General features: G+C 39.9%; 2 protein-coding genes across 2 annotated transcripts; both read left to right on the top strand.

The window, feature by feature from the left end:
* The first annotated feature begins 23,211 nt into the window (after positions 1-23,211).
* LOC132815236 (chymotrypsin-like elastase family member 2A) lies at positions 23,212-39,304 on the top strand. Its single transcript, XM_060824050.1, has 8 exons — positions 23,212-23,230; positions 24,125-24,204; positions 27,479-27,588; positions 29,094-29,219; positions 35,720-35,856; positions 37,741-37,886; positions 38,054-38,203; positions 39,223-39,304. The coding sequence occupies exons 1-8, from the start codon at positions 23,212-23,214 to the stop codon at positions 39,253-39,255; spliced, it is 801 nt and encodes a 266-aa protein (XP_060680033.1). The 3' UTR covers positions 39,256-39,304.
* Positions 39,305-49,005: 9,701 nt separating this feature from the next.
* Positions 49,006-139,363, top strand: ptpn23a (protein tyrosine phosphatase, non-receptor type 23, a). The gene is made up of 25 exons (XM_060823757.1): positions 49,006-49,102; positions 56,842-56,916; positions 62,139-62,266; positions 67,217-67,293; positions 75,420-75,469; positions 75,589-75,720; positions 78,710-78,790; positions 79,895-80,026; positions 85,787-85,834; positions 85,975-86,031; positions 87,206-87,264; positions 92,089-92,168; positions 92,561-92,675; positions 93,773-93,838; positions 102,254-102,399; positions 102,785-103,081; positions 103,673-103,827; positions 104,298-104,449; positions 107,744-107,923; positions 120,689-123,209; positions 125,521-125,705; positions 126,211-126,315; positions 127,364-127,502; positions 132,181-132,294; positions 135,556-139,363. Exons 1-25 carry the CDS (start codon positions 49,019-49,021, stop codon positions 136,174-136,176), a joined length of 5,799 nt encoding a protein of 1,932 aa, XP_060679740.1. The 5' UTR covers positions 49,006-49,018; the 3' UTR covers positions 136,177-139,363.
* The last annotated feature ends 1,607 nt before the right edge of the window (positions 139,364-140,970 follow it).

Genomic DNA, 140,970 nt, shown 5'->3' with positions numbered 1-140,970 from the left:
GGCATGAATCTGTTTCCGTGCTGTACATCTTTATGACTCTATGGCAGAATTCATAGTTACCTCCAGCTGACTGAGGAAAATCATACTGGAGCACTGGATCTTAACTATAAAACTGAGGTTGTGCTTTAATTGTAGTAATAATTCCCGTGTTCCTATGTCCTTCAGGTATCCCAGGTATGGAGAAGTAATAGCAGTCTTTGTAAGACCCTCAAAATCCAGTGGCAAGAGTGTGGAATCACCTTAGTGTCTTCTCCCTAAGTAAGCTGCTCAACAGGAATGCTAATCATTGAAAACCAGAATATGTCATTCACAACACGTGATGTCAGACACATGAAGCAGGTTTTCCACTCAGGAGGAGTCTTGTGAGCAAAGCAGAAACATTTCAGGCATTTCTTCAAAACCTGAAAAGGTCAACATCCTTCCAAGTCATGAGAAGCCTAATTTGTGAGTGACCAAACTGAATAAAGTTCATTTGAGACAGCAAAGTGACTTCATTGGAAATGTGCAGGAATGAAGACAAAGCATTGGAGGAGCACACAAACTTTCAAATGACCCATCTATCCAACTCAAAAAAGCATTACCTGCTCTACATGTAGCAGAATTTGATATCATGTTGGAATTATCAGCAATCTTAGAACTATTGAGTCTGAATGGATTCAAGTCAACCTCAATCCCAAGGGGCTGCTTAAAAGAGACAAATTAAGTAACATAATTTCAAAAGGTAAGTCTGGATTTAATATAACTAACTGAATACAGGCAATGCCATGGTTGTGGTACTGGTTGAGTATCTGGTTTAATGGGACAGGAAGCCTGTCATTAATTTCTGTTCTGATTTGCAAGCAACCTATACAGGGTGTGTCCCATCTCTAACATGAATCGCATTAACTCATCAAAGATCCTTCAACCCTACCTTGCAACCTCTATTCTCAGAAGGGTGAGGGTAGCTGATGCAGGGGAATACTATCCTCTGTCAGTGCTCCTCCAACCCACACAACATCCTGACTTGGAATCTGCTAATAACGCTAAGGTTTTACTTACACCACATGGACTGCAGTGGTTCAAGAAGGCAGCTCACCATCATCTTCTTCAGGTCAATTAAGTATGGGTAATAAATCTACATTCCATGAAAGAGGAATAAGAAAATCTCCAGTGCCAAAATATATGGTTGTCACTTAATGGTTTCTGAAGCCAGGCAGTTATAAATCCCAAGCAAAACATCAAATGGACCATCAAAAACAAATAATGCAATGCATGAGTTGGTTAATCCCAACATCAACTCTGAAAAGTTATCCTCACCACCATCGACTGGTGCCCATATTGAAGCTTCTCACCTGGATTCGGTGAATCTTCTCTGATTTTGTTTGTCTGTATTTCCAAAATCGGCAGCAGACTTTTTGCCTTAACTTTAATTTTTCCAATCTTTGAAATTGGACTTAACAGAATAAATTGAATGAATTTCAGACCTTGGAATCCAAATATGTGTATGTTGCTCCAACCCCACGCTAATGTAGTTGAATCCTAACCTACTGGAATAGTCTACTGCTTAGTTGCAAGAAATCATTTGTTGTCCAGCTGGGTGAGCCTATTCTCATCTAGTTCCATGTTTCTATCTCAGAATACCAGAGAATCACTTGAAAGGTGTTCTCTTCCTGCCCAGACATTGGCCAACTTTTATTTTCAATAGCAGCTTCCAAAGGTACTGTGTAAATTTCCATATGTACACTGACAACACCCAGATCTTGCCTGACCACCACCCCTGTCTTGACTTTTCTATCTTTGCTAAATTGTTGGGCTACTTATCTAGTATCCAATAACGGCATCAGAAATATTCTCCAATTCAACATCGAAAAGACACAGCTATCATTTTTTGCTCTCCTTTCCAAACTCCAACCTCAACAATCAGCTTATCAGTAAGAGTCTGAGGTTAACCCATTATGTTCACGGTTTTGATCACAATGGATCCCAAGATATTGAGGGGTGCAAGAGAACAAATTGCTGGAGCACATTTTTGTAACCTCTTTGGCCACAACTGAGGTCCCAGAATTCTGGAGAATAGTTAATGTTGTCCCATTCTTTAAGAAGGGTAGCAGGGTACTCCTGGAAATTACAGGCCTGTGAGCCTCATGTCAGTGGTATGAAATTATTGGAAAAGATTCTCAGGAAAAAGATCTGTACACGTTTAGAAGCAAGGAGACTGATCAGCAATAAACAGTATGGTTTTGTGCGGGGGAGGTCGTGCCAGATTTATTTGATTGGGCTTTTGAGGAGATGATAAAGATGATTAATGAGGGAAAGGCAGTTGATGTTGTCTACATAGAGTTCGGTAAAGCCTTTGACAAGATGCCTCATGGCAGACTGGTACAAAAGGTGAAGTCACATGTTATCATGGTGATCTGGCAAGATGGATACTGAACTGGCTTATCATAGGAGACAGAGGTAACTGGAAGGATGCTTTTTGGAATGAAGGGCTGTGACTAATAGTGTTCGACAGGCATCAATGCTGGGACCTCTGCCATTTGTGAACTACATAAATGATTTGGAGGAAAACATGGCTAGTCCATTAGTGGATTTGTGGATGATACAAAGATTGGTGGAGTTGCAGATAGTGAAGAGGATTGTCAGGAGGTACAGCAGGATATAGATCAAGTGCAGGCATGGGCAGAAAAATGGCAGATGGAATTTAATCTAGACAAATGTGAGATGCTGCATTTGGAAGGCCAAATACAGGTATAAATTATACAGTGAATGGCAGAACCATTAGAAGTATTGATGTGCAGAGCGATCTGGATGGGCAGGGCCATAGATCACTGAAGGTGGCAGTGTAGGTAGAGAAGGTAGTAAAGAAAGGCCTAATCCTTCAATGAAAGGGGCATTGAGAAAAACAAGCAGAGGTGCAGGATAGTGAAGTGTGAATGTTAATCATAATGAAACAGATAATACAAACAGATACAGCGGAAATTAGAACCAGAATGATTAATAACGGTAAAATGTCAAAGCTGAACGCCCCTTATCTGAATGCATGTGGCATTTGTGACAAGATAATGAGTTGAGTGTATAAATAGAAGTAGATGTATATGGCTTGATAGCTGTTGTGGAGAAATGGTTATAGAGTGACCAGGAATATGTAAGGGCATTGTAGACTGATGCCAATAGCATGGGTTCATTTCTTGCACCGTCCAAGGTTATCAGGAAGGACTCTCAGACTAAACCACTATCAGTGGTCTCTCTGTAAATTGAAAGAGCAGCTTTATAGTCTGGTAAGAGTATTGTGACTTTACCTTATCAGATAAGGAAGATACTAATTAGGGGAAAGGTCCAATACAGTCTTTTTCACAAGAGATGAAGTATTTGATAAATTAGCACTTTTGAAAGCGGGTTCTGAAGTAGAGTCATACATTGACTGTTCATCTCTCCACAGATGCTGTCTGATCTGCTGAATTTCTCCAGCATTCTTTGTTTTTGCTGCAGATAAGCCAGTAGCTGACATCCTGCATCCAAGGGTTTTAAAAGAAGTGTCTACAGCAATGGTGAAAGCATTAAACAAAATATTCCAGAACTGTCTGGGTTCCAGGAAGATACCAGCAGATTGAAAATTGCTAATGTGATCAAAAAGGAGGAGACCTAAAAGCAGGAAACTGTAGGTCAGGTCCCCCCACATCGGTAATTGAGAAAATGTCAGTGCCCATTCTTAAGGGAGAAATCTCAGAACATTCAGGAAACTTAGCACAATCACAATCAACATAGATTTGTGAAAGGAGAGACTATGTTTGACAATTTTTCTGCAGTTCTTTGAAGATGTAATAAACAAAGTTGAAAAAAAAGGAATCATTAATTGTAGTGTATTTGAATTTCCAGAAGGCATTTGTTAAGGTGCCATGTACTGATGACACAGAACAGGTGAGATTGTGAGTGGTGAGGAGGATGCAAGAAGGTTTCAGGGCAATCTAGACAAGTTGAATGTGTTGGCAAACGCATGGCAGATGCAATGTAACATGGATGAATGTGAAGTCATCCACTTCAGCATGAAACATAGAAAGGCAGAGTACTATTTAAATGGTGATACATTGGGAAATGAGGATATGTAAACAGATCTGGATGTCTTTGTACACCAGTCAATGAAAGTAAACAGGCAAGTGCAGCTATAAATTAAGTAGGCAAATGGTAGTTAACAAAGGCAGATGTAAGTAAAATGGTGAAAAGTTATCAGGGTAAACAAGAATGTGAATTTAATCTTAAATTGAAACAGTTATGTTCTTATGAAATGGCAGAGCCAGTCTGAGTGGCTGAATGGCTCACTGGTGCTCTTTGTTCATATGTTCATGGCATCTTCAGATATTTTCTTACCTGCTTTATAAATATACATTGTTATTATTGGAAAAGGTGGCTCATCACCACTTTCACAAAGATCACTTTTTCACACTTCAAGACTAATGTTTTTTTTAAATTGAAAATATTGCTTGTGAAACTGGACTGACTTATTATTCTGCTAACAAAGTGAGAATTTTTAAAAAAAGTTAATTAATGGCCCTATAACACATTATTACTTTAAGTGAATAATGATAGATATTTTATACCAAGAGCCGTATGAAAACATTTTGAAAGAATGATGTAATATTATACACTGATTATGTTGCTTTTGGAATGCAGCTAATATATAGTATATAATTAGTATGTCTTTTTTTCAACAACTGTGCACAGCAAACTGTATTTATTGCCTAATTCCCAACTATCTTGACAGAAAGGTCACATGCGTGTTATGGGATTTGAGGCCTTTGTACTAGGTAAGATCAGGTAGGAATAGTAGACTCCCTTCCCCAAAGGGCACGAGTGACTATTACCAGCAAACTGACAGCTTTTATATCACTTCTGCTGCTAACCTATAAATTACCATGTTGTTGAATTCAATTTCACAACTTTGATAGAACATAAACTCTTAACTTCAGGCTTGGTTAGCCTAGTGTCATGGCAGATGGCTATCATACCCTGTTTAAGTACATAGCTAAATGGATTTTATTTTAAATGTTGGAGATTTTCAAAGAAGCAGACATTGAAACTTATGCAACAATATTAACTTTTAACCTCTGCTTCTATTAAACTCATATGTTACAAGTATATGTTTAAATTCAAATTAGTTATAGTAAGTGGTACAAAGAAAATGATACCATCTGGCTGAGCTTGTTGTAACTTGTCATGCATTGCCTGAGAACAGATATGGATTGTTCTGGGATTTTAAAATATTGTGATTCAGCATAAGAAAGTAATAACCAGAGTCAGTGATCATATAAATTGTTAAGAGAAAATTGCTAAGGAATAATTGACAGAGGATGGGAGTGTTCAAGAACACAAGAGGAAAGCAGGACTCAGGAAGAAGGTTAAATTACTGAGAGTGAGAGTGAATAAAGCCGGAGACAGTAAGAAGATAAATTACTACAAAGGCAAGAGGATATTTCATCTGCTCTTGTATATTCTAGCAAAAGTTTTCATGATTTTTGAACGGCCTCAAAATATTAAATTTATAAATTTGACCATTTGGTTTAAATTACTCACTTTTGTACATTAGAAACAAAAGTGGTGCAAATACCAAACCCTGGAACACATTCAATATACCACTCCCTAACACAGCTCCTCAAATGAGTACATATTGTCTCCTACTTATCAATAAATCTCTCCTCAATGTATCCTGAATATCTACCATTTCAAATTTACCATTGCCTCTTGAGTGCAACATTGTCAAATACCTGGCATTGTCACTATCACAAGGACGTGCTAGCTACAGTCCATTTTGATTTTCAATTCTTTACAGAAGTCTCAGGAATTTTTTTTATTACCTAACCTATTTTTCCAAATCAACCTATTCACACCTTTAGAACAGATGGGACCTGAACTCTGCTTTCCAGTCCAAAGGTAGGGACAATACCATTGCACCACAAGAGGGGACCCCAGGATTTGTTTGAACTAGGATCCAAATCCATGGCATCTGCTGTTTATTGGGCAGTTAGTGTCCAAGTAGCCCTCCTAGGAGTTGTATTAATTAGAAGATCTAGGAACTTTCAGAGTGGTTATGGTCCCAAACTTGATTATTGTTGGTTGAAATTCCACACTGCCAAGTTTAGAAACTGGATGCAGTTTAAAATCAAAATACAACCATGATAAATCTTGTCTGACATCAGAACTCTAATGATACAGTAATATTCAATGGGGGATGAGTCTGCCACACCAACCCAATCTAACTCCAACCCCGGACTATATTCAAAGTTTGGGAGACGATTTGTAGCTTGGGTGCTCGTTGTTGTGGTTCTGTTCACCGAGCTGAGAATTTGTGTTGCAGATGTTTTGTCCTCTGTCTGGGTGAAATCCTCAGTACTTGGGAGCCTCCTGTGAAGCGCTTCTGTGATCTTTCCTCTGGCAATTGTAGTGGTTTGAATCTGCCGCTTCTGGTTGTCAGTTCCAGCTGTCCGCTGCAGTGGTCGGTATGTTGGGTCCAGGTCGATGTGCTTATTGATTGAATCTGTAGGGCCAAACTGTTCGTCAGATTAAAAGTCAAATTCACCTGCATTGAAATCTGATTTCAACTGCTGAGGCCCTCAGCTCTGAAATTCTATCCCTAAACCTCTTTGTCTCTCTCTTCTGCTCTTTCCTCCTTTAAGATGCACTTTCAAACCTTTGGGTGGCACGATGGCTCAGTGGTTAGCACTGCTGTCTCACGACACCAGGGATCTGGGTTTGATTCAAGCCTCGGGTCACTGTCAGTGTGGAGTTTGCACATTCTCCCCATGTCTGCATGGGTTTCCTTGGGGTGCTCTGGTTTCATCCCACATTCCAAAGCTGTACAGTTTAGGAGAATTGGCCATGCTAAATTGACCATAGTGTTCAGGGATATGTAGGTTAGGTGCATTAGTCAGGGGTAAATATAGGATATTAGGGTAGGGGAATGGGTCTGGGGTGGGTTACTCTTTGAAGGGTCGGTGTGGATTGTTGGGCCAAAGAGCCTGTTTCCACACTGCAGGGATTCTATGATTCTTTTTTAGTTACTTGTGTTATGAAGATGTGAGTGTACTGTACCTTTAAGAGAGCTAAAAGCTTGCAGAACTACCTGACGGCACCAAATGTTCTGAACAAGATTTAGTGTAACCTTTTTGTCCAGTATCTAGAGTAGCTAGTTGCCTGGAAATACCAAAACAGATTTGAATTAGGCCAATCACTTTAAATAATATCCCAAAAAATACCAAACACCAATCAAGTTTGAATTTAGTATATTGACAATCTTAAAAGCCAATGACACAATCTGATGCTTTGGACGTATAAAACTGGGGAATATTGAACAGTTGGGAGAACTGTCAAACCACCAGCATCTGCAGACTGCCTGGAGAAATAGCTCTCTTAAAGGTCAGTAACCTGTAAATCAGAAATCCCTCAGAAGAAGAAAAGAAGACCTAGGAAGATAGAAGATTCAACATCTAGCTGGTTTTGAAAATTTGAATTTTTGGTAAACTTTAATCGGAGGTTTTATTGGATTAATATTATAGAAGGGAAGGTGATTGGACTGAAGGGCTGTACATCTCTATGACTATAACTCTATTAGTGGAAGGAGTTGTAAATTAATTATTCTACTTGAAGAAATAAAATTGTTAATTTTTACTTTAAATAGTTCTTGTTTTCTCAAATTTTAACAGATTACTGCACGGGATAAATCTTTTCTGTGTTGCTGGTTTAAATTAAGCAGGAGAGTTTACCCTTTGTTGTAAAAGTTGCCATAAAACTAACAACATGTTTAATCACAAATTAGTTGGCCTTTGTTCTCAAAGTCTGAGGCAGGTGGGCAGAAAAGCCTCCTTCATTTCCAATTAAGCTTCCATTCTGTGCATATCTACAGCGGTCCAAATAACAGATATATCACACGCAGTTTAAAATAAACCATTGGCTCAGATCCTCTGTTTACCCGATGATTAGAATGGAGGAGTACTATCATAAGGTACGAAATTAGGAATGAAATGGAAACTGACAGTGATTGCTATTTCTCTGAGGATTCAGCTCATTTTTAATGAAGTAAATGTTCAAAGACCAGTAGTGCCACCAGCTGGTGAACAGTAACTTTGCAATTCGTGTTGTAGGCTTTTAATTCTCCTTTCACTGGTCCATCAGGTTTATTCTGTATATTAATAAACTAAGGTAATCCCAACAAAGAGAAATACCCTGTGGTTCTTTATTAAAACAAGTTACTCTACCAAATACCGCAATAGCAATATTACATCACAAGCTTACTCACACAGTGTTTCCTATTGCAAGTGACCCAATTTACATGGATTTGTCTGAGGGTCACAGACGATCACCTTGTTCTGTCCCAAACTCCAGTTCTTGATCAGATACCTCCTCCTCCCCCCCCCATTCCTGAGTTACCTCATTATTGCTCTGATGCACATTCTCTTTTCTACACAAGCGTGATCAAATGACGATAGAGTGCCTCATCTTCAGGGACTGATCAATTTGACCACTGGCAAACATCATAGGTATGCCATCTACCATGATCAGTTAATCTTTTATTCACTAAGACACTGCTTGTTTTCTCTAGAAAGAGGATTATCCCTTGGTTTTAGTGAATCTTGACCTCAAATCAACTTATTCAGGTTGCTCCTGCAAACTATTTCCTTGCAGCTTTTGTATCATCTAATGAACAGTATAAAACATACACAACAGAATGTGACCACATTGTGATCAACTATGCTTAGATTTGCTGACAAGTGGTCCCTCACAGAACGAAGATCCTGCGTCTGTTTTAAATCAGATCTTCAACCAAACATACCAGTTAGTACATTGTGAGTGGCACAGTGGCTAGTACTGCTGCCTCACAGTGCTAGGGACCTGGGTTCAATTCAAGCCCTGGGTGACTGCCTCTGTGGAATTTGTATATTCTCCTTGTGTCTGTGTGGGTTTCTTCCCAACTATCCAAAGATATGTGTGCTAGGTAGATTGACCACACTAAATTGCCAATAGTGTCCAGAGATATGTCTTGGTGGATTAGCTATGGCAAATGCAGGGATAGGGTAGGTCTAGGTGAGATGCTGTTTGGAGGATTGGTATGGGCTGATTGGCCTTTTTTCCACACTGTATGGATTCTATGTGGACGGCACGGTGGCACAGTGGTTAGCACCGCTGCCTCACAGCGCCAGAGACCTGGGTTCATTTCCCACCTCAGGTGACTGACTGTGTGGAGTTTGCACGTTCTCCCTGTGTCTGCGTGGGTTTCCTCCGGGCGCTCCGGTTTCCTTCCACAGTCCAAAGATGTGCAGGTTAGGTGAATTGGCTATGTTAAATTGCCTGTATTGTTAGGCAAAGGGGTAATGTAGGGGTATGGGTGGGTTGCGCTTTGGCGGGTTGGTGTGGACTTGTTGGGCCGAAGGGCCTGTTTCCACACTGTAAGTAATCTAATCTAATGATGTTATATGTTATCCGCTGAGTTGCAAACACACGTAACTCTTTGAAAGCACAGAAAACATTTAGAGGCGGTCCAGTGATTTTCTAATGATAAGGTCAGCATCTGACCATTGATCTTTTGATAGAGCTAACTTCATTTTTTTCTCATTTCAGTTTATTTAGATTTAGTTCCCACATTTTGCATTCCTCCAATATCCCTGCTTCTCTCTTAGAGGCAAATAAAAAGCAACCAAATTTCCAAAAGCTAGCCCTGGTCAATACATCTGCAGTATCCATCTATGTTGTAGTACCAGCCCTACTCTCTACACAAGCAAATACACACAGTTATAAACTCCACATATTGTATCCACTCACTTACAAATTCTAGCAAAAGGCATTTGATCTAGAACCTTGATTCCAATTTTCTCACTCCCCAGACGTCTGACTTGCCCACTGTTTCCAACAACTTGTTTTTATCCCAGATAATTTTGCTTACTGATTCATTTCCCAAGGCCACAAAAACCTGGGTATCTGTTAACCGGGAAACAAGAAACGTTGAACGGAATGCTTCAGTTGTTGAACTTTCATACACTATAAATACCACACATACATGGCCACCCATTCACCTCTCATACAATTTTATGCACATCCAAATCAATATTTTGCAAAACTCAACATTTAATCGGCTTAGAGGGCCTTCATCAATAATTAATTACCTCATTATAGCAACATAAATTTCTAGATTAAGCAGCTATTTTAACAGAGAAAAACCTCAATGTTAAGAGGCAAATAGAAGCTGTAACATTTAAAATAGGAGATTTCCCTCCCACCCGTGAATGGTTCTGTGACACTATTATCAACACCCGTCCTTTCAGTCTATGAGAATCCTATGTTGTTTCTGGTACATTTCCATTTGTTTATCAGTGTCACGCTCACAATATCTCCGTCTCCTGTGTAACCGGAAAAAAACTGCACCTGCTCAAAGTTTCACGCTTTCTGGCCAGCAAGAGCCAGATATATCTGTAGCAGAAGTCAATAAATAATTTTTCTCTTTTCCAGTTTTCTTAACTCATGTTCTGTCAATAAGTGCTGGGCATATTTCTCTGAAAAAGCATTGAAATAAAAAGGGGCAAAAACAAAAATTGCTGGAAAAACTCAGTAGCTCTGACAGCATCTGTGGAGGATTCTAAGGAAGGGTCACTGGACCCAAAACTCTGATTTTTTTCTCCACACACATCACCAGATCTGCTGAATCTTTTCAGCAATTTCTGGTTTTGTCTCTGATTTCCAGCATCCACAGTTTTTTCAGTTATTACATGGAATAAAAGATGCTTTGGTGGTGTGGATCCTTTCTTTCAGATAATACCTGGCATATTGCCAGTCTGCGATTCCAACTGGGGGAGGGGTCCGGGTCCTGAAGCCGAGAGCCAAAGAATAGACTAAGTGGACTTTGTCTTAAATTGTCTCTTTTAAAATGCCTTTTTAAAATTATATTATCATGCAAGAACTGTTATTCTGAACTTTTTTTTGATTTTTCTAATATTTTTCCCTCAGAATTTGTCCTCAGGAATCCAGGTAGCTTTGTACTTAAGGTGGCACAGTAAGTGGTGACTTGTAAACCTTTCACTGTACCCATGGGAGTCCATGGGACAGTAAAGCTAATTCAGTAATATTGCATTCAGTTTTGGACTCAACCAGAAATCCTTGTTTCTATGCACAGACTGTGTGTGACACCACAGAATCTTATTGTATGCATTCTTTATACTTTTTCTTGTTTTCTTGAATTGGTCTTCTCTGGAATTTTTCTTTGTCCCACCATGTTGCACTCACATCATTTAATGTAGCAATTCACACTTCATTTGGACACATACGTTTTTTTTTCTCTGAGATACACTCATTTAATTGTTGTACCATGAAATCTTTTGTTATTTAATCTCCCTTGGCCTCCACTCTATTACTGAGCTTCCTGCCCCCTGTCACTTCCACTGGCTTAAAAAGTCTTATATTTCAATTTGTTTTCAGTTGAGATAACTGATCAATGATCCAAAACTGTGGGCTGAATCTTTTTTCTTTGGCTAAGTGCAAGTTCTGTTAAGTTTTCTGGAAGATACTTGGCATGCATCCCGATGTGATTTCTCATAGTACAGTACCAAATGGGCCTCATTAACTTCCTATCCTGTCCCACACATCTCTGATGTCCAATTCTATCCCTATTTTACAGTTGCACCACAACAGCTTGCCTCTCAATGGGTATCTGATGAAAGGCCAGTATCCCTTACGCCCGCATCAACTTTGAGAGGCCATTGTGCACTCAGACAAAAGTTTTCAATCTGGTCTTGTCTCTCATCAGCAACATAATGACAGATCAGCCACAAAACCATGCAGCTCATAATACAGAGCTGATCTGATTGACATTCTCACACGTATAATCCCATTCTTTTACCCTCACTGCTATTTAAACCCAGACTACACGTTTTAACTGTTGTTAGCTACATTCGGCCTGAAGACGCTGTTTGAGTTTCTGATACTCTCTTTTTCTAATTTACTCATTTGTGGGATGTGGCCGTTGCTAGCTGACCAGCATTTATTGCCCATCCCTAGGTGCCCTTGAGAAGGTGCTGGTGAACTGCCTTCTTGAACAGCTGTAGCCCACCTGATGTAGGTTGACCCACAATGCTATTAAGGAAGGAATTCCAGGATTTTGCCTCAACAACAGTGAAGAAAAGGTAACATATGTCCAAGTCAGGACGGTGAGTGTCTTGGAGGGGAACTTGAAGATGGATGGTGTTCCCATACATCTGCTGCCCTTGTCCTTCTAGATGGAAGTGGTCGTTGGTTAGGAAAATGATGTCTGAGAATCTTTGAATTTCTGCATTGCCAAACACCCTAATTCTGCAAAGAGGTCAACTGCCTCTTTTCATTGCTCAGCAGGGGAGCATCACATAAAGGCAAGAATTGAAACAAGCCCAATCATGAGCTTTTATTGTCAGCCAGCAAAAAGGAAAACAAAGGAAACAAACACCAGTTGCAGTTTGCACCCACAATGTGAACAAAATATTGGCATCTTGACAGATTATTCCATGTACTTGTACTTTTGAAACTATATACATTAGTTGATAGGTGCCTGTTCTTTGCAGAAACATATGCATGCATTGAGCCCATTTTAACTCAACATAATAGACGAAAGCCATTTGCTGGTTCATCTCTCAGGGCAATGGCCTGACCAATCAAGGCCAACCTGCCTATTTTAACATTGAAGAAAGCCTAACTCTTAACTGTCAATCAGCATTAATGCATAAAAGGCAATACTTCTACCAATTAGAGACTACTTACCAACCAGTTGGCACTTTGTTCTCATAGGTGGATGTTGTGCAAGCAAAATGTTTCTATTGCAGCCTTTCAATCCTAGTTATAACTGCAGTCTAAATGTTGGTTTTCCCCTTGTGAATTGTTCTGCTGAGTGGAAGATAGAAAGCTCCAACAAAATTTGTCTTCTTTTATCAATACTTGTGGTCTATTTTGTTCAAACTTCTTTTTTTCTAATGAGAATGCATCTAGGTGGCATTAAGGGCTTTTTTCCTTTGTTTCAGACAGTGTAATTACACAATGGATGACCCATGTGGAAGCTTGAAAAGTGAGAAAAGCTATCTGAGAAAGTATTTATCCTGTAGAACTAAAGAACTATGGAAATCATTGATTTCATCTTTCAGCTCTGATATCTCTTTCTGCCTTCCTTTTAGAACTGATAGAGCTCTCATCAAGGTAACTACACAATAATGAGAAAACATTTGATTGTAAATTGTACTTGTCTGAATGAATCTCAAATCCTAATACTTCATTTATATAAAGTGATACCTGTTTCATTGGTAGGATGCAAAACATCATCATTGGGGGTAATTTTAACTATTGGCGATTGTCGATTGTGTGAAATTAGATTGCTACTTGTTATATACCATTTCCAATTTTCTATTCATTGATTTCAGAATGGGAAGGAGAAACAGTATTGATGTGTAACAGCTGATTAATTCAGTAATGACTGTTGAGTACCATTGCAGAGTGTGTTTCATTATTCATAACCTTCCATAATAAGGCCAGAATGTACCTCTTGGTTGTGAGTGTGAGCTGTTTCGACCAGAACACCAAACTTATTGAAAACACATTTGTTACAGTGGGAAGCTTGTAGGATTGCATTCTAGAAAATTAGGATCAATTCAGTTGAAATTCTACTATCCTATGTCCTTCTCTATCTCTAGGTTATCAGACTGCTATTTCAAAGCCCATTACGGATAACCAGAAATTTTCTGTAATTAAATATAGAAAAGATGGAAACAAGTATGGTATCATCAGACATACATATATCTGTCCCTCTCCTTGATATTGGTTTAAGGCTAAACCTGATTGTTTACAATATCATATGATCCCAAGATTCATTTTGACTGCAGATCCAGGCCATCATGAAAACCCCTCATTTCCACTTCCTTAAAATTGGCAGACTCTGTCTTTGCCTCAGCTTAGTGTGCACTGAAATCTCTATTTGTTAGCTCCAGATTTTACTATTTCAACACGCTCTTGGCTAGTGTAAAGCAATTTTCCTTCTGTAAACTCGAGGCCATCTGAAATTCTCACTTGTATCAAATCCCTTTCATCCGTTCTCACTGAGCATACATTGATGCATAGATAAATAATACCATGATATTACAAATCTTATCCTGGCTTTAAAATTTCTTCATGGTCTTTTCCCTCTCTATTTCCATGATTTTCTCCAACCCCACACCCTGCTGAGATATTTGCATTCATCTAATTGTCCATGCCTTCGGTTGCCCTCAGAGGGCTCAAAGTTCTGGAAGTCCTTCCCTACATCTTGCCACTCTCTACATCTTTATTCTCCTTTAATGCACTTTCATGAAAAATGCCCCAAAACTTGGCTAAACACATTTGCACCAAATTCAGCTTCATATCATTCTTGAAAAGCACTATGGGATACTTGACAGCAGTAAAGGTACTCTATAGATACAAGCTGTTATTATCACACTTTTTTTCTCTGACCATGCCATGCCATGTGCAGTATTCAATTGTAAGAATTGTATAAGGGTATCTGGCCTGATAGAATGTACATACAGTCAGATGAAGACAGAACACTAGCTAAATAGCAAGTCACAGAACTGGAAAGGGGAGAAGAAAAGACAAAGTAGACAGGATTTTGCCACCACCAGGGCTGTGAATGGAGACTAAATGTGGTATTCTCAGGTCGTCCTTTCATTCCAATACTGGTCTATTTTCCTGGAGACAGGATTCGGACATGATGGTAGATGATTTGGCTTGTTAAAAGCGACTTAAAAACAACTGAAGGAAGTTGATTGGGATTTTCTGTCCATTGAAAACATTACAACTGAGCATTCAGAGATGCATAAAAGCATCTCTGGATAGAAAAGTAAAAGAAATAAAATACATTATGTCCTTAAAAAAGCCATAGTGACACAATTGTATGGATATGTATCCTTCTCAGGTAAAGAAGAAAGAATGTTTGAAACCTTAAATTATGGATAATAAAATTCGTTAATCTGACTGGCAAATTGTTCATTAGTGAGATTTGTTCTCTTTCCCATGTTCGTGCATCATAATGTTATCAATGTAATATTCTCAGCTCTGCCACGCTAATGGAGGCAGTGCTTAGCAAGAGTAATACAGTAGGATTCTCCATCATTAATAAGGAAAGTATTAGCAAGAAACAATAGAACCTTTGAGAAACTGATGTCCCCATATCATATGTATCTTGGGCAACAAATGCTAATGCTGGAAGCAATGCTCGCATACCATCAAGACATAATAAAGGCCATCTTTCTGAATCACAGTGAAGGCTGGTAACAGTCAGGGCCGAGAACAGTGGAGTGCACTAGGGCTCAATAAATGGGGCTCCAGGGGGCCTGTTGTGCTCAGGTTAAGGACTGGGCCATTCTGGCTGGCTCAGGGGCTCAAAGCAGCACTAGCAGCCCAATTTCAGTCCTTGCGCCTAGTCTCAGCACATAGCATATTGTCAGAATTGAGGTGAAACTCATGCGAAAATGCTTAAATTTAAATATTTAAGCTTTAACTTATCTACTTTTGTTCCTGGGATGTGGCATTTGTTCCCCACCTATCATCGCCTTTGAGCCGAGAGGCAGTCGAGAGTCAACTACATTGCTGTAAGCTTACAGTCACACGGAGATTGGATTAGGTAAGGATGGCAGATTTCCTTCTCCAATGGACAGTAGCAAACTGAATTTTTTTACAACAATTCTGATTTCCTGACATTATTACTGAAACTAACTTTCACATTTTTCCTTTTAATTTATTGAATTCCATTAACTACAGTGATTGATGTGAACTCATTTCCCCAGAGCATTAAGCCAAGCTTCTGAATTAGTAGTCCCATGACATTATCACTACACAACCATAGCTTACAGTTTGTATGTATGAGCTGATAACTGATGCAAAAAATTTAAAAATTATAATTCTGAGAATATTTTATTGCCATTACAGCTGTGCAGGCAAAATTATCAAATGTATGCATTACTAATGTACTCGATAAAGAAAGAAAACAACGGCGTGGGAGTTTTTCAACTATCTTAAGATGTTGCTGTAAGTTTACTCAAATTACCAATATTCTTTTTAAACTAAACATGCTGGTGTCAGCTGAAACTTCACCCGATCAAGACGATTGGCTTTAATCTGAGTCAGGTGATCATGTAGTCACTCCTGACTTTAAGGACTTCAGAAGTACTCCTGCATGGTACTGAGGGAATGTAAACTTCAGAAAAATTCATCTCTGAGGGTAGGGGGCATGTCTAGGTGGGATGCTCTTTGGCGGGTCAGTGCAGACTTGATGGGCCAAATGGGTCCTGACGGGGTAGACTCTTGGACCTGACAGCATTATCTCAGAAAAAGGGATTGCTTCAGAGGCCAGAAAGGAGAAAGGATTATTTCTCTCAGGGGGTAGTAAATCTATGGAAATCTTTACTGCATATAGCTGTCAAAGCTGAATTGTTAAGTAGGTTCTAGAATGAGTTAGACTGATGTTCAATCAAGAAGGGAATCAAAGATTCTGGGGAAAAAGACAGGAAAGTGGGAGTTGAAGATTGTATGATCAATCATGATCATATTGAGTGGATTGATGATGATCTGAATAGTTTATCTTTGCTCCTACATCTCATGGTCTTATGGACTTTGTACAGTATCGGATGGACATTCAAAATAATTGCACTCAGTTTTGGGGTGGAATATTCCAGTCATGGAGGCAGTGGGCCTGGAGGTAGATGGCAACCTAATCAGGCATGGTGTTGGCATCCTCAAACCCTTGGCTCTGTTTATTTACATCAAGCCTTGTAACTCAGCAATAATGGACTGAACTGACACAGTCAAAATGAACAATCTGAAGTTTTAAAACAGACACAATGCATCAAGTGTGATCACGTGAACTATTTGTCAGCTGAATGTGTGATTGTCCTGGAATTCTGCTGTGTAAATATCATACACTTGAATGGATGATATAAAAGTGGTAGCCCAGTGGAAGCTACAGTTTTAAGTCAAAGTTCATTAAAGGCAAGAAATAAGCATTTTTGAAGGAGCAACAAGCCAGTCTTATTGAGTTAATTGATCAAACTGATTTGGAAAACGTGATATGTTTGTGGTGTTTTCCAATGGTCAAACTTATCATTTGCTGGAGACTGTATAGTTTAAACTTTGACTGTACAGCTTCTTTATATGGAATCATAATAAAACAACTTACCTCACAGCAAAAGTGGAGCTAGCCTGAGGAGATCAATTGATCATTGACTAGAAGTTGAAATGACCTGTGCTGATCTTTCGATCTTGTTCAATTTTTGGACAAGTCCATGTGAAACGGTTCGTTTATGATTGTAAGCATTTACAGGGAAGTTTTTTTGTAGCATTTTCTGTAGTGTACTTTGTTTTAATAAGAACTTTGGGGATACTCTGTGGTTAGAATCGCTTTAGATTATTGAGATCCAGAGTGAGCCTGATGGACAAGTAAAGTGGAAATAAAAGCCTATGCTTCCAAGTTTCCAATTTTACTGCAGGTATAGGACGTATGGCAAAATCACACAGAGGATTTTAAAAAGAATCATTGGTTTCAATCAAGATACCTTTGATTGACAGGTTGTCAGATGCAAGTTGGAAAACGAAATACCATTTGTCCTTGCAAATCCAGTGGAGTCAATTGTTGCCATTTTCCAAGAGTTTGTATTATAGTTGACAACACTATGAGTGCTTGGGTGAGTTTTAACAGTTAAACGAAACCTCACAGGGCTGACCTCACATTTTGATTGACAACTTAAGGAGGCTATTAATATATTAAGGAACCAATTAACTCATTTGGCTAGATAGCTATCATGCAGTTCTGAATAATGATCCAATGCATGTCTTGTTCCTTGCCTGGCTGAGGTATATCTGTAATTGGGAAGAATCGACTGTCTTTAATGCAGTTCCTGAATAGAAGTTTATTTGTAAAAGAAATAAAAGTTTATATTTTTTCATAACAGATGTATTTTTGAAAGAATTTAAATTATTAGATTGGGTGGTCAGGTCTCTTCCACAACTGCCAGAAATGTCTAGATTTTATATGCTAAAATCAAACCCTGATTATTCTAAATCAAAAGCATGATAATGCCTTCAATATCTATATTTTCTGACATACACCCCACAGTATCAAAAGTCTTCCACTAACAATCTAAGCCACTACAGTCACCTGTTGTCTGAGTACAGTAGAGCCTCAATTATCCAAACATCAATTATCCGAATTTCGGATTACCCTATCAAGATTTCAAGATCCTGTAAAAATGGCATTAGGGAACTCAGCATTCAGTTCTCAGTTAATCAGCATTATGGCGCGCATTGTCAGATAACTGAGAAATGTTTGATAAACGGTACTCAAATTACCACTTGTTTTCGATAGATCAGTTATCAGTTAAATAGCATTATGTTGTGCATTGCCAGATAACTAAGAAATGTTCGGATAGCCTGCACTTTAAACTACCACGTGCCTCTGCTTATTCAAATGATCGATTATCTGAACAAGATACTCCCTGCCTGGCTTATGCACAAAATCGAGGTTCTACTGTATACTGGATTAGGTCAATTTTATTTTATTTCTTTGATTGGGATGTGTGTCACTGGTTAGATCAGTATTTATTGCCCAGTCCCAATTACCTAGAGGGCAATTAAGAGTCAACTGATTGCTGTGAATTTGGATTGACATGTAAGAGTAGTAGAATTCCTTCTTTAAAGAACATTAGTTAGGTGAGGTGAATCTTTACAATAATCAACAGTGGTAACATACTCACCATTAGACTATCTTGTATTATTCCACTGCCTCCCCTGGAAAGGACTCTTATTTTTCTCTAAAACCTTCACACTAGTAACCAATACCTATATGCCACTATTTTGAAATCCTGACTCGCAGAATTATATATATACACACACGTACAATTTATCACAGTATTAACTCAGTCATCTATTTTTATTTTCACTTCCACTATCTTCAGGAGAATTAAAAATCAGAAGGGGCATTTCATAAGTGAAAGAGCCAAAATTAGGCAATTTACCTCATATCTATCTCGGGCGACCGAATCAACACAGACATCTACTATAAACCGACTGACTCCCACAGCTACCTGGACTACACCTCCTCCCACCCTGCTCCATGTAAAAATGCCATCCCATATTCCCAATTCCTTCGTCTCCACCGCATCTGCTACCAGGAGGACCAGTTCTAATACCGAACAACCCAGATGGCCTCCTTCTTCAAAGACCGCAGATTCCCCCCAGACGTGATCGACGATGCCCTCCACCGCATCTCCTCCACTTCCCTCTCCTCCGCCCTTGAGCCCGGCCTCCCCCCCAACCGCCACCAGGACAGAACCCCACTGGTTCTCACCTACCACCCCACCAACCTCCGTATACAGCGTATCATCCGCCGTCATTTCCGCCACCTCCAAACGGACCCCACCACCAGGGATATATTTCCCTTCCCTCCCCTATCAGCGTTCCGCAAAGACCACTCCCTTCGTGACTCTCTCGTCAGGTCCACACCCCCCACCAACCCAACCTCCACTCCCGGCACCTTCCCCTGCAACCGCAGGAAATGCAAAACTTGCGCACACACCTCCTCCCTTACCTCTCGCCAAGGCCCCAAGGGATCCTTCCATATCCGCCACAAATTCACCTGCACCTCCACACACATCATCTATTGCATCCGCTGCACCCGATGTGGCCTCCTCTATATTGGGGAGACGGGCCGCCTACTTGCGGAACGCTTCAGGGAACACCTCTGGGACACCCGGACCAACCAACCCAGCCACCCCGTGGCTCAACACTTTAACTCTCCCTCCCACTCCACCAAGGACATGCAGGTCCTTGGACTCCTCCATCACCAGAACATAACAACACGACGGTTGGAGGAAGAGCGCCTCATCTTCCGCCTGGGAACCCTCCAACCACAAGGGATGAACTCAGATTTCTCCAGTTTCCTCATTTCCCCTCCCCCCACCTTGTCTCAGTCGATTCCCTCGAACTCAGCACCTCCCTCCTGACCTGCAATTTTCTTCCTGACCTCTCCGCCCCCACTCCACTCTGGCCTATCACCCTCACCTTGACCTCCTTCCACCTATCACATCTCCATCGCCCCTCCCCCAAGTCCCTCCTCCTTACCTTTTATCTTAGCCTGCCTGGCACCCTCTCCTCATTCCTGATGAAGGGCTCTGGCCCGAAACGTCGAGTTTCCTGTTTCTTGGATGCCGCCTGACTTGCTGCGCTTTAACCAGCAACACATTTTCAGCAATTTACCTCATAGTCTAGAGTCAAAATTACTGAAATGCTCTGGGTCATTCATCCAGCTCTATGGATAGTTTGGCCAAAAACTAACAACTACACTGCAGTGTCAGTGTCAGGTAATGAGTTCACGAAAACACAAATTTAAATCATTTATCCTTGAAATATTCTCTTACAGCAAAGAAACACTTTGGTTTATATAAACCAAATAGAACCAAAGTCCTACACCAATGTTTTATCAAGTGTCAAACCATAGCAACACTATAGTTCAAGTTTCATCCACAGTATTAGTATTTCTAAAGTTGATCTGCTTCAAACTCTGAGAAGAAGTGCACCACACTGTATCAGATAAGCCAAACAGGGGTATGTTAAATTATCTCATTGTGGTCTCACCAGTTCTGAGGAAGAATCACTCAATCTGAAATGTTAACTCTGATTTCTCTCCACAGATGCTGCCAGACATGCAGAGCTTTTCCAGAAGTTTGCTTTTGTTTCATCATGATTAAAAGTAGGAGTACCGGAATCAGCCTTGGCTTACAGGAAGCAACAAATAGATCATGGCTCCTATTCCTGATCATTACCTAGTAATCTTCTGCTGGAAAATATATGTCTGATGACACTCTGATTAATTCCTCCAAACAGGTAATTACTGTTCTTTTTCACAGAAATAGCCACAATTTCCCTTTTATGAAGCCATGCTGACTCTCCTTGATTAGATTGTGATTTTCCAAATGCTCTACTATTACTTACTTATTAACTGATTTCCACATTTTTCCAAGATCTGATGTTAGGGTAATCAACCTATACTTATCAATATTTTCCTCCTCCCTTTTTTGAATGGAGGCATCACATTGGCAGTTTTCCAATACTCTAGTGCTTCTCCATAATCAAGGAGTTTTGGAAATTTACAGCTAATGCATCCACTATATTTATAGCTACAAGCTATCAGGACCAGGCAACATATCTGTCTTTGACCCCATTAGTCTGTCTGATATTCCTTGTTTAGTGATGGTACTTAATAACTCTCCCATATTCTTTAGTATTAATGCAATATTTGAAGTATTTTCCACTATAAAGACTGATGCAAATTATTTGTTTAACTCCTCTGCTATTTCCTTGTTCCCACATCTATTTCCTAAGAATCTTTTTAAGGAGCCTATGCTCACTTTGACCTCTCTCTTCTTTCTTATATATTTGAAGAAACTCTTATTTTCAGTTTTTATATTCTTCAATGAGTAGAGTCCCACCTTCTTAGCTTTCGCTCATAAGACCATCCCTCCATACAAGAGATTATCCAAATGATCCTTCTCTGAAACAGTCTCCAATGGAATGGTATATCTTTTTAAGTAAAGGGGACCAAAACTCCTCACAATAGTCTCAATTAGATTATATAGAGGGGAGCCAGGAGATCTATTACACTTGGACTTTGTGTAGGCATTCAATAGGTACCTTGCAAAACATAAAGTCATAAGACAGGAGCCCATGTTACTGGAGGTAGTATATTCACATGGATAGAGAATTGACTCATGGGCAGGAAACAACAAGTGGGAATAAGGAGTTCTTTTTCAGGTTGCCAATCTATGACTAATAGAGTTCCCTAGGGATCAGTGCTGAGACACTCACTTTACTATATCTAATAATGACTTGGTAGAAGGAAGTGAATATATTGTAGCTAAATTTGCAGAAGACATAATCATTGGTGGAAAGGCAAATAGTGAGAGGAATACAAAACGTTTACAGAAAGATATTGATGGGTTAGGTAAATGGGCGAAAGTGGAAAATAGAGATTAAGTGAGAAAATGTGAAATTATTAATTTTGGAACAGAGAACAAAATAGATTAGATTACCTACAGTGTGGAAGCATGCCCTTTGGTCCAACGAGTCCACACCAACCCTCCGAAGAGTAACCCACCCAAACCCATCTCCCTCTGACTAATGCACCTAACACTGTGGGCAATTGACTTGACCTGCACATCTTTGGATTGTAGGAGGAAACTGGAGCACACCCACGCAGACACGGGGAGAATGTGCAAACTCCACACAAACAGTCGCCCAAGGCTGGAATCGAACCTGGGGCCCTAGTGCTGTGAGGCAGCAGTGTCACTCCAAGGTATTATTTAAATGGAGAAAAACTGCAGAAGTCTGCAACATCAAGAGACTGGGGAGTACGTGGCATTAAACACAGAAAGCTAGCACACAGGTGCAGCAGGTAATCAGGAACCCTAATGGATGCTCTGATGAAGAGTCTTCTAGACTCAAAATGCTGGCTTGTTTTCTCTTCATGGATGCTGTCTGACCTGATGTGATCTCAAACATTTTTTGTTTTTAGCGAATGAAATGTTGGCCCTTATTTCAAGGGGGTTGAAGTGTTAAAAGTAGGGACGTCTTAGAGCAACTGTACAAGATGCTGATGAGACAACAATTCAGAGTACTGTGAACACTTTGGTTCCCCCTTACTTAAGAAAATATATCATTCCATTGGAGGCTGTTTCAGAGATGATTCCCTTGGATGATTCCCCATAAGGAGGGATTGTCTTATGAGCAGAGGTTAAACAGGTTGGGATTCTCATTCTTCTAAACATCAGTGAATAGAAGTGATCTCATTAAAACCTATAGGATTCTTACAGGGCTTGACAGGGTGGTTGCTGAGGATGTTTCTCCACGTGAGAGAGTCTAGGACCAGAGGGTATGGTCTCAGAATAAAGGGACACCAACTTAAGACTGAGATGAGAAGAAATTTATTCTCTCAGAAAGTTGTGAGTCTTGGAACTCCATGCCACAGAAAGCTGTGGGGCAAATGCTGAGATAGATAGATTCTTGGTCAGTAAGGGAATCAAAAATGCAGAAATTGGATGTGAGAAATGTCGGATTTGCCATGATCCTATTGAATGGCAGAGCAGATCAGAGGGGCCGAATGGCCCTGTTCCTGTTCCTATTTCTTATGGTCTTATGGACATTGGCTCCCGGAGAGTAAGGATGAAAGTTATTAAAGGATGTAAAATATTAGGAATGCCATATTTCCACTTTGAAATGTAAGGGCCAGATTTGCTAATAGGATCAGCCTCACTACAAAGGAGCATATTAGAGAAAAAGAAAATAGATTTGCACTTGGTGATACAATTCAATGGGAAAAACCTCCGTTGAAATCTATTGCAGGCTATCAGTTTGCCATTGATCATTTTGTCCTATCATCCAAGATATCCAAAATGCTTAAATTATTGCCATGACAGATCACTTGTCCTTTATGCAGGTTAATCCATAATAATGATCGCAAATGCTAGGAATGAACCTTAAGTGGCCATTTAAAGGACAGCTCACGAGGCTGATTCTAATTGATTACATTGATTTCTACTTGCGTTGCTGCCTTTTCTCTGGTGTTGCTGATGCCCTTTGAATTTCCACTGGCTACTTTTGTGAATAGGGTTATGTCTCACGTATTATAGTATACTGGAGGATAGTGGCAGTGTGGACAAGAGATTGGCAATACTGCATGACCTACAAGTCATTTATTTAATTGATGATTTCCAATTAACCTGGTAGGTTTCACAATCAGTTTGGCATAGCTTCCGAATAAAATATTTCCCTGTGAAAAATTGTTATCGTGTTTACACAAAAGAGAATTTAGCTAGTGACACATGCCAGAAAGTATATATTTATAAGAAACTGCTTGACAAGTAATCTCACTTCCAATTTCAACATGTTGCAGTACCTGCTTTTGACTCTATTCTTCAGTAAGTGTTGGCCAGAACTCAAAATTGTTTGCTTCTTCTTGATAGCTTAGACTACATTAGATGAAAAATATCAATCTTCATGTATCCTTTATTTTATTAACCAAACGCTAATTTTTCTCTTTGTTTCTTTCTTATTTTTCATTTTCCTTGTTATGTAGTAGGTCCAATTGCTGCCAGCCCATTAACGGGCCGTGTTGTTGCTGGACAGGAAGCCCAACCACACAGCTGGCCATGGCAGGTAAGGAGACCCACTGGCTGCAGACTATCAGACATGGAAACGCTGTTCCATCTTTGAAGTTTGACAGTTAAAGTCTACAAGATTTCACTTCCCTGTATTACAGTTAGATTAGGTTCGGGATATAGGTGGATTAAGAATGTGGGCACATATTTGGTAAATGGAATATAATCTGAGAAAGTGGAAACTTGATCACTTTGGCAGGAAGAATGGAAAATAGCATATGTATCAAATCTGTGGTATAAAGGGATCTGGTGCACAAATCACAAACAGTAAGGATGCAATAACAGCAAGTGATTGAGAGTCTTGTGGAATGTTGGTTTTTATTGCTAGGGGACTGGAGCATAAAGATAGGGAACTACTGTTACAGCTGTATAAGGACATAATGAGACCACATCTGGAATACAGTATATTGTTCTATTACTTAAGGAAGAATAAGCTGCATTAGTGAAGAGAAGATTCACTCATCTGATTACCATTTTTCCTTATGATGAATGCTTAGACATTGAAGTTCAGAAGAATGTGAAGTAATTTTATTGAAACATGTAAGATTTTGACAGGACTTGACAACATGAATTCTGGGAGGATGTTTATCCTGTTGGGGTGTCTAGAAAGAGGGAGTACAATTTTAAAATAAGGGTTATCTCATTTAATGAGATGTGGATTTATTTCTTCCAGAAAATCAGTTGGACTTTAGAATTCTCATCCCCAGAGAACGGAGCAGGCTGGATGATTAAATATATTCAAAGTGGAGTTAAATAGACTTTTAGCTAACAAGGGAATCAAGAGTTAGTTTTTGTTTAATAATGCCAATATAGATTTCTTGTGCACAAGAGGAAAATTAAAAGTGAAATGTCTAGCTTTGAGATGAGTGTCTCTTTAAAGTAGAATGGAAAACACTTTAGTATTTTAAAGGCATTATCCACTGATAAATGAAGAAACGACTATAGGATTGAAGATAAGATTTAGACCAAAATCTAAGAAACAAGAAACTCAAATACCAGTGGTCAACGATCCGTGTATTGAATTGGGAAAGCAGAGGGAAGAGTAGAACTGGGAATAGACAAAATAGCTCAAGCAATAAAAAACTGGAATTGCTGGAAAAACCATCAGATCTGGCAGCATCTGTGGAGAAAAAGCAGAATTATATCACTTATAGAAGTGAATTCAAAAATGATACATCTTCAACGTAATCTTGATAAAATTCAAACATCAAAATTCTCTATGAAGTACCATGAAACAAACTTCGAACAGGAAATTAAACTGTTGATGAATCAGAAGAATTGGTTGAGGGCAGAATTAAAAACTAAGATTGCAAAACTACTGGAGATTCATTGTGAAGAATAATGAAAGGCTTACAGTCTGATGCAACCTGAAGATCAAGAATGAGAAGTAGCACAGTATTGAAGGAAAGAACTTAAACTTTGGAAGACATTAAAAACAGCTAAAGAAACCAAAAACTCATAGTGCAGATTTACTGATTTGGGGTGAATCAAAACCTATTATGGAAAAAAAGATTATTAAGGAAGATAATTTGAAGCTGATTGTCAATTAATTTCCATTGCAAACTTGGAGGACTGTTGGAAAGGCCATGTGAAGGAGAGTCAGGAAACCCCACCCCTATATGGCTTTGAAGCAAGTGGCTTATGTATTGCATGAAAAGCTAAAAATGTTGGATATGAAAATAACAATCCAAAATGATAAAGCTAAGATAATCAGAATGGGTGTGTAGGCTCGGATGAAGTTGTGTGTCATTAATAGTTCAGTGCAGTTGTGATCCACGATATTAAAAGTCCACAAACAGTATTTGCTTTGTGCAACTGACAAGGATCAGAGCTCAGGAAAATAAAATAATAAATAAACAGCAGCAGTATTGGCTTATTGAAGCTTATTGTTTGTGAAGATGTGGAGCAAGCCTTTGGAAACTTGAAATGGTCCATAAAAGATTTACAAGAATGTTGCAAGGTTTGGAGGGTTTGAGCGATAGGAAGAGATTGAATAGGCTGGGGCTGTTTTCCCTGGAGAGTCAGAGGCTGAGCAGTAACCTTATTGAGGCTTATAAAATCACAAGTGGCATGAATAGGGTAAATAGACAAGAACGTTTCCCCAGGTGGGAAATCCAAAACTGGAGGGCATGGGTTTAAGGTGAGAGGGGAAAGATTTAAAAGGGACCTAAGGGGCAATGTTTTCACACAGTGGGTGGTGCGTGTATGGAACGAGCTGCCAGAGGAAGTGGTGGAGGCAGATCAATTACAACATTTAAAAGTGAAATGCATGACCACTTGACAAAGGAGCAACACTTCAAAAGCTAGTGCTTCTCAATAAACCTGTTGGACTATAACTTGGTTTTGTGTGATTTTTAACTTTAAGCATTTAAAAGGCATCAGAATGGGTACATAAATAGGAAGTGTTTAGAGGGATATGAGCCAAAGTATGGCAAATGGGACTAGCTTAATTTAGGATATCTGGTAGGCTAATTAGATGGAACGGTCTGTTTCTGTGCTATATATCTCTATGACTCTCTATGACTCTTTGAGTAAGTGTTGGAGTGCAGTTTCACAAATCCAGATTCCTAGGAGCATTAAATGATTACAATTGGAACTTCTTGTGAACTTTTAATAATAGTTGGTGACTCACAGTGTAGATATTTGTGGTGAAATCCATAAGGTCTGTCATGTTGTGTTTGTTAATTGATGTGTTCTGCAGGGTGTTCTCCAGTTTGTCTTCTACCGTGTAAATATTAAAATGCCAGACTATAAGATATGTCTATCTATGCATCATCAAAATCCTTTTCCTTAATAATCTTTGCTTGTTTGTTTAAGTTTTACTTTATAATAAAACTATTATTTATTGTTGACTGAAGATACATGAATGATTTGTTTCTAATACCAAACCTGATACAGTCTGAGACCTATGATAATTGGCAATATCATTAACCTGATTAAATATAAAATTTAATGTTACCAGTGGAACTAGAAAAGAAACAGTGCACTCCTCTAACCTTAGTGATAACAATTAATTTACTCTGGTGGCCAACACCATTGCATTGGAATGCCATTTCCACAGTTCGCATCAGCAGTCGTCATAGGTCTTCAGCATCAACTTACAGAGTTACATTTCTGGTGCTTACTGAGAATCCACACACCTCTGTCTCCACATAGGATTCTCACAGAATTTTTTGTAACCATAGTGTAAGCAAGATGTTATCAGGTTTTGAAGCTTCTGAGTAATTTTAACACCTAGAAAGAAATAACATGGCAAGTGATTTTGGTTTTAGGCCTCTCTACAGTTTGCTTATGAATCTGACCCGGATTTCTTTCAACATTTGTGTGGTGGAACACTCATTTCTGGAAATTGGGTCATGACTGCTGCGCATTGTATTGTTACGTAAGTACATTGTTTCAAGATATGTAACAAGTAGTTTGAACAATCATTTTTACACTGAAGACATTCCCATATACACATTAGAATTATAATTTATGAAATCTATTAGAGATACATAGGAATTGCTGAACAAAATTGCTATCGATAGTGCCTTCTATTATCATAGTAGTTACATAATTTACTGATAAAGAAATTGCTGACTAATTACAGCAGTCACTTAATCTATAAAGACTAAAAATGACACAAATCAAAGCTGGTGTTGGAAAACTATGGAAAGCATTGGTCTAGTGTCAAATTTATTCAATGCTCACTGTGCTCATTATTTCATGCTTCAAATTACTCATTAATTCCATTATAAAACACCTTTTTTCTGAAATAAATCTAATTTACATTTGAACCAATATTATCAGTCTGATACTGTGACCACATGTTTATTGAAATCTTTCGAATTGGATTTATTTAAACACAATATGTAATATTCTAGACATATTGATGGAATTGATCATATTTTACAAAGCCTTGTATATTTATTGTGACATATGTTATTAGATATACTTATTATGAGGTAATTTACTTGCTTTTCATCAAAGTTTTTGATTACAACATACAAATTCAGGTTATTTGTTTTGTTTTCATGGCTTCTCAGTATTTTAAAGGTGCTGGTCGTGTGTTTGTGTATGTAATAACAGTCCCCCTGCAATAAGCCACTTTTCCAGTATTGGAAGTATTCCTTTGATAGTATTCTTTTGATACCCACCAGGCATCTATTCTGCTTGAAAAATGAACCTGGACTCAAAAAATTGGGTTGGATTTAAGGTAGCGTCTAGGAGGCAAGCATAAGATTTCATTTCAAAGAAGTGAGTTTCCCCTGCATTCTTTTGCAAATAAGTGTGGGTTTTACTTCCTTTTGTCGAACAAGACTTTAAACCAAGACTACGTCTGCCCCCTCAGATGGGTGTAATAAATTTTATAATACTATTTCAAAGAAGAGGGTGAGAGGGGAAAGATGTAAAAGAGCACTAAGTAGTAATGTTTTCACGCAGAGGCTGGTATGTGTATGGAATGAGTTGCCAGTAGATGTGGTAGAGGCTAGTACAGTTGCAACATTTAAAAGGCATCTGGATGGTTATATGAATAGGAAGGGTTTGGAGGGATAGGGGCCAGGTGCTGGCAGGTGGGACTAGATTGGGTTGGGATATCTGGTCAGCATGGACAAGTTGGACCAAAGGGTCTGTTTCCGTGCTGTACATCTCTATGATGACTCTAAAAACAAGATAATTCTCCCTAGTGTGATTTGCAATGTTTACCCCCAACCAACTTCACTAAACAGGGTATCTGGTCTTTGTTTTACTGCTGGTTGTGGCAGATTGCTATATATATTATTTTGCTGCATTTCCTACATGACCAAAGTAACTAAACTTCAAAAATCCTCAATTGACTGTAAAGTGCTTTTGGATGACCTTGTGAAAGGTCAATAATTGCAAGTTTTTTCTTTATTTTTCTTTCAGCATACCAGGAAGATTTGCTGTTATTCTTGGAGAGCACAATCTGGAGCAGAAAGGCAATGAATATTTGAGACATGTTCAATTGATCATCACTCATCCTTACTGGAATCCAAATTCTCTTGAAAATGGGTAATTCAGATCGACATTTTAAACTTTACCAGTTCATCCACATTGAACTATTCTTAATCCAATGACTCCTAAACAACTTCTTTTAAAACATATTTCTCTTTTAAAATTATGGTAACTGTAAATTATTTATTACATGCTCTTTCTAAAATTCTTCAAATAATCCATTGTGCTGGCTCTTCCTCCTTCTGCATCCCTTTGAGTTGAACTGAAAATCTATCAAGTTGCTCTTTCCCAAGGTATTAAAAATGTAGACATCCTCTTCCCTTCCTACAAAACATTCATAGTTTTTGCTTAAGAGATTCACTCAGTCTGTGCTTATCACCATTGTGTCAGTTGTGGCTCAGTGCGCAGCATTCTTGCCTCAGATCCAGATGACTAAACATGCAATCCGGACTGGCGCTTCAGTGTAATAGTGCCTTGTGAATGAGATAGCCACCTGTCTGTCCTCAGCTTAATTTAAAGTATCCAGGGCACATATTGTAGAAGAACTTCAAACGATGATCTGATTACTTATTTAATTCATGTTTGTTGAAGCTTGGCGTGCAATTTAGTTTCTGCTTTTTATAATTTATTCTTTGTAAGAACAAACAAGATACAGGACATTTCAACTCCTTAATTTTACAGTATATCATATTATTTATAGTATAGATTCAGGCTACCAGGCCATTAGCAATTAAGCACTGTATGAGCTTCCTCTCACCCTTTTTCACCAATCAATAAGGCTATCTATTCCTTTCTCCCTCATGTAATATCTTCCGTACATAATATCATATTATTGAATGTATCAATGCAACCCCATATACTGACTCCTTATGACAGTGACTTCCATGTTTTCTTGGCAATGTTTTTTGCTGAATTACCTATCAGATATATTTGTATGTGTAGCCCACAGTTCTGGCATGCACCAAAATTGAAAACACATTTTCTAATTCCAGCTTATCAAGTTCTTTCAATACTTTAAGACCCTTATCAAGTTACTCCTCAATTTTCTCTTCTCTTTCTTTTCTGAACATAGCATCCTGAGAGGAAGTAGCAAGTTTTAAGAGAGCATAGAGAAGGGCAAGTGGTTTCATTCTTTTCACAGCGCCGAGAGAGGAGGCAGCAAGTTTAAAAAGAGTGTGGGGAATGGCTCCATTCTGATCACAGTGCTGAGAGTCAAAGCAATAGGTTTAAAAAGGGCACAGAAAGTGGGAAGTGACTTCATTCTAAACATAGCACCAAGGGAGGAGGTAGCAATAGAAAGGCCATAATGATAAAGGATTCCATAGTCAAAGGATCAGGCAGGTGAGTTTTGCAGCTTTACCTATAACTCCAAGATGGTGCCTTGCCTCTCTATTGCTAGTGCCTAGTGTCAATGTGCAGCATGTAAAGTGTCCTTCCAGGGGCAGGGAATTAGCCAGAAGTTGTGGTCTACTTTGGTACCAACAATCTGGATAGGAAGAGGGATAAGGTCCTTAAAGCAGAATGCAGGGAGGTAGGAAGGACTTGAAAAAGCAGGATCTCAACAGCAGTAAACTTTCGATTAGTCCCAGCGCAACATGTCATTGAATGTAGGGACAGACAGATCAGTAGATTGAATAAATGGCTGGAGAACTAATGTAGGAGGGAAGGCATCAGATTTGAGAAATTTCTGATAAACCATTCTGGAGCATACGGGACCTGTACAAGCTGGATGGGTTCCATCTTAACAGGACTGGGGCTGAAACCCCAAAGCTGTGGGACTGGGTTTAACCTAGCTAGTCAGGGGGTGGGAACTAGAGACGAAGGGAGTTAGGCTAGTAACAGGAAGTAAAAAGGCTATGAGAGAAATTAGAGAGCAGGAGAAACAAAGCCAAACACTGAGCATGCCTCAAGTCTGGAATTCTGTCAAAATGACAAAGTTAAGGGCACTCTACCTGAATGCACACAGCATTTACAATAAGGTAGATGATTGAAAGGCACAAATACAGGCAAATAGTTCTGACATAATTGTCATTATGGAAGCATGGCTGCATGATGACCAGGAACTGAATATTTAAGAATATTTTAAACTCAGGAAGGACAGACAAAAAGTAAAAATAGTTGTGGTTGCATTGATGTTCTGAGATGGGTTTAGTGTATTAGTAAGGAAGAATCTCAGACTGGAAGAACATTGTGTGGAGTGTACTTGGCTGGAACTAAGAAGCAGCAAGGGGCAGCAAGACATTAGTTGCAGTTATTTATATTTCACTAAATAGTAACGGCATTTTGTGGGGCATGGTATAAAACAAGATATGAGAAAAACATGTAGCATGGGCAACACTGTTAACAGGGATAACTTCAAACTCCAATAGACTAGGTAAACAAATTAAGCACTAAAGCTGTGTAGGGTGGGTTTCTGGATTGTGTTGGGGGTCATTTTCTGGAGGAGCGTAAGGGGCTTATTAAAAATCTCTTTGTCAAAGGGATGAATGATCAAAATATGAGAGACTTTTACATTATATTTGAAAGTGAAGAAATTCAATCTGAAACCTTACTTCAAGCCTTACGTCAGTTGTGGGTAAAGTGTTGGAAAAGGTTATAAGAGATAAGATTTATAATCATCTCAATAAGAAAAAGTTGATTTGGGATAGTCAACATAGTTTCGTGAAGGGTAAGTCATGCCTCACAAACCTTATTGAGTTCTTTGAGAAGGTGACCAAACAGGTGGACGAAGGTAAAGTCGTTGTAGTGGTGTATATGGATTTCAGTAAGGCAGTTTATAAGGTTCCCCACGGTAGGCTACTGCACAAGATATGGAGGCATGGGATTGGGGGTGATTTAACGGTTTGGATCAGAAATTGGCTAGCTGAAAGAAGACAAAGAGTGGTGGTCGATGGGAAATGTTCATCCGGGAGTTCAGTTACTAGTGGTGTAACTGCAAGGATCTGTTTTGGGTCCACTGCTGTTTGTCATTTTTATAAACAACCTGGATAAGGGAGTAGAAGGATGGCTTAGTAAATTTGCAGATCACATTAAGGTCGGTATAGTTGTGGATAGTGCCAAAGGATTTTGAGGGTTACAAAGGGACACAGATAAGCTGCAGAGCTGGGCTAAAGGTGGCAGAAAAGTGTGAGGTGATTCACTTTGGAAGGAGTAACAGGAATGCAGAATACTGGGTGAATGGTAAGATTCTTGGTAGTGTAGATGAGCAGAAAGATCTTGGTGTCCATGTATATAAGTCCCCCAAAGTTACCATCCAGGTTGATAAGAAGGCATAAGATGTGTTAGCTTTTATTAATAGGGGGATCGAATTTCAGAACCATGCAATTATGCTGCAGCTGTACAAAATTCTGGTGTGGCTGCGCTCGGAGTATTGAATGCAGCTCTGGCCACCGCATTATAGGAAGAATGTGAAGCTTTGGAAAGGGTTCACAGGAAATTTACTAGGATGTTGCCTGGTTTGGAGGGAAGGTCTTACAAAGAAAGGTTGGAGGACTTGAGGCTTTTTTCGTTAGAGAGCAAAAGGTTGAGAGGTGACTTAATTGAGACATATAAGATAATCAGAGGGTTAGATTGGACAATTGGTTAGGGTGGACAATGAAAGCCTTTTTCCTCAGATGGTGATGGATAGCACAAGGAGGCATAGCTTCAAATTGAGGGATATAGGACAGATGTTAGACATAGTTGCTTAACACAGAGAGTGGTAGGGGCGTGGAACGCACTGCCTGTAACAGTTGTGGACTCGCCAACTTTAGAGGCATTTAACTGGACATTGGTAAGCATATGGATGAGAATGGAAGAGTGTAGGTTAGATGGGTTTCACAGGGTGGCGCAACATCGAGAGGGTGGAAGGGCCTGTACTGCACTGTAATGTTCTATGTTCTGTGCTCTATGAAACAAGGGTATTATATTTAAGTAAAGCATACTATGACTTAACCATGAATCTAGTATCAAAGACCTTCTGAAAATCCAATTATATTATGTTTATTGCTAAATGGCTGGCTTCTATGTCATTAATACTCCATTTATTTTTATCCCTCCAGTATCCTAAATGCTACATAGCATCAAGTTTCACTTTAATTAACCTCAAGTTTTGTCTTGAAATTCAAAATTCATTATTACAAACATTTTTCACTGTTTCGAGTTTATCGCAAATCTTTTTTATTACTATTTGTTTTTTGGAAAGTGAATGATGCTGGCAAAGTAGTGCTCTGTGGTATTATCGGTCAATCACATATTGCAGGACTACAATTACACATAGACCAGTGCAATTTCACACTGTGGCAGTCAACAGTTATCAGATTTGTTTGGTTTAGAATCATAGTTTGTCATAGTATAATTAGAATTCTTTACTTCCAGGCTGCAAATCCATATCTCATTCAATTCTGTATCCTTGCCCAATGGACTGGTATGGGCAGAATTAGAAGCAAGCCTGATGTTGTGCTTCATTGCATATAATGAACTATTTCACAACATGTACCAGCCGTGGCTCTGTGGTAGAACTCTCCCTTTAAAAATTAGAAGATTGTGAGGTCAATCCCACTCTAAATTTGAGTGACTAATCAACACATTATTGCAGCATTAGAGGAGTGTGAAATTATCAGTAGGTGGTGTAATTTGGATCAAATGTTATGCTGAGACTCTGTATTCTCTGGTGGATATAAAATTCCCTATTGAATGCAATGCAGCAGGTTTTAACCTATTGTTCTGTACAATATTTTTCCCTCAACCAACATCAGTAAAACCTATCATCAGGCTATTTAATGCATTGTATTTATGGAATTTTGCTGTGTGAATGATTGCTGCTATATTTCTCTCAAAACAATAGTGACTAAAGGTCAAATTTTTGTTTCCTCCTAGGGTCAGGAATCAGCAAAATATGTTTTTTTTTAGTTTAAATTTCCTACATTAAAAAATCTCACAATATTTCCAATGCAGGAAGAGTTTTGAGTTAGGTTTGGATTGTGACTCCAATTGCATGTACTCTGACATTCAGATCAATATTGGTCGTCACAGGGAAGTCAGGCAGGATTTAAAGGAATTCTGTAAATCTACATTGTTTGAGAGTTAGAGGGCCTTGGGGAAGCCTCCTGAGAAGTTGGTAATACTATATTTTGAAAGATGTGTGTTAAATGTGTTAATTTCAAATGTCATTTTCAGATGCTGAATTATAGGTAAGGTGCATTTTCACTGCACTGATTGAACTTAGTACTGCATCTGTAGGAAAATAAATGAGCAGAAGTAGACAATTTGGCCCATCAAGTATTTTCCTCCAATCTTGGTTGACCCGAATATCCTCAACTCCACTTTCCTCCCTTATCCCAATAAACTTTGAATCCATTACTGGATTTAAAGAGCCTGTCTAAGCCAGAAATACACAGCAAACTTTGTTTTAACCAGCACTCATGATAAACTGGTACAAATTATATACCTGAAATACAAAAGGTTTACTGTCTTATCATGTAGTGGATTCTCTTGATCCCAACTGCCTATACTTGATAAACGCCTCCTTCTTTTTCTTGACCAGAGCCTCAATTTCTCTAGTCATCCAATATTCCCTAAACCTACCAGCTCTGCCCTTCAGTCTAGCAGGAACATATTGTCTCTGACCTCTCATTATCTCATTCTTCAAGGCCTCCCACTTCCCAAATATCTCTTTACCGGCGAATAGCTGCCCCCCTACATCAACTTTTAAAAGTTCCTGTTTAATACTGTTAAAACTAAACAAATATTTCACGTCAGTATTTACTGCAGAGAAGGACATGGAAGTTAGAGATCTTGGAGAAATAAATAATGATCTTGAAAAATGACCATATTACAAAAGAGTAGGTGCTGGGTATCTTAAAATGCACAATGGTAGATCAACCACTGGGAGACAATCAAGTTTTTTTCCCAGAACTTTGTGGGAAGCTAGGGAAAAGATTGTTGGGCCCCATGCTGAGATGCGTGTATCATCAATAGCAATGGGTGAGGTGCAGGAAGACTTGAGGTTGGTTATTATTAGTGGTACTATTATTTAAGAAAAGCTGTAAGGAAAAGCCAGGGAACTATAGACTGGTCAGCCTTAATTCAGTAGTGGAAAAGTTATTGGAGGAGATTGTGAAGGACAGGATTTATATGCATTTGGAAAAGTAAACACTGATTAGGGATAGTCAGCATGATATTGTGCATGGGAAATGTGTCTCACTAACTTTGGAGACGGAATGGACTTTTGAAGTTGGACAACAGACCAACTTATGTTTTCAGAGCTTCAAACTATAAATCCAGCCCTAAAACTCAAAGGGATTTTACTGGCTTCAAAGGACGTTGAGATATCTTGAGGTCATGAAAGGTGTTGGACAACTATAAGCTCCATTTTATTGTACCTAATCAATATTAAACTTTTTAACAGAGTGAACTAAAATGATCAACCATGAGAATGTTGACTAATTTTGTTTCCTTCATAGCTCAAGGGTACCAGGGTACATTGGAGCTACTTATGAGGTCAGCTAACTCAGAAAAAACAACTGGGATATTTTATCAATCTGATCTTTGCATTCACTTTTTACTCTGCCTTTTAGAAATGACATTGCCTTGCTGCGATTGAAGCAACCTGCATATGCTACTCCTGATGTAGCATTAGCACTCCTACCACCCTTTGATCAGGTCCTACCCAATGGATATCCTTGTTACATCACTGGATGGGGATTAACTCAACGTAAGTTCACAACAGGGAATGTAAATATAACACAATAGTTAATAGATCAAATAAATCATTTAAGGTTCATTTTTTTTATATGGATAACCACAAGAATGTGAAATGCTACATAGAATGTTAGTACTAGAAAGCAATTGTGCATTGAAGAAGAGTTGGAAAGCAATAGATGAACAAGGGATTCAGGGCAAGGAGAGGTAATTAAATTGAAATGAAGTTACTGTGTAAACTCCAGCATGGAGTAGTTGAACTGAATGGCTTGTTTTGGTATTTTAGATATTAAGCAATCCCATTAAAAAGTTCAATTTGGACTTCGGCTACTGTCCATTGTCAAATTTCCTTAGAAAGTTTGAAATTATTAATAGTTGAAATACAGACTATGGAAAGGATTTGTATAGTGAAGGTGGATAGCCTGGGGCTTATTTGGGCAAAAATAATGTGAAAACTGCAGTTGAATTGATACTGTGCCAAGACTTGCCCTGTTTGACAGAGCTTGGTTCTAACTACTGACCACTGTGGTGATTATAAGAAGGTCAGCCAGGTGGACCTCATTGAATGTGAGATCCTGGGTTGGGGCTGATAATCTGGTCCCATTAGGGACACCTGGCTGGCAGATATAAACAGGACTCTGAGGTTCTGTTCACTCTAAGTGCTGTCTCTGTGGAAGTCGGATCAGTGTCAAGGACTCTCCACATGTAAGTAAACGGTGACTTGGTAACAGGATACCGGTCTCTTTGGAGCTATTTCAATTACCATAACTTGAACTTGCCTGAAAGTGACAGCCACAATGTTTCCAGCAATATGATATATTGGCTCCATAAACCCACCTCAATGAAGATGTGGTTTGTACAGGCTGACAAAGAACATCTGTTTCAGATTGGCTCAGGGATAGAGTGAGAGAGGGCACACAATGTGATAAGGCCCTAAAGGAGGACTTCCAGTGAAAGAGGCTGTCCTGCACTGACACTAACTGAGAAGATCAGTGTTTTCCTGTCATTGTAGCTGCTCTGTCGTGGCTTTTGTATTCCTACTATTCCCATCGGCGGCCGATAGCAATCCTGAACAGGATATTGATGACTAGCACTGTCCTTCTCCTTATGTTGTTCAATAAGGTGGAGTGGCACAGCAGTTAGGCTCTTTTGGTGAAGTCATCCTAAATAATCATTTTCGATGGAATGCTGTCGAAGTTTTGATAAAGTTTTCCTATCATTCTCTTGCTATGTTTCAGAAGTTCTCTTCGAACCTCCAGAGGCAACTGAGCAGTTAAAAGTGATGTAGCTGTGATGTAGTGCTCAGAATTTTTTTGCAACAGCATATTTACTCCCAATCAAAGTCATTATTATGAGAGAGAGTTTTCTCAATTGCCAGCCACCAAAATTCCATACAGTTTCCTTAGTAAGTGCTGGAAGGCAATTGTAATGAACAATCAGTCCTTAACCATCCTCCTTGCAGCTTGTTCAAGCATATTTAACCTTTAGCTTCTTAATAGATTTGGCAGCTTCCATTAAGTGTAAGATAAATGTTGTTTTGGTTTAAGACTCCACCTTGTCCACCATGCAGGTGCTTTGACATGATATAGTAACCAGAGAAAATCTCACTCCTTAAAATTAAATTTGCAGAATGGATATTTAACCATTAGATGTCACTATATCCTTCATTATGTCTTCAAACTTCCCTGAGACATTTTAGGGCAGATATTGATTCAGGTGTACTGTAAGCTTATGCCATTCTACAACGTAGTGGAATAAAGTAAAGTGGTAATCATGACATAAATAACTCATTAAATGCATAACCTTGTTACTGGACTGGAAAACTGACAGTATAGGTCTGGTAGGATGAGCTGAGCCACTAAGAATAAGATCAATTTACATCGATATCCTTTTTCAGCTTTCGGTGTTCCATCTTCCACTCTGCAGCAAGCTCTGCTCCGAGTGGTGGACTATAAGACATGCTCATCTCCATCCTGGTGGTCAAGTGCAATCACTGAAAATATGGTCTGTGCTGGGGGTGATGGTGTGACTGCAGGATGTCAGGTAATAACTTCTACTAATCTACATTGTCATCATGATGCTGACCCTACCCTTATACCACATGAATAGTTGTAACGTAATGAGCCCTTGAGTCAATGATATGTAACTAGTGGAAGGAATAAACTAAATGATTTAATCTCATCACTTATTTTGCATTTTCTGGTTGACAGGGAGATTCTGGTGGCCCTCTGAACTGTCTGGATGATACTGGAATGTGGGTTGTCCATGGTATTGTAAGCTTTGGACCAGTCTCCTGTGTTATGGAGAGATACCCTACAGTTTTTACTCGAGTATCAGCATATATGGACTGGATAATGCAGGTAGGACTCCTGAGTAATATATCTAAGATCACTGCCCTGAAAGTTAATTCTTTTTCTCTTGTTACAGACCAACTGAGATTTTCCATGATTTCCTGTATTTAGTTTAAAATTTTCAGCACCTGCATATTTAGCGTTATTACTATATCCTCCTGCCATGGTCTACACTATTCCAAACTTTGAAACTGAATTCCAATACTCATTCACGAACAGAACTCCAGATATTTAATGAATGCTAACTTCACCAAGCCAGATATGCATGTGGATTTCCCTGTATAGTATTCCTGTATTTTGTCCATAATCAACCTTCATAATTAAGCCAAAAGAATGAGCGTCACCGGCCAATTCAACCATCAGTGGGACCACCTCACAGTCCTCTCTTGTACCCTGATAAAACCAGGGCTCACCTCGAACCTTCCTGCCTCAATCACATTAATTTCTATCCATTAACTCAATGTTTGCTACCTACATCATCTGTTGGTCCACAAGCACCTGGATTTTAAAAAAAATAATCCTTGTGTTCAAATCAGTCCACAACTTCTCTCACTTTTCTCTGCAACTTCATTCAATCATAAAACCTTTAAAGAATTCTGCATTTGACTAATTTTGATATGTGTGTATTATTTTCTCCATCATGCCATTGGTGGCCATGTCTACAACAGTGTGAGTTTTAGGTTATGGAATTCTCTGCCTAAACTTCATAGTCTCTTTACCTCCTTCCTCTATTAAGAAATTCCTCAACACCTACCTCTTTGGCTCAGCTTTTAGCCATCCGTCCTGCTGTCTTTTTGTTTGGTTCAATATCAATTTTTGTCTGACTGCATTCATTTCAAACACCTCAGTATCTCTAAATGTAATTAAATTAAAACAACAGGTTGTTGATTATTTCTTAATTTACAGCTGAGTCAGTCATGTTTTCTATTAACATCAGTCAACTGTTATTTCATTTCAACTTTGAAAGGTGAGAGAATCAAGTTATCCTAATAAATCATTGTACGTTTGTTTCCTTTCCTTTCCTTCAGACCATGCAGCAATATGGTGGAGAGTTAAGATGATTCCGAAGTATCATCAATGGAATGAAGTCAAGCAGAAATATTCACATGCTGTGTTTTAACAAAACCCTGTCAATAAAAATGGGTCTGATTTAACCTGCACTTGTTGAATTTTTTCCTTTGTCACCAGGTGATTAGCTTTTGTGATAATAAACAGAAACAAAAACTCTAGCATTTCCAGTTCTAAATTCCAACTTCCCAGTAAGGCTGTGGGGAGAAGACAGTTCCCTACAGGCAGTCTGGCCTCTGTCAGAATCAAGCAGACATGTGCCACTGTGGTAGGCTATACTTGCCTATACTGACACCAACTGCAAAAGCCAGGGAAGACCAAACATAAGTAATTTAGCTCCTTTTATGGCCTCCCTGTCATACTGGGCAATAGCTTAAACATTGGGGAGGGAAGTGGGAGGGAGTGTGGGAGTGGTAATGGGCATCTCACTACTGGCTGCTAGCAAGGTCCCGAGTTCTATAATGGGCAGAATAACTTTCCAATGTACTGTTATAATGAGGGGATCACAGTATTAAACTTGATTTTGACAAAGGTAGTGGCAAAGTGCAGAAGTCTCAGTTAAATCAACTTTAAAGAATTGGAGAAAACCTCCAAAGTTGAAAATATAATCCATTATTTTGTCCTAAAAATTGGTTTTTCAAGATTTTAATTTAATTCATTCTTGGATTTTCGCAAAGTTGGTACTCATTGCTCAACCCTGACTGCCTTGCATTCATCTTAAATGTTTGCAGCACCACAATTCAGTCAACAATATTGGCACAAAACTGAAGTCATAACCAAAAGGCAAGAAGTAACTTTGTAGTCCATGTGGACTTTAGAACAGTACCATCGGGCTGTAATGTGGGGAGAAATTCACTTTACGTGGAAAACAATCCCTCTATGATTTTTTTTCCACCGGTGCAGTCAATTATGGCTGGGTTATTAAGAGATCTTCCAGTTTGGAAAGAGAGGTTGATGATGGCAGCCAATTAAGTCTGATGGCATTTCTAAATGGTAGTGCCCTCTCTCAGATTGAGAAAATCATTGAAATGAAATAACAGGTGTAAAAGCCAGGCAAGCTCTATAAGGTTCACTTCAGTTGCCACAACATCAAGGGAGGCATAATTCAGAGCCTGCCTGCCTGTGAGAAGCTGAACATCAACTAGAGGATCCTGGTTAGCCTCATTTAATTGTCCTTAAAGGCCAGTAGGAATTTGTGTTGGCTATCTACCACGTGCAGGCTGGTGGGCCTGTCAACCATCTTTTTTCTATCTCCACAAAGGTGGGATAGAGCTGGGGACCTAACTATGGGGCTGTTTAAAACTCTGGTCCATGCGAGGTGTAGATACCAAGGTTTCAGAACTCTATTGCAGAGGGCAATGTAGGCTACCATCAAGACAATAAGTTCAACATAGGAAATTTAAAAGCAGCACTTCTTAAGTAGTCATCTCTGAAACACTGTCAGTGTAGTGATTATAGGAACAGAAGAATCGAGCAGATGAATATGTGGTTAGAGAGATGGTGCAGGAGGTAGGGCTTTAGATTCCAGAGGCATTAGGACCATTTCTGAAACTGTATAAGTGGATGGCTTACATTGAGCAGAAATGGAACCAACATCCTCTTGGGAAGTTTGCTGATGTTGTTGGTGCGGACTTAAAATAGATTGGCGGGGGAATGGGATCAATAGACAATAGGTGCAGGAGTAGGCCATTCTGTCCTTCAAGCCAGCACCACCATTCATTATAATCCTGGCTGATCATCCTCAATCAGTATCCTGTTCCTGCCTTATCCCCATAACCCTTGAATCCACTATCCTTAAGAGCTCTATCCAACTCTTTCTTGAAAGTATCCAGAGACGTGACCTCCACAGCCTTCTGGGGCAAAGCAGTCCACACACCAACCACTCTCTGGGTGAAGAAGTTTCTCCTCAACTCTGTTCTAGTATCCTGACTAGTATCCTGAGTAGTTCAAAGGGAAATAAGGCTGACATAGATATAGAACTTAAAGTGCAAGCCAATGAGTCCATATGGCAGGGGAAAAAAGAAAGGAATGAGTTTAGCAAGGCTAAATGGAATATATTTTAATGCGAGAAGCCTGAAGAATAAGCTAGACAAGCTGACGGCATTAATAGCACCTGGGTGTATGAAACTATTGTCATAACCAAGACTTGGCTGAAATATGGGTAGGATTGGCAAGATCAATATTTAAGGTATTCATACAGGATAAGAGAGGGAGATAGAAGAAGAGGAGGTCACAATATTGGTCAAAGAATCAAATATAGCAGTATATAAGTGATGATATCTTAGAAGGATCATTAAATGGATAGAAGTCAAAAACTCCAAACAGGCAAATATGCTGTTGGGTATGTAATACAAGCCTTCAAAAAGGCTGACGTGTATAATCAAGTTTCAGTGGAGTGAAAGAATAAGAAGACAATAATAGTAGTGGATTTTCAACTACCCAAACATCAATTGAGGTAACTTTACTACACAAGCGAGGGTGGTAAAAGGGACAGTAGGCACAAATATGTCTCAAGAAGCACAGGGAGTGGGCAAACCCTGACCAACATGCTGGACAAGGAAGAAGAACAGGAGGTATGTGTCCAAAAAAAAGATATTGTATCCATTTGATTGCCAAATTTGGACGTAACGCCTTGTATAATTGATGGATCAACAAATATTATAATTGATAACATTTTGACATCATAAAATACACTGTAACCATTGTTCAAGGAATCAGAAGAGAGATCTTGCTTTGTCCTTTGGCTTCCCTGAATAAGCTTGAGTAAAGAAGACTGGTAAAAGAAACCTTGAGCAGCCAGACTAGACTGGATTACTCTTCCATCCGCATAATAGCTTGGCATAGTTTGCAGGATTTGTGAAGGTGGAAAACACAAAGTAGTAAAGAACTGTAGATAGCCAGACTGATTGGAAGTAAGAGAAAGGGAGTGTGCAGTAAGATTTCGCTTGGAAAATTCTGTGGGCTAATGGCTGATAGTGGGAGAAACACCTGGATGGAGTATGGTGTTCATATGGTTCTATATTGCAATATGTATATGTGAAACATAAGATATTGGTTGAATAGATGAGGAAGCATGACTGGGAAATGGAGGCTCAGTGGGCAGTTGGAAGGGACAAAAGAAAGGTGAAACTAAAAAGGCATGTTTGCTCCTTTGTTGCCTATACAAGCAGCAAGTGGAAAATAATAAACAGCTAAGAGAAACATCTCGAGCTGCTCTCACTAACAATGCGCATTCTTTAAAATGGTGACCCAGGAAAGTGTTTCAAGGCCACAGTCATTGACTACCTCCAAATTATCTCAAAGCACTTCAATTGGCTTTGAAGTACTTCCATTAAAGCTCTGCATAGGATCTGAATTTTATTTTCGCCATAACTCTTGAAGGTCAGGCAGCATCCGGGGTGCAGGAGAGTCAATGTTCTGGGCATGACCCTTCAACAGGATTTCATCGAGTCCTGATGAAGGATCATGCCTGAAACATTGACTCTCCTGCTCCTTTGATGCTGCCTGACTTGCAGTGCTTTATCCAGCACCACAGTCTATTGACTTTGACTCTTCAGCATATGCAGTCCTCACTATCTCCTGTAACTCCTGATGCCAAACAGCCAGTCTGCAGGGCCAGTTGTCCATATGCATTTGGCTGAATTAGCATCACTCACTTCCTTAATAGCCTTGCTTGTGTGTGTTCCCTGTTGGGACACGTTGCTGGTAATGTTACTAGGTTAATGAATAATAAACTGGGGAGACCCAGTTTAATGCTCTGGTCGTACATCAAAACTGCTGGAAGAGGTAAAATTCAATTAATAGTTCTGGATTTGGAAGTCAGTCTCAGTATTGGTTGCCATGATACCATCAATTGTCATAAAAATTAATGTGGTTAACTAGTGATGAAAATGTGTTTTTTATACATGGTCTGGCATTGATGTGACTCTTACTTGACCTCAGAAAAGGCTCAGAAAGCCTTTCAGTTCAAGGGCAACTAGGGGTAGGCCATAAGTGCTGTCTCTGCCTGAAAGGTCCACACCCCATGAAAGGATAAAATAAGAACCTTCTCTGTCAAACAGCCTACATTCGCATCTCTATTACTTTTATAATTTAATGAATTAAAGTTTAAAAATGAAAAAAATAGCATTGTCATTTCAATGCCCCATGATGTTTCCCTCACAGAGCACAAAGGAATGTTGGGGTTACATAAATAAATACAGAACAGTGAAAGACTTTTGAAGTGTAGATACTGTTTAATGTAGGAGACACTGAAACTAAACTGCACACAATAAGCTCCTTCCAGCAATGTAATTATGACCAGATAATCTGTTAATTATAACTTTAATTGAGAAATAAATATCTCAAATGATATTATATCTATATAAAATTAGGCACTTCTCACAATTTTGCAGAAGGGCTCTGAAATCTGGGAATTATTCGAAACGTATTCATCTTTAGGTAAAGTTGTGTATTTCCACTGTTGTATCCCATTGACCAAGTATGGCCAGGGTGTTGTGAAAGGCCAGAGAAGACATTGGTAGTTGAGATGAGAAAATTTAATTCACAGCAAAGACGGCAGATACAATGATCAGCTCAACTCTTGGGAATTCCCTCTCTCTAATCTTCTTCCCACCTTACAAATCTTCTCAAAACTTACATATTCAACCAAGTTTTCAACATATATCTTTGCTTGGTAATTGCTTTCTAATCACATTCACTAAAATATCTTAGGCCTAATTTTCTTTCTTAAAAGGTGCCATAGAAATTTAAATTGTAGTTACTGTCCACGCCAGGCACAGTTCACTGTTTTAGAAAGGGCTGAATACAATCAAAACCAGAGTTTAAAAGACTTAGAATCACAGAATTTTTCCAGAGTGGAAGCAGGCCATTCAGCTCATTGGGTCCATACCGACCCTACAAAGATCATCCCATCCAGACTCTTTCCTGTACCCTGTCTCATCATACAGTCACAAGAGATGTACAGCATGGAAACAGACACTGCCATCTAACTCGTCCATGCTGACAAGATTCCTAAATTAATCTATCTCATCTGCCAGCATTTGGTCCATATCCCTCTCGAACCCTTCCTCTTCATATATACATCTAGATGCCTTTTAAATTTTGCAATTGTACCAACTGCCACCACTTCCTCTGACAGTTCATTCCATACATGCACCACTCTCTGCGTGAAAAAGTTGCTCTCAGGTCTCTTCTAAACCAATGCCCTCTAGTTTTGGACTCCCCTACCCTGGGGAAAAGACCTTAACTATTCATCCTATCCAAGCCCCTCATAATTTTTTAAACTTCCATAAGGTCACCTGACCTCCTCAGATGCTCCAGGGAAAATAGCCCCAGCATATGCAGCCTCTCCCTATAGCTCAAACCCTCCAACTCTGGCAATATCCTTGTAAATCTTTCCTGAATGTAGTTGTTTGAGATCTGACCTAAAACAGCGTTGTCATCAGCAAACTTATAAATGGCATTGAGATGGAATTTGGCCATACAGTCAAAGTTTAAGTGTGTATAAGGAGTACACTAGGGGGTTGAGTAAGCAGCCTTACAGAGCACAATTGAGGATTATTGTGGAGGAATTGATATTGCCTAATCTTACATATTGCACTCCAGGTGTCAAGAAGTCAAAGGTCTAGTTATAGAGAGGGGGCAGAGACCTAGATCTTGGAGTTTGGAGATGAGTTGGTTTGGAATTATGGTGTTAAAGTCAGAGCTGTAGTCAATAACTAGGAGCTTGATGTAGGTATCCTCATTGTCCAGATATTCTAGGATGAGCATGGGGCCAGGGATATGATGTCTGCCATGAATCTATTCTGCTGGTAGGCAAATTGCAAAGGATCAAGGCAACTTGGTAAGCTGGAGTTGATGTGAGCCATGACTAACCATTCAGACCACTTGGTAAGAAAGGAGGTCAGAACCACCAGATGGTAGTCAAGTCACACTGCATGATTTTTCTTTGGCACCGGAATGATGATGATCGTCTTCTTGAAGCAGATGGGCACTTCAGATTGAAATAAAGAGAGGTTAAAGATGTCACCAAATTCTCCTGCCAGCCTGTCCGCACAGGATCTTCCTGCAATACTACTCTTATGATACAAGAGATTCTGATTCAACCACTATTTCAGACTCACACCATCTTCTGGGTGAAAAAAATCTCCTCATCTTTCTTCTAAGTCTCTTACTTTATAATTATTTCTCTTGGTTATTGAGCCCTCTACAAATGGAAAAGAATGACTTCCTAGCCACATTATCTATACCCCATATAATCTTACATATCTCAATCAGTTCCCCTCTTAACCTTCACTGTTCCTAGGAAAACAACTTCAGTCAATTAAACCTTTCCTCATATCTCAGCCCCTGATCTCAGAATCCTGGAAAGTCTCTTCTGCACCTTCTCTACAATCTACAATCGCATCCTTCCAATAAATATTGACCAATGGTTGCCAAGTGTGCCCTAACTAGTGTTTTTATACAGTTCCAGCATTATTTTTGTCTTCTTCTATTCTGTGCTGAAAATGTGTTGCTGGGAAAGCGCAGCAGGTCAGGCAGCATCCAAGGAACAGGAGATTTGACGTTTCGGGCATAAGCCCTCCTTCAGGAATGAGGGAAGCTTCATTCCTGAAGAAGGGCTTATGCCCGAAACGTCGAATCTCCTGTTCCTTGGATGCTGCTTGACCTGCTGCACTTTTCCAGCAACACATTTTCAGCTCTGATCTCCAGCATCTGCAGACCTCACTTTCTCCTTCTTCTATTCTGTGTCTTGGTTAAGAGAGACAAATATCCCATATATGTTTTTAAACCACCTTATATACCTGTCCCCTTACTTTCAGAGATCAGTGAACATATACATCAAGGTTGCTCTGATCTACAGTTCCTTCCAGGGTCTTCCCATCCTTACTGTAATTCCTTGCCTTTTAGTCCTTACAAAGTTTGTTACTTCACAGTTTGCAGGTTGAATCCTATTTGCCGCAGTTCTGCTCCTCCTGACATTTACAGCTATCCTCTTCACAAGTTTTCACCATACCAACCTCTGAGAGATACGCATTTTCTTAGTCATATTTTCTGTATTTAAGTTCAAAGGATGAACGTACGTCATAAAGAAGAAGGGCTCCAGAACTAAGACCTATGGAAACAGATGTCTAATCCAAAAACATCCCTGTATCACCATCTTCTGGCTCCTGCATCTCAGCTAAATTTGGATGCTGAAATAACTCCAGAGGCCTTAACTCCTTTGATAGTCCCTAGATCTTCCTGCAAATTTTCCGGATGTTTAATTAGGACTTCAGTCAGGCAGCCATTTTCTAATCAAAAAATGTTGAGCCAATCTAGGTGAATCTTTCTCAATCAATTTCACCCAAACATGATTGGGCTTGAACATTTTACTACAATCAGTGGTAACTGAACTAATTGATTTTCATAAGAGACTGGAACCAAAGTTGTACCCTTATTTTGTAAATGATTCCCAGTATGGGTTCTTAGTCTAGCCAAGTTCTTGTGCAAACTTAAAGGTTGGAGTCCAGACAGAATTTCTTCAGGATCATGCTTAACTCTCTTCATCACTGAAATAACTTCACAGAGGTCAGTTTCCCATCACCACAATCACTCTGTATTTCCATATGGACAGTCCTTGACACTGAGCCAGCTCTCAGAGTGAACAGAACCACTGACACTCTTGTTTATTTTTCTTTACTTTTTTGTATTAGCTCCCACCCTTCAGGTAGCCATGCCTCAGATTCATGATCCTGTAGGAGAAAGCTTTTCTCATCATCTTGGTTTGAAACATAAATTTACTTCTAATCTGTGTCCTCTAGTTCTAGTCGTTCCATTAGGGGAAACATTCTTTCGGCATCTACCTTGTCAAATCCCATCAGATTCTTACATGTTTCTCTATGATTACGTCCCATTCTTCTAAACTGTAACTGAAATAACTCCACAGGGGCCAGAATCCCTCCACCAAGTCACCTTTTATTTGTCCTTGACATTGGTTCAGTTCCCCCAGAAGTAGCTCTCAGAGTGAGGACACTTGTGTTTAAGATTTCTTTCAATGCAATTAAGGAAAGCTTAATCCCTCACCTTTGATCAAGCAACAGCAGATGAAATAACTCCACAGAGATCAATTTCCGGTCACCAAGTTACCCTTTACTTACATGTGGAAAGTCCTTGACACTGATCCAACTCCCTCAGAGTCAACTCTCAGAGTGAACAGGATATCTGACACTCTTGTTTTTTTTTATTAAACCACCCCACTACTGCGTAACCGCGGTAGTGCTTATATTTTTCCCACAGCACCCATGTTGTGTGTGTGCAGGTATGAGACAAAGTGAAAGACAAAGTTGCATGAATCTTTATTCACATTTCCACCACCAAGAAGAAGGAAATACCCTAGTGGCCAGTGACAAGCAGTGCCCTTCACATCAAAGAGCAATGCTGTGTGATCAAACAGTGAAGGGGCGGGCAGGGATCAAATCAAAAACACTTGTGTTTATATCTGTCAGCCAAGGTTCTATGATTGGGCCAGATTAACAGCCCAGTCAGGGAACTCATATTCTGTGAGGGGTCGACCTGGCTGACTTTATTACAATCACTGCAGATTTAATGTGCCATTTGCTGGTTAGCTCATGCCATCTTATTTCATTGAATCCTTTCATGTATTTTTATTCTCCATCATGGATCATGGTACTGTTCCTGAATGTATTTTACTGTACACAGTTAGAAGCTGATTTAATAATCAATATAGTAAAATGAATAAAAACTTGGAAGGGAAAAAAGCTCTGCAAACTGCTCACCTAGGCACATTGGGTAGAATTGCTTCTATGCAGTATCATTTTACTGTGGTGGGAGTAGGTCCTTGTTTAATATGTATGAGGATATCAGGTAGAATTGTTTTAAAGCAAGAGCAAAATGTTGTGACTGATTCACTGAACTTGAGCATGGTGGCTCAGTGGTTAGCACTGCTACCTCACAGTGCCAGCGACCCAGGTTTGATTCCTGCCTTGGGCAACTGTCTGTGTGGAGTTTGCACATTCCCCCCATGATTGTGTTGGTTTCCTCTAGGTGCTCTGGTTTCTTCCCACAATCCAAAGAAATCCGCGTCAGGTAAATAGTTCAAGCTAAATTGCCTACAATGTTATGGGTAAATATAGGATAGTGGAGTGGGTCTGGGTAGTCTGCTCTTCAGGGGGTTGGTGTGGACTTGTTGGGCTGAATGGCCTGTTTCCACACTATTGGGAATCTAATCTACAGATGCTGCCAGACCTGCATAGTGTTTCCACCACTTTCTGTTATCAAGAAAGGTCATCTTGACCATACATTAACTTTGATTCTTGCCATAAGTGCTAGATGATCTACTTAGGGTTTTAGAAAACATTTTGTAAGGCATTTCAGATGAAGTGATAAAATGTTTGTAAAGAGTTCTGACATGTTAGAAATTAAAATACTGAAGACGAGTATAACTAAGACGTCAAGCAAAATTAGTTTTGAAAAAATGTAATTTATGACTTTTATGGCAAATCTCTTGATTTTCAAGTTTGTCACTTTTTCATGAAGAGGATTGAGATTGGCAATGACTGTCACTTATGATCAGTTTCAATTTAGCACTTCATTATTGTAACAACTCCACCACTCTTGGGTGGTGGAGGCACCCAGCTATTCCAGGGCGGAACTACAATTCCCACAAGACTCGGGGTGGGGGTGCAGTTCCGTAGTGACGTCATATCCGCTGGATGGTGCCGACGTCTGGTTGGCGTTGGTTGTCCTCTCAACATGGAGGCCGTGCCGCGGATGCCGATGATCTGGCTGGATTTGAAGGAAGCCGGGGAGTTTCCTTTCGCCGGCGCCGTCCGACAGGTAAATAGGAGTGACGCAGAATATCGAGAGCGGAGCTTGGCCGTTCTCTGTCCGAATTAAATTATTTTGAGCACTAATAACGCCAAGGGGTTCAGACTCAAATGTTTGGTTTGGGAAGGAGGAGGAGGCTGGTGTCACTCAGGGCCCAGTGTCTGCTGAGTCCCTGTGAATCCCAGCCCCTGTGAATCCCAGCAAGTGCCTCACGTCCTGTTGCTCTTCATAATTTTCATACAGTCAAATATTCCTGGATGTGTATATTGCCACCTTCAGTGTTAAAGGTTCGGCGTCTTGTTTTTAAATTGATTTGCTGTTCCTTTCGATCGTTCGTCATTAACTTCCAGGCTTGAGACAACCAATGTCTGAGGCTGATTCAAACCGTTTCTTCCCTTGGTGGTTATACTTGACCCGGGATGAGCTGCACAAAGGGCGTTCACGCCATCACGCCATGATGATTACAATAGTCAGCTGTCAGCAGACAATGACACACAGCTGCAAAATGCTGGAAGTGCTCAGCAAGTCAGGCAGCAGCTGTGGAGCGAAGCAAAACTAATGTTTCAGTTTGAGATGACCTTTCATCAAAATGATGGCCTTTCTTATGAAAGATGCTTACTGACCAGCTGAGTTTTTAAAAAATTGTTCCATGGTATTTTTCATATTGCTTTCCTTCTGAGCCCCAGAGTTGTGTTCAAATCCCACTCCAGAACTTGAACAGACAAATCAAGATTGATGCTGCAGTCAGTACTGAGGGAGATTGTTATTGACTCATCCAATGACTATCAACTGTATACCTTTTTTCATATCTTTTTAAAACTGTTTCACTAAATATAGGCATTTTTGTCAACATCAAAAATTTGTTGTCTATTCCTAATTGTTGTTGAAAGGTGATTGTGCTAGGAAAGGAGTTTGAAGATTTTGACTCCATAATAGTCTATTTCCATGTCAGGATGTTATATGACTTGCAACTGGGACCCTGGGTTCATGTCACACTATAGCACTATATGCACAGACAGACAGATGCACGTGTGTGCACACATACGCACACAGGCCCCCTCTCATACACTCACACATAAACTCTCTCACACACCCTCTCTCAGACTTAAAGCCTTTACACTGTCTCACATATGCACACATACTCTCACAGACATTGATACCCCCCCCCCCCAAAAGAAATGCACCCACATAGATATGCACATATAAGTTTGTGGGGTGAATTTGTACTTGCAGAATTACATCTTACTTTGCTCAAAAATTGCATGAATCCGTGTAAGATTCTGGAAATCTGTTTTTTAGATTCAAATCAGTCTGACCATTGTGGCACAGACAGCTTCACAGGGAATTAACACCTCAATACCTTATTTGGGCTGACATGACACCAATTATTAAAGTGCGCTTGGGAATGCAACTTTTAAAAAATGTTTTGTGATTTACATATGAAAATACAGTCATTTTAAAAGATGAGAGACTTAACAAACAATCCAGGTCTATTTCAATATATAATTTCAGTTACATCATGCTGTAAACTTTTGCTATAAATTGTGTCTTACAATCTTATTCTCCACAATCACCTGATGAAGGAACAGCGCTCCAAAAGCTGGTGCTTCCAATTAAACCTGTTGGTCTATAACCTGGTGTTGTGATTTTTAACTTTGTACACCCCAGTCCAACACCGGCGTCTCCAAATCATGGTTTGCGTTTGTAAGTGATGATCTTGTCATGCACATGCTTCCCTTGTTTTTCTAGATGCTAGAGGTTACGTGTTTCAACAGTATGATAAAGGAGATTTGGTCAAATATATGGCAGTAATTTGTAAACAGTGCCGACAAGGTGAATGTTTAAGTGTACCATTTTGTTGGCTCTGCATACATCCAAGCAAATGGAAAGCATTCCATTACACTCCTGACTTGCCCCTTGTAGGGGTCAGCTAGCAAGTTAACCACCTCACAGTATGTGTTTGTTGATCCACTCTTGTTAGCACAAGAGCTGACCAGTTAAGTTTCTGGGCAGTGCTGATTGATTCAACGATGGTAATTTCATTGTTTATGGAAAGGAGATGGTAAGTTTCCCAGTTGGTAGAGATTGTCATGCTGGGTACTGATGTGGTGGGGATGTTACTTGCCACTTGTCTTCAGACAAGCTGACTAGCTCTTGCTGCATATGGTACAGACTGCTTCAGTGTCTGAGGAGTTCCGTATGTTGTTGAATCAGACAACACATTTCTGACCTTTTAGATCTTGAAAAAGTCATTGAGGTGGCTGAAGATGTTTGGGCCAAGGATATTATCTTGAGGAACTCTTACAACTGAAATGATTGGCCATCAATGGACATAATAATCATCCTTTGAGCTGTAGAACTTATATTTGATGAGAAACATTAATTGTTTTTCTCTCTCTCTGCCAGACCTGTTGAGTTTCTCTAGCACTTCTGATTTTATTTCAGATTTTCAGCATTTGCATTATTTTGCTATGATTCCTTGTCTTATGTGTGACCCCCAACTGTGACAGTCCCATTGATTAGGTCTCACGATTCGACCTGGAATATAAGACAACCTTATTTTCTCAGTGTCAAAATGTGTCCTTAGGCATATACGTGGCAATATCTAAACCCTACTGAACATTCTATTACTGTATTTCCTCAGTCTCCTTGGATTATATCAGTTTAGAAGGTATAATATTTTTAAAATACAAGAATGGCTCTATGGATGAGCCACTTCAGTTCTGAGGGAAGATTTGATAAGTTGGAACTATTTTCCACGGAAAGGAGAAGGCTAAGAGGAGGTTTGACCAAAGTTTTCAAAATCATGAGCTTTGATAGATGGGATAATTAACAAGAGGAGAATAGTTTTAAAATATTTAGCAAAATAAGTAAATTCGAGGTGAGGCAAATCTTTTTTTCCTCAGTCATTTGCGTTTGGAATGTAGTGTCTGGAAGTATGATGGAGGCAGATTTAATTGAGGTATTCAACTCAGCATTGGATTATATGTTAATATGTACATAAAACTGGTTATGGGAGAATAAAGCAGGAGTTGGGCTATAAGTTAAACTGATTAGAGAATTATACAAATATGATGGGCCAAATGGCTGCTGCTTGCACTATAACAATTCTGAGGTATGTTAAAATGCAATGTAACTATGAGCTTAACTTCTGTAGTGGGCAAAATGCTTGGATCTGTAATCAAGGAAGAAATAGCGAGACATCTGGATAGAAATTGTCTCATTGGAATGGCAGGGCACGTTTAACTAATTCACTGGGATTCTTTAGCGATATTACGAGTGTGGCAGAATGGAGAATGGGTGGATGTGGTGAATTTGAATTTCCAGAAGGCAATCAGCAAGGTACTGCACAAAAGGCTGCTGCGTAAGATGAAGGTACATGGCGTTAAGAGTAATGTATGAGCATGATTGAAGATTGCCTACCAGGAAAACACCCATTTATTACCACTCTTTGTTTTCTATTAGTTAGTCAATCAGTGGCTTGTGGTGTGCCTCAGGGATCAGTGTTGGAACCCCAATTGTTTACAATTTAGATAGATTCCCTGCAGTGTGGAATCAGACCCTTCGGCCCAACAAGTTCACAGTGACCCTCTGAAGAGTAACCCACCTAGACCCACTTCCCTCTGACTAATGCACCTATCACTATGGGCAATTTAGCATGGCCAATTCACCTGACCTGCACATCTTTGGACTGTGGGAGGAAACTGGAGCACCCACAGGAAACTCTCACAGACGCGGGTAAAATGTGCAAACTCCATGCAGACAGTCACCCGAGGCTGGAATCTAACCTGGGACTCTGGTGCTGTGAGGCAGCAGTGCTAACCACTGAGCCATCCGTGTCGCCTTATTTACAAAGATGCTTTAGAGTTGGAGACGAAGTGTGGTGTGCTGAAGTTTGCAGATGCCACTAAGAAGAATGGTAGAGCAAAGTGAGGTATATAGATAAGTGAGAGGGCAAAAGTCTGGCAGGTGGAGTCCAGTGTTGATGAATGTGAGGTCATCCATTTTGGTTGGAATAATGGCAAAAAAGACTATATTTTAGTGATGAAGAATTCCAGCATGCTGCTGTGCAGAGGGACCTGATGTCCTTGTGCATGAATCACAAAAAGTTGGTTTGTAGATGCAGTAGGTAGTTAACAAGGCATATAGAATATTAACCTTTGTTGCTGGAGGAATACAACTTAAAAATAGGGAGGTAATGTTGCAACTGTATAGGGTGCTGGTGAGGCCGTCCCATCTGAAGTGCTGTATGAAGATTTGGTCTCCTTAATTGAGAAAGGATAGACTGGCAGTGGAGGGGGTGCAGAAGATGTCCACTAGGTTGATTCTGGAGTTTTGAGCAGAATCTCAAAAGATTATGAGAAAAGATGGAGTAGACTGGGACAAAATTATTGGAATTTAGCTGAATGTGAGGGGATCTTTATAGAAACATGTAAAATTATGAAGGGTAAAGATAGGATAGAAGCAGGAAGGTTTTTTCCATTGGCGGATGAAACTAGAACCAGGGGCATAGCCTCAAAATAAGGGGAAGCAGATTTAAGACTAAGTTGACTAACTTTCTTCACCCAAACAGTTGTAAATCTGTGGAATTCCCTGCCTAGAGAGGTAGTTGAGGCTACCTCATTGAATGTTTTTAGGACAGTGATTTCTATTCACTTAAGGGTTATGGTGAGCAGGTGGATAAGTGGAGCTGAGTCTGTGAAAAGGTCAGCTATGATCTTATTGATTGGCAGAACATTGATGGGCCATATGGCTTATTCCTTCTGTAGTCTTATGATTGAGTTCGTATAATCATACCATAAATAAGCGTAACTGAACTCTATGTTTACACAAAAGACAATTTATTATTTTAAAAAAGGTATTTTTTAAAGCCATGTTAGGAATTTTAAATAAAATTTGTATTTTTTGTCCTGATTATTAAAATTTTCTCACCATTTTTATGTGAATTGTAAAATCATCCGATGCATGTGGTTGTCTGGGTGGCTTGAGTATGTTTGATGACACCGAATCTGGGTACACCTGTAGTCTGCAGCCTGGTTACATGGCTGTTATTTTCTGAAACGTGAAGCAAGATGCTTTTGTTCAGTAAGAGTGCCTGAAAAACGATTGGAGTTTGGTTACGTGTAAAAAGAGTTGAGCTCTATTGATGAGTAAATGAAAAGCAGAGCCCTTCTTCTGGAAGGATTTTTCTTAAGCTTTTTGCGTATCAATTTATGGTATTTTGGAGAAGAATAGGGAAATTTTCTCATGTCCGGGCAATTAATTTTTACCTTGATCAACATTATACTAGCAGATTAAATGGTCATCTCATTGCTATTGTAGGAACATGCTGTATGCAAATTGGTTGCCATGTTTCTACAACAATGATTACATTTCAAAATATATAATTGCTGTGTTTTTAGCTCCCAGGGCCTAAGCTCTGGAATTCTTTTTATGATACTTTGCATTTCCATCCCTCCCTTTAGAATAAGCTACTTAAAATCAGTGTACCTGCACCAGGATTTTTGGTCAGTTGTCCTAACATCATTTTTTGTATTTCCACCTCACATTTGGTGATGACACTACTGTGAAGTGTGATAGAACTTTCACTGTGCTAGAAATATCATATTATTTCAAGTTTTCTGTTGGATAGAAATGGAAAGGAATCTTACCTCTGATCATTTTGCTGTATTTATGTTGCAAGTGCATGTATGGTGGTGTTGGGCTGTGGGATTGATTGTTTGGTCCTGCTCTGTGACTTCCTGCACTTAGGTGAAATAGTCTGTGACCTGTTATTGTCCTGGCCTGCAGTGCTAGGAATGCCCCACCCACGTGTAAGGTTTTGTTATCAAGAGGGAGTTTTTCCTGGTCACTGAACTTTTGGAGGGCCAAGATATAGAGGCTGGTGATTTTTGGTTGTCTCTGTACCACCGGTACCGTTCTTTTTCACTGGAAATAATGTTTACTTCATTCATACTGATTGTAGTGCTTAATGGCTGGATGTCTGGTTTACAATGCAGAGTCATGTCAACAGAATAGATTTAATTCCTGTACTGGCTGAGGTTACCATGAAGATCGCACCTTCTCACCTCACTTTTAGCCTGAGGTGTGATGATCGCAGCTTAAACCTCCACCTGTCTGGTAAGAGAGAAACACTATGGCCCTCTGGGGCAATGACGATTTACCTTCTTTTCGCCTGACAAAGGAGCAGTACCTTCTGACTTTGCAATTTTGTTTTGTTAAGCTGAAAGATTGGAAAATTTTTGAGATTAGCTAAGACTGATTTTTTTTTTAAATGGAGAATGAAATTCCCAGTACCACTACCTTCTATGGTTCAATAAGATCATCTCATTACAGGCATAATATCCATGCAAATAGAATTGCTAGGTAGATTGAGCAGCCCATTATTTATAGTTTTCAAAATTTTTGCATGGGGCATGGGCATTGCTGGCTAGGTCAACTTTTGTTGTTCAATACTAATTATCCTCCAGCATTGCCATCTTGATTTGCTTCAGCCTATTTATTTCAGGAACGTCCACAGTGATGTTAAACAGGGAATTCCAGGATTTCCTACAGTGATTGTGAACGAACGGTGAGGAAGTTCTAGGTGAGAATGGTATATTACTTGGAAGGAAACTTGCAGTTGGTGGTATTTCCACGAGGAGAAAGTGAGGACTGGAAGTGAAGAGCTCTTGCCCGAAACATCGATTCTCCTGCTCCTTTGCTGCCTGCTGTGCTTTACCAACACCACACCCTCCGTACTTCCATGTATCTGCTGCCTTATCCTTCTAAGTGGTAAAGGTTTCAAAAGTGCTGTTGAAGGAATCTGGATGAGTTGCTGCAGTTACCTTGCATTTAGTACACACTGCTATGACTGTACTTTGGCAGAGGAAGTTTGTGGATGGGGGTGTAAGTTAAGTGGGACTGATTTATCCTAGCTTGTTCAAGCTACTTGCATGTTTAAGCTGTAGTCATGCATACCATTCCAGAAGTATAGTACTGGTCACTTCACCTTAGATGGAAAGATGAAAAGTGCAACTTTTTCTTTGATTCTGGCTATTTTGCTGGTATTGCTTTCTATCTCTTCTCCTCTCCGCCCCACCCCCCCCACCACGCGGGTTTCTTTCAGTACACCTTCCCATGTTACGTTGATGTTGAAATAGGTGATTACGGTAGAGAACGTCAGTAATTATAGAATCTGCAGCAGTTGCATGTTGAGTACCAGTATGCCAATCTTTCAATGTTTATCTGCCAACATAGCACTGAGTCAGAGCTGAATCTTTTGGAGGCTATCACAGTAATAGTCATTGCTCATTATTTCAAATTCAATATATGAAATTGCAACCAGACCTTTAGACGGATGTACTTTATTGGCTTCATTTCACCTGGGCAGGCATAGCCAGCATTAGATTCTTGAGTGACTATGGAGCTGATACAATGCAGAAGCAAGCAAAATCCATAACTGCAATTGAATTGAATTAGCTTTATTGTCACATGCACTGACATGGAACTGATAGACTTCTGCTTAATCTTTTATGATCCCACTTATTTATCCTCTGCCTCTGCTTTAAATCTAATGTGTGCAAAAAAATTGCATTATTAGATACAATGTTAGAGGTTCTGGAAATTAGGGTATGAGGTCAATGACGAGCTTTGGTCAAGGGGATGTCTGTATTTCAGTTGTGTGCCGCAGCTAACATTATGTCATAATAAGTGATGAAAAAGTGGATTACTTTGTCCTCTAAACAATCTATCAATTATCTTTTCAGTACATTTTGAAGCATTATGGTGAAAATCCTGACAACTACAGTGAGGAACTGAAGAAACTTGATCAGCTCAGACAGGCAAGTGCCTAATAACAGATTGCTACTGAAACATTAGACTGCTGCCTTGGACAGATGGAGCTTTAAGCTCCATGTTTGTTTATTCAGGGAACTTTGTGTACCGTGCTCCTTCCCATGTGACTTACCTTTAGTTTTAACCAATATCATTACTGGTACAGGAGAACCTCAACTGCTCAAGGTTCCTTGCCAAAACAAAATAAAAATGATGGAGTCATACTTCAAATTTCACATTTTAACTTTGCTAAATTAGATTGCAGTAAATTCTGTTTTGTATCTGATGCAGTTTATTCATTCACTTGTACTGTCAATCATCTAATACAAGGCAATAAATAAATTGGCCTTGCTGCCTGTAGTGATTGTGACCCATACTAAAGAAGGTGTTTTTCTACAGCGCTTTGAAAAACAATTCTGATGGAAGAAGAACCAATAGCATTGTTAACTCATCTGTTAAAAGTCAATGAAGTGGATATTATAGTCAAGATTAGAGTGGTCAGGCACATCTGAGGAGGAGGAAAATCGTCATTTCGGGCAAAAGCACTTCATCAGGATTCCTGATGAATGAAAAGTTACTATTTCACTATTTTTCTGTCTGAATAAAATAATACTATTTAGCAGCAAGCAATTACTGAGTGACTTAAAATCCATAACAATTGTTCTCATCCTCATCCAAATAATGACTCAATCTTCCACTTCATTATATGGATCATCAACATCATCATCAGTAAGCATGTCCTATTTCTGACCCATCTTCCACAAGGTACAGTGAATATACCGTACTTGTTGATTTGGTGACAATTGCCATTCTAATTTCATCCCAGACCTTTGCAGTCCATTAACAGGATTGCTGATGTCAGAGCATGTTTGATGTCTCATTTTGTGAATGATTTCTCTCCTCCAGTCATTGTTATTCCACTTTTTCTCAATTGTACTTGAAAGACTTGTTCAGAGAGACATGTTGAAGCCTGGTTGAACTACTGGGAATCACTGCAAACTCCATTCTGCAATCTAACATGAGCAGTAACTATATTGACGATCTGTGACCTCATAATGTCTCAGATGTCTTTCTTTGATAATTCCTGGTCAAAACTCTAAACTTGCCTCTGCTGTCTTTTTCAAACCACCTTCATCCAGCTGTCGATCTTTTATCGTGAATGTCAATGACTGCTCCTTTTGGGAATTGCTTTCTTATGTGGCTTTTTCTCTTGAATAAAGTACAACCATGAATCCATTCTTAATGGCAATTTTGTCTTCCTTAGCACCATTTCTCTGCAAATTTCCTTATCTTTGTATTGGCAGATGTTGAATACATATTTTGCATCAATCTTATTTTTAAATAAACACTAATAGTGTTTAAAAATTACAAAGTAATCAAAGGGCAATGAAGGAGAGGAAATAAATGGACTAGCTATGACTAGAGAAAAGGTGCTAGGTAAACTAATGGGACAATACACCAATAAGGCCCTGAAGAGATGCGTTGTAGGATATTAAAGGAAGTAACTAAAAAGCGATTAGATGCACTGGTAGTACTAAATAAAATCCAAAAATTGTTATAATCTGGAAGAGTACCAGAATTGACAAATTGCTCATGTACCACCTTTTACTTATTCAAAGTTTGTGAGAAGATTTGTAGCTCGGGTGCTCGCTGTTGTGGTTCTGTTCGCTGAGCTGGGAGTTTTTGTTGCAAACATTTTGTCCCCTTTCTAGGTGACATCTTCAGTGCTTGGGAGCCTCATGTGAAGCTTCCATGAGGAAACGTTTGCAACAAAAACTCCCAGCTCGACGAACAGAACCACAACAACCTTTTACTTGTAAAGAGAAAGAGATATAGTAGGTATCTATAGGCCAGTTGGCTTAACATCTGTTATTGCAAAAATATTAATCTTTTATGAAGGATGTAATCTTAGACCATTTAGAAATACATAATATGATCAAGCAGTGTGTGGATGGCTTCATAATGGCTAAATCATTTCTGACAAATTTATTAAAATACTTTTGAAGACGACAGGACAGATAAAGGGGAAGCAGTGGATATAACATTAGGATTTTCAGAAGGTATTTGATAAGGTAACCACATTAAGATATTTAATAAGAGAAAAATGCATGTAGTTGGACATATATTAATATGGATAGACAATGGCTGAATAATAGAAGTCAGAGTTGGTATAAAAGGGTCATCATTATTGGAATGCCACAGGACTGATTACGGATCATCAGCATGGCTTTGTGAGGTGTCTTTGAAGCTTTGTTTTTTGAGGAGGTAAACCAAAATATTGAAGAGGCCAGAGCAGGAGACATTGTTTACATGGACTTCAGTAAAGCCTTTGACAAGGTTCTGTGTGGTAAATTAATTGGTAAAGTTAGATCACGTGGGGCAGAGGCAGCATGGGTTCATGAAAGGCAGGGGTCATGCTTAACTAACTTACTGGAATTCTTTGAGGTTACTATGAGTGTGGTGAACAACAGGTATCTGGTGGATGTGATGTACCTAGATTTCTAGAAGGCATTCAACAATGCCACAAAAAGGCTGTTGCATTAGATAAAGGTGCATGGTGTTACAGGTAATATATTAGCACGGATAGAAGATTAGTTAACTAACAGAAAGCAAAGATAAATGGGAAAAATGGTGGTTTTTCTGGTTGGCGATAAGTCGGTAGTAGTGTGCCTCAGGAATCATTGCTGGGACTGCAGTTATTTACCTAGATGCTTCAGAGTTGGAGACCAAATGTAGTATGTCAAGGTTTGCAAATGACACTAAAATGAGTGGTACAGGAAAGTCTGCAGAGGAACACAAAGTCTGCAGGAGGTTATAGCTAGGTTTTTTTCTTAGTTTCTGATTTACAATATTATGGAAATGGAGTCTCCTCAGTTTAGGGGACTAACTCTGTGCTGGCTGGGCCACAGTCAGTGTGTTCCTGCTGCTATTGAGTTTCTTTGTCTTTTTCCCCTTTGTTTAGAGAAGATATTTGTTTCTTTGTTGGGTTCCTTTATTGTTTGTTTGTGTTTGTTTTTCTTTATTTTCAGCAAACGAAAAGAATGAGAGAAAAAAAACCATTATGTGTTAGGGAGCAGGTGGATTGCAATGATCCCTGGAGTGGCTAAGACAGAGTTTATGCAGTATGGAAGGAGACATTTTGGTCGATCATCAAACATTTATCTGTTCCTATCTCATTTTTTACTTGTATGTTATGGCATTTCAAGCATTCAACCAAATATTTCTTAAATATCTTCAGAATTCCTGCCTTTACCAGGCTATTAGGCAGTGAGTTCCAGATACCTGTCATCCTCTGGATGTAAAAATAAATTCCTCAAATCCCTTCTGAACCTCTTTCTCCTTACTTTAAAATTGTGCCCCTAATTATTAATCCCTCAATTAAAAGGAAAAGTTTCTCCCTATCCATCCTGTCTATGCATGTCAGAACTTTGTGCACCTGTCCTTGACCTTCTCTGCTCTAAGGAAAACAACCACAGCTTATCTAGTCTAGTCTTCATTGCTGAATTGCTCCACCCCTTGCAAATGCTTCATCTCAGTGAATCTCATCTACACTCTGTCTAGTTCAGTCACATCACATCCTTCCTTTAGTGTGATGACCCAGAACTGCACACAGTACTTCAGCTCCTTCACAACCACCATGTTCTTGTATTCAGAGCCTTGACTAATGAAGGCAAGGATCCCATTTGCCACCTTAACTACATTATCTGGCTGTCTGCTGTCTTCAAGGGTCTGTGGAAATGCATACTAAGGTCTCTTTGATTCTCTCCACTTCCTATGGTCCTATCACTTAATGTTGCCATGTTAGTTCTCCCAAAATGCATCACCTGACACTTTTCAGGATTAAATTCCATTTGCGCTGTTCAGCCATCTGACCAGCTCATCTATGTTGTTCTGTAGTGTTAATGCAAGTTACCTTGCACTGTGGGATTTACAATAGGAGAGAGAAAATATTGATGCTTTAGCTGAATCTATGATGAGAGAGTTTAAAATAAAAATTCAAAACCTTTGTGTCAGTTCAAAGAAGACCTGACTGCAGTCAGATGTAAGAATTGTCTCTCCTCAAAAAAGAGATTGTTCAGAGCAGTTAAGGAAATAAATTACTTCAGTGAAATTTTCAGACCAGGAGTGTTTGGTCAGATTATTTAAAAGACTGAAAATCTAGGCACTGTGTGAGCAGTCAAAAGACCTCCGTTCACCAGACAGGAATTCAAGAAGATGCAGTTAAGCTAGAACCTATGAGTTTAATACGTAAAGAAATTTTGTGCATTTTGATTAACTGTAAAATGATGGTGGTAGGGTGTAGATGGGATTGTGTTTTGCATGTGCTTTGAATTCTGTCAAACTACTATGTTTTGCTCGGTTTTTACAAATTTTCTTTAATAAACTTCTGTTTAATTTTCAAATTAAATCTGCAGCCTTGTCTGCTTGTGCTTCAATGAAAGGCTACATGCTAATTTAAAGAAGAATCATAGAATCCCTACAGTGTGGAAACAGGCCCTTTGGCCCAACAAGTCCATATCAACCCTCTGAACAGTAACCCACCCAGACCCATTCCCTTACCCTATTATCCTATATTTACCCTGACTAATGCACCTAACCTACACATTCTGAACACTATGGGCAATTTAGTATGGCCAATTCACCTACCCCCCCCCCCCACATCTTTGGATTGTGGGAGGAAACTGGAGCACCCGGATGAAACCCACGCAGACACGGGGAGAATGTGCAAACTCCACACAGACAGTCGCTCGAGCCTGGAATCAAACCCGGTGCTGTGAGGCAGTGCTAACCACTGAGCCACCATATTGCCCTGGCTTGAATCATCAAATTATGATGATTCAAGCCAGATTTTATTCTCTGATCTGACTTGTCTAGTAGTAACATGAGCTGGAATTATAACAGCGCAGAAGGAAGAGAAGATGATGTAAAGCAAGATGTGGCTGGATGTGACAAGCTCAGGTTTTTGAAAGAAAAACTGGAGCCCGCCATTCTTTTGACTTTTTTATTGACTGGAAATGCTAACTTAAAAATTAAAATGGAACCCTTGGTTCTCTGTTAATCTTCGTTATAAAAGCTAATTTGTAATTTTAGCATTTCTTATCAGGAATGATCTGATGATTCTGGTGCTGTTTGAGTTAAAATAAGAGGAAATGATGTGGGAAGACAAGTTTTATATAATTGTGTAATTGTCCCCACTGGGTGTTAATCACACAATTTTGTTCTGTTGCAGAGTGCTGTGAATGTTACAAGAGACTTTGAAGGATGTAGTACATTAAGAAAGTATTTTGGCCAGCTTCACTATCTGCAGAGTCGCATTCCTATGGGTTTAGGAGAAGAGGCGGCTGTCCCGGTGACGTGGTAAGAACAATATTATCTTTGAGTATTTTTTTTCTCTTGCTACTTTCTTTTATCCTCAAGACCAAGACCATTAAGATACAGTTGTCCACTAATACTTTCACCTAAGAGGTAGTGAGTAGCAAAAGAGTTTTGGATTGAGTTACGGAGTCGTACATCACAGAAACAGACTCTTCAATTCGACTTGTCATACCGACCAAGTTTCCCAAACTAAACTCTTCTCAGTTGCCAGCATTTGGTCCATGTCCCTCTAAACTATTCCTATTCATGTACCAAACATCTTCTAAATGTTGTAACTCTACCTGCCTCTACCACTTCCTGTGGCAATTCATTCCACTCAAGCACTATCCTCTGTGAAAGATTTACCAATCAGGTCCCTTCTAAATCTTTCCCCTCTCACCTTAAACCTATGCCCTCTACTTTTGAACACCTCTACCTTAGGGAAAAGGCCTTTGCTGTTCATCTTATCTATGGCTCTCATGATTTTATAAACCTTTATAACGTCACCTGTCAATCTCCTATGCTCCCAAAAACAAAGTCTCCATGTAGCTCAAACTCTCCAGTCTCTAACATGCTTTAACTCTTTTCTGCACCTTTTTCAATTTAATATGGCCATGTCCAGTCTTAAACTCCATTGCACTTTTCAGTAAAGGCCCTTGGATAGGGTTTGGAAGTAATGAGTCTAGATTAGAGTTGTGCTGGAAAAGCATAGCAGGTCAGGCAGTGTCCGAGGATCAGGAAAATTGATGTTACGGGCAAAAGCCCTTTATCAGGAAAGTGATAATCCTGGCTCACTTTATCTTGAATCCTGTAATCCAAAAAGCCAATTTTGACATTTCTTCTGCACTGCTCTTAGCTTTACTGTCAGCATGTTTATTTTTTGCATACTTGTTTGTCGTGGAGATTCTGGAAAGTCCAGCACTTATTTCCTCCTGCGAATTGCCCTAAAGAAGGTGATAATGAGTTGCATTCTGGACCTGTTGCAGTGTATCTGGAGTAACTGAATCCACAATGCTGATTGGGTTTTAAAATTCCAGGTTTTATTTTTGTCTGGTAGGGGTGAAGGCACAGTAATACAGTTCCAAATAAAGATGCTATGTGGTTAGAAGGAGAATTTGTAAGAGGCATGTTCTGTGAATGTCTGCTTATCCTTTTAGGTAGTAGTAATCATTGTTTTGGAAGGTGCTGTCAATGGAGACCTCTTGACTTGTTACAGTGCAGCTTTGTAGTGCTAGTGACTGAGAGAGTGAATGGGATGCTGATCATACAGCCGGATTTGTCCTAATGGTGTTGAGCTTCTTGTGATGTTGGGGCTGTGCAATCTAGGCAAGTGTAGATTATTTTATCGTGTTTTTAATTTGCACCTTAATGACAGGCTTAATGCTATTAGGGGAGGAGTTATTTGCAGCAAAATTCCTGGCTTCTGAACTGCCCTATAGCGTGAATATTAATATGGATGGCCCAGTTACGTCTTTGAATAGTGGTAACCCATAGGATGCTAATGGTGAAAGATGCAGCAATGATAATGCTATAGAGCATAAAGCTAAGATGGTTGGATTCTTTCTTGGTCAGGCTCTCATTGCTAGTATTTGAATAGCAAGAATGTTACTTACCAATTCAAACTTAGTTTTTGCTAATATCTGGGGAATCACAAATGATGCTGAATGTTATGTGCAATCATCAGTGAATATTCCCACTTCTGGCCATTATGTCAGAAAGATGATTAAAGCAGTTAAAAGTTATCGGGTTTAGGACGAGCAAAATACTGGAGCTGAAATTGTTCGCCTTCAATAATCATAATTCTGTTCCTTTAGGTTCAACATGATTCCCAAACAGTAGAGAATTTCCTCTTCTGGTTCCCATTGTCTTCAACTTAGTCAGGGCTAAACTTAGTGCTGCATTCAGTAAAATGCTATCTTGATATCAAGAGCAGAGACGCCCTTTGTTGAATGTTGCAATCCATATGTATTATTAGATCCACAGCTTTGTTGGGAAAAGATTTCAGGACCTTTACTCTAGAGTGAAGGAATGGAGATAAATTACTGAGTAAGCATATTGTGTGACTTGGAGGGAACTGTGTAGGAGGTAGTGTTCCCAGGGGCTTGCTGCTCATGTTCTTCTGGATGATGAGCTCACTGCTTTGGTGAATTGTTGAAGTGCATCTTGTAAGTGGTGTGCACTGCTACCACTGAGGGCCAGAGATGAATGAAGCTAATGTTTAAGATGGTGTATGATATTCTATTCACTGGAGGTATTCTGTCCTCAAACAGCTTGACAGGTTTGGAGTTGTAGTCATAGAAGAAAGTGAGGAATATTCCATTACACTCCTGACATCTGCCTTTTAGTGGGTAAGCAGGTCTTGGAGAATTGGGAGTTGAATTACCAATCACAGAGTTCCCAACCTCTGGTCTCTCTTATTTATGTGGCTGGTCAATAAGAGTTTCTGATCAGTGGTAACCCCAAGATGTTAGGGAATTCGAAATGGTAATGTTGTTGAGTCATGGTTGGATTTTCTTCTTTTTGAAGGTGACCATTCCTTGACACTTGTGTGACACACATGTTACTTGCCACTTCCCCCAAGTCTGACTGTTTACAGACTTTGTTGCTTGTGGTCATGAATTGCTTCATTATGTGAGGAATTGTAAATGTAATTGAATACTCAGATTGTGAGCCACCATCCACATTTCTGAAATTACAATACAGGGAAGATCGTTAATCCAGCTGAAGGCAGTTCAGTCCAGAACAGAGCCAGGAGGCCCAGGTTCAATTACCAGCTGCTGCAGAGTTGTGTGATGTCATCTCTGAACAGGTTGATGAGAAAATATCTACATTGAAGAATTCTGCATTTGTGATTTAGTGATATTGTCCCAACCTTTGAGGTAGGAGGCCTGGGTTCAAGCCTAACTTGTTCCAGATATATGTAATGACATGTCTGGATAGGTTGATTAAAACAACCATGCTGAGGAAATCCTGCAGTGATGTCTTGGGGTGAATGGATTAAGTCTCCAATATTCAAATTTTTTTTACTACATATGACTCCAGCCAGTGGTTAGTACACGACTTATTCCCATCAGTGCTATTTTTGCTAGGGCCCCTTGCAACCTTACCTGGTCAAATGCTGCATTGATGTCAAGAGAGTCTGACTTTTTGCACCTCTAGAATTCTTCTCTTTTGTCCATGTTTAGACCAAGATTGTGATTCAGAATTGTACTTAGCCCTGGAGAAATCCAAGCTATGTATTAATAAGCTGGTCATTGATAAATTAGTGCTACCTCCTTGCTGATCATTGAGAGAGAAGATGGATAATTAGCCTGAGTGGATTTTGTTTTATGGACAGACCACATTTTGTGTAGTTTTCCAATTCATCGAGCAGGTATCACTTTTGCTATGGAACAGCTTGGCTCTATTCACAATAATTGTGTGCATATCTTTAGCTCTACAGCTGGGATATTGTCAAGTCTCAAAGCCTTTTATATTTATTGCTCAGTCATTTCTTGATATCACATACAATGACTTGGCTGAAACCTGGAAACTTCACTGGGAGGCTGAGGTAGGTTTTCTGTGCGCCATTTCTGGTTGCAGATACTTACAAATACTCCAGCCTTATCTTCAGAACTGAAGTGCAAGACCCCACCAACGTCATGGATAAAATATACTTGGACATCCTCCTCCTGTATTTTGAGTTGCCCACAGCCTTCATGATTTGATCTGGAAAGCTTGCAGATTTTCGCTCTGAACTGTTTGTGAGGTTGCTTAGCCCCGTTTGTAACTTTCAGAAAAGGGAGTTCTCCTTGATTAATTTTAACTGACGTGCTAATACCACATTTGATACACTATCCCTCTTTTGAAGATCAGTTAAAAGAGCACAAAAATGAATCCTGTGTAGGATCTAGATGATCTTTGTGGCACAGTTTGTAAAATCATTGTGCGAGTTGCTGTATTTTTTCTAATCAAGTTTAAAACTCTCAATCTGTTTATCTGCTATAACAGTAAAGGAGATTCAGAGTGAGGGTCTATTCATCTTCCTTACAAAAGTGGAAAACTCATGGTGAGGATTTTACATGCGTCTTGCTAGCTGACCGAGTTATAGGCCTGCATTTTGAGCACAATATGTATTCGGGATTGTTTTGCTGCTTTTGAGGGCTCCTCATGAGATTTTGGTTTTGTTTTCAGGGCTCCTTTTTCATTTTCACAAACTCCTCCATTAGGTAATGCAATTATGTAAAATCAAGATCTTATGTATTTAACAACAAATGCTCTCGTTAAAAACCTGACACTTCTAGACACAAAACGCTGTCACCGTAAATGTACTTTCACAGCCAAATTGTTGCATGATTATGTCTAGCAGTCATTACATCTCAATGAATTCATTGAGAGTGTTTGAGATGTGATAACACACAAATTAAAATCTTGATGAAATAAAACAGTTCAACACTTAATTGTATAATTGACAGGTTCATTAATTTAGCAGCCTCTACATTTTCCCCCACTGAATATCTCAAACTCTGCAACTTTAATTAGGAGACTCTCTTTATTGGCAAGGAATTCATTATCTTCGTTTTCCTACTCCCAGTTATGACAATTTCTTTGTTGAAAGGTTTAAAATTCACTCCTCCACAATGTTTCCCTCCCCACTCCAGAAAAAAGGACTCGCTGCAAGTCTATCGGCTATCAGTAGCAAATCTGGGCAAAAAGCAATCGGTGATTGGAGGTGCAGCTCTTCACCGATCCTGACCATTCTGGGGTGGCTTTCTCCTTATTGAGTTTTCTTGGACTTTTTGAGGTGAATTTACCCGATGCTTCCTTGTTGTTTTGTGTAATGCAATCCTCTTGTGCATGACGTGCTCAAGTTTGTTCAACTCAGGTAGAGCTTCGGACCAATATGCTGTGTTAGTCCAATAGAATTAACAAGATCTATATACTGACAAACTGATGTGTTTGCTGAAATTGCAGGACAGAAATCTTTTCTGGCAAAACAGTAACTGTTGATGAGATCTGCTATGAACAGGCCTGCATTTTATATAATCTCGGTAAGTAATGTTTTTTGATTCATTCATAGTTATGAACTTGGCTGATTGGGCCAGTATTTATTATCTATCCATCGTTCCCTTTTGAAAAGGTGGTAGCGAGTTGCCGCCTTGTACCTGCTTGAGTTGTTGTCCATTTGGTGTGGGTTCAGGAGGGAGTTCTAGGATTTTGAAGGACATTGAAGAATGCTGACTTATTTCCATGAATGAGGAGTGATTTCGAGGAGAACTTTCAGATGTTGATTGTCCCTCATATCTAGAAGGGCAAAAGGAATAAATGGTAATGGTTGTGGATTTGGAGATAAGGAACCTTTATTAATTTCTGCACGTATTTCGTAGATGGTACACCTTGCTGCTACTGAGCATCAGTTGTGGAGGGAGTGAATATTTGTGGATGTGGTGCCAATTAAGTACACTGTCTTACCCTGTATTGTGTCAAGCTTGAGTGTATTTGGAGCTAAATTCCTCTAGGCAAGGGGAAATATTCCATTGCATTCATGATTTGTCTTGTCGATGGTGAACGGTTTTGATGAGTCAAGAGGTGACATGTTCACTACTGGATTCCTAGCCTTGATTGCTCTTATACGCACAGATTTTATATGATGAGACCATTTCAGTTTCAGATCAGTCATAATCCCCGGGGTATTGACATTATAGTTTTGTACAGTGATCTGCAACTCTCCGGTAAAACCTTAAAACTAGCCTTTAATGTAGTAAGACTTCAATGGTAACTTCTGCTATTTTCTTCGCGGATCTAAAAAAAGTGTTTTAAGTAGCGCAATCAACAGTAATGTTTTTCTTGTCTCTATGTTCACTTGAACAAAGATGTCACTTTAAAATTTGTATATATATATTTTTAAATCCGAATATTGACATCACCTGCAAACCTTGGGTTTCTTGGCCATGCCTTGTTACCATTGAGAAGGTGATATGGTCTGATAATACTATGGCACACCACATGAAAGATCAGTTGTAAGAGTACACCTTGAGATTGCAGATCAGCTAGACTTAAAAGATATTAGTGAAACAGTTTGGATTTTTTTGACAATCTACAAGCTTTACTTGCTATGGCCTTTTCAAAAAGCAATCCAGGTTCTTTTGAAACCAATTTTTGAGTTTTCCAAGTGCCATAGGGAATTTGAAGTTCTGTTCATTGAATTACTGACCCAGGACCTCATCTAGTAATTTAAGTACATTGCTGCAAGAGCTAAATATTAATATGAACTGTATGGGTTGATAATCTAGTATGTATAAGAAATGGTTATCTAACCTTAATGTTCAATGATAAATGATGGAAGGAGACTCGAGCTGCTGCATATACTAGTTAGATCACAAGATAAAGGAACAGAATTAGGTTTGGATTTATTGAATCTGTTCTTCCAGTCGATCATGGCTGATGTTTTTCTGGACCTTTTTCTCCTGCCTTCCCCTTGTAACCTTTGATTTCCTTTCACCTCAATAAGGTACGTATCTCTGTCTTAAATATACTCAATGACTTGGCCGCCACACCCTTCTGTGGAGGTGAGTTTCACAGGTTCACCGCTCTGGTTGAAGAAATTTCTTCATCTCAGTTCTAAAGGGTTTTCTTTTCATTTTGAGGCTATGCCCTCAGAAACATCATTTCCATGCCCAATCAATCCAGGCCTTTATGTTCTTCAAGTTTCAAAGAAATCCCCTGCCTTGACCTTCTGAACACCATTGTTATCACACTCAGAATTCTCAACTGCTCCTCATCTGACAAGCCCTTCATCCCTGGGCTCTATCTTGTAATCCTCATCTGGATTCCCTCCAAGACTAGCACATCCTTCCTTAGGTACAGGGCTCAAAACTGCTCTCAGTATTCCAAATGCGGTCTGACCAAAACCCTTCTACTACCTCAGTACTACATCCCTGCTTCTAGCCCTCTTGAAATGAATGCTAACATTGCATGTACCTGCTAACTGTCCCTTTTGAGCTTCAGATTTCTGAAGCCTTTTGCCATTTAGAAACTAGTCATGTCTCAATTCATCCTACCAAAATGCATAATCTCACTTGCCCACACTATTCCATCTGCTGCTGCTTTGACCATTCTCCCATTCTTCTGCAGTCTCCTTACTTCCTCAGCACTACCAACCCTCCATATATCTTTGTCATCTACAAACTTAACAACAGTGCCCTCAGTTTCTTTGTCCAGGTTGTTAAAGTATAATTGAATAGCTATATAGTCTCAACACTAGAATTCCATTACTCACTGGCTGTCATCCTGAAAAAGACCCCTTTATCCCCATTCTCTTCCTTCTGCTAGTCAGTCAACTCTCCTTCCATACCAATATCTTGCCCTTAACGCCATGGGCTGCTTATTTAGCAGCCTCCTTGACAAAGGCCTTCTGAAACTGCAGATAGATTACATCCATGGCGGTCATGGAGTCATACAGATGTACAGCACAGAAACAGACTCTTCAGTTCAACTTGTCCATGTTGACCAGATATCCTCAACTAATCTAGTCCCATTTGCCAACACTCGGTCCACATTCCTCCAAATCCTTACGATTTATATACCCACCCAGATGCCTTTTAAATATTGTAATTGTACCAGCCTCCTCCACTTCCTCTGGCAGTTCATTCTGTACACACCATTCTCTGCATGAAAACGTTGCTCCTTAGGTACCTTTTAAATTCTTCCCTCTCAACCTAACCTTTGCCCTCTAGTTCTGGATTCCCCACCCCAGGAAAAATACCTTATCTATTTACCTTATCCATGCCCCTCATGATTTTGTAAACCTCAGCCTCCAACACTCCAGGGAAAACAGCCCCAACCTATTCAGCCTCTCCCTATTGTTCAAACCCTCCAATCCTGGCAACATCCTTGTAAATCCTTTCTGAATCCTTTCAACATCCTTCCGTAAGGAGGGAGACCAGAATTGCACACCATGTTCCAAAAATGGCCGAACCAATGTCCTGTACAGCCACAACATGACTTCCCAACTCCTATACTCTGTGCTCTGACCAATAATAGAAAGTATACTAAATGCTGCCTTCATTATCCTATATATGTGCAACTCCACTTTCCAGGAACAATGAACCTGCACGTCAAGGTCTCTTTGTTCAGCAGCACTCCCCAGGACCTTACCATTAAGTTTATCAATCCTGCCCTGATTTGTCTATCTTGCTCATTACAACCTCCAAATAATTCTAACAGATTTGTCAGGCATAACCTTGACAAAGCCGTGCTGACTCCACTCTATTTAAGCATGCACTTCTAAGTACTCTGCAAACCCATCCTTAGTAATGGACTCTGAAATCTGATAAATGATTGAGGTCAGCCTAACTGGCCTGGAATCTCTCTCCTTCTGCCACCCTCCCATCTTAAACAGGAGTGTTGCATTAGTATTAACACTGGTTGCGTTGAAAGGCCTGTTTTTAACCCATATATCCTATGCACTTTTATCCTTGATTCTAATAAACATGACTAATGCTGATTAAGTAAAGATGTGGCATAGTGGTAATATGCTGGAATAGTCACCTAGAGGTGTGGACTGGTGCTCTAGAGCTGTGGTCTCAAACTTTAAGCATAAGATCACTTTTTGAATTTAAATGTAACCCAGTATCATCTTAGAAGAAAATATCGACTAAACAGTTTATTTTTAGTGGTATATAAAGCTAAAACCAAATATTTTTAATTATTCATTTTGTCATCAAGTCTGAGAGATATCAGTGACTGCATATTATCAGCCTTGAGGCCTGAGGTGCAGTTTGAGACTGCTAGTCATATATAGTATGCCAAATTGCTGTCTGTGAAATGGGTGTGATACTTGGATTTTGGAGTTGTGCAGCCAAAGTCAGCTTTCATTTTAAAAGCTGGTCTTGTATTCTGTTTGCAAGTCCCCAAACATCAGAGACTCTTGATCTGACTTTCAGCTGGAATCTTTTTTGTTATCCACTAGTGGGGCTTGGATGTCACTGGCTGGCTCGCATTTATTGCCAATCCCTAGTTTCCCTTGAGGTGGTGGTGAGCTTATTGAACTGCTGCAGTTGACCCACAATGTCCTTAAGGAGGGGAATTCCAGGATTTTGATCCAAGGACAGTGAAGGAACAAAAATATCTTTCCAAGTTAACATGGTGAGTTGCTTAGAGGAGAACTTGCAGATGGTGATGTTCCATGTATCTGCTGCTTCCTTCCAGGTGGAAGTGGTTGTACATTTGGAATCTTTAGTGAATTTCTGCTATGTACACTGCTGCTACTGAGGAAGTGGGTGTGGTGCCAGTCAAGCGGACTGCTTTGTCCTGGATGGTGTCAAGTTTGAGTGTTGTTGGAGCTTCAGCCATCTAGGCAAGTGAGTAGTATTCCATCGCACCCCTGACTTTATCTTATGGATGATGGATAAGCTTTAGGAAATCAGGTGGTGTGTGACTTGCTGCAGTGTTCCCGGTCTCTTGCTCTTGTAGCTACTGTGTTTGTGATGAGTCTCGTTGAGTTTCTGGTCAGTGCTAATCCAGAGGATGTTGATAGTGGAGGGGAAGAGTTTAGGGGCGTGGGGAGGTGGTGTTCAGTGAAGATAACAGCATTGAATGTCAGGGGATAGTGGTTAGATTGTCTCTTATTGGAGATGGTCATTGCCTGGTATTTGTGTGGTGTGATTGTTACTTGTCAGTCCAAGCCTGCATATTGCTCACATCTTATTGCAATTTAAACTGTTACATCTGCTTCAGTATCTGAGGAATTGTGAATGGTGCTGAATTGTACTTATTTCCATTTCACCTTCACTACTTTGAAAATCAAACACTTAGGTGGGTTGGTTACCAAATTCCATCATGTTGAAGGTATGGATTTGAGAGACAAACTTTTTTTTTTCATAATATCAAACTTCCTCATGTGCACAGAACTTTTGAGTGGAAGCATTTTTCTTTGTCTTTGAATTGTTTTCTAGTTCTGTTTTGTTCTATATTTGCAAAGTGTTGCAGTGATTCATTATTAAATTGGGAGAACCACAGACTCCATTTAAATTTCATTGCGTTCGCAGAGCTAAGTCCCTGTCCTTTTCCCTGCAGTTCACAGTTCATCTTGTTCAGTTTTGACAATGCCTCTGCAAGGAACTTGAAGTCAAACAAGCACTCATTGATTTACAGGTCACTGCAAACTTCATCTCTTGGTTTAAGAAAAAGTGACTATTTCAGTCATTGGAATTAAAAATCTTTGCAGGTCCTTCCCTTGATTTAACCATGTCAAGGGTTAGTTTACTTTTCGCTCACATTAGTAGGCAGCATCAGGTTTGTCAAATAAAGATTTAACAAGCGATGCGGAAAGGCTCTTTCCTGAATAGAGTTTTGAAACATGACCTTCCGCATGTAACGAAAGGTAGTACGTTGATGCTGTAATGCCTGCTGGTAGATTACACAGTGGTAATTGAAAACAAAAAGAGAAATCAGGATCACTTCTGCAAATTGCAGCAAGCCAGAATTTGCAACAGACGTGTCTGGTGCACTATCAGTTGCCATGGAAACCAATTTCTTGATTTGAAATGCTTTTCTTATGAATGTATTATAGCTTTCTCATTACTATGGGAAAATGAGTGAGAAGATCATTTTGAGTTGCCATTCCATCAAAAAGGATATGCCACAAAAATAATCAGCTAAACTGTGCCAGTCACGTCTATGGATTTGTTGATCTACAGTGAAAAGCACTGCACCTTAGGTCCTGAAAGATGTCTTTAGACCAAAATTTCATCAGTCTTGTTACTGTGGAAAACACTAAGTGATATTTCCTAGATTGCTGTTTCTATTTATTCTTTATTCTTGAATTCTTTGAATAAAATTTCAGTGGCCACAGTCATTGCTCCTTCAATTAATTAAGCACCTGTGAATGATTTCTTGTGTTTTGCCAGAAGATGGCAACCACAAAATGATGCCTTACCTATCGCTGCTGGTTTAGAAGAAATTTACTTTTGAGCTTTCAAAACAGCCTTCAGCTCATCAATTTTTTTGTATGAGGGAAAATAATTCTTGAAATTACTGTGCAGCATTGAGTGGTATTGTACCAAGTTCCTTTTTTTTTACTTAACGATATACTTCTGTGACATTAGAGGCCAAAGTCCTTATAAACGTGAAAGAAATTCATTTTCCAATTCCACATGGAAATTGTTCATTTTTGTTTCATTGTTAGATGTTCCAAATTCATCATTCATCATAACTGCTTCACCTTTATAGTTTGTGAAATCTCTCTGCCATTGGCCATGCTGCAAGTTGGCCTTTGGATCTATCCCACGGAATATCCAGAATGTATTTGGTACCTTTCAAGTGTGGAAGTATTAGAAGGTCACATCTGTGGTTGCAATTTGTTACCAGGGCTCAGGGTCAGCTTGTATTGCAAAGGAAATTGGATGTGAGGTATGGCAGCATTTCTTATAATTTTATTTTGACCTGCTCAGACTGATTAGATAAGCAGAGGAAGGAAAATGAAAAATGTCAGGTCTACAGGGAACAAGCAGGACTAGGACTTTAGCTGAGCTGTTCTTGCAGAGAATCGATATGGGCGCGATAGGTTGAATAACCTTCTATGTTTCTAGTACTATAATAATATACTGACTTTACACATGTTCCTGTTATATGCCTTATTCATTTGTTTGCATGATCACTATGAAATGTAGCCTGCCATGATAGTCTATCTAGACCAAACTGAAATATGTTGCAACAAACTAGTAAAACCTGTTAGCAGTATGCACTTTGCTGTAGCTGCACAGCTTCCAGAAGCGGAAGTCATGCAACAACGTGGTGATTGACATGCATGTGGTGAGACAACGTGGTGAGATCAACTGTCAGAGAACAAGGCCTGAGCTCAAGATCCACTATTGGAGACTCTTTGATTAACCGCTCCATCGTAATTTACATATTGGAGGTCACAGCTGAGGGTATTTAAATTTGGTTAATAAATCTAGAATATAAAGCAAAACTCAACAACCAGAACAACTAACGTTGATCTTTACCAAAACCCCTCTGTTCATTAATGCCCTTAATATCCCGATCTAGCCTTGTGACATGTAACCTCAGAGCCATAGCAACTAGCTCTGAAATGGCTTAGCATAAAACTCAGTACGAAAGCAAATTAGTAATGGCAGTAAAGTTTTGTCTTGCTAAGAATGCTCGCAGCCCATGAGAATAAAAAGAAATTAGACCTCCATAAAGCAAGTAACTTGGTGATCTTCATGCTCAAACCTTTTATGGATGTAGGTTTGTTCGCTGAGCTGGAAGTGACATCTTCAGTGGGCCTCTGGGCAAAATACTGTTGATAATTCCTGCTTTCTGTTTATGTTTACATTTCTTTGGGTTGGTGATGTCATTTTTGGTTCTTTTTCCAAGGGGTGGTAGATGGTAGTCCTTGCATGGTATTTTGTAAATAACATTAGTTTTGCTTGTTAACAAACACTACATTGGACAAACAGGCAGAAAACTAGCCACCAGGATGCATGAACATCAACTAGCCACAAAACGACATGACCCTCTCTCATTAATGTTCTTACATACAGATGAGGAAGGACATCACTTCGACAACACATCCATTCTAGGACAAGCCAAACAGAGACATGCACGAGAATTCCTAGAAGCATGGCATTCCAACTGGAACTCTATTAACAAACACACAGATTTAGACCCCATATACCACCCCCTGAGAAAAAGAACAGGAAATGGTGTTACAGGAAATGATGTCACACAGGAAATGGCATCACCAACCCAAAGATATAAATAGAAAGCAGGAATTATCAATGGTGCTTCGCCCGGAGGCCCACTGAAGATTTTACCTAGTAGGGTGACAAAACATCTGGAAATGGACCTTCCAGCTCAGCGAGCAAACCTACATCCAGAACTTTAAGCTGAGTTACAAATCTTCTCAACTCACTCAAACCTTTTATTTTGAAGAAACGTTAATTATATTTTGTAATTGAGCCTGATGTAGCTCTTTTCAAATTCTAACATGAGCCATTCTATGATTTCTTAATGGAATTTCTTAATACTGAATTTGGATAGTTTTATACTTCTGTCGCAGATATGCTCTAGCATTGGATTGAGGTCAACTAGATTCATTTCATATTGGACTGGCAGAACCAACCTTTGCATGATGGAATGTTGAACTTGTGATACTTTGTTTGTCTCCCAGGAGCCCTTCACTCAATGCTTGGAGCTGTGGATAATAGAGTGACTGAAGAGGTGGGTAATATATATAGTCGAGTTAACTGCAAAATGAGCAATTCTTATTAATTTTGTCTTTTAGATATGCCTTGTTTATAGACATGCCCAGTAATTGGATTTCTGTCACTTCTTTCCAGGGCATGAAAGTTTCCTGTACACACTTTCAGTGTTCAGCAGGGGCTTTTTCTTTCTTACGGGATCACTTCAGTCACTCTTACAGTGTAGACATGAGTCACCAAATCCTCAACCTTAACATCAACCTCATGCTGGTAAGGACAAGACTTCAGATTAGGTCAAAAGATTTGTAAATGCATATTTTGCTGTAGTCTCCATTGTTTAACTGTTCACACAAACTATTCAGGACTGAGCCGTACAGTCCTGATGTGGAAACCTTCTTCCTTATACTGTATTGTGCTAGCTCATCTTGGTTTGTTTTGATAGATATTCAGCTGGATTTCTTGATTCTGAATCCTATCCCATACTATACAGGAGAAACTATTTTTATGTTCTCCCCTAAGCTTACTCTTGCACATTGTTTTCCCTTTCTTAATCAATCCCTTTGAATACATTTTGCTGAATTCTAAACCGTTCCCACAGTCTGGTCTAATTTTTTTTTTAATGGCCATTTTGTATGTCTCTTCCTTGGATCTAATAATATCTCTAATTTCCCCCATAGGCCATGGTTCAGCCACCTTTCCCATTATCTCCAAACAGGAATAAACAATTATTGAAGTTCCTTGAATGTTTGTCATTGCCTTTCCATTGTCATCTCTTTTAAATAGCATCCCCAATGTATCCTAACTAACTCATGACTCACACCATTGTAATTTCTTTGATTTAGATTCAGGGCCTTATTTTCTGAATCAACTATTCATTCTTCCATTTTAATGAGCAATTCAACCTGTGCTTGCTCATCCCCAATATGCCTCTCACAACTGGATTGCCAATTATTCTTTTCTCGTTACACAATATCCAGTGTAGAATGGCCTGTGTTTGAGGTGTTTCCTCAATGTATTGGTCCTGAAAATCATCCTGTGTATTATTAAGAATTCCTCCTCTGTGGTATTCATGCTAATTTGATTTGCCCAATCTGTACTCAGTCATCCATAATTACAGATTGTCTGGATCTCTTACTACCTGTTTATTATCATATATACCCCTATAGTTTGGGGTTTGTATACAGCTGTCACTAATGACCTAGTAGTAATCCTGCGGTCACTGCGTGTTGAGGTCCTCCGTTTCAACTTCCTGATTTTCTATGTTCTGCTTATAGGACTTTTATTTTAAACTTAAGTCGTTTGTACCATGACCACTGACTGTTCATCGTCTCGGCAGTATGTATTTTAGCCACTCTGGGATAGCCTTGACCCTGCTACCAGGGTAGTAATGTACCATCTTTGGAGTCTTGTTTGTGGTCATAGCAATGCCTGTTTATTCCCCTTCCAATCAAATTTCATTTAATTATTGCATTCCTACACTTCTAATTCCTCCCATGTGCAGCAGAACCAACCATAGTGCAATGAGTTTGGCTGCTGCTTTCCCCTGCGTGGTCATTTCCTCAGCATTCTATCTAATTTGCAGGGAAATAGCACGAGACATTCTTCCACTGCCTGCCAGGTCCTCTTGCTTTGCCTGGTAGTTACCTATTGCCTTCCTACCAATGGAGTCTTAGTCTGTGGTACACTTGATATCTGCTACCCTCTGCCTTACTGACGCTCTATAGTATCCTCAGCTGTCACTCCAATACTGAACCCAGGCTTCAAGGAGCTGTAGATGGAGACTTCCTGCATACGTGCTAGCCATGGGCACGGGAACTGTACTGGATTTCCCTCGCAGAGCAGGAAGAGCACATCATAACTTTGAGCTCCCCATCATGACTTACTATTTAAACTTAACCTTTGAGAAGATGCTGAATATCAAATCATGTCAAATTATTGAGGGCCTTTACTCTGTGGTCATCGTTACTTAGAATGCTCTTAACTACAAAAAAAAACCAAATAGTGCCCCTTTTCTTCTATGCTGCATTCCACCGTGCTCCAATTTCTCTAAGGCGCACCCTCATTTCTGGCTGTCCTTCACTCAGGATATGCTTTCTCCTAACTGCTCATGTAAAGCTTACTCCTGTCAATTGAGCCAAAGGTGGGTGACTAGAAGCTTGGTACTCAGAGGTAATTTTCTAGGAGAAGATGATACATAGAGGGGTAAAGGTGGAATTCAAGAATGTGGGACCACTTGTGGTCAGGTGAAGGAACTAGAAATATGTAAGGCAGAATCAGAGGAGAGAACATGGTTATACCTTTGCAGAAACTTGGAGAAAACGAATGATACAACGGTTGATTAGTTGAGGGGTAAAGATGAGAAATTAGCTATGGAAATGAAAGAAGCATACTTTGTGATGGAGGCTGTTCAGAGCTGACACTTGTTTGGATATTGATTACAAACTGTTTCTATGCAAGGACATAGGGATTGGAGTAGATTAGTCGGGCCCTCAAGCTTTCCCTGCATCTCAAAAATCATGACTGATCTACCCAGATGCCATAGTCCTCAACTTTCCTAAATTTAGAAACATTATTTTTAAAAATATTTTGATTTAACTTCCACAGCACACTCTCTCTGGTAGAGAATTCCTGATAATCGCTACCGTTTGGGGAAGGAAATTTTTTTTGCAATGCAGTTTTAAATGAGTATCCCTTTTTAGTCCGTAACTATGTTGTCTTGGTTTGTGATTCAACCATTAGTCGAAGCATCATCTTGACATCTATCCTGTCAAGAACTCTCAGAAGTCTGTAGATTTTAATAGCATTCTCGTCATGCTGCTAAACTCTAATGAATAAAGGCATAACCTGATCTTGATACTAAACACTTCGTCCCCGGAATCAGCTCAGTGAATCTCTTAAATGGCTGGAGCAGGCATTAGAGGCAGATTTATGGAATGATATGGAGGATTTCTTTCTTGTAATATATTAATACTGGGCATAAGCAACCTGTGAAGTTTGACAAGGAGACTCACTGATAGCAATTGCATGCCTGTCTAGTGTGTTTGAAAATACAGTGTATGTGCTTTTGCAGTACATATTATTTAAGAGGCATGGCATTAATTAAATAAGTTACCATACCAACTGCATTCCCAAATGACGGCCCTCATTATTGACTGTGTTGTTATTTGAATAAAAGATATTATTGACACCTGCAATGTTTTCTGTAAAAGTATATGCTCTATTATGGTGATCATACTTGTCTTATGTTTTATTATTTTAGGGACAGGCTCAGGAGTGTCTGTTGGAAAAATCTATGCTAGATAACAGAAAAAGTTTTTTAGTAGCAAGAATCAGTGCCCAGGTGAGTTTATGTAACATTGTGCTTTTAATAATCTATGCTTTATTAGACTGTTTGTATCTTCCTGAAAGATTTTAAATGAGGAAAGTTGCTCTATTCCCAGAGTTAAGAGAACACAAAACCATGAATGAAAAGGATTTTAGAAACATAAATTTCAGTTGTCTTATATCTAAGTTTGCTTACCTGAATCTTAAATCTGTTTCCTTCTCATCACAAGCAAAAATCTCTTGCTTCAAAAGTTTGTATACCAATCTCACAATTCTTTTTTGACCACATTTATTTTTAACAATTGATTACTTTAGAAAATAAATTTAAGATCTTTTATTGATCTGCACTCCTTTGTGGGAATGGATCAAAGAAATCTTTTAATCTGGTTTCAAGGGAAGCCGACTTTGATTCTTTAGGTAAATTGTCATCGCTTCCCATCTTTTGATCTACAAATCTATCTTTTAACCATTGTAAATTGTCCCTGGCACCTTTTCATTTGAATTTTTAAAATTTTATAATTGTATTATCAAGTAAGCTGCCTGCTTCTACATTTTTGCAGTTATTTTAATGACCGTAGTGTTTTTTGGTCTATTTTCCAGTCAAAATAAATTCAGTAGATTGATTCCTTATAAGCGAGACTTGAAGCTCTTTGTGTTACCCTTTTTAAAAACAATTTTAATCAGTTATACGGAAACATGACCAAAACTGTACATAGGCCCCAAATGTTGGATATTATATTTTGTCTGACTGTTGTACTCTAGCTGTATAGAAATTTCTGTTAATCTTGCTAACATAATGCCCTGATAATATGAGAAGCAAGTATGTTTTTGTTTTAATTTTGAGAAGGGAACTGCCCTTTACTCTTCTCCAAAGTTAACTTTATTAGCTGTTTTTTTTTCTGCACAACTTCCTGTTGTGATTAAATTGAAAGCTGCTTCTAGCACCTTTCATGGAGACTTAAAGAAGCAAAAAATGTCAATCCTGGGTATATTTGCTCCTGACTTTGTTTGCTTTTATTCTTGTCGAAATTTGGTTAGTTTGAAATTCAAGTCAGAGAGAAAAATGCGTATTGCTGAAACGATGATTGGAAGAGATGTTGATAGTTTGCCTTGTTGCTAGGTGGTCGATTATTATAAGGAAGCTTGTCGTGCCCTGGAAAACTCGGAGACTGCTTCACTTATTGGGAAATTTCAGAAAGACTGGAAGAAGCTGGTACAGATGAAGATTTATTACTATGCTGCGGTTGCACATGTAAGTAGCATCATGTGAAAAGTATGAAACATTGAATTTTGATCTAGTGTTTTCCAAGAATACACTTTTTCCTTCTAAGTTTTCTCTTTAACTTTTCCTATAAGACCTGCTCCTTGTTTATAAATGACTATTACTCTGTACTTTGCATGTACCATTTCTAGAAGAAAAAGCCTAGACATGAAAATTGTTGAACTATTCTGTCATGAAGGACACCTTGTTCAATCCTAACTTTTGAATGTATATATCGCAAACTTTTCAGTCTGTATGCACTATTAATGCTTTAACCACCGGACAATTGGCTGAGCTTAAAGTATTAATTTGATTGAATATCCTCAAATTTCTATAAAATATCAAACAAGTAGCTTGTGCCCCTCTGTTACAGTAGCTATTTCATTGAAACTAATATAATTTCCATATTTGGCAGGGGCACAAAGTGTGCATTAGATGCCATGGCAATTTGTTTGATTATCTTCCCTGAATTCAGTCTAAACTTATTGCAAATTCATCTTTCTGACTGTAAGGTTTCTTAATGAAATTAGTGTCACCCCAACTATTGCATGGCTTGCATTCAGAACTTAACTGCCTTTAAGTCAGTTCAAGTCAATATAGTTCATTCTGAACAACTGCCTTGAAATCAATATAGTTCATTCTGAACTGGCAATATTGCTTCAATTTTGCAAGAATGGCTGACTTAGCAAGGAAGAAATATCCATCCTGATGAATTGTATGCGCTTAAATCTTAACCTAAATAAGAATGAATGGATGCTGACATGGTTGGAAATTTAACTAGCTGTTTGGTTAGTACCTGTCCAGTAGGGTATTTCCAGGACAAATTAGCCAGACTTGCTTGTGGCAAATTGAAGTAGTTTAGACTGGAAAAGAGTTGCTGCCTTCAGCACAGAAGTTTGTGGCTTTCTGACACCAGTAAGATCATACAACATAGAAACACTTTGGCTATAGGATCTTTGGGCAGGAGAGGGAGAGTGTGAAAGAGCAAGCGATATAACATTATCAGTTAAGGGGTCAGTTACTGCACTAGGAGAAAGATGGTCAAATGAGGCTTTGTGAGTAGAGCTTAGGTATAAAGTGGAGATAGTCACCTTATTAGGAGTATATTATTGACCCTCAAGCAGCCAATGAGCAATAGAGGAACAGATATGTGAATAATTCACTGAGATGTACCAAAAAAAAAGGTAATTACATCAAACATTGTCAACTTTCCCAACATTACTTGGCATAATCAAAGGGTTTAGAGATGGCTAATTTCTTGAAATATATTCAGAAGAACTTTTTATAATCCACATATAGATGATCTTATACAGGGGTTGGTGCAGTGCTGGACCTACTTTGGAGAATGAAGTTGGGACAGATGGCAGTAAGGAGCATTTGAATAATGACTAGGACACCATACATTTTAAGTGTGTTATGGAAAAAGATTTTTTGATCTGCAAAAAGGTTTTAGATTAGGAAAGAAGGATTTTATTAAAATAAGGCAGGGGTTCATATTGCCTTGAAAGTGGAGATGCAAGTAGATAGGATAGTGAAGGCGGCTTGGTATGCTTGCTTTTATTGGTCAGTGAATTTATTATATGAGTTGGAAGATTGTGTTGCGGCTCTACAGGACATTGGTTAGGTCACTATTGGCAAACTGCATGCCAAAGGTCTCCCTGTTGTAGGAAGAATATTGTGAAACTTGAAAGGGTTCAGAAAAGATTTACAAAAATGTTGCCAGAGTTGGAGAGTTTTAGCTGTAGGGAGAGGCTGAATAGGCTGGGGTAATTTTTCCTGGAGCATCAGAGTCTGGAGAGGTGACCTTTATAGAAGTTTATGGGACATGGAGGGGCATGGTTAGGGTAAATAGACAATGTTTTTTCCCCAGGATGGGAGAGCCCAAAGCTAGAGGGCATGGGTTTAAGGTGGAAAAATGTAAAAGGGCCTACGGGTCAATTTTTTCACGCAGAAGGTGGTGCATGTATGGAATGAGCTGCCAGAGGAGGTGGTGGAGGCTGATATAATCAGAACAATTAAAAGGTATCTGGGTGGACCGAGGGTCTTTCTGTGCTGCATATCTTGACCTTATCTGACCAAAGTAGACTACGAATAGCTCCTTCTGGGTAAATCTATGGCAGATTGGTGAGAAGTATTCAAATAGGATTGGGTAGAGTACACGCCTGACACATTCCTTTTAGAGTAAAATGTAGGAACAATAAGTTCAGATATCCCTGGATGTCTATGGATATTCAGTAATGCAAATAAATGAAACACAGTTGCAAGCTAGCAAATCAATGGAGACCCCAGTGGAGTATCGAAAGTGCAGGGGGATCTTAAAGCAATTTAGAGAGCAGAGATTGAAAAAACACTGGTGAGCAAGACTGAAATCCCAAGATATTCCACAAACAAATCAGGCGAAAGAGAAAAACCAGGGAAAGAGTAAGGCCTGTTAGGGACCAAGAGAGAAACCTGAGTGTGAAGCCAGAGGATATTGAGAGTGTTAAACATTGACCTTCCTTTCAGAGGAGGAGGATGTAGGTATGGAATTCGAGAAAGTAATCTTTTGAGCAGTTTGATATTGGGAATGAGGAGACATTGATGGTTTAGGCGAGTGTAAAAGTGAGCAAACCCTCAAGTGTAGAAGAGGTAAGTCCTAAGCTGTTGTGGGAGACAAAGGAGGAAATCGTCAGGACCCTGCCCCAAATTTTGATTTATTCTCTGGATCAGGGGAGGTGCCAGAAGACTGGAGAACAGCTAATGTGGTTCTATTTTTCAAGAAGTGTGAGAAAGATAAGTGAGAAAATTACAAAGCAGAGAGTCACATCAGTGGTAAGGAAACTATTGAAAAAACTTCTGAAGGAGAGAATTAATCTCCATTTAGAGATGCAATGTTGATAATGATAGTCAGCATGGCTTTGTCAGAGAACGTCATATTTAACCAATGTGATTGAATTTTTCAAGGAGGTTTACATGTATGTAGAATGAGGGTAATGCAGTTGTAGTGTATGTAGATTTTCCAGGTCCCACGTGGGAGACTGACACAGAAGGTCTTAAAGCATCTTGGCGAGTTGGATCCAAAATTAGCTTAGTGGTAGGAAATGGAGGGTGATGGTAGAAGTTTCCTTCCCTTTTTAAATCTGTTATTGTATTGGTAGTTTTCTGATACTCTGAATTCTTGAAAAATTGATTAGTTGTGCATCCATTATCTCTCTAGCTACTTTAAATATCTTAGGATGCATTTCATCAAGTTTAGATGCCTTAAGTCTTTAGCTCATTAGGCTCTTTGCAAGAGGGGAAAATAAATCTGTGGCTTTGATTCTAAAGAGATGAGAATATATTTCCAATAAAAGCTATGCCAGTGGAAATGGCTGAGATTGAGGTTAGGGGCAACATGGTGGCACAGTGGTCAGCACTGCAGCTTCACAGTGCCAGGGACCTGGGTTCAATTCCTGCCTCAGCCAACTGTCTGTGTGTGGAGTTTGCACATTCTCCTCGTGTCTTTGTGGGTTTCCTCCGGGTGCTCTGGTTTCCTCCCGCAATCCAAAAAAAAAATGTGCAGGTTAGGTGAATAGGCCATGCTAAATTGTCCATAGTGAAGGGGTAAATGTAGGGGAATGGGTCTGGGTGGGTTGCTCTTCAGAGGGTCGGTGTGGACTTGTTGGGCCGAAGGGCCTGTTTCCACACTGTAAGTAATCTAATCTTAAAAAAGTTGCCCAGAGATCAATTATGAGCCACTTTTTAAAAATGGTGTCTCCTAAATCCTGTCAGTGCGTACATATTAAGTAAGGCAAGATAAAACTTCTCTTGCCCCCTCTGATTCCTACCATCAAATAGGCCATCAGATCTAATTCTATAAAATTAGGAAATAAGAAGATCAGAAAACTAGACGAGGAACAACTGCCAGCAGGATGTGGTGATATTGTTTTGAGGCAAGGGCTCTGGCCCGAAACGTCGAATTTCCTGTTCCTTGGATGCTGCCTAACCTGCTGTGCTTTAACCAGCAACACATTTTCAGCTCTGATCTCCAGCATCTGCAGACCTGACTTTTTACAGGGAGGTTAAGGGCAAGATGATTGCAGGAAAGGAAAGGTGCAAGGATATAGTTTAAAAGTAAGAAAAAAAAATTAGTTACATTAGATTCTTTTAAGTGATATACAGTGAACATAAAATTAGTTTACACGTCTGCTTATTGTGTAAACCGAAATGTCAACTTGTCCACTACCTGATGCTGCCTGGCTTGCTTTGTTCATTCAGCCTCCTGCTTGTCTACTTTGGATTCCAGCATCTGCAGTTTTTTTTAGTCTCTAGAGCTACTTCTTCAAGGCTGCTTTTAATCACTGAACAAAGGGTTCTTTCCTGTCTATTTCTATGTTTGTGATCATTTCATAACAATTTTTTTCTGCAGAAGTTTTCAACTAATTTAAATTCTCTTAAGTGTTCAATAGGGTATTTGTTAGTTTTATTGTCTAAACTGACCAATCCTTTATTGTTTGTTATATCAGCAATTCAGTGGTCATTTCCTGTAGATCAAATATACATAGCAAATGAAAATACAATACAAATTGGTTCCAAATGCATGGCTTTTAAAATCGACATTTGATTTGCAGACTTATTTTGAGTTTGAGATTAATTTAAAATTCTGGTTTATATTGTCAGCTTGTTTTACTGCTAAAACCTGAATCTAAACCTTTTGTCTTTTAATTTGATCACCCCAGTACTGGCCACTGAAGTGTTGCCACTGTTATGATGTGAGAACCGTGGTTGTCAGTTGCACACGTGAGTTCATAAACTGGCCAGGACACTGGGAAGAAATCCTTTGCTCTTTTGAAATGTTCCCATGGTAAATTTTATCTCCAACTGAGAGGACAGTCCACTTCATATTGCAGCCAAAAGACAGCATTTTCCCCTTATCTAGTAGTAACTTATTACATATTTTAGTGTGAGTCTAGATTTTGAGGTCAAGTTTCTGTAATGTTTCTGAGAAACAAGTGATGCTTATTGTATCATTTGTGCTGTCATCTCGGCGCAACATCATGGGCCAAAGGGCCTGGTTCTGTACTTTTCCATGTTCTAATGTGGGCACTTTATAGTAAAATATATACAGATTGAAATAATCAGGGTTTTAGGTTCAGCTGTAAGATGTTACAGACAATTCCTGGGTTGTGAATTGGTTCTGTTCTGAAGTCCATTTGCTAGACAATTTGTCTTGTGTTCTAACCAGAGCACAATGTAAAGGAACAGTTTATAAATGCAAGAGATGACTGTTACGATTAATGATTTGGTATACTGTGTTCTTAAGTGCAAGTGTTCAAGAGTCAGACATTCGTAAATTGGAGTCTCCCTTTACTGTTAGCTTTCTGTATTCTGAGGAGAAACAAGTAGAGGTTTTTGTGCATTTCTGTTATTTGCTGAATTTCTCTGTCCATTGTAGCCCTAGTTAATCTGTATGCCTTTATTTATTTATTTATTTATTTATTTATTTCCAAACACATGGAATTTACTTCTTGCATGTGACCTATCCAATATACTAAAATTAGTAGCAAGACTAATTCACTGCGGGGCAAGTGAAAATTGTTTGGCAAAACCTATGCATTTCAGCTGTGAAGTTGAGAAAAATCTCCGAGCACAAAGAAGGCATCAATTTAAGTGATTAGTCGAATATTTTTATAGTTCACAGCAGTTCTGACAATCATTCTCTCTTCTTAGTAGTTGGGGTTTTCCAGCTCTTCCTGCCAATCTCAACACTTTTCTTTGTTTTCTTTATCACAGCTTCATATGGGTAAGCAATCAGAAGAACAGCAGAAGTATGGAGAAAGAGTGAGTAGCAAATATTTTTCATTGTTCATCATACCTCAGTGTGTGAACGGAGTCTGCTGTTGAATTGAAGTTAATGTATTTGTCCACCTGTTTAGATGCGGTGTGATCTTAAGATTGTGGATTTTGTTTTTTCTCTGCAGCTTGCTTACTTTCAAAGCTCATTGGATAAATTAAATGAAGCAGTCAAATATGCAAAGGTGAGTTTTGAGTCATTTCTTTTCAGCAGATAACTGTTTGCATATAAAATGTTGCCATTGCATGATGTTGAGAAAACATGCACTAATTATTCAAGTATCTCCTGGAGTCAAGAAGTCTGCAGCACAGAGAAAGGTCCTTCGGCCATTGAGTTAGTGCTGATCAAAAACAGGCAACTATCTATTTTAGTGAAATTTTCCAGCATTTGACCCATAACCTTATATGCCTACGCATCCCTAGTACACATGGGGTACATTTACTACTTAAATGTTATGAGGGTTTCTGCCTCTACCAGCCTAAGGGGCCATGTGTTCCAGATTCACACTATCCTCTGGATGGAAAAAAGTTTTTCCCCCTCACTCCTCTAAATCATCTGCCCTTTTGTTTAAAGATATGTCAGCAGCCAGTGATCCCTCTATTTAAGGGAAAAGTTTGTTCCTCTCTACCTTATCTATGCCTCTTATCATTTTATACATTTCAATCATGTCCCATCTCAGTCACTTCTGCTCTTTAAAAAAGAAATCCCATTGTATCCAAACTCCCCAGCTCAGACAACATCCTGGTAAATCTCCTCTGCACTCTCCAGTGCTGTCACATCACTTCTTTAGTATATATTTCAGAACTGCATGCATTACTCTAGCTTTGGCCTAACCAATGTTTTATACAGTTACAGTGTAAGCCTACCTTTTTCTCTTTATCCAATCTGTGTATCCGTCAGTATTTACTTTTCCAGCTAGCTCTGCATGATGAACAATCTGGATCTGTTGCCTTCCACTTATTAATAAAGTAATTCATATAGATTTTAAAATGTTGAGACCCCAGCACTGATGCTTGTGTTGCATCATTACTAACAGTCTGCAAATTTGAAAATGCCCCATTTATACTACTCTGCTTACTGTCTTTAATAATCCTCTTCTCATAATACTTCAGTACCTGACTCCACAACCCCTTCTTTATTGCCTATTAATCTTTTGTGTGATATTTTATTGAATACCTTTTGAGAATCCAGATATACTACATCGTGGATCCCAAATATCTACCATACAGGCTGTTCTCAAAAAAAATCTCTAAATTTGTCAACAGCATAGGAGGTAGGAGTGGAAGAAAGTGCCATCTCTTACCAATGTGTGAAATATCTGGTGCAAAAGCAAATTGTGGACTCATTTTGTGTTTTAGGGCCAACCTGAGACCGTTCAAGAAGCTCTACGATTTACTATGGATGTAATTGGAGGAAAGTAAGTAATTTAACATTTACAGTCATAACATGGTTAGTGTTGAAGGAGGCCATTCATTCTCTCAACAAGAACAATTCACTCAGACCCACTGTGTTTTTTCCCTGTAGCCAAGCGTATATCCACGAGTCTCCACACAAGCTATTTCTGATCCTATTTCATCTCAATACCGTATCTTTCAATTCCTTTTTCACTAGTGCTTAACTTCCCCTTAAAAGCATCCATATTAGTTGTCTCTCACATTCCAAGTTGTAGCAAGGTATCCAGCCTCATCACTTTTGAGTAACTAGCAGCTAGTGTTGAGCTACATTACCTGACCATGTGAAGCAGCAACTTACAAAACCATGAGTCAACGCAGCGATTGAATTGACATACCAGTCAAAGCGTGCTGATCCTCAGAGCAGCTGCATAGCTCTACTCTGAGTAAATGCTGGTGTTGAGGGCTCCTAGGTTAGTAGTTAAACAATTAGAGTACAGTTCTGTCAATTCTAACACAACTTGCCTTACTTACAATGTCAGAACAGTATTCATTTTTATCTGACATTAGCATTTCACGCATCAGCTGTTCACTTACGTTCTGAGGACACTTGTTAAATTAATGTCACTTACTGCCAAATTGAGGCATTTTATTTATGTTGTCTACAGTTGGCGTTGAAGTCCAGGTTACAAATCTGAATTGCTAATAGAATGCATATACCAACCTTCCTCCCTTATTTTGTAATTTGAATTACTGTTTAAACAGCTTTCATCCTACTCCGCTTTTTAAATTCTACAATAGTGCACAACTCCAGTCATGAAAGGACAATAATCGAGCACCTTTTATAACAGCTGGCACACTTTAATAGATTCTTAAAATGTGAGCAGAAGCACCCCAGGATGACATGGTGAAAATATGCTACTGTTAATGTACTCTCCTTTTAAGGAGAATCTTCTAATGGAAGGCTGATGAACACAATTGGGAGCTTAGAAATCTTCCCTTAATGAGAGAGAACTTGATATCTGCTGATTGGCTGTACAACGTTGTTAGAGCAGGAAGTTTGAATGTGTCTCACCACCAAACTGATTGTAAAACGTATAGGTGTTGCATTGCTCAACAATTAAAATAATTGATGCAACCTTCTTTTGAGTATTTCTGCTTCAAAAGCATCACATCATGTACTCCATCCTTCTGCATATGTCAAAGAACATAATTCTTTTTGAGCATTTTTTTTTGGTTTTCGGGCTGCTTTTTCATTCTCACAACTCATTATTATGCAATGTTGTCATGCAATAATATTCTGTATTTGTGTTGATGTATCACAGAATCCCTAGAGTGTCAGAGCAGACTATTTGGCCCATTGAGTCCACACTGATCCTCCGGAGAGCATCCCACCCAGAACCAACCCTCTACCCTATCACTGTAATACTGCATTAACCATGGCTAATTATCTAGTTTGCACATCTTTGACTGTAGGAAGAAATCAAGGCAGACATGTGAAGAATGCACAAGCTCGGTTACCTGAGAATGGAATCAAACCCGGGTCCCTGGCATTGAGACAGCAGTACTAGTTATTGAACCACCATGTTGTCTCCCATAATCATGGTATTTGAGTTTTAATAAATATATGAAATTAAGAATCTAATGATGACCGTGAAACCACTGTCAACTCTCAGAAAAACCTATTTGGTTCACTGATGTACGTTGAGAAGGAAATTGCCATCCTTACCTGGTCTGGCCTGCACGTAACTCCAGACGCACAGCAAGGTGGATGACTCCAACTGCTCTCTGTGCAAGTAGGAATGGATGATAAATGCCTAGCTAGTGATACCTTCACCCTGTGAATGAATTATATTTTTAAAAAAAATGACTCTTTGAACTCGCACAGAACCAGAACTAGAAAAAAATCACGGTGCTTAATTATCAAACATGCATTAAATTTAGTGCCATGATACTCAAGAAAAACATTTATTTCCTCTATATCACAAAGTTGGCACAACAGAACAGATGGAAGGTAGCAACACCTTTTTTTTTGAAGTGACTGACACAGTTCTTCACAGTAAAAGCCTAAACATACTTTCCAGATTGACGAAGTCATAACTAATATATTTTCATCAGCTAACCAGGCAATTACTTCTCTTTGAATGCATCTCCAATCTGTGTCAGTTTTGAACTTAGCAATTGACACAGTGTTCATTACAACAGCATTCTCCATCATTTTCTTGCATAAGCTTGTTGACTGTATGCAGCGTTAAGCTAGCATTTCTAAATTCATTTCCAAGTGGTTTAAAATTCTCCTAGGTTGTAGTTAACGGAGTATTCATTTGAGGGCATATTTGAAACTGTTCTCGTCTTTGTAACCTCTTTTCCTGCTTCCCCATTCATCCCATCCAACCATGCAGGCTTCATCTCTTTCTACCTCATGTAACCTCCCCGAGCTCTTGGTTTGCTGATGTTGAATAATTCTGCATTGGTTCGAAACTTGTCCATGACCAACTTCCAAAAAGGTTCATGACTAAGTCCAATGACGAGCCGATATAGATAGTAAACAGTTGATGCAATGACATGGCCTTGTTTAATGCTCATTAGTCCAAAGGACTCGACCTTCAATTAATTGAAAAAGGAGACTGTTATTCCATCGTACAGGAGTCATCGGATAGTAGTAAATGTTGTTGGACATCCATATCTCTGGAAGACTTTCCAAAGGGTCACATGTCTTTGACAGATCAACAAAGGCCATGTAGAGCTCTTTGCTTTGTTCCAGATTATGTTTGATATGCACCCAGATCATCACATTTAAACATTGCTGACACAGAGTATGTTAGATGATGAGAGAGAGAGAGACGAAGAAATCTGCAGGCTTCTCACCTGTTAATACAAATCCATCGTTACATGTCAAAAATCAGCATGGGTCACCACAGAAATGAAGCGAGTATTTACAATTGAAACTCAAAGCTCAGAACAATGTGTATCATCAAGTGCATGTCATTGGTAGATTAGCCCAGTGAACCCCAAAAGAGCAGACTGACGTGATATGCACAGCTTCTTCCAGGCCACTGAGACTATTTATGAGGTGATTGAAATAAGTGGTTCCTCCCTTTTTTTTTTTTAGATTAGACTTACAGTGTGGAAACAGGCCCTTCGGCCCAACAAGTCCACACCGACCCGCCGAAGCGAAACCCACCCATACCCCTACATTACCCCTTACCTAACACTACGGGCAATTTAGCATGGCCAATTCACCTGACCCGCACATCTTTGGACTGTGGGAGGAAACCGGAGCACCCGGAGGAAACCCACGCAGACACGGGGAGAACGTGCAAACTCCACACAGTCAGTCGCCTGAGTCGGGAATTGAACCCGGGTCTTCAGGCGCTGTGAGGCAGCAGTGCTAACCACTGTGCCACCGTGCCGCCCACGAACAGATTCTAACAGCTGATCCCACCCTTTCAAGTTTCATAACATTCTTCTGATAGGAGGGAGACCAGCATTGTGCACGATATTCCAAAAGTGGCCTTACCAATCTCCTGTACAGCTGCAACATGACCTCCCAACTCCTTTACTCAGTGCTCTGCCCAATAAAGGAAAACATACCAAACATCATCATCACTATCCTATCTATCTGTGACTCTACTTTCAAGGAACTATGAACCTGCACCCCAAGGTCTCTCTGTTCAGCAACACTTCCTAGGACCTTACCATTGAGTGTATAACTCCTGCTCTAATTTGTCTTTCCAAAATGCAGCACCTCACATTATCTGAATTAAACTCCATCTGCCACTTCTCAGCCTGTTGGCCCATTTGATCAAGATCCTGTTTTAATCTGAGGTAACCTCCTTCACCGTCCACTATACCTCCAATTCTGATGTCATCTGAAAACTTACTAACCATACCTGCTGTGTTCACATTCCAAATTCTTTATATAAATGACAAAAAGCAGTGGACCCAGCACCGATCCTTGTGGCACACCACTGATCACAGGCCTCCAGTCTGAAAAGCAATTCTCCACTACCACCCTTTGTCTTCTACCTTCAAGCCAGCTCAGTATCCAAATGGCTAGTTCTCCCTGTATTCCATGAGATCTAACCTTGCTAATTGGTCTACCATGAGGATTCTTGTCAACCACGTTACTGAAGTCCATATAGATCATGTCCACCGCTCTGCCCTCACCAACCTTCTTTGTTACTACTTCAAAATGCTCAATCAAGTTTGTGAGACAGGATTTCTCAGGCACAAAGCCATGTCGACTAGCCCTAATTAGTCCTTCCATTTCCAAATGCATGTAAATCCTTTCCCTCGGGATTCCCTCCAATAACTTGCCCACCACTGATGTCAGGCTCACTGGTCTATAGTTCCCTGGCTTTTCCTTACCACCTTTCTTAAATAGTGGCACCATGTCAGTCAGCCTCCAGTATTCCGGCACCTCACCTGTGACTATTGATGATATAAATTTCTCAGCAAGGGACCCAGCAATCACTTACCTAACTTCCCGCAGAGTTATAGGGTACACCTGATCAGGCCCTGCAGATCTACCCACTTTTATGCATTTTAAGGCATCCATAATATGGACATTTTTCAAGATGTCACCATTTATTTGAAGCAGCACAGACTGTACCACTCTTGAGAACCAGTAATATGTGATGTTTTGCGTTTTACTTATTATGTCAGTGAAAGATTTCCTAATGGCAATAGTCCATTTCAGTTCTAAATTGGAAATCTTTCTGGTTATTGTATTATGAGGAGCTTTCACAAATTTTGGCATTTGGGTAAGAAAGAAGATGGGAGAACACGTAAAAATATCTTTACCTTGAGTTTTTTTTTTCGACCTGTGCCTTCTTTGTTACATTTAGGTATAATGCTGCCAAGAAGGACAATGATTTTATCTATCATGAGGCTGTGCCACCTCTGGATTCACTGTCATCTGTAAAAGGCAAGTTCTCTAAGGATATTTTCTGTTGACCAGCATTTAAATTTAAAACCCTTTGAAATATTTTCATTTTTTTTTTGATCGTGTGTGTGGAGGATATTGCTTACGATGAAGACTGGCTCATATTCTCATTCCTTGTTTCCAGAATTCAGAACTCTGCACTTCTTGATTCTTCAATCTTCTCTGTCTCTCACAATATCCTAATGTCATTTTCTCTGCTCATTACAGTTTAACGTCATTCAGCCCTGAACTTTGGTCATTGAACTGAGCTGCTTAATTTTTAAAAGTAACAGTAAAATTTAGAGCTTTTTTTTATGCACGTTCAAGTTCATTGAACAAATTTTATTTCTGATAGTGCAGGTATCTTAACTTTTGTGGCAACTTATTTTTGATAGGAGCATCTTTGGTAAAAGCCCTTCCTGTCAACCCAACTGATCCAAATGTGACTGGTCCTGACATTTTTGCAAAATTGGTGCCGATGGAAGCCCACGAGGCCTCGTCTCTGTACAGGTAAGGCTGGGGCTTGCAGCTTCTGAAGAGCTACATTGCCAAAGATTAAGCACAGGAACTTCAAACTGTGTCCTTCTGAAAGACATTGCACTGTTATGAGTTCCCTTTTTTTTTGTTGTTTTAAACAAAAAGGCTAATTTGTTAGCTCCACCAATTTCTCTATAAATATGTAAGTCAGTCATGGATGCTTTAGGAACTTAACCTTGATCTGTTTAGAAGCGAAAAGGCTTTTGAGAACTTCATGAGCCATATTTTCAGTACTTATTTTGTTCACCCTCAAGATGGGTATGATATATTATTTGTCCCTAGCTGCTTGCGAGAATGTAGTAGCTACCTTGAAGTTTTCAAACTGGTATAGTAGAATTGCTCCCACAATGATGTTGGAGATTTCAGTTAGGGGAGCAACAGTACATGGTAAAGCTAGGATGGTGCATGAGTTTGAGATGACCGTGACATAGACAAACCTGAAATGCTGACTGAGGGATCGAGTATCAGGAGGTAGAAGTTAGAAACTGGCAGATGGGAAGCTGGGCCATCATTTTATACAGTGAAAACTGTTGAATAAATTACCAGGGAATTGATATGAATTTTAGGTGAATGATTATTCTCCAAATTGAATTTTGGATATAAAGAGCGCTTGACGCCACATTTCATGAAAGGGTAATGCATGATCAAAGCTGTAATGAATTGTTTGCCAAATAATCTTTGATCAACCATTGGATATCTAAAACATGAAAAGGACTAGTCAGAATTTCAGTTTGTCTGGGTAATGCCTCATTGAGGTGTTAAACTTTCTTTGTCTTTTTCCAAGGTATGAATTAGCCTGAAGTGCATACTGCTTAACTTTTTAAATTCAGGGTTTTCATTGCTCTCTTCTGTTATTGCGTCCAAAACTGCTTGTATGTTGTTTCCTTTAAATTACTAATTTAAATAATATTGTGAACACACAGATTGCAAAATAACTACAGTAGCTGCAGATTTTTTGTTCAACCGTATAGGTTTACAAAAATAAAATGTTGTCAAGGCTTAATATTATGAAACATGCTTCAAGCTGTATCTGTGCTATGTCTCACCCTTTTCTCATTTTGTTTTTCTAGTGAAGAAAAGGCAAAGTTGTTGCGAGAGGTGATGGCTAAAATAGACAGCAAAAATGAAGTGTTAGAGTATGTATTTGCCTGCACAGAGCTGGTATAGTTCAAAACCTATTTACATTATGTAAAGAGTTTTCAGAAATTGTAATATTACTCAGTATTTTAAAATGCTGAGCAGCTTATAAAAAGCTGGAACTTTTTCTCACAAGGTTTCTTTTTAAAATTTATTTAGGATCTTGGCTTCACGGCCAAGCCAACATTTTATTACCTATTTCTAATTACTCTTGAGAAGATTATGGTTTTTGCAAGGTTTGTAGCTCATGTTGAGGTTTAGGGTGTAGCTTTGCTCTCTGAGCTGTAAGTTTGATATCCAGATGTTTCATTACCTGGCTAGGTAACATCAGTGGCGACATCCAAGTGAAGCAAAGCTGTTGTCTCCTGCTTTCTATTTATATGTTTGTCCTGGATGGGGTTCCTGGGGTTTGTGGTGATGTCATTTCTTGTTCGTTTTCTAAGGGGTTGATAGATGGCATCTAGATCTGTGTTTATTTATGGTGTTGTGGTTGCAGTGCCAGGCCTCTAGGAATTCTCTGGCATGTCTTTGCTTAGCCTGTCCCAGGATAGATGTGTTGTCCCAGTCGAATTGGTAGGTTTTTTTCATCCGTGTGTAGGGCTACGAGGGAGAGATGGTCGTGTCTTTTTGTGGCTAGCTGGTGTTCATGTATCCTGGTGGCTAACTTTCTTCCTGTTTGTCCTACGTAGTATTTGTGGCAGTCCTTGCATGGAATTTTGTAGACGACGTTGGTTTTGTCCGTGGGTTGTACGGGGTCTTTTAAGTTTTTGTTTTTGTTTGTGTGTTGGTGGGTTTGTGTGTTACTAGGATTCTGAGGGGTCTTAGTGGTCTGGCAGTCATTTCTGAAACTTCTTTGATGTATGGTAAGGTGGTTAGGGTTTCTGGCTGTGTTTGGTCTGCTTGTTGTGGTTTGTTCCTGAGGAATCTGCGGACTGTATTTTTTTGAGTATCCGTTCTTCTCGAATATGTTGTATAGGTGGTTTTCTGTTTTCCAAAGTTCGTCTGTGCTGCAGTGTGGTGGCTCGTTGGAAATGTGTTCTGATACAGCTTTGTTTGTGTGTGATGGGATGGTTGCTGGTGTAGTTAAGTATTTGGTCAGTGTTTATCGGTTTTCTGTATACGCAGGTTTGTAGTTCTCCGTTGTCCTTTCTTTCAACTGTGACGTCCAGGAATGCGAGTTTGTTGTCGGTTTCTTCCTCCTTGGTGAACTTTATGCCTGTGAGGGTGTTGTCGATGATGTTAAATGTCTCTTCTATCTTCTTTCGTTTTGTGATGGCAAAGGTGTCATCTACATAGCGGACCCAGATTTTTGGATTGATGGTTGGTAGGGCTGTTTGTTCAAACCAAAAACCGACAATGACAAAGGAAGAAAGTTAGCCACCAGGATGCACGAACACCAGCTAGCCACAAAAAGACACGACCATCTCTCCCTCGTAGCCCTAGTCACGGATGAAATAAACCCACCAATTCGACTGGGACAACACATCTATCCTGGGACAGGCTAAGCAAAGACATGTCAGAGAATTCCTAGAGGCCTGGTGCTCCAACCACGACGCCATAAACAAACACACAGATCTAGATACCATCTATCAGCCCTCGGAAAACGAACAGGAAATGACATCACCACAAACCCCAGGAACCCCATCCAGCACGAACGTATAAATAGAAAGCAGGATACTACAGCTTCGCTTCACTTGGAGGTCGCCACTGATGATGTTACCTAGCCAGGTAATGAAACGTCTGGGTATCAAACCTACAGCTCAGTGAGCAAAACTGCACCCTAAAGATGATGGTGCACTGCCGCCTTGAATTGTGATGATTTGGAGGTGCCGGTGTTGGATTGGGGTGTACAAAGTTAAAAATCTCACAACACCAGGTTATAGTCCAACAGGTTTATTTGGAAGTACTAGCTTTTGGAGCGCTCCTCCTTTATCAGTTGGTGATGAAGGAGTGGCGCTCTGAAAGCTAGTGCTTCCAAATAAACCTGTTGGATCATAACCTGGTGTTGTGTGATTTTTAACTTTTTTTTTAATTGCTGCAGTTTGGTGTAGGTAAACATATTGTGCTGTTAGGAAGGGAGCTCCCAGATTTTTACATAGGTACAGAAAAGGAGCAATTGGTATATTTTCACTTCAGGATAGTTAGTGGTGATGTATGTAGGTGTTCACGTTCCAGTTACCTGCTATTCATGTCCATCCAGATGAAAGTTGTTATGGGTTTAAAAGATGTTGTCTAAGGACTCTTGGTGAATTTCTGCCCAGCATATTGTAGATGGTACACACTACTGCCACCTTTTTAGTAGGGAGTGGAGGGATTGAATGTGGATATGGTGCCAGTCATCTGGGCTGTTTTGGCTTGGATGGTGTCAAGCTTTTTGAATGATGTTGGAGCTACATTCATCCAGGCATGTGAAGAGTATTCCACCACGTTCTTGACTTAGGCTTTGAAGATGGTGAACAAGCTTTCAAGAAAGTAAGTTATTTGCCGTCTCTGATTTACTTTTGTAGACAAAGTGCTCATGTTGCTAAATAAAAATCAAAAGAGCTGTGGATGCTGTAAATCAAGAACAAAAACAGAAATTGGTGGAAAAGCTTAGGTCTGGCAGCATCTGTGGAGAGAAGTCTGAGTTAACATTTCGGGTGGAGTGGCAGTTTCTCAGAACACAGACCTCCATTTTGAGGAAGGGCCACTCGACCCAAATGTTAACTTTGATTTCTCTCCTCAGGTGCTGCCTGACTTGCTGAGCTTTTCCAGCAATTTTCTTTGGAGCTTATATGACTAGTGTCTTTGGACTGTTAATTCAGAAATCCAGATAATATTCTGGGGGACACTGTTTTGAATCCCACCGTGGCATGTGGTGGAATTTGAATTCAATTAAAAAATAATCTGGAATTAAGATTCTAATGGTGACCATGAATCCATTGTCAATTGTTGGAAAAATCTGTCTGGTTCACAGATGTCCTTTAGGGAAGAAAACTTCCATCCTTTCCTGGTCTGGCCTACATATGACTCCAGGCCCACAACCATGTGGTTTACTATTAACTGCCATCTCGGCAATTAAGGATGGGTGACATACTGGCCTAGCCAGAGACACCTTCATTCTGTGAATGAATAATAAAAATAACTACCATTTCTGATCAATAGTAACTCCTATGATATCAATAGTAGGGGTTTCAGCAATGGTAATGCCATTGAATATCAAGGCTTGATTAAGATGTGAGTCTCTTGCTGGAGATGGTCATTGCCTGGCACTTGTGTAATGCAAATAATACTTGCCATTTATCAGCTCAAGCCTGGATGTGGTTGAAGTTTTGCTGAATTTGGACTGAATTGTTCCAGTTTCTGAGGAATTGTGAAAGGTGCTGAATAATTTACAATCATCAGTAAGCATGCCCCAATCCTCAATATGATGGAGATACAGTCACTAACGGAGAGGCTAGGATAATACCTTGAGGATCTGCTACAATGAAGTCCTAGAGCTGAGGTGGCTGGCCTCCAACAAGATGTTGCTCTCTTCCTTTTATGTCAGTTATAAGACCATAAGGTGTAGGAGCAGAATTAAACAATTCAGCCCTTCATGTCTACTCTGCCATTCAATCATTACTGATGGTTGATGTTCTCAACCCTATTCTCCTGCCTTCTCCCCATAAATTCTTGATCCCCTTCCAAATCAAGAACCCCTCTATCTTTGTTTTAAATGCACCCAATGACCTGGCCTTCACAGCCCTCTGTGGCATTGAGATTAACCAATCTCTGGCTGAAGATATTCCTGCTCATTTCAGTTCTAAATGGTGGAGTCCCTTCATTTTGAAGCTGTGCTCTCTGGCCCTAGTCTTGTCTGCTAGTGCAAACACCTTCTCTGTGGCCATTCTATTCCATGGCTTTCAGTATTCTGGAAGTTTAAATCAGGAACCCCCCCATATCTTTCTAAACTCCATTGTGTACAGATTTAGAGTTGTCAGCTGCTCTTCATATGATAAACCCATCATCCCCTGTATCATTGTTGTGAATATCCTCTGGGCCCCCTCCAAAGCCAGCACATCTTTCCTCAGGTACTGGGCTCAAAATGTTCACAGTATTCCAAATGGGGTCTGACCAGAGCCTTATGCAGCCTCAGCAGTACGTCCCTGCTTCTTGCCCTCTTGAAATGAATGCTTTGTCTTCTTAATTGCCAACAGAACCTGCATGATAACCTTAAGAGAATCCTCAACTAGGACTCTCACGTCCCTTTGTACCTCAGTTTTCTGACACCTTTCCATCTGCCACTTCTTTGCCCACTCCTCTAGCAGTCCAAGTCCTTCTGCATCCTCCCTGTTCCCTTAGCCCTGCCTGCCCAGCACCTATCTGTGTCAATTGCAAACCTAATAGAAATATCCTCAATTTCTTCGTCCAGTTTATTAATGTATAATGTGAATAGTTGTTGTCTCAACACGACTCCTCCAGGGCAGGGGGAAGGGGGGGTGGGGGATGGTGTTGGGAGGCGGGGCTCATGCGCTGCAGTGTCCTGAACGGGGAGCAGACTTAACAGAAAACTGAGTCCCAGAGGAGAGGCATTGCATTGATTAACCAAATAATCAATTATCTGGACAAAGTAGTGCCCGTCCATCTTGTTCGGATAATCGAGGTTCCTCTGTACTCCATAATCTTATCGTTTTTTTTGTATATATTTATTGGAAAAAGTTTTCACTTTTACAAAAAAAAACCAAAAGTTCTAAAAGTATAGAAGTACAGAAAAATAGAAATAAAAATATCATTGTAATATGTCACAGTAATGTTGACAATAAACTGCCTCCAATTCTCATTTCCTTAAACCAAATTTGCATACTCAAATAAAATGACATTAAATAACAATCTACTAAGATTAAATTAGATTACATTGGATTATATGACATTACTCCACTTGTTGCACCTCCATCAAAGCTCCTGTCCATGGGAGCAACAGTTATTAAATCTGAATTAACAATCCCCCTCAACCCGGTCCCCAGGCCCCCATGTATGGCCCTCCTGGCTGTATAAAGACCCTAATCAGTACCACGGAGAGATCCATGTCTGTAATTTCAGAAGGGCTGCCATGTCTTATAAAATTGCTCTGTTATGTGGCACGCTGTACTTGTCATGTAATCTTGAGGGCCGTGCTCCATCACATGTCTGTGCCACCCTGCAAGACCTGGAGGCTTTTCTGATAGCCAATTCATTAGGATGTTCTTCCTCACACAGTGTGTAAAAACATTAAATAACCTCTACCCATGCTCACCCAGAGAGGATAGATTCAGTAGTCCCAAAAAAAGGGATACTGGATCCTCTCTCACTTGCATTCCCAGGATCCTGTCTAGCTCATTCACTATTAGTGGGCGGCACGGTGGCGCAGTGGTTAGCACTGCTGCCTCACAGCGCCTGAGACCCAGGTTCATTTCCTGACTCAGGCGACTGACTGTGTGGAGTTTGCACGTTCTCCCCGTGTCTGCGTGGGTTTCCACCGGGTGCTCCGGTTTCCTCCCACAGTCCAAAGATGTGCGGGTCAGGTGAATTGGCCATGCTAAATTGCCCGTAGTGTTAGGTAAGGGGTAAATGTAGGGGTATGGGTGGGTTGCGCTTCGGCGGGTCGGTGTGGACTTGTTGGGCTGAAGGGCCTGTTTCCACACTGTAAGTAATCTAATCTATAGCCCCCCAGTATCCGCAGATCTTTTAACAGGACCAACAGCAATGTGTAACGGTGCCAGTACTGTTTTTACATTTGGGACATTTCGGGTAAGATCCTTTCTTAAGCTTTGCTAACCTCTCTGGCGCTATATGGGCCCTCTGGAGGATCTTCATTTGTATTGCTTGTGCCTTATTGCATATTGAAATTTTCTTTACATTTCCACATATATCCTCCCATGTTTCCGATGAGATCTCTTCCCTTAACTCCTGATTCCAAATCTCATGGAGTCTCTCCATATTTCCCAAGACGTTCCCTCTCTGTAGGTGATATCTGCCGCCCCTATCGAAACACTTTGTTCTATATCCAACTTGTAGGGCTGGGCTAAGAGCGTAGTCATCTTCTGTGTGTAATCCCTAACCTGGAAATATCGGAAAGGGTCCCTATTAGGGATTCCGTATTTTTGACCTAATTGGCTGAAAGACCTCTCCTGAAAATGTGTTGCTGGAAAGCGCAGCAGGTCAGGCAGCATCCAAGGAACAGGAAATTCGACGTTTCCTGAAGAAGGGCTTGTGCCCGAAACGTTGAATCTCCTGTTCCTTGGATGCTGCCTGACCTGCGCTTTTCCAGCAACACATTTTCAGCTCTGATCTCCAGCATCTGCTGACCTCACTTTCTCCTGAAAGACCTCCCTCAATTAAATCTCCCAGATAGGAGATTCCTTTACCCTCCCATATTCTGAAGCTGGAGTCTGTTGACCTTGGTCTAAATCCTGGAGATAATCATCCTTAATAATGGACTCTAAAATCTTAACGATGACAGTATAACCAGCCCACAATTTCTTGTCCTTTGCCTGCCTGCGTCTCTTCCTAAACAGTCATGTTATATTAATTTCTGGGACCCTTCCTGGCTCCAGTGATTCCTGAAAGATCCTGCCAATGCCTCTACAATCTTGTATCTTCTTTAGAACTCTGGGGTGTAGTCCATCTGGTCTGAGTAACTTATCTACGTTCAGACCTTCCAGCTTCCCCAGCACCACCTCCTCAGTGGTGGCCACTACATTCAACTCTGCCCTCAGACTGTCTTGAATTTCTGATTGCTGCTGGTTTCTTTCACTGTGAAAACTGATGCAAAGTATCTATTCTGTTCCTCCACTATTTCTTTGTTTGCCATTACTACTTCTCCAAAAAACTCTCGCAAATGTCTTTTGTATTACTAGCTATGCCCCCCAAATAGCAAAGGGTATGCACCGTCTTCCCATTAACTCTAGTTATTCTAGGGCTCCTTGATATCATACTTGTCAAATGTGGCCTTGATGTCAAGACCATACATTATCACCTAACCTCTGAAGTTCATATATTTTATCAGGAGCTGAGTGAACAAGGAGCATCCCAAACTGAGAGTCAATGAACAGGTTATTCATTTGTAGATGATGTTTGATAACACTATTGATGTCTTCTATTACTTTACTTCGGATGGGGTGGTAAGTGGCTGGCTTGGACTTTCCTGATTTGCACAAGAACAATTTTTCAAATTACTTGTTAAATGCTGGTGCTGTATGTATACTGGAATAGCTTGGCTAGGGGTGTGGCATGTTTTGGAGCACGTCTTCTGTTGTCTGAATATTGTCAAGGGCCAGCGTCTTTGCAGTATCAAGTACTTTCAGCCATTTCTTGATACCATGTGAAATGAATGGCTGAAGATTACTATCTATGATGCTAGAGATCTGTAGAGGTGATCCAAATGGGTTATGTCTGTTTTAGCACTTTACCTACACATCTCCAAACACTATGGATAATTTAGCATGACCAGTTCACCTACACATCCCCAAACACTATGGATAATTTAGCATGACCAGTTCACCTAACCTACACATCTTTAGACTGAGAGGAAACTGGAGCACCTGGAGGAAACCCACGCAGACGCAGGGAGAATGTGCAAATTCCACACACAGCTGCTTGAAGCTGGAATCAAACCCAGGTCCCTGGTGCTCTGAGGCAGCAGTGCTAACCACTAAGCCACCGTGCCTATGATCTGCTTTACAAAAAAAAAGGCTTTTAACCATCCATTTTGAAGCCAATTCATTCCATGATTTAAAAGGAGGAAATACTGCTTGCAATTCTGGTCTCCTTCCTATTGGAAGGGTTCAGAAAAGATTTACAAGAATGTAGCCAGGGTTGGAGGATTTGGGCCATAGAGAGGCTGAATAAGCTGGAGCTGTTTTCCCTGGAGCATCAGAGGCTGAGGTGCGATCTTATAGATGTTAATAGAATAATGAGGGGCATGGATAGGATAAATAGACAAAGACTTTTCCTTGGGGTGGGGGAGCACAGAACTAGAGGGCATAGGTTTAGGGTGAGAAGGGAAAAACATAAAAGTGACCTAAGGGGCAACTTTTTCACAGAGAGGGTGGTGTGTGTCTGGGATGAGCTGCCAGAGGAAGCTGGTACAATTACAGGATTTAAAAGGCATCTGGATGGGCATATGAATAGGAAGGGTTTATAAGCATATGGGCCAAGTGCTGGCAAATGGGACTAGATCAGATGAGGATATCTGGTCAGCATGGATGAGTTGGACTGAAGGGTCTGTTTCCGTGCTGTACATCTGTGACTGAGTCGTTGTATGAAGAGAACATCTCTTTGTAGTTCAGTATATTTGACAGAAACTTCAAAACTTATTTTGATCATGCATATCTTACTGTTGTGAGTTGAAAAAATCTGTTTGAAGGTTAACAGAGAATTCTAAATCTGCTTTGTCTTGTTTCATTTTGTAACAGGCAGTTCATGGGTTCTTTGAGAATTGACCCAGAATCAGTAGACAATTTAGATATGTATAGTCGTATCCCACCAGTCCTCATGGAAAAGTGTGCAGCACTAAGTGTTCGCCCAGATACTGTGAAAAATTTGGTTCAATCAATGCAAGGTACGTTTCTCTGCAAATATGAAACCATCCATCCAGTTCAGTAATTTGTGTGCTATCTTCTTTGGCTGTCTGTTGACATTTCTGTTTTCAAGGTTCAACATGAGTCATTTTTAATTCTTTTTTGACAGAATATTCTGATCTATTTTCTTTGTATGATGCATGGATTTACAAAATAAAAATACTTGCGATGAAAACCATGTCACCTTAGCCACACGTGAAGCACATTAACAATTTTTATTCAACAACTTTGTTCTAGTTGGGAATGGCCAACTTAACACAAATTAATTGATTGTACCTGGGACCTTACCTGATCTGTGTTGTGCATTGCAACCAAACTCTACAAATTGATGGAAAAAATTACTGTACTGTTAAAATTTTTCTGCAGTTCTGTCTGGAGTATATACTGATGTTGAGGTATCACTGAGAGAATTTAAGGATCTTATGGACCAGGATGAACTAGCAGAGCAGAAATTACAAGAGGCCACTGGAAAAAGGGATACAGCAAGTGGAATACCTGAACTCAGCAAGGAGTGGTCCAAGTATATGGAAGTGCATGAGAAAGCCAGCTTCACCAATACTGAGCTGCACAAGGCAATGAATTTACACATCAGTAACTTACGGCTTTTAAGTGGACCCCTAGAAGATCTTCGTGCTGCTTTGCCAATTCCCACTGTCTCTGACGGTATTGAAGTATATTTTCTATATATATGGGTATATAGTTTATATGTGATGATGTGTTCTCTTTCAGTAATTGTACTGCTCATTTATTCTTGCACGTGCTCGTTAACTTGTACTTCACAGTGTCGTTTATTATGTACTCATTTTCACTGGGGTGCAGGTTGACTACCCAGCTGAAAAGTCCTCTGTGCCACACACGTCCAACTCTTTTTTTTTAAAAAACATGGATATTCTCTGCTTTATTTACTTTTGATTTTTTTAAAATATACCTTCCTATTTGTTTGACCCTTTATTACCAACCTATTCACAAAAGAACAATATGCAATGTATCTGTGGCAAATGTCTTTTGCATAGACACTTTATTCATCCTTTGTATCTATATATATTTGTATTCAACATTCAGCAGGAAAGCTGCTTCTGAGCAAGAGTTTTCGTTCTTCCCTTTTTATGGGCACCTTTGGCCTGTCGTGGAATATTTCACTCCTAGGTTTAAGTTTTCCAACCTGTTAGTTGAGACTGTTGACCTTGTATGGGTCTTGGCATCCCTTCTTCGTGTTCAGTAATGCACTGTGCTTTTGGCCCCGCATTTTAACAGAGGAAAAGGGCATTCTCCAGAACATGAAGCGAATTTTACTGAAGGTTGAGGAAATGAGAGACCAGCGTTCCTCACTCATACAGCAGCTGAGAGATACCATTCAGAAGGATGACATTACTACAACACTCGTTACAACTGACCATTCAGAAATGAAGGTAAATCAGCAATCGCACCAGCTTGATGTGTAACGACTAAGGCTGTTAAAACAAGTCGAAAATAATATCATAAATGTTCGTCACAAGTGTAACTGATGCTAACTGAATCCTGTACCTTATGATGCAACCTTTGTCTAAATTGCTTGTGTCAGATCCAAAAGTCAACTCAAACAAATATACGGAAATGATATATAGTGCTATGGCTGTTTGGGCTACATGTTACAACATAATTTATTAGATATTTTTAGCCCATATGTTTGTTATCATTATAATTGTGTTTTTACAATTTTTCCTCATGCTCTTGGCCTTTGCACTCAGCCCTTCCTCAGTTGCGTGAAGACTTTACTGTCGAGTAGTTGGTTTGCATTTGGGAAGACAATTTACATTTAGTTATGTGGAAAAGCAAAAATAAAATTGTGATGTATCCAGTTGAATTTGTAGTTTTCTTAAGTATCACTGTGTAATTGCAGAAACTTTTCGAAGAACAACTGAAGAAATATGATCAACTGAAAGTTTACATTGATCAAAATCTTGCTGCCCAAGAAAACATCTTGAAGGCTTTGACGGATGCTAATGTCAAGTACGCTGCAATTAGGAAAGTTCTTGCTGAAGCAGAACATAAGTGAGTATATGATCAAAAGAAGGCTATCTGGTGTTTATTGAAACATGGTGTTTGCACAATGCACCATTTGGTACTTTATACGAACCAGGAAAGTCCAATGTTTAATCCCTGATTTGCACAACGATTATGAGCTTTGTTATAATGTGTTTTTGATCTAATGCACTAAATTGCAGTCCCTGATCATTTGGTAACCCTTTTAAGTGGATGGTGGGTGAGCAGAGGATCAAATTTACCTGTGAACTTCACCACAATTGAATGGTCCTACAGCAGTTACTTTGTCCTCAAGTAGAACTAGCCATTTAGATAAAACATTTGGAAGCTTTGCAGCTACAATTCGACAAATGTTCCTTCATGAGAAATGAGAAAAATAATGAAGAAAGTGTCTCAATGCTCCCCAAATGTAATTAGCTTGATTTAAAAAAAACTGTTTCAATTGTGTATAAAGTATCTATAAAAGTCTAGGAATATGTTGTTCAAAATAAAACCTATTTTGCAATCCTGTTAAATTCTAACTGAACTGCACCTCTGGGGACTCATAGAGACTGGTATCGAAAAGGACTGTTGCACTGCACTGGATTAGCTTGAGTTTAGTTTCCAGATAAAGCAAATTACAGCTGACAGTTGGAGAGCTTATTAGTGTGCATAATGGAAAGAGAAAATTAAACTGCTAATTAAGAGGTACCAAAGAGTTTGAAAACTACTACCTAATAGTTATCAGTAAAGCAATAGTTTGTCAATACAATTTAATGAATCACTTTGCAGTTTTTGCGTAGATAAATAGTTTATTTTTCACTACTATGAAAGCTAATAAATTGTATCTGTTAACACCTTTGTAGCTTAAAATAAGTACTTTACAGACATTCAGAAGCATTAAGTGGCAATTGAGCATTCTTATAGGGTAGCATTCATTAGATCGAGATTGAGGAGTTTCTTCAACATGAATTGGCTTTAACACAACACGATTGAAGAATTTAGAGTTTAATCAACTGTGAATTAAAACAATTTATGAACTCCATGATTAGTAAGACTAATTGACATCCTGATTTATTTCATAAGAGGTATTTGGTATTGCACTTCTTCGTTGTTAGCAAGACTCCCCTCAGGGGGAGTCGAGTTTTGGAATAAGGTAAGCAGGCCAAACGTGTTATAATTGCACAGATCCGGGCGCTGAATTTTTAATGCAGCTCGATGACCTCTTGGCATGTGATGCATCTTGCTCTGTATAGTTAGCAAACAGTTATTTAGATGGTCTGTCGTTTGTGGAGTTCTAAATTTTTAAGTCTATCATATTAATGAACATAGTTATTAATCTTCCATAATCTCTGTCAATAAGAACCTAAATCCCTGTTATGTTAGCCCACATATAGAAAACTAGAACTCTTCGGGCCACTTATTAGAGAGATTTGAATGATTCAGATTGTTTGACCCAGATTTGTAATGACAGTGTTTAGATGAGAAAAAGCAAAAGTAATTGAATTTGAGATAACATAATGATTACCACCTAGAGGAGGACTGGCAAACTGTTGGAGGAGGTGTACTCATTTATAATAAGACAAATGGGAATAGAACCATGACACACAGCTACAGAAAAGAGGCAGATGACTGTAGATATGTAGAAAAATAGAAAATAAGAGTACGCTATTCCACTCAAGCCTACTCCACTATTCATTATGATCATGAAGTTCAAAAGTTCAGTCTTGCCTTCCCCTCACCATATCTCTTGATCCCTTTAGCTACAAGAGCCATTTTATTTCCTCCTTGAAAACACAATGTTTTGACCTCAACCACTTTCTTTGGCAGTGAATTCCACAGGTTCAATACTATCTGGAGACATTTCTCCTTCTCTTAGTGGATGGTTAAAAAGAGGAGGAGGAGCAAAATACTACATGAAGGTGGTATTCAATGTAGATTCATCCAAACCAATGATGAGTGGGAGAGCAGGAAATGAAAAACACCTGTGTTTACTGTTTCAATGAAATGAAGAGTTGCTTATTGTTTACATAAATAATGTCCATTTGAGTGGGTACAGCTAGGCTATTTTTGATACTGCAGAGACTGTTAGGCTTAAGAACTTTTGTTAAAGTATTGCTTTTTGAATAGTTTTATTCAATTTGATTTGAATGGAGGATGTTGTCATGTATCTGTGTTTGATTAAAGTCAGAATTAACATTTGAGTAATCAGTCACCCATTCCTTTGAAAGTTAAGGCTAATCTTGAAGTAAGTCTGATACTAGTTAAAAAACCATTGTATTTACTGAACAGCAGTAGTTTGCAGGTTTTGTTTTATTGATTTAAAGAATGTGAACATTGTAGTTAAAGTCGGCATTTATTGGCTGTTCTTAATTTCCCTTACTCGGTAGTGAGCCACTTTCTTGAATGTGCTGTGTGACGTCCTCAGCCATTCTCTGGCAGTTGAGTCAACCAAACTGCTGTGTCTGCAGTCACGTGTAAGTCAGACTAGTAAAGACAGCAAATTTCCTTTCATAAAGGATATCGAGCTAGATGACAATTCAGTAGTTTTGTGGTCATCATCACTGAAACCAACTTTTTATTCCAGTTTTGATTTAAATTAACTGAATTTAAGTTCTCCAGCCACAAAACTGGTATTTGAGTTTTAGGTTTTCATTAATACGTCAGGTGTTTATACATCTAATAACATTACCACTATGCTGCAGTTTACCCATGCACATACACCTCCTAATTGTACACTTGGACAAAAATGTTAGCACTGAGCCTGAAGGCATGCTGTCACCCTTCTATAAAGGAAAAAAATCTGTTGTCATCAGAAATAAAAATATTGTAGAAATATTCAGTAGGTCAGGTGGAACTGATTAAAGTTGTCAACCTGAAATGTTATCTTTGTTTCTTCATGGATAAATCCTGACCAGCTGAGAGTTTCCAGGTTTTTTTCTGTATTCATCTTGAACACAAAAGCAGTACATTGTTGATACTAGAAATCTGAAACAAGAACAATGAAGTACTGGAAAAATTTCAGCAAGTCGGGCAGCATCTGTGGAGGAAACCGAATTCACATTTCATGTAAATGACTTTTTCTTGTTATTATCTTCAGTTTCATTAGACTGCTCATCTCTAAATGTTGGCTAATGCCACTTAAGATTCTTAGCATTAAGGAAAAGGAAATATTTCTTCTATCCTGACATGACACTAATTTTTTAATTGTCGTACTTATGATTTGTGTAAGTAATGCAGAAAAGACATTTGTTGATATTACTGTATTGCCTTGTTAAAATTAACAGCACAAGTTTAAAGCTAATATTTCCGGTTTCTCTATAGGTGGAATGTTACTATCCAGATGCTAGTAGCATCATATGAAGCATATGAAGACCTGATGAAGAAGTCCCAAGAAGGAAAAGAATTCTATGCAGATCTAGAAAGCAAAGTAACAAAGCTACTGGATAAAATGAAAGACATCTGCAAATCTCAGGAAGACCAAAGGCAATTCATACTCGAGCAGTAAGCTTGTTTTTCTGCAATTGAGAAACTGAATTGAAAAGTAAAATCTGTGATTACATGAACAGCATTACATCATGCCTTCCATGTGCTTTTGCTCTTTTGTTAATATAATGTTAAGCAATGCTTCAGATCTGTCTTTTCTACGTGATAGCGAGGCAAGGAGTAGGGAGAGATATCAGCTAAACACGTGGTGCAAGAATGCTGCAGGAGGGAGGGTTTCAGGTTTTTAGATAATTGGCGCTCATTCTGGGGAAGGTAGGACATGTACAAACAGGATGGTCTTCACTTGAACCAGAGGGGTACTGATATCCTGGGTGGGAAATTTGCTGGTGCTATTCGGGTGGGTTTGAACTAACTCAGCAAGGGGATAGGAACCGGAGGTGTAGTTGCAGTGCACGGGAGGATGAGAATAGGAAGGGCAGGGACAAGATTTCAGGGTCTCAGGAATGTGCTGGCAGACAGCAAACTGGTTTGAAGCATGTCTACTTTAACGTGAGAAGTATGGGAAATAAGATAGGTGAGCTTGCAGCATGGATAAGTACCTGGGACTTCGATGTTGTGGCCATTTCAGAGACCTGGATCAAGCAGGATGAGGAATGGATGTTGCAGGCTCCAGGGTTTAGATCTCTCATTAAAACAGGCAAGGTGGGAAAAGAGGGGGAAGCGTGGCCTTGTTAGTCAAAGATAGTATAACGGTGGCTGAGAGAAGTTTTGATGAGGACTTGTCTATTGAGGTAGTGTGGGCTGAGGTTAGAAACAGGAGAGGAGGGGGTCACACTGCTTGGAGTTTTTTATAGGCCTCTGCAGAGTTCCATGCAGGTGGAGGAGAGGATTAGCAAAATTGTTCTGAGTAGGAGTGAAAGGAACAGGGTGTTCATTATGAGGGACTTTAACATCCCCAACATTGACTGGAAATGTTATAGCTCTAGTATGTCGGATGTATCAGTTTTTGTCCGAGTGTGCAGGAGGGTTTCCTGAAACAGTACGTCGAAGGGCCGACAAGAGGAGAGGCCACACTGGATCTGATGCTTGGTAATGAACCAGGCCAGGTGTTTGATTTAGTTGTAGGTGAGCACTTTGGCGAGAGTGACCAAAGTTCAGTTACGTTTAGTTTAGCGATGGTACATCCCAGAGGTCAAGAGTTATCGATGGGGCAAGAGCAATTACAATGTGATTAGGCAAACATTAGGATGCATAGAATGGGGTAGCAAAATGCAGGAAATGCAGACATTCAAAATGTGGAGCTGGTTTAAGGAATAGATATTGCGTGTCCTTGATAGGTATGTCCCTGTAAGGCAGGGAGGAAGTGATAAGCTAAGGAAACTGTGGTTTACTACAGAAAATGCATCTCTTAAGAAGAAGGAGGATGCTCATGTGTTGATGAGGCAAGATGGTACAGATGAGGCGATGGAGAGTTACTGATCAGCTAGGAAGGATTTAAAGAGAGAGTTGAGAAGAGCAAAGAGAGGACACGAGCAGTCTTTAGCAAATAGAGTAAAGGAGAGCCCTAAAGCTTTCTGTAGGTATGAGAGGAATAAAAGGGTGATTAGGGTAGGAATAGAGCCAGTCAAAGACAGAAGTGGGAAGTTTGGGAGAAGATTTGTAGCTCGGGTGCTCATTGTTGTGGTTCTGTTTGCCGAGCTGGGAGTTTTTGTTGAAAACGTTTCGTCCCCTTTCTAGGTAACATCTTCAGTGCTTGGGAGCCTCCTGTGAAGCGCTTCGGTGCTGATTCCTCCGGCATTTATACTGGTTTGAATCTGCCGCTTCCGGTTGTCAGTTGCTGTCCGCTGCAGTGGCCGTCATATTGGGTCTAGGTCGATGTGTCTGTTGATAGAATTTGTGGATGAGTGCCATGCCTCTAGGAATTTCCTGGCTGTTCTCTGTTTGGCCTGCCCTGTAATACTGGTGTTGTCCCAATTGACTTCGTGTTGTTTGTCATCTAAGTGTATGGCTACTAGGGATAGGTGGTCGTGTCGTTTCGTGGCTAGTTGGTGTTCATGGATGCGGGCTGTTAGCTGTCTTCCTGTTTGTCCTATGTAGTGTTTTGTGCAGTCCTTGCATGGGAGGAATCAGCACAGAAGTGCTTCACAGGAGGCTCCCAAGCACTGAAGATGTCACCTAGAAAGGGGACGAAACGTTTGCAACAAAAACTCCCAGCTTGGCGAACAGAACCACAACAACGAGCACCCGAGCTACAAATCTTCTCAAAAACTTTGAACACCTAAGGACGAGAGACGCTAAGACAAGCCAGGAAATGGGAATCCTGTGCTAACCGCCTAAGCGCCACATATGAACAACTCCGATTCCCGCATGAATGCCGAAAGAATTGAATCCTTCCACAATGTGTCAGATACAGACCACCAGTCAACAATCCACAAGCCAGGGACACAGCCAGACAGAACGGACTCAGGATGATCCAGGTAATAATTACAGATGCTCACAACAGACTCCACAAATACAGACAAGAAATTGCGCGCCAAAGATCGTTAATTTTAAAAACCACCAATCAGGAATGGACCCGGACCATAGAACAGGCTGTCACCATAGGACAGAACAGGACCACTCACCGCAAAAAAATGGCACTAAAAGAAAAAATGGCCAAACTAACACACAACGAAAAGGACACCACAACACACACGTGGGTTAAAAACCTCTCCCACAGACAGCTCACAGACACAGAAAAAACAATACTGGCCAAGGGACTTAACTACAACCACAGGGACGCCAAGACAGCAGACTTCCTAACAGCACGAGAATGCACACTCAAGAACAATGGATTGACAGAAGAGACACAACAAACAGTGAGACAAAGTATCGTACCTATGATAACAAGGAAAAGACAAACACACAACCTCAACACCAAGGAGAAAGAAGCACTAAAATCACTAAGAAACGATAAGACCATTATCATGCTACCAGCAGACAAAGGCAGAATGACGGTGATACTGGACAAATCAAATTACATTCAAAAAGCTGAAGAACTACTTGCAGACACCAACAACTACCAAAAGAGGGAGTTTGACCCCACTCCACAGCTCACCAATAGGATAAACAACACTGAGGAATCTACAAAAAAAACCGGACAGATAACCAGGACTGACCTACAAAGAATGAAACCGGAAAGCAGCAACACCCCCAGATTCTATGGACTACCTAAAGTACACAAACTAGGCATCCCACTCAGACCCATAGTATCACTACCAGGAACACCATCACACAAACTGGCTAAAGAGCTACAAAAGAAACTGAAACACCTGATCAGCGGATCCAGACACTCTATACAGTCAACACGAGAATTCTTGGACATCATCAGAAATATACACATAGACAAGGAAGAAACCATGGTCTCATTCGATGTAACGGCACTGTTCACTTCTATTGACAAAACCCTAGCCAGAGAAACAATATCCAACCTGCTGGACATACACAACAGACAACAGGACGCTGAACCTATTAACAAAGACGGCATACTTAAACTACTGGACCTGTGCCTCCCAATACACTTCACATTCAACAACCAGATAATATGAACAAATCAACGGAACACCCATGGACTCACCGATCTCCGGACTCATAGCAGAAGCAGTAACGCAAAGGTTAGAAAAAACCGTTTTAATGCAATTACAACCCAAACTCTGGGTCAGATACATGGACGACACCTTTGTAATCATTAAAAACATAGAAATAGAGAACACACACTGGATCATCAATGCCACACTCACAGGAATCCGATTCACGAGAGAGGAAGAAAAGGACAACCAGCTCCCATTCCTAGACGTGATGGTACAAAGAACACCGAACGGAGAATTCACAACGAAGGTATACAGGAAAGCCGCACACACAGACCAAGTCCTGAACTATGAAAGCAACCACCCCAACACACACAAACGAATGTGCATCAGGACATTATTCAAAAGGGCCACAACACACTGCAGCACACCTGAACTACAAAAAGAGGAAGAAGAACACCTCCACAAGGTATTCACCAAGAACGGATACGCGCGCAATTTCATCAACAGATGCCTTAAGGAAAGACAACGAAATGAGGACATGCCACAACCCAAAGGACTGGCCACACTCCCATACATCATGAGCATTTCTGAACTGACAGCCAGACTGCTGCGACCACTAGGACTCATAACAGCACACAAACCAACAGCCACTTTCAGACAACAACTCACCAGGACAAAGGACCCGATACCCAGCATGAGCAAAACCAACGTAGTGTACAAAATCCCATGCAAGGACTGCACAAAACACTACATAGGACAAACAGGAAGACAGCTAACAGCCCGCATCCATGAACACCAACTAGCCACGAAACGACACGACCAGCTATCCCTAGTAGCCATACACTTAGATGACAAACAACACGAATTCAATTGGGACAACACCAGTATTACAGGGCAGGCCAAACAGAGAACAGCCAGGAAATTCCTAGAGGCATGGCACTCATCCACAAATTCTATCAACAGACACATCGACCTAGACCCTATATACCGGCCACTGCAGCGGACAGCAACTGACAACCGGAAGCGGCAGATTCAAACCAGTATAAATGCCGGAGGAATCATCACCGAAGCGCTTCACAGGAGGCTCCCAAGCACTGAAGATGTCACCTAGAAAGGGGATGAAATGTTTGCAACAAAAACTCCCAGCTCGGCGAACAGAACCACAACAACAGAAGTGGGAAGTTAAGTGTGGACCCTGAAGAGATCGGAGAGGTGCTAAATGAACATTTCTTATCGGTGTTCACTCAGGAAAAGGAGAATATTGTGGAGGAGAAGACTGAGGTATGAGATATTAGACTAAGAAGGATCAAGGTTAGTTATGCACAGGTGTTATCAATTATAGGAGGAGTGAAAGTAGACTAGTCCCCAGGGCCAGATCGGATTTATCCGAGGATTCTCTGGGAAGGTAGGGAGGAGATAGCAGAGCCGTTGGCTTTGATATTTGAGTCGTCATTGTCTACAGGTTTAGTACTTGAGGACTGGAGGATTGCAAATGTTGTACCATTGTTCAAGAAGGGCAGCAGAGGTGACCCAGGTAATCATACACCAGTGAGCCTTACTTCTGTTGTAGGAAAGGTTTTGGAAAGGATTATAAGAAATAAGATTTATAATCATCTAGTAAGCAACAATTTGATTTCAGATAGTCAACATGGTTTCGTCAAGGGCAGGTCTTGTCTCACAAACCTCATTGAGTTTTTTGAGAAGGTGACCAAACATGTAGATGAGGTCTACATGGACTTCAGTAAAGCCTTTGATAAGGTTCCACATGGCAGGCTGTTGGAGAAAATGCAGAGTCATGGAATTGAGGGATTGGATTAGAAACTGGCTTTCTGGAAGAAGGCAGCGAGTGGTGGTTGATGGAGAATATTCAGCCTGGAGTCCAGTTACTAGTGGTGTGCCACAAGGATCTGTTTTGGGACCACTGCTGTTTGTCATTTATAAAAATGACATAGACACAGGCATAAGTGGGTGGATTAGTAAATTTGCAGAGGACACTAAAGTCGTTGGAGTAGTGGACAGTTTGGAAGAATGTTACAGGTTACAGGTTGCAGGGAGACTTGGATAAACTGCAGAGTTATGCTGAGAGGTGGCAAATGAAGTTCAATGCAGCTAAATGCACTTTGGGAAGAATAATAGGAAGGCAGAGTACTGGGTCAATGGAAAGATTCTGGATAGTGTTGATGTGCAGAGGGATCTTGGCATCCATGTGCATAGACCCCTGAAAGTTGCCACCCAGGTGGATAGTGCTGTGAAGAAGGCATACTGTGGGTTAGGTTTCATTGGAAGAGGGATTGAGTTCTGGAGCCACCATATCATGCTGCAACTATACAAAACACTGGTGCGGCCGCACTTGGAATATTGTGTACAGTTCTGGTCGCCCCGTTACAGGAAGGATGTGGAAGCATTGGAAAAGGTGCAGAGGAGATTTACCAGGATGTTGCCTGGTCTGGATGGAAGTCTTGTGAGGAAAGGCTGAGAGACTTGGGTCTGTTCTCATTGGAAAGAAGAATGCTAAGAGGTGATTTGATAGAGATACAAGATGATCAGAGGATTAGATAGGGTAGACAGTGAAATCCTATTTCCTAGGATGATGACGTCAGCTTGTATGAGAGGACATAATTACAAATTGAGGGGTGATAGATTTGAGACAGATGTCAGAGGAAAGTTCTTTACGCAGAGAGTGGTCAGAGCATGGAATGCCCTTCCTGCTAATGTAGTCACCTCAGCCACATTAGGGAGTTTTAAACAATCCTTAGATAAGCACATGGATGATTTTGGGATAGTGTTGGGGAACGAGCTGAGAATATTTCACAGGTCGGCGCAACATCGAGGGCTGTATTGTTCTATGTTCTATACGCTGTTTAGTATATGAAATTTTGATTAATTTCTTCTCCTTCTCAAACCTGATCCGTCAGCGTTTTTGATTTTCTTTTTATATTCTTCGTTCTGTGAGCTCTTGAGAGAGTCACTGAGGTGCTTGGATGTGGAAAGATGCTATAAAAGAGATTCTATATACCACAAAACTATTTACAATTACTTAACTTAGGTGTGCAAACTATCGTGACTATGTCTTTTGTCCTGTACAGTGCACATCGATCTTAGAATCAGAGCTCTAACCCATCTGTGCCAAACAGATATTCTAAGTTAGTCTAGTCCCATTCATGTTTAGTCTATATTCTTCTAAACCTTTTCTATTCATGTACTCATCCAGTTGCCTTTTAAACGTAAACGAACCAGCCTTTGCCAATTTCCCTGGAAGCTGATTGCATTCACACACCATCGATGTGAAAACGTTGCCCCTTAGTCCTTTTTAAATCTTTCCCCTCTCAATATAAACCTATAGCCTATAGTTGTGGACGCACCTAGCTCAGAAAAATACCTTAACTATTCACCCTCATGATTTTATAATCCTTTAACTTCACCTCTCAGCCTCCAATGTTCCAGGGAAATAGCCCTGTACTATTCAGCCTCAAACCTGTAGCTCAAATCTTCCAACCCTGGCAACATCCTTGTAAATCTTTTCTGAACGCCTTTAGGTTTCACAACATCTTTCCCACAGCAGGGAAATCAGAATTGATTGCAGTATTCCAAGTGGCCTAACTAATGTCCTGTACAGCTGCAACATGAAAGCCTATTCAATGCACTCGGCAATAAAGGTGTGTGTACCAAATGCTACCTTCACTATCCAGTCTACCTGCGACTCCACTTACAAGGAACTCTGAACTTGCACCCCAAGCATATGGCAACACTTCCCAGGACCCTACCAAAATGCAACTGGATTTATCTAAATCACATTTATCTAAATAAAATTCCACCTGCCATCCATCAGCCTATCTGATCCCATTGTACTCTGAGGTAACCATTGTTCGTTATACCACCAATTTTGGTGCTATGTGCAAAAGTATTAACCATACTTCCTAGATTCACATCCACATCATTTCTGCAAATGATAAAAAGCAGTGGACTCAGCACCGATTCTTGTGGCATACTGCTAGTCACAAGTCTCCAATCCAGAAAACAACCCTTTACCACCACTGTCTGTCTCCTAACTTCAAGCCAACTTCATATCCAAATGGCTGGCTCTCTGGATTCCTTGTGATATAGCCTTGCTAACCAGTCTTGTGGAATGCCTTGAAGTCCATATAGATAACACCCACCACTTTACGTTCATCAATCTTTGTCACTACTTCAAAAAAAGCTCCATCAGGTTAATGAGACCCGATTGCTTGCAAAGTGATGTTGACAACCATGTTTCTCCAGAATTGTAAAGTACCATCCTGTGAGAATTAAATGACGGCATTATAGATATTGATAGCAAAGTGTGACAATGGACTACTTATGCTATTTGTTAAAATACTGTCAAGCTCATAATGCAGCTTAGCAAATTGTGAGAAAAGAGCATTCAAACCTACAAAGCCCATGCCTCTGGGGCACTGACCCTATGACTGAGTTTTAAATGTCATCAAAATTTAATTGGAAAGAGATGACTGATAATGCTCCCATTGTTCCACAAGCTGTTCTAAAAGGGTAAATCCAATTTGGCTGATTAACTGCTGCTCACAAAACAAGTAATTCACATCAAATGTTGTCAGTGATAGAAATCATTACTTATAACATGACTTATTCCGTACACGCACCACCGTCTGCATGAAAAAGGGACTTTTCCCGCAGAGGGTGGCGCATGTATGGAATGAGCTACGAGAGGAAGTGATGGAGGCTGGTACAGTTGCAACACTTAAAAGGTATCTGGATGGGTACATGAATAGGAAGGGTTTGGGATGATATGGGCCAGGTGCTAGTAAATGGGATTAATTAGGTTAGAATGTCTGGTCGGCATGGATGAGTTGGACTGAAGGATCTGTTTTTGTGCTGTACCTCTGAGAACTTTAACAAGACCAATGAAAAATAAAGGTTTCTAATCTATAACTGCAATGCTGAAACTATATGCCATAACTATATGCTGTCTTCCTGCCCCCATCCCTGTACCCTCAAATGTGTGCACATGGTCATGATCGAGATAGAGACAGAAACAAACTGTTCGACAGTCTCTGCCTGAAAAGGTGGAGGAAATAGTTCTTGAATATTTTTGAAGTAACATTCTTGTTAGCAAGATTGTAGGTCCACCATCTTCAGGCATTTAATCAATGACCTTCCTTGCATCATGTTTGAAGTAGAGATCTTGCTGAACATTGCGCAATGTTCACAACTTCTCAGACACAAAGCAGTCCATGGTCAAATGCAGCAAGACTTGGACAGTATCTAAATTTGGGCTGACAAATGGTAACAAACGTTCCCTAGTGTTTGTCTGGTGCCAGTGACCATCTTCAACAAGAGAAAATATAGCAATCGCCTTTTAACATTCAGTGATCACGACCATCACTGTCAACACTATCAACATTCTCTAATTGTTGACATTGACCAGAAACTGAACTAGACTGGCTATATAAATAGTGACTTCAGGGACAGGTCGCAGACTAGTGAATAAATCACCATCTGACTCCTCAAAGCCTGTCCACCATCTACAAAGCACAAATCAAGAGTGTAGCAGAACTTCCCACCATCTGGTTGAGTGCAGCTCCAGCAGCAGTCAAGAAACTTGATACCATCCACAACAAAGCTGCCCACTTGATTGGCACTGCATTTACAAACATTCATTTCCTTCATTACTGATGCTCAGTAACAACAAACTACACAGTTTACAAGATGCGCTGGACACATTCACCAAGGCTCCTTAAAAGCTCTTCCAGTGTCCATGACCACTACTATTTAGAAGGACAAGGGCAGCAAACATATGAAAATCACTACCACCATCTGCAGGTTCCTCTCAAAGCTACTACCATCCTGACGGTATTGCTGTTCCTTCAGAGTTGCTGTGTTAAAGGTCTGGTACTCCCTTCATAACAGCATTGTGGATGGACGTACAACAAATGGATTTCTGTGGTTCAAGAAAACAGCTTACCACCATATTCTTAAGGGCACCAAGGAATGGCTAATCAATGTATTCCCAGCTAGTGACATCCACATACCTTGAGTGAATCTTTTGAATAAAGGGCGTTGAAACTATATCGGGATAAGCAAGAGTCTGATTAACCATCACCTTTATTGACTGATGGAGTCTATGTTCCTTGACGTTTTCTGCTGTTGATCTCTGTGCATGGTGTCAACTTAGAGAGATTGCGGTTTATGCGTCCACATTTTGGCGCCTGCAGATCCTTTGAGTAGGACCAAATATCCCACTTCTGATTTGTATGTTCGTATATACTATAGGCAGAATAAGAACATAGACAGTAACAAAAAATTTGAGAATCACGAGATGGAAGATTACCTCCGTACAGTCCTCTTCATTTCTGCAATGATGTGACTTACTGTTGCCTCGATGGTGACAGTCATCCTTTGTTTTGCTGGTGATCAGGTGGACATGTCTTTTCATGCATACATTGTTTCTTCTAAGTTTTTTTGGTTTTTCTATTTTCTGCTTACATAAAGGAGAAAAGTTAGATGCATTCTGTCTGTTGGTTCTGGATATTTCTTCTCCTCTGCTGCTCTTGGCCAATTGACTTTTAAATATTCTGGAGCTCAGAGGCCTGTTGTCAAATAGAATTTCCTTCACTTGAAAGATTCTTGGAGATCCTCCGTCTCGAATGCTCATTATTACTGCTTCAAAAAGCAGTATTATGTCATGCAGCACTTTTGGGTTTTTTAAGTTCTAAATCTCTTCCTAGGACTTTACCAATAAGTGTATAAGTCCTGCTAAGATTTGCTTTCCCAAAATGCAGCATCTCACATTTATTTAAATCAAACCTATCTGCCACTTCTCAGCCCATTGGCCCAGCTAATCAAAGTCCTGTTGTAATCTGAGGTAACCATCTTCGCTGTCCACTACACCTTCAATTTTGGTGTCATGTGCAAAATTACCAACTGTATATCTTATGCTTACATCCAATAAATATACAACCTGTTATTCTGAGATGATGCTCAATGGTCCTAGACTTTCCCACAAGGGACAACAGTGTTTCCACTTTACCCTGTCAAGCCCTGTAAGAATCTTGTATGTTTCAATAAGGTTAACTATCATTCCTCTGTATTCCAGCAAGTGCATATCCAATCTACTGACTTCCTTCTCATAAGACAGTCAATCCACATCTGATACCAGCCTAGTGAATCTTCTCAGAACTGTCATCCCCATGCCAGTGAATCTTTCATTAGATAAGAAAAGTGTTCACAGTATTCCGGTTGTAGTCTGGCTAGTTTCTTATTTTTTAAGCAAATCTTCCCCACTTTTATCAGAGTTGATGCTTCAGGTCTGATGACCCTTTTTCACGTGTTTTCCCCATTATTAATTCTCCACCCTCATTCTCGAAGCAGCTTATGTTCACTTTTTGGTTTCAATAAGCTCTTGATACCTGTCTTAATATTACTTGCAAGTTTACCCTCAAATTATTTTCTCCAATAGTGTTGCAACCTACTTTTTCAAATCTTCAAATGCATGAAGGGCAGAATCTTCTTGATCTATTTTACGATGACTGTTACAACTAACTGATCAGCCTTCAGACTACCTATCAGATCAACTTTTATTATTTCTTACTGATTGACCATTCTTGGACCAGATTTCTTTGTATTGTCAGCATAAATCATAAGTTAGATATTCAGACTGTTAAACCCATATACCAGAATATCAACCCTAACATTGTGGTTAGAAATTTAGTACATACTTAAACAGGCCAACATCTCATTTGTAATGAGTCTATATTTGATTTTATTTTTCTCTTGTGATACCGCCTTCCTGAACATAGGCTGTGTCTTACAAATTGAGAAAAATCAATTCCACTCATTAACATATTGTAAGTGATAAGTTCTTTCAAGTAAGAAGGGAGGCAGAGCATTGGAAACTAATGGCTATTTAGCCCATCATCTTTCATAGAGGACAAGCTAGAATCCTTTGTTAATTAGGTTAGATATATTTCTTGAGGCTGCAGGGATTAAAGGGTATGAGGTGAAGTGGAAAATGATATTAAATTGGGTGATCAGCCATAGTCATACTGCATGTTGGAGCTGACTTAACAGGCTGAATGGCCATCTATTCCTATTGTCTCTGTTTTTCTATCAAGATGCTTAGAAAATTATCTATCAGGCAGAGTCAACATGGTTTTGTGAAAGCAGAATCATCTTTAAATAATTTGAGTTCTTTGGAGGAAAAACAAGCGAAGTGGATAAATGGGAACCAATAGCTGTGGTGTACTTGAATCTTTACAAGATATTTGATAAGATGCCACATCTGGGGTTTCTGTGAAAGCTTAGAGCACATGGTATAAAGGCTAACACATTGGCATGGTTAAAGGAATTGGTAGCCTACAGGAAACAGAGGGGAAAGATACATGGGTGTTGTTCAAGCTGGCAAGCTATATCAAGTGGAATATCACTGGGTGATGGGGCTTCGACTATTTACAATCAATATCAATGACTTAAATGAGAGAACCAAATGTAAGGAAGCTTATGTAGGAAGATATGTTGCCAAGAAAAGGTAAAGGATCTACAAAGAAATTTAGTCACGTTAAGAGTTGGTAAAAGTTGGCAGGTGAGTATAATGTGGAAAAATGTGAAGTTATCCACTTTGAAGAAGAAGAGAAAAGTGGGATGCTATTTGAATGGAGAGAAATTACAATGCTGTTGGTACAGAGGATTTGGGTGTCCTAGTGCATGATTTATAAATGTAGGTACAGCAAATGATTAGGAAGGCAGATGGAATATTGAAGCTTCACAGGGTCTTCATGAGAACACGTCTGGAGTCCTTGGAGTGCTATGTGTAGATGTATTTACCTTCATCTGAGAAAAGGTTTAGATGATAAAACTGTGACCAGGAGGTGTTCCCTTTTGTAGGGAATGCTGATTAAAAATAAGAAGATTCCTTTTTAAGACTGGAACTAGGAGAATTGTTTTTCTAAGTGTCAGTAGTATATGGAATTCTTGGCATTTTTTGTTCTATAGACTCTGACAACTTCAACAGTGTAGGGTTTTGCATTTGATATTTCTTCAGTGTGGCAAAGAAGGCTTATGCAAGACTTTGTTGCTCCATAGAATTGGGCAGTTTGGCTAGGCTAATGTTTCTTGGTGCAATACCTTTTCATTAAAAAAATTCTTTAATTACTGTGAAGAAAGACAGATTAATGATAAATAACGTGCAAAATGAACTTGGACAAAGCACAACCCTTCATTATCATAGTGTAAAGCATCACCAAATTTACTTATTTTTCAGGGAATTGAAAAAGAAGCCGCCACCAAGACCAACAGCACCCAAACCTCTGCAGAAAACTTCTGATGCAGAACTTGAATCTTTATCCAGTATTGAAGATATAGATATTCGAACTTTTAATGCAGCTCTCACTTTTAATGATCTTCCCAATGAATTAAAAAGTTTACCACCAAATTCTTTAGCAGCACATATAAGTGGCATGTCTGTAGATAGCACTGGAGCATATCCAATGGAGCCTGTTGTTTTTCCAAGAATGAGGCATTCAGAGCCAGAGGCTTTTGCAGCTTCTAGGACTGTTGGTGCTCCACTACAGCCACCATTACGTGTTCAACAATTCCCAGACCCTGCCTCAACAACTCGTCACATGCATCCATATTTTCATGGTGGAGTGAACCCACCATCAGGTTCAGCTCGTGGGATTGCTCAAGGGCCTTACATGGGAATCAGTCATTCAGGGCCTCCTTCAGTTAGTGGTACAGCTGGTCTACCTACTCAAAGGATGGGTCCATCTGTGTCTTGCCCAGTACTCCCTCGACATATCTCTGCATCGTCACCACCTCCTCCAGTGTATCCTGCAGTTACCATGATTAGAGAACCCATTCCAGCTCAGTCCCAGTTTATACCTGGCCATTTACCTCCAAGAGGTACTTCACCACAGCACATGCCAAATTCAATGCCTATTCCCTCTTCAGTGGGTCATCCCAGTGCTGTTGGTCCTACAGCATCTTATGGTTTGGGTCAACAAGTTTCTTCAACTGTACCAGTTAACACTGGTTTGCATACGCCACCTCCGTCTGTTGGGCCTACACTTGCCTATCCTGGACAATTCTGTGGTCAGATGCCAGGAGGAAATATTATTCCACAACCAAACACTTCAACCACAACAGTGGATAGTATACAGACTCCAATTTCAAGCTTTACACCAGATCCTCATTCAGTGAATGAGCAATTGAATAGACAGCCAATCTATGATGTGGGAATGACACAGCAGCCCAATATTTCTTTACCAGGTGGGGCTGGTGTTCCTTCTGGACCAGCAATGAGTTCAATTGGTCAATATCCGTACCATCGTGGTAGTCACCCATTCAGCCAGCCATCCCAGTCCCAGTTCACTAATGTGCCATCATTTGCTTGTCCTGCCCCAGGGCCACAGCATATGTTCCAGCATCCAAATCCGTTGCACCCAAACCAGGAAGTTCACATTAGGGCACAAAGGCATACTCAGCCACCTTACCAAGCTCAGTTTTTACCCCAGACAAGTCTGCAGTTGCAGCCTCAACCAAGACCTCAAAATACTGTACAGCTTCCACCCCATTCTCCAGTCCCACATCTGGTACAGCCTCAGCCTGAGATGCAGCCACATTTAAGGCCTCATCTATATCAGCATCCTGCTCAAGACAAAACTGCTGCACCTGGAATTCCACCTCATTCAGGCAATGTTGTTTATCCAGGCAATCCAAGTAATATTCAACAGCCAGGCCAGAACATTCCTGCTGCAGTGGTTCCACAGTCTCAAAAATGTCATACATTAGCATCTGCCTCAGAAGCACAACCAATGACATTGCTACCAGGATCCTCCGTTCAAGGGGTCTCGCCCATTCCATTCTCCTCTCCACCCCATCATCTTCATGCTGGGCCACAACCTGCAATTTTACCAAACCAAGTTGGAGGACCTCAACCTGTCTCAACAGGTCGTCATGCTGCACAATCAGTCCAACCTGTGCCAAATTCAACTGTTGGCCAAATACCAGCCAGTGCTCTTGTATCTGGATCTGTACTGCCACCTGCACCAGCTCCTTCCCCACAGCCTGCACAAGGGCAGGTTGGTACTCTTCCTGCTGCTGTATTGCCCACTGCAATGCCTGGATCTACTGTCTTACAACAGAGGCCACCGCCATCTCTTACACCTGGAGCTGCAGGACCTGTTTCTGAAGTACCTTTTCAGAGGCAAAACTCTTCAACTGATGATCTTTTGTCATCCAGTCCAGATAGCCAGCATGGAGGGCCCCAGACAACGGTGACTCAGCCTCTTCTCCTGCCTACTAAAGTCGACTCAAAGGAAGGACAAAAACCAAAAGGAATTCAAATCATAGAGAAAGATCCATACGAGAAACCAGAGCATGTAAGAAAGTTGTTGACTGAGTTGGAAAGCTTTAGAAATGTTGTGGACTCTATAGACAGGCCCTCATATGGAACTTTGACTGAATTGGATTGTAAATGGAAGGACTTACAAGATGCTCAAGAAAAAGATGTCAGACAGTTGTCAATTGCCGTTGCCCGCTGCTACACCATGAAAAACCGTCATCAGGATATCATGCCTTATGACAAAAATAGGATTATAATCCAGTCAGGAAAGGATGACTACATCAATGCCAGTATGATTGAAGAATTATCCTCTTACTGTCCAAGAATCATAGCGACACAGGCTCCTTTGGTGGGAACTGCAGCAGACTTCTGGCTGATGATTTATGAGCAAAAAGTGTCACTCGTGGTAATGCTTGTCTCTGAACAGGAAGTAGAAAAGGTATGACACGATGATGGATATTTGGTCTGATAGAGTTAATTAATACCGATTGAGGAAAACTGCATGATTTGGGGAAAAGTGTGTTTTCTGCGCTTTTGCCTGGTAGAAGCACCCAAGTAGCCCAGACTCACTGCTACCATTATTTCACTCTGTTGCAGTGAGTATTTACTACCATGCCTCAAAACCCTGGAAAATATCCTTAATTCAAAGAGTAAAAATAATTTGGGCTAGGTGATCTTTCCAGTTATTTGTCTGAAGCATGTGCTCAAATTTATTTACCCACTTACCTATCTTAACACTGTCTTAACTATCTTTGGGTTTTAATACAATCTATAAAAAAAAACTACGCACTTATGCTATCAAATTCTTCATTTTATTATAATAGAGCTGGTAAATTACATTGGAGTTTTAATTGGCTATAATTCATTGATTCCTTAAGCACTGCTTGCTTAATTGTATGGATGAGTTTGGTTCAAATTGGATTCCTCCTTGATTTTTTTTTAGTAACGCTGATTAATGTAATAGAGAAAGAAGAAGAAAGATTTGTATTCCTACAGCCACCAGGTAATCTGTGATTTATAGCCAGTTGTTGCACTCTAGTAACCAGCAACTAATTTGTGCACAGCAATACACCAAACTTGTTATTAACCTGCACTGACGGGGCCAGGAGTGTACCAGTTGATCGAGGTCCACATAATCAATGTAAAAACACACAAACTAATACAAATAAATCACTGAAGTAATAATACAGCGTTACCTTAAATAAAATTTAACAGCAGCTAGTCTCCTCACCCGCCCCCTCAACTGACTCTTTGGACATTGCAGAGATTGCAATAATACAGTAAACTTTTAGTATGTCAGGCATGTGAGTTTTGCCAGTTTAGACAGTGCTGGTTCATAGGGCACTGGTTAAAACAAAGCTTGCTGTATAATCATGATCAGATAAACTGTTTCATTGATGGGCGATAAACATTGGTAAGGACTCCATGCAATTCCCTTGCAATTCTTCAACTAGTGGCATACCATCTACGCAATCAACTGTGAGTAGGCAGATGAGGTCTCTGTCTAATGTCTCAGCACCTCACCGTGCAAGCAGTCCCTTAGTACTGCACTGGAGTGCTAGCCTTGATTTTTGCCACTGGCTCTGAGTGGAACTTTGAACAAGAATCTCCTAATTGTGAAGCAAGAATTTCACCAAGTGTGGCTGACACTCTAATGTTAAAGATCCTTTTCTTATGTCTAGGTATTCTTATTCTCATTCAGTTGCTCATGTGCTCCACTTGTCAAGTTATGACCTGCTCTCAAAAAGATCTGTTGAAATTGTGGGGGAATATCTCTGGCTTTCCAATACTGTATTTTCGCACCATTGAAAAGTTTAATTATGAACTCTGGAGGCTGCAATATCCTTAAACCTAAGGGACATGTGCCTTATGTTCTATTGGAAGAACAGAAGTGCATCACTGAGCACAATTACTCAGGATTAGATGTTTGTTTTGCTTTGTTTTTGCCACGACCATCAACATTTGTGGCCAATAGCAGAGTCTAGGATGCCAAATCTCCTTTCGATATTAATACAGATGGCATTTTCAAAGCAGTCTCCTCCATTACTCTGCAGCGATGGTTAATTTAAACAATTCTTCTAATCTTGTAGCCTTTTTGGATAACGTAAATCGTGGGCAATATTGTGCTATGGAGTACTGCAAATTAAATATGGCTTTGGTGTTTACCTTTTGGCTCACCACATCAAGCATTAAGTGAACCATATCAACTAAACACAATTGAGAAATTTGATTCCCACTCTAAACTCCTAGCTGATGTTAGCTGGGCTCGTGTTAATGGATTCTAAAGTTGACATTTTGTTTTTGGGTTAGAAAAGAAGAAACAGATCCTTGTTCCTACTCCTGGTTTTTAAATTAATGATTTCTTCCTGAAGCAAGATGCAAGATGAACTGAGGACTGGGTTTAGCTGTGATCAAACAGCTTTCTGATCTTCATAGCGTGAAAAGGATCTTTGAGACTTGTTTGATAAAATAATTGGGGTCACTCAGTGTTCTGCCTTTATTCTTCCTTTGGTTATCTATCCAACTATAATGGGATGATTGAAATCAGAATCTCATGGTGGCTAGTTAGACCCAGCTGCAGTGTAGAGATGCATTGCATTGGAATATTTTTTTCAGAGAAACCCTTGGCCTTGGATGTAACCTTTTGGATTGAGGTTCTGAATGAGGAATTACAGGATATATAATTTATGGAGAGAAAATGATTTTGAGCAACATGTCATTATACATTATTCCATCTCCTCCTGTTGCAGCAAAAGGTAATCCGTTACTTCCCAACAGAGCGAGGCCAACAAATAGTGCATGGGCCTATCACTTTGACCCTGACAACACAGAAAATAACACAGACTCATGTGGAGAGGATGATTGGTTTGCAATATCGAGACCAGAGCCTGAAGCGAACAATCATTCACTTACAGTTTACATCATGGCCTGAACTGTAAGTTTTCTACTTGTTGGTTTATAGTTTCTACATTAATCAAATGTTTAAAATATCTAGGAGCCATGTTCACTCCATCATACAGCTTGGGAAAGTTCCCAGTTTCACTACTAATCGGTGCTGTGTTGTTTGACCATAGTTATTTGTTGATAGCAGATTCCCATAACACCCCTCCCTCTGTGAGCAGTGGTTGGTAAAATCAAGTTGCACTTAATCATGTACTGGTGGAGAATATGTACTTGGGATGCTACATTTAACTGTGCCATAGTGAGCTGTCAATACATGTTCACTTGTCTTGAGATAAGAGTGATATACTGAATGTTTGCAGGCATCCATGAAAGTAGGCCTCACCTACATTAAGGTGCAGTAATTTGAGTATGACGTACTACATCATATTTTTGATTGAAGGTCTTTTTTAAGGTCTTTATGATGCATATTTTGTGTAAAATCTGAACTTTCATTGGAAATAATAAGCCTGAAATGATGCTTTTGTTTTCTTTTGTAGGGGTTTGCCAGACAGTAAAAGTAATCTGCTGCGTTTTATTCAAGAGGTACATGGACACTACCTGCATCAGCGACCACTTCATACACCAATTGTTGTGCATTGCAGGTACCCTTGATTACTAACTTCAAAAGGATGAAGCATGATTGATTGTGTGTAATACTGTGCAGAAGAATTTAAGTGCCTGTCCTGGACCAGCATGATTGACCCTAACTCTGAAGTAGCCTAGGAAACCACTTGCATGTATATTTGGTGCAAATGGCTAAGGTTTTATGGATACAGTGTTAGGTAAGTGGCTGCTGTGTGTCTTTATGTGTGCAGTTGGTGCAGAAATCCAAAATGAAAGGAAGATCTTAAAATTCAAGGTGGACTATTTAGACGTAAAACATGGTGGTACTTATTCACTGAAAGAAAATTGCAATTTCCCCTAAAAGGCTGTGAATACTCTGTGCAGTTGAAACTTTGAAGACTAGAATCAATTTTTTTTTCCAAGTGTGGGTATCAAGGGGTGAAAGAGCTGAAAATGTGTTGCTGGAAAAGCGCAGCAGGTCGGGCAGCATCCAAGGAGCAGGAAATTCGATGTTTCGGGCATAAGCCCTTCGTCAGGCTCATGCCCGAAACGTCGAATTTCCTGCTCCTTGGATGCTGCCTGACCTGCTGCGCTTTTCCAGCAACACATTTTCAGCTCTGATCTCCAGCATCTGCAGACCTCACGTTTTCCTCCTGTAAGTATTGAAATAAGGATTACTCGTAGTATAATTAAATGGCAGCACCGGCTTGAAGGCACTACGTGAAATGTGGACATTCGTTGTATTTGAGGCTACATCCTAGGACCAGATTTTTATTTTAAATAAAGAGGAAGCCTTGACAATGAGGTTGTAAATACCTCATCAGTTTTAATAGCTGCAACTTTGTGGCTTATGCATTCCATAGATTGATTTGGTTAAACTCCACATGTGCTCCTGAGTCCGTTTTGGAAATGGTTGGTAAGATCTCAACCTTGGCTTGACTTATGTCTGTGATCCTTGTGTAGAGTGAAAGCATTAAGCATATAAAATCCCATAGTTGGATGTCATGTTTTTTGACCCTTAAATTTTGACTTTGTTTGTTAGATAACTGACGCGCCCAATTAAATGTCTAATATTGATTCTTTTAGCTCTGGTGTTAGAAGGACTGGTGCTTTCTGTCTTGTCTATGCTGCTGTACAAGAGGTAGAGGCTGGTAATGGAATCCCTGATGTGCCTCAGATTGTGCGGAAAATGAGACAGCAGAGGAAGCACATGCTCCAAGACAAGGTGAGATAATAAGGAACATATTCTGTGACTTGAGTCTCTTGCATTTATATTTCATCCAGATTCTTCAAACAATACAATATCAAAGTCATCTGTTGAACATGCAGTGTTTTTAAACAATGTTACATATTGAAATAGTGAAACACATAAGTCTGAGTTTTCCTTTATTTACCTGTTTTGCCCACGTACCTTTCCGTCTCAGCTTTTCCTTTTTGTCGTTCCTCTTCTGGAGGCAGGGAGGTTGGGGGGCTGTGGTAGTTTGGCGCACTGACCTCTACACCGCTGAAGCCAGGTACCAACTCATGAATACCACCTCCTCCCGCCACCTCAACCATGACCTCGCCTCCCATCACCAAACCTTCATCTCCTAGATCAGCCACAACCTCAACCTCAGGGGATCACCCATCCACAGCCTCCAAACTCATTGTCCCAGACCACCGTACCACCTGGTTCTACCTCTAACTCAAAATCCTTAAACCTGACCGCCCCATCAACCCATTGTTACGCTTGCTCCTGCCCCAATGAAGTTGCCTCCTCGTATTTCGACTCCATCCTGTCCCCCTCGGTCCAGGAACTCCACTTGTACGTTCGGGATACTACCCACACTACACCATTCACCACCTCCATGACTTTTGTTTCCCTGGCCTGCAATGCTTCATCTTCACCCTGGACGTACACTTTCATACGCCATAGTGAGGGCCTCCAAGCCCTTCGTTTCTTCCTCTCCTGCCGATCCAGCCAGTACCCCTCCACTGACACACACTCATTCGATTGGCAGAAGTGGTTATCACCTTCAAATACTTCTCTTTCAAAGCCTCCCACTTCTTTCTGACCAAAAGGGTGGCCACGGGCACTTGAGGGGCCCAAATTATGTCTCTCTTTGTCAGATACGTGGAACAGTCTGTCTTCTGCAGTTACACTGGCATCATCCCCCACCTTTTCCTGTTACGTTGATAACTTGGTGTCACCTTTTTCTCTAATGAGGACTTTGAACAGTTCATCAACTTGACGAACACCTTCCATCCTGACCTTAAGTTCACCTGGACCGTTTCAGACACTTCCCTCCTTTTCCTGGACCCCTCCATCTCCGGCAACTGACTCAACACGGACATCTATTTCAAACCCCAACTGATTCCCACATCTACCTGGTCTACAACCACTCCCACCCATCAACCTGTAAAAAATGTGATCCCTTACTCCCAGTTCCTCCACCTTCTGACTTATCTGCTTCCGGGAGGAGCAATTCCACTCCAGAACATCCCAGATGATCTCTTATTTCAAGGACTGCCATTTCCCCTCCCACTGATCAACAGTGCCCTCCAGTACATTCCCTCCGCTTCCTTCACTTCTGTCCTTGAACCCCACCCCTCCAACTGCAACAAGGATAGAACCCCCGGTTATCACCTTCCGTCCCACTAATCTCTGAATAGAGTACATTATCCTCCACCATTTCCGTCAGCTACAATCAGACCTCGCCACCAGAGAGAGATTTCCTTCCCTATCCTTAACTGCGTTTTACAGAGACCATTCCCTCCGTGACTCTCTCGTTAGGTCCACGCCCCCTGCAAACCCACCCTATGCTCCTGGCACCTTCCCTTGCCACCGCAAGAGGTGTAAAGCCTGTGCCCACACCTCCCCCCTCACTTTTGCCCAAAAGGATCTTTCCAGACCTGGCAGAAATTTTCTTGCACATCCAAACACCTCATCTACAGTGTCCCTTGCACTTGATGTGGTCTCTTCTACAACGGGGAGACAGGACGGCAACTTGTGGAATGTTTCAGGGAACGTATGAGACGTGTGCGCGCACACAAAAGAACCCCCCCCCCCCCCCCCCCCAAGCCCTGTAGCTGAAGATTTCAATTCCCTCAACCCCAACACAGGATCGCCTCCTGTGCCAAATCCAAGCCACCTGACGATGTGAGGAAGAACTCCTCCTCTTCCACCTTGGGACCCCTCAACAACATGGCATCAATATTGACTTCACTAGATTCATCATTCCCCCCCCCCCCCCCCCCCCCCCCAATCTCCCCTCCAATGCAATCCTCTAACTCGGCACTGCCGTTTTGACCTACCTGTCCATCTTTCTTCCCACCTACCTGCTCCACCCTCCCCACTGATCTATCACAATCACCCCCTACCTGCATTACCCATCACGTTTCCTGCTACCTTCACCCCATTCTCATATTTATCTCTCAGCCCTAACTGCTCACTCAACATGCCTTGGTTTATGCCGCAAACGTCAACTCTCTTGCTCTACGGATGCCCCTTGACCAGCTTTGCTTTTCTAGTGTCGCACGTTTCCATTCTTCACTGGTCATGTCAGTTTTTTAACTTAACTGGGCTGTTATATGGCCAATTCTGTAGGTCTCAGACAGTAACTACTTTAATGCGAAATAGGTCAGTTGGGCCTATTTAATCAAGAAAGGATCAACAAAGTATTACAAATAAAATTTAATCAAATGTGTAGAGATTATTCACCAAAGAAATGGTGCAGACTGTGCCAAGGTAGATATAAACTTGTATTCTAATGTCTGATCTTAGTGTGATGCGTGAATGATAATAGACAAACAATTCTTGAACAAATACAGAACAGGTCAAACAGCAAATGTGATCACCCCTGTTCCCATGAATCTCTCAGCATCCTGCCCCCTACCTCTCTTCAGATATTAGTTACTTTTAATATTATGATAAATTAAAAATTCTACCTTAGTTCCCAACTACATAAATCCATTGTAGCTTGGATTCCTTTTTAGAAGTCCAGCTAAAATATTTTTGACTTGAGTGGAGCTTGTTTCTTTCTCTATCCTTCATCTTCCCCAAGTAATTGTAATGTAGAACTGCTTTCAACAAACCTTGCCCGTGTTCCTTGGCAGTATTGAATTTTACTAATATGTCAGAACAGCCAAATGTTATAATCTTGTGGAACTGTCTATATGATTGTTAGAATATTCAGGATATTGGCTTATACAGATTTATTTAAAAATGTGAATGTCATGGTGTGTAATGATGTTGTGATAACCAAAAAAATAAGCAGCTTCATCAGAACAGAAATTGTCATTCCAAGGAATTGGGGTGGTTAATCTAGTTGAAAATACCTGCATGTTTTGATTTTAGTCAGCTAGACATAGCCATAATCATTGTTTGGAATTTAACATATACTGGAGATGTCATTTATTGAATGTGAAATTTGGTAATCACCAGCATCAAAGACTCATGATCCCAGCATATGTTGTTGAACTGATATCTGCCTGGTCCATGGAGAATGATACATATTTGCTTGTACACAGTATTGTACCTTCAGGAAGAGCAGAATGTTTTATTTTAGTGATATGGGTATTGTGGGCAGGGGTGGCAGCATTTGTTGTTCCCTGATTGCACTCGAAGATGATTTGGAAAGAAAGATTCTGTGAACGTGGTGAGTTATGGGAAAATTCTGGCTAGTTCCTACTTCTATCATTTTTCAGTGATGTCTGTTCCTTCCTGAGATCCCAGTGTGCACATGTGGTCACTCTGGCTAAAGTCAATGTTAAGAATTTTTCAATCTCGTATAGCCCCAACTACATTGGTTCTGTTATAACGCGATAATTCTGTTCTCTTGCAATCCAGTGTTGTAACAAAATCGCGTAATGTCAGCACCATTCAAACTAATGGAGCCAGAATTGTGTTATAACCAATACACACTTTAAAAGTTCATGTTTTAGAAACAATCGATTTGTCAATCGCGTTATAGCGAATTCACATTAATGAAAAACGTGTTATAGCAGAACGACCTGTACGCCAGAACTGCAAACTCTGAATGCTTCAAAAGGTTTTAATTGTGAAGATCCTTTCTAATTTACCAGGCTTCCACCTGCCTTGTATTATCTAAATAACATTATAATTGGTGTACTAACAAGTTCAATTGCCTAAAAGTCAGTTTATGGCTGAAATATTTTGAAGAGCTGACATATGTTTGAGCAAGTGACATCAACCTTGAAATAATGCTTCACTTTTGTTTATTGTCCTTTATCAGCCTTCTGTATAATAGGTGTGTGTAGGTCATTTGCTTAATGTAGTGCATTATGCACATCACACACTGTAAGTGATATAATTAATTTCTCATATTAAAGAACATCACTTCCAATTGCCATTTAATTGGGAGATTTTACACTTGAACTGTGATACAAAAGCTAAAATTAAATTTACTTCTGCAATGATGTTTTGCACTGCTCATTGAAGTCACTGTCGTAGGGAATTCCAATGCAGACTGGTTGTTCATGTCTCCTTTCTATTTCCTCCTCATCTTTTAGAATGCTTGCATGGGTGAACAAGGACAGGATTGGCTTTGGTGAGAGTCCTAACACTGGTCAAATTGTAGCCATTGGAAGTGTCAGCACGCATGGTTTGAGTGCCATGTTGAAGCCAGTTTACATTGACCTTCTCTGAGGTGAATGTTTACTGGAGCGCAACATTTAGCACAACCTTCTTCTGAAACTGACAGCCATCAACCCCACAAGAAAATATTATGCTCGAAAGCAATCTTGTGTATTTGAATAATTTACCAATGCAAACTGCTGAAGTTACCTATTAGATCCGAGCAATTTAGTTTGTATGGTTTGTGGGAGGGAAGTCAACATCTAAACATAACGACGCGCATGGCAGTTGCTGCTTTTCTGATCATCTTTGTGGTTTATCATTTTAGCTCCACCTGAAGTTCTGTTATGAAGCCATTCTTAATCATGTGGAGCTTGTTCTATTGAGGCATGGAGTTACCACGAATTTTTCCAGCAAAATACCGAGCAGTTCATCTCAAAAGGTACTTCATGTTTTTGAAACTCTTAAGACAATATTTATAAATTAACAACTCATTCATTTATTTAGAACCATCATCCCAAGTTATATTGCAAGAACATCATGAAACAAAGTACATCACTGATCCACAGAAGGAAAAAAGATGTCTAAAAGCTTAGTGAAAGAGAAATTTTAGAGAATATCTTTTTTGTGGAAAAGGAGAAGTCTGGAGTATAGGAAGAGAATTCCACTTTTAGGCCTAAGGTAGTTAAAAACCAGCTACCCAAGGTACATCTGAGGAATGTTATTATACAAATTTTGTCACTGAACTGCATTAGGTTTAGGGAAAATATGATCAGAACTAATTTGGAAGGAGTGTTGAATGAAAATGTTGGCAGAGAGATTTGGAAAGGAAATTTCAGACTTTAGGAGCCAGACAATTGAAGGCACATGCGGTTAGACTGAGGAATGAAAATGAGATGTTTGAAGCTAGAGTTGGAGTTCAGAGTTCTCGGGTTGTAGGGCTAGCGTATGTGAGCAGGATGAACCAATGGATGAATTTTAACATTCAGACATGGATGGGTATGGGTGGGATCAGCTGTTAGAATCTGTTCGTGGGCGGCACGGTGGCACAGTGGTTAGCATTGCTGCCTCACAGCGCCAGAAACCCGGATTCAATTCCCGCCTCAGGCGACTGACTGTGTGGAGTTTGCACGTTCTCCCCGTGTCTCCGTGGGTTTCCTCCAGGTTCTCTGATTTCCTCCCACAGTCCAAAGATGTGCGGGTCAGGTGAATTGGCCATGCTAAATTGTCCGTAGTGTTAGATAAGGGGTAAATGTAGGGGTATGGGTGGGTTGCGCTTCGGCGGGTCGGTGTGGACTTGTTGGGTAGAAGGGCTTGTCTCCACACTAAGTAATCTAATCTAATCTTGAATCTTGACTCCAACTATTTTCCACACTACCCACTTTATAGCTAATGGAGGAGTGTCCGAGGTAGCGATCATCCTACTTCTAGTGAGTGAGCTGGCAGTTTATATATTTTCAATAATTATTGCAGTAAAGCTCCACGCACGTGCAGACAGGAAGGCTGAGAGAAGCTTCAGTGTTGCAGAGGAAGGCGAGGCAGGCTGCTAGGAGAAAACCAAACCAACTTGTATTCTGTTGTGTAGACTATTTCATTTTACATTCTCCAGCGTCATTAAACAGGAATCTGCTTGCTGTCATTTGAGAATGACGTCAGTTCATTTCTCCCTGTGAAACAATATATTTTTTAATAAGTGCTATTACACTTCTACCTGGAGCAGGGGGTGAAATCCAAACTAGCAGAATTCCTATCTATCCCTCCCTGTCCTGTTAGCATACAGACCATCGTACAGTAATGCTGTGGTGAGATTGGAAGACCAAGACAAGAATTTTAAAATTAAGACTTTGACAGAACAGTAGCCAGTGTAGATCAGTGAGCTACAAAGGGTGGTGGCTCGTGTCATGACATTGTGCTTCCAATTTTGGATCCAGATGCAATAGAGTTGTGCTCTAGTATCAGAGTTGTTTTGCTAAAATGCCATTTTAGTGCAGTATTGAAGGAGTGCTGGACTATATAAGGCCCTACCTTTGGATGAAATAGTAAATCAAGGTTCTGATACCACTATTTTAACTTGAGTGAAAGATAGTGGTGTGCCACAAGGATTGGTACCGGGTCCACTACTTTTCATCATTTATGTAAATTATTTGGATGTGAGCATAAGTGATATAGTTAGTAAGTTTGCAGATGACACCAAAATTGGAGGTGCAGTGGACAATGAAAAAGGTTACCTCAGATTACAATGGGATCTTGACCAGATGGGCCAATGGGCTGAGAAGTGGCGGATGGGTTTAATTTAGATAAATGCGAGATGCTGCATTTTGGGAAAGCAAATCTTAACACTACTTATACACTTAATGGTAAGGTCCTAGGGAGTGTTGCTGAACAAAGGGACCTTGGAGTGCAGATTCATAGCTCCTTGAAAGTGGAGTCGCAGGTAGATAGAATAGTGAAGAAGGCGTCTGGTATTTTTTTTTGGTCAGAGTATTGAGTACAGGCGTTGGGAGGTCATGTTGCAGCTGTACAGGACATTGGTTAGGCCACTTTTGGAATATTGCAATTCTGGTTTCCTTCCTATCGGAAGGATGTTGTGAAACTTGAAAGGGTTCAGAAAAGATTTGCCAGGATGTTGGCCTGGATTGGAGGATTTGAGCTGTAGAGAGAGATTGTGTTGGCTAGGGCTGTTTTCCCTGGAGGGTCAGAGACTGAGGGGTGGCCTTGTAGAGGTTTATAAAATCATGAGGGGCACGGATAGGATAAATAGGATGAGGTGGGGGAAATCCAGAACTAGAGGGCATAGGTTTAGGGTGAGAAGGGAAAAATATAATAGAGACCTAAGGGGCAACATTTTCATGCAGAGGGTGATGCGTGTGTGGAAATGGCTGCCAGCGGATGTGGTGGAGGCTGGTACAATTGCCATATTTAAAAGGCAACTGGATGGGTATATGAATAGGAAGGGTTTGGAGGGATATGGGCCGGGTGCTGGCAGGTGGGACTAGATTGGGTTGGGATATCTGGTCAGCATGGACAAGTTTATTTCAGCTAATCTCCTGTAGTTGTACTGGTTGAAAGATAATTAATTAGTCACTTGTTTTTTCCTTCCCGCCTCGGGTAGCTATCTGTGTGGCATTTGCACATTCACCCTGTGTCTTGTGTGGGTTTTCTCTGGATGCTCCGGTTTCCTCCCACAGTCCAAAGAGCTGCAGGTCAGGTGAACTGGTAATGCTAAATTGCCCATAGTGTTAGGTGTTCCTGTTGGGTCAGGGGTAAATATAGGGTAGGGGGAATGGGTCTGGGAGAGTCAGTGTGGACTTGTTGGGCCAAAGGGCCTGTGTCCATACTGAAGGGAATCAGATGTAATTTAATCTTTTATTCATTTTTAAAGTTTCAAGTGCTTGTTGTTTGCCATCTTTCTGATTTACCTTTGTTAAAATTACATTGCCTCCTGCAGCTGTTTTCTGAATTTCAAAACTCTGAATCTTAACAATTAGTCTCTCTTCCTCCCACAATCTTTGTTTTCAAAACCAAGTTATTGTTACTGAATAACTGCTTACCATTTATTCATCTTCTAGCTCTGTGAACCATTGAGCTACTGTGGGAAAAGGAATTAACATTGTAATTATGTAACTGTGAAGAGAACATTTGTTCAATGAGAAAGGCAAGTTATTTCTCTCTCATTCATTCTCATTTATTTTCCGTTCTGCAGGTTTATACCCGCCAGGAATCCCAGGATTTAGTTCTTGGTGGTGACTTACCAATTAGCTCCATCCAGGCCACCATTGCAAAACTCAGCATCAAGACATCTGCTGGGACCATTGGAGATGGCAGACTGAGCTCTCAGCCTTTATTTGATCCAAGTTTTGATATCTTGTCTGATTCTCAGACTGATGCCTTACCACTGTCTAACAATCTGCTTCAGCAGGACCTCAAGGTTGAGGTAGCCAGTGCAGTGACAGAAACAACTGTCCCATCACAAATGGTGCCATCAAGTCAATCAGCTGTTGAAACAAACTGTGTGAGCTCCGAGAGTTGTGACTCAACCCGAGAGTTGGATGAAATGAAAGTGGGCGTGGGAGATTGTCCAGTTGTTTTACAGCCAGCCTCCACCAACCACGTAACAAATGCAGACAGCAAAACCACTTCACTAGATCTTTTGGCATCCTTAACTGCAGAGACCTTCACCCTGGACACCAATCCCCGGAACAGGCAGAAAATTAGCAAGCACAACTTCTTGCAGCCCCAGGATGGCCAGGGCCTACAGGCTACTCACACCAGTGAAGACCCTTTGAATCTTCTGGATCCATTGTGGACTCTAAATAAAACATGATTAGTTGGTCTGAGATCTCCCAGGATAAATGGACTTGAGTCCTTGGGATTTGGAGATATGACAGAAAAGGTGACGGAAAACCTGATCAGCCTTTGTTTGAATTTCTGCACAACAGGGACAGCTTAAAACTGCAAGCTAGTTTCATGTAAACTGGAAAGAACAGTGCCCAGGCTTGTTTCATAACCAAGTTCTGAATGTACAAACATTAAGGTTCCTTTCAACACTAGTATTGATGCAGATGGTAGTAAATTCTTGCTTACTTGCTTGAGTATATTTAAACCACTGTCTCCCTATTAATCTGGGCCAAAATGCTGTTTCCAGCAGCTGATATTTATTTACTTGGTTTTGTTATGTTGTGACCAACTCCAGGGGGTATGTTTCAGAAATCTCCCACAAGAATGAAAAGAAACCTCTGATAGCCTGGAAAGCTAGTGTGTCCTCCTTTTATAACGTGTGGACGTTGAACCCATTCAGTGCTTATTTGTGCTGTTTGTGTGGTCTGTTTGACCCATAGCTCTACTGCTGGTGCACTTTATGACATTTTGCCCATTACTCCTACAGTTGGTCTTTGTTGATCCAGATCCCTTCCTGTTGAGCATCTTCGACATTGTGTCTGTGGTTTTTATTCTTCCTATTACTTGGGTAGTTTTGTACCAGCTAGCTCTGCCTTGAAGTAGATTCTTCGTAACTCATTTGGAGTGTTGTTGGATGATACAGCTTCATTGATTTCCCTCCAATTTTTCTCAAATACTGTTCTTGAACAGTTGTGTATTCTGGTCTGGTTCTTTGGTTACTGGTCATCCTACAGTAACTTACCCAGTCTGTCTCTTTCTTATTTTGAATCTAGATAGAGCGTCTGCAGTGTACATAAACGAGTCAGTTTCAACCACTTCTGCTGGAGTGGTACTTCTTAATTGATGGATCTGCAGTTTCACCTCACTCATTGGATTAGCAATTGCGCTGCTTCATTTTGTCAGGTCTGCTGCACAGCAAGGCATTTTTTTTGAGTGGGGAAACTGTTTAAAGGCAGAAAGAATTTCAGCTCAACTCCACTTGTACCACGAGAGCTAAGCCACAGTTTTTTTTTTAGCAAGTCTGCCTGGGACTTGCTTTTATATGAGGGAATGTTCCATGCTGATTGCCTCACCGTTGGTTTCTGTGATTTTCAACAGATTAGTGATCTGTCTGTACCATCAGCATTGAAATGTTCAGGATCTTCCAGCGTCATTCCAATGGCTGAGTGGATTATTTATCTGCTCTTCAATGACCTTTTTTTACAAGTGGTGGTTGTTGCTACCTAGAATCTGTTGTGGCTTTAATTCCAACTCCTACTGCCCCAGCCTGATTGTTTAGCTTGGGTCCTACTGCAATTGCATGATAATGTCAAAGCTTGACTGAGACTCAGTACAGTTCCATTGCCTAACTTGCATACATCGGTGGTCCAGGGTTTGCTCAGCATTTGTCAGTTCTTCCTATCTTGTAAGGAGCTCTGGACTTACTCTGGAGCTTTTCTGTTCTTTTTCCACAGTGGCAGATTTGGTAGCTAGTATTGTACTCTCACAGTCAATGAATTTGAAGTAACATGAATGGTCAGAGGTTTTTAATGCACTATTAAGGGCTATTAGTAAGTCTGCAGAAATTCACTTGAATGGTTTCCACTTCTGAGTTGTTGTCAGAAACCCTGGATGTTGTATCCATAACTGAACCTGTAAGTTGGTAGTCACCTGAAAAGAGATATTTAGGGAGATGGGAAAATGTAATTTGGGTAATTGAGTGCTGTTAAATCATTGGCAATGAATATGCAGAATTATCTAAAATCAACTTCAGTTACTATTCTTGTACTAATGAGATTAACTCTTTGATTTGATTTAAGTGTTTGGCAAACATGAATTGCTAGACTCTCTGCATTTCAAATTACACTTTAACCCTCTTGCTATTTCTTCAGTTGTCCAGCAGATGGTCATCTTTGGACATTAAAATTCTGAAAGTACACTTAAAATGATCATTTTAAGATTTGGTTTTCCTTGGGCCATTTGTATATGATCTCATACCTAATACATTGTGTCTTTTGGTTCTTGTCCTACCCTCAATACATTGTTTTCCAAACTCCCCAGTCATGTTAACAATTCCAGTGCAAATATGGAAACTCAAGTTAGGTGTGTTAATAATTTCATACAAGTAAAAAGTGGAAGAATGACTAGTAAAAAGAATACTTTACCCTTTCATAAACGTCCTGTTTAAATATGGATACAGATGCTTCGATTTGCAGTAAAGTGAAATACTGACAGTCAAAGGAAGCAAATCTCAAGATCTGTGCAGAAGTTGATTTAGAAATGAATAAACATGTTAATCTATAACCCCTCTCAAAAAAGAATGAACCCAAAGAGTTTGGTCCACAACAAATTGTATTTTATTTCCCCCTGTATGTTTTGCATGCAAAGTGCTGGAAACGCACTACAGGTTAGCCAGTACCTGAAGAGAAGAATCCATATTAATTATTATTGTCTTTAATCTTTCTTTAGATGTTCAGTGACAATTTTTTCTCCTGCTTCAGATTAAGAAGCTGCAAGTTTTTTTTAATTTTTGTAATTAGAAATAGCCACATTCTATCTTAATATAAATTCTGTTTAATCATCTCACTAACAATCCTAACCACACCGATTGGAGCATGAGGCAAAGACAGTTAATTTCAGCCAAATGGTTGTACTGGAAACATCACTCAAATGATTTAAAGTGATACCTCACTAACATACAATCTTTTATAAGTAAAGTCAGTCTGAGTATTTTGTTCTTTGTACTTGCAAATGTACAGACCATGAATTTCATGGCTATAAAGTTTAGATCCATATCTAATGATATATATGCATTCCAACTTGATAATATTATCATATCTTGAGTTTATGATTCACACTTTTTCCACCCATTATAACCGGTGCAAAGCACAGCTGTTCTAAACCTCCTGATCCATGAAGTTTAAACAGGAACAGAGACAAGAATGAAAAGATTCAATTATCCAGAAATGAAGGACCAGATTTCCAGACCTCAGATGATTTAACAACTCCGTTATCTCTTCTCTTCCTTCCAGCCCAGCCCACCCCACCCACCTTTGAAACGTATTTTAATTTCTCTAAACTGGTCTTCCTATGTAATTGAAATAAAAGCCAAAGATTTTGGGTATTAAGTTTCAGATTTCCTGTAAAATGGCACTTTTATTTACAAAAGAATGTTACTAACTGTCAAACTATTTCAATCTTTTTCCAAGTTTACAGCGGAGTTAAAACCACTCCTGATGGTATATAACCATAATGAATTATAGATCAGATTGAAAAGCCGTTTGAGATGGAGGAGGATGGAAAAGTTAACTTATGCTATAAGTGTACATTTGGATTACTAACGGGACTCTTAAATCTAGATGAATTGATTTTTGCATTCATGTGCTTTGTTGTCTCAGCTGAAATCAGTGAATATAACTGTGGGATGTTAAAATTCTCTGGGCGAACTGCATTGATAACTGCAGCAAGTCATTCCAAATTAAAGTTTCTCTTGAGGTTCAAGCTCCATGTTCTATCCAATTGTGCAATTGAATGGCAATGAAATCTGTGGTGGAGTGTGTGCATGGACATAGGATTAAAATAATCTCTCAAACTGTGAAAGAGATACCCTCCACTGCATTAGAGAGTTTGTGGTTTTAAACTTTGATTGTACCAGGAAAGAACATTTTTAACTCTTACAATAGAATGTACACAGGCCAGGTGCTGGTGGTAGTGGCAAAAAACTTGGGGGAGAGGGACGAGGAAAAGAAAACTGTTCTCCATTCTACAACTTGAGTGAATAATGTGGAACTTATGCTATAAGTGTACATTTGGATTACTAACAGGACTCACTAACTTGTGTGCCCCAAGATTTACAGACTATCAGCAGACAGAAATTGATTCTGCTTGCTTTTCCTTTGCTAATCCTCAATTAGCCTCTGCATGTTGAGAGCAATTGAAAGAGTGCAATAATAATACATACCTGATGTATCACTTTTCCCACAGAAGCACGAGACCTTGATTTCAATAGATGCAAATTCAAAGATGCTATTATTCTGTTAAGCAATTAGAATTTGATCTCATTCCAAAAATTGGAATAAAACTGCCAACACTGGGATGAATCGATTTGAACTAGCTGAATTTATTTGTGGTTTTGAACAAAGTTCAGTAAAATTTGGCTAGTTTAGTTCAGCTAAACACTTCAGTTTTTGTCATTTGAGAGTCCACAGTCAAATAGTTTTGGGTGGGGAGGACAGTAGAGAAGGAAGACTGTAGCTGGGATGGGTGTTGTTGGAAGGAGGAAGCTTGCACTCTAACATTGAATCTGAACTGGCATTTGTATTGCAAACTAACAGCTCGTTATTTTTAAATCTTCGTTGTGAACTTTGTCATAATGAGCCATGCACTTCACCTTTGCACGAAGGAAACTCTACATCATTACACAGAAGTTGCCTGAGGAATCTTTATTAACTAGTTAATTTTAGTTTGTAAAAGATATTTGAAAATGTTCTGTTGTTTACAGCTCTTAACCATCTTCCTTTAAATCCTTATTCTTTTATAAGCGGTAATCCCACTCATTACCTTCTAAAGTCTAGAGTTCTGTGCTATTAGCACAGCAATGACTAACCTTTTTTTGCGATTCATTGTCTAACTTAGCATAGTGGTAGGGTTGTGGGGTCTTTAAAATCGATTTTTTGCATGTGTACATTACTCATTAACAAACACTAAATTTCAATGGTACATTCCACTGTAATATAATTGT

This window comes from Hemiscyllium ocellatum, chromosome 4, assembly GCF_020745735.1.
Source record: "Hemiscyllium ocellatum isolate sHemOce1 chromosome 4, sHemOce1.pat.X.cur, whole genome shotgun sequence".
In the NCBI taxonomy this organism is placed as follows: Eukaryota; Metazoa; Chordata; class Chondrichthyes; order Orectolobiformes; family Hemiscylliidae; genus Hemiscyllium; species Hemiscyllium ocellatum.
This window is presented reverse-complemented; position numbering and strand designations above follow the sequence as displayed.

What these genes read in the sequence shown, in the direction of transcription:
- LOC132815236 (XM_060824050.1), top strand. An exon ending in GCTGCGCATTGTATTGTTAC is followed by an intron (nt 27,589 to 29,093) that starts GTAAGTACATTG and finishes TTTTTCTTTCAG; the next exon opens with CATACCAGGAAGATTTGCTG. An exon ending in ATATGGACTGGATAATGCAG is followed by an intron (nt 38,204 to 39,222) that starts GTAGGACTCCTG and finishes CCTTTCCTTCAG; the next exon opens with ACCATGCAGCAATATGGTGG.
- ptpn23a (XM_060823757.1), top strand. Translation starts at nt 49,019, where the DNA reads ATGGAGGCCGTGCCGCGGATGCCGATGATCTGGCTGGATTTGAAGGAA. An exon ending in CTGCATTTTATATAATCTCG is followed by an intron (nt 67,294 to 75,419) that starts GTAAGTAATGTT and finishes TTTGTCTCCCAG; the next exon opens with GAGCCCTTCACTCAATGCTT. An exon ending in AGCAGAAGTATGGAGAAAGA is followed by an intron (nt 85,835 to 85,974) that starts GTGAGTAGCAAA and finishes TTTTCTCTGCAG; the next exon opens with CTTGCTTACTTTCAAAGCTC.